The sequence below is a fragment of the Lactuca sativa genome, chromosome 1, assembly GCF_002870075.4.
Source record: "Lactuca sativa cultivar Salinas chromosome 1, Lsat_Salinas_v11, whole genome shotgun sequence".
Classification (NCBI taxonomy): Eukaryota; Viridiplantae; Streptophyta; class Magnoliopsida; order Asterales; family Asteraceae; genus Lactuca; species Lactuca sativa.
The window spans coordinates 37,348,668-37,492,846 of NC_056623.2; the positions used below are offsets into that span (position 1 = coordinate 37,348,668).

The window sequence follows — 144,179 nt, forward strand, 5'->3', positions numbered from 1 at the left end:
GGAATCAGTTCGGGTTGCTCAATGGGCATAGTAGGTTCGTCCCTATTCAACATCCGTCTCATTTCTTCCCTTTGTTCAGCCAACATAGCCCGAATCATGGCTTGAACTCCAGCCATGGTGACTGGCTCAGGCGCAACTTCTTCTACAATAGGTATTTGCTGAACCACTGGGGGTTGGTTCCTGTTCCCATTTGCATTTACGTTTCCGCTACGGGTTCTTACCATCTTGATCTATACACCTAATGAGGTGAATTCTAGACCTTTACTTAGGATTGACGTTTAAATCATCCTTATCACTCTGAAACGTTTACATGCTAGTTCTAATATCGTATTCGTTCGTTTAGAATCCTAAACACATAAGGTTTCCAGATCCGGTCGGCAACAGACCATAGATCCGAACAACTAACAGCATATCAGGCACAAGTATTTAGCACATAAAAGCATTTTAGGCATCATTCCTAAAATAAGCTAGTGCTCACACCTCACAATCATCGCTTAGCATTCTAAGTTTAAGTCTAGAAATAAATCCATATTCCTAGTTCGCTTAAACTAATGCTCTGATACCAACTGTGACATCCCCAAAATCACGGCCAGAAAAGACCGATTTTGTTTATGCTTTATAAAAATCAGAGTACTTCATTTTATAAAAAGGTTGCGGAATTTGTTCCCAGAAAAACATGGTAAATACGTTATTAAAACATTTTCGAAGAAACGTATTTATTTCATTTTAAAATGTTTGGGATGTCATCGTTAATACCGAAACATAAGCATAAACAGAACTTACAATGATTTACACTAGTGATCTATATCTCTTTAAATCTCTCAGTGTAATGTCACTTCACTTCGTCACCTGTGATATACATAAACTGAGTGGGTCAGGTTGGGAAACCTGGTGAGTACATAGGGTTTTCAACCCACAATAATATAATTGTTATGTTTAATCATCAAACAATTAACCCCATTACCCATCCCCGTTATCTTCTTTACTCTTAAGGATTTAACCTAAGAGTCATCTATCCTGCATTTGTTTATTCCAAAGTCCCTTACTTCCAGGGTTATAGGACTGGCACTAAATCCATAGCTGCCAATGTTCGTCCATAAAGCACTAATTCCATAGCTGCTATAGTCTATTCATCGGGTACTAAATCCATAGCTACCAGTCTTATCTAATAGGTACTAAGTCCATAGCTACCAATGTTCAACAGGTACTAAATCCTTAGCTACCAGCGTCTAACTAATAGGTACTAAGTCCATAGCTACCAATTCCCAACAGGTACTAAATCCATAGCTACCAACGTCTAAAAGGTACTAAGTCCATAGCTACCGGTGTTTGTCCCATAGGCACTAAGTCTATAGCTGCCAATGTATACTCACGTCATCTTCTATCTCTCATCATTCATCTACCATTTCATACCCAACATTTTCGTATATATAAGATACGTATACAGTTTAAGTCCTTTAAAACATGTATAAAACGTTCAACCAGCATAGACAGCAAGTATTCAGATAATATGCACACATAGCACGTAGTTTATATAAAATACTTCATATCTATGTGTAAGATGAAAGGGACCATGCACTCACCTGAGTAGGTGGTGACTCAGCACTGGGACCGCGCTTCGATACTCTCAAAACGATATTCCTTCGATAAAACCTAGTATCGATACCACTAGGGTTTAGTTTAACGATAACCACGACAAATTAATTAGTCCGAGTATTATTAAGCGTTAATAATACTCGATATAACTCATAATAATAGCCCAAATAATTATTTTAAGGACCTAATAACATTCCTATAATTATTTGAAAGCTATATTAAAAATTGCGTAAGCGTAGCACACTTACAGCGAATTTTATCGAAAACCGGAACTTAATTGGAGCAGCGTTTCGAAACCGAAAAACTCCTTTTTCTCGGGACTCCGGGAGCCTCGGGGCTTCCCTAGGGTGCTAGGGAGGTTCCCTAGGGTTTGGGGATGTTTACAACACTTAGAGAGAGAAAGAAGTTAGAGAGAGAGTGAAGAAAGGTGTGTAAAATGAAGGAAATTCGGCCCCCTTTTATAGCCCTGCGAGGCCTCGGTACGCTGGGCGTACCTCGGACCTACGCGGGGCGTAGTCATCGGATAAGAGCTCCAGCGAGGTTCCAGCTGTCTCTCACTCGGAATAGATCAGGGCGAGGGTACGCGGCGCGTACTGGCTTCGGACGCGGGGCGTAAGCGAGGGCGACGTGTTCTTCATCCGAGGCGAGATCTGATCAGCGATGGACGGCCCACAATGCGCCACGTCATCAGCTCCTTATCAGCCTTCGCAAATTGCATTCTCGACTTCTAAAAATCATAACTTTCGCATACGAGCTCCGTTTTCGACGTTCTTTATATCCACGCGAAGGTGGGAACGTACTCTAAAACTTTCGTTTAGACTTCGTCGGCTAATTTTGGCTCGATTTTAAATTTTATATTATTAACGGGCCGGGACACGATTTGGTCCGTTAAATCCTCATAACTTCTTTATCCGACATCCGTTTTCGCCCATCTTTTTCTCGTTACGCTACTCTCAACGAGATCTTCGATTCTCGTTTAGGTCGTGTCAGCTAAAAACCGCTCGATCAAATATTCGAATTTAGGGCTGTACACTGCTAGTCCGAAACAATCATAACTTCTTCGTTATAACTCGGATTTCGGCGTTCTTTATATGTACGGAAACCTCATGACATATACTACAACTTGGTTAAGATTATTTATTATAAATAATCTTTTGTCGAAAAGTCGTTTTCGACCCCTATTGCCGCTAAATTGACTAGCCCGGATTTGCGGGCGTTACACAACCTCCGACATGAACTCCACCACTGATCAATACCAAAAGACTGAACTCAATAAATACCAATAATTACCAAAATACCCCTGGAAGTCAACTGGTCAACTCTTGGTCAAAGTCAAAGTCCTTAATCAAAGTCGACCTTCCTGACTGAATCTACTCACCGAGTCAACCCGCTGACTCGTCGAGTCCCTAAACTCAGAAACTCCCAATCCATGACTCAACTCGCCGAGTCCAACAAACTCTGAGTCCTTTCTCGCTCAACTTACCGAGTCGTCCCTCGACTCACCGATTCACAACTCAACCAAAAAGGTTAGGACTTCACGACCAGACTCGTTGAGTCCAAGGCAACTTCAAGAGACTCACCGAGTTGTTCTTTCAACTCGTCGAGTTCCTGCCTATCTTCATCCAACTCGCCGAGTTCACCTATGGAACTCGTCGAGTCTCTTCAGTTCTCATTCCATACATAGGCTTTCCAAGCCATGCAGGGGCTCAAATCCCTAGATCTACCCTTCTACAAGCCATTCCTCACGTAAAGTGGCAAACTTTACGCGAACTCTAGGAGCTATGAGCCCAAAATGATTTAGGGTTAAGGCTAAGGACAAAAGAGCTTCACCAACAACTCTTATACAGGAACTTTATGACATATAGGACCATCAAAAGCTTAGATCTGAAGTAGCATCCTCAGATCCAAGCTTCTATCTCAAATTAGATCTCATAACAATCACCATACATCAATCCATGAAGAAATAACTTAAGGAAATGGTTCCTTACCCCTGAAATGAGCCCAACCAACGGTAGATTTCTGATCTCCCCAAGATTCTTGATACAAGCCTCCAAACCTTCAAGCTTCAAGCACCAAAGATCCTCCCCCAATCTCTAATTCACTCAACAATGTGGTCTCCTCACGAATTAGGGTTTTCTGGATATCAAATGGTCAGCAAAGAGGCTGAGGGGAAAATATAAGGTTCCTTATATAGGGTGCAAACCCTGTAAAATAGGGTTTCTCATTCCAGCACCGACTCGCCGAGTCCAGCCGCCGACTCGCCGAGTTGGCCACTAAACTCATGACCAAAATCGCAACTCGACTCACCGAGTCTATCCATGGACTCGCCGAGTCTATCCTCCTTAATTACACCAAGCACCCTGAACTTTGCACTTCTAAGCTCGGGGTGTTACAATCCAAATACATCAGAGTCAAACAAAATGTGGAACAGTCATGGTGTGTGTGATGCAATCACCATGAGCTCTTCCCTTTCGATATGGAAGTACCTGAAACATAAATTGAAAACCGAAGCATGAAGCTTAGTGAGCTCTGCAAAATACCAAATACCATACATATCAAACACATAATGGGCCCCGCTCGTCATCGGACACCCCCCTGACATCAAGCTCTGCTCGGTACAAATCTTTCAGTAAATAATAAGCCTCGCCTGGTGTTGGGACCCGCCCATTATACATACAAACATATAAACACATGCACGAATCAAAAAGATAAATAGCTTAGAAGATAGTCATCAAGCCCCGCCTGGCACCGGGCCCTGCCCGGTATACATATCAGCCCTCATACACGCAGAGTCATGCAACATCCTAATTATAATAAACGATGGGCCGATATTTGTGCCTTCGACCAACCAAACACAGTGACGAAACTCACCTAAAGCTGCTGAATATCTCAAATAAAAGCTCGGACTGCTGATCTGGAAAAGTCCACGTGCTAAACAATCAAATAAAACCCAATTAATAATTGGGTCTTAACCCGTAATCAAGAATCTAAATCACTTGTCTAACATCCAGGGTAAAAGACCATTTTACCCTTTTCCTACTTGGCTCAATCCAAGGCCTGACCCATTTGGTCGAAAAGTCGAAATTCCTAAATGACACCCAAAGCCCAATATGGTCCAATACAAGAAGTCCCAATGTCCAATAATAGCCCAAATTCCATAAATGCTCCATAAAAGTTAAGGATCCAAGCCTAATCGAAACATATCCCAAATAACCCAAGCCTACAACTCATTCGGCCCACAGACTAGCATACGCTCGGCGTACCACGCTCGTACGCCATGCACATTATGTTTGTCTAAACGATAGTTATGCCATACACCAAGTATGCATACTAAGTTCCTATGATCTTTACTTTGTAAAATAGGTCGATTGAACATAATTCAAATGATTCTCATTTCACAGTCCCAAATCCTTACCGCAAATGCAAGAATTCCAAATTCCTACCATTTACCTAAATCTGTTAGATTCTAAACTTATATGCATTGATCCTCTTGTAATGATTATGCACAAAGTCACAAACACTTGTCAACAGACATTACAGAGTATTCCAATGGAGATCATTCCATGGAACGAAGTCTCAAATTCAAAGTACATTCCTTTGAACATTCTTCTTGCATTAAGTTTCCTAATCTTACATAGATTTGAAGAACTTCCACCTATGGAAACATTTCCATATTCCCATTTTGACTATCACTTCTGAACAAGAGTTGCCTCTTTTCAGAATATGCCAATATGGTCCTTCCAAAATTAACACCATACTTCCAATTGTCCTTGAGCAACCAATCTTTGGTAAACCTTAGATTGTCCTCGATAATTGTTTAATCATTTTAGTCATATCTAATTCTAGACTTTTCCCCTCTTAATGCCTTGAGCATTAGGAAAAAATTCAGAAAGGATGAATATTATATCACATGCAATCGACCCTATATCCGAAGCGTATGGGACACAATTCATGATGTCTCACATAAAGACTAGACCAGTCTTTTGCTATAATATTTCTATTTCTATTCACCATGTACTCATAATTCAGATTACGAAAAGGGATGTCGTAATCATAATCGAATTTTAGAACGCAATTAATAGACCCATATATATAATTTCCTCATGTTGAGCCATTCCAACATAAAATTCATATATATATATATATATATATATATATATATATATATATATATATATATATATATATATATATATATATATATATATATATCCTTGACTGAAGATGATTAAAACCTCAATCTAAGCTTTTAGAATTGAAATGAAGTATAATTTCCTCTCCCTTAATTATAGCAAAACAACTTTTTCCCAATTGAAACTTTTGTTTTCTATAAGTAGCATTGCTGACTTGCAACACTTATCGTAATTATCATGCTCCCACTAACATGATGATTATTAGCATAACACTTATGCTCCCACTAGCTTTGACATGTACTCAGAAATCAGTTGCACTTCTATAAATCAATACTTTATTGACTTCCTTACCAAAGTTCAGACTTCTGATACGAGATGCTTTGATAAAACTTTATCAAAATCATACACCTTTCCTTAGATAGCACACATGTGTGTCTAAACAATTTCAGAACTATGAAAAGGGATGTCGTAATCATAGTCTCAATTGTTTACACCTTTGCCATTTCTCACAAGTCCATGTTAGTGTGTCGGTTAACCACATACGCTCCACTAACGAATTTGAGAATGCAAATATCACAACTGTTATCTACTTAACATCTACTTAGTGAAAGTGTTTCCTCACCATCATTTTCATGAATCGGAGAGAAACCTTATGACACTTAGATTTTATGGTGTATGTTTTATTATCCATGTGAATTTGTCAAAACCATAATCACAAGACAAGGATAATGACAAATCCAAACTCATATGGAGTGAACTCAATCTTAATTTCTTGCCACCTGGCAGCTCAAGGGCCTGCCATTGCTTCTAAGTTGTTATGCAACCAATTGAGAACTCTCAGAACTCATATGCAAAGCCAACTTTAACTGGAATGGGAACAAAAATAAACCTCACGTCGTGTGCTAGTGTCAAACTACAGGTTTTTATTCTTTATTAGATCTTGAAATTCTTTCAGGATCTTTAAGACTCCCACTGTCCTCTTGACATATAAGACTATATTTGCCAGATATTCAAGAGATAGTGTGGATTCTTTATCAAGACAAACACTTCACACAATTGGCCTTAGTTGGTCTTTGTTTTATCCAAAACATCACAACTTACCAATTTCAAATGTACAAGAGTAGAAAAAAATATTTTACTCTTATATTTGACAAGTGTTAATAAACCTTCTTTAAGATATGTCACTCAAGTTACAGTCTTGGAGTATGACCCTAAGACTTGTCATCTTTGGAACGAAGTGTGACTCATCTTCTTGATTTAACCATTTCAACAATTCATGACTCCTCTTGCTAGCCATAGGAATGCACTAAGATGTCCTTAAAGGACCAATTGTGATATGGTTTATTAATCATTAATATGATCACAAAACATGATACTAAAGTACTCTCCCATCTTTTCAGATTTGAGGAACTTTTATCTTTCTGCCTAATTTGTTTCTTCTCATTTGTTGTGCCATACATCGAAACTTTTCCAATGCTTCATAATTTTACTTAAGCCTATAAGTATAACCACATTTACTAAACTTTAGTAAATCATGATGAATAGTCTTATCGATTTTTTGTGGTGGACTTGACCAGTGCACAAGAATGTAAACAAAGAATTAGTCTTAATTTTCCAAAGATGAAAATTCTCACCCATCATACTATACAACTTGCATGATTCCAAGTTTCGGTCCAATTGAAACTTGGGTGATGAGAATCTTTGCTTACTTGGTTAATTTAGACACTACCACACATGAAAGAATCAAATTCATATTTTCAATATTGCTAGAAACATACAAACATCAAGTTTTCATAAATGCCATTGCAAGGAGATATAAAATAAAGTAAAACAAACTTTTATTTATTTATAAAATGTGCAAAAACTTTTCCTTACAATGTAACTTGAAATGAAAACTATGCTATTACATGTTTCCTAGCAATCTATCATAACTCCTAAGAGTAGCTCAAGAATCCGATCTTCAATCAAGCGATACAAATTCATCTTCGCGGTCAAATTCAACATACTCTTTCTTTAAGTTTGCTTCACTTTTTATTTGATTCTTAAAACATCAACATGTGACCCAGTCACATCATGTAATAAGAAACTCAAAATAGAAACTTAACAGAGTTAGATAGTGGACTTTACCTGAAGTAGAGTCAAACTTATTAACTTTACCAGCCTTATGATCTTTCAGGTAAATTTGGCAGCTTCGCAACCAGTGCCCTTTCCTTTTGGCAATAGAAACATATGGAGTCTTGGGTAGTGGTACATGGGACAATCTCAGACTTAGCCTTTCTCTTTACCATTTGGTAAACCGAGTTGACTATGGTCGATCTCTTTCCATTGGGAAAAGAAAGCTTTTACTGGGTATCCAATGTAACCATTGTCAATGTCCATTGAACGTTTGGGAAGTTGATCTTCTAATCAAATTTGCTTTACTAGTCCTCAAATCATTTCTAATTCAGCAGCAACAAGCAAATAGATAAGATCATTAAGGGTCATGTCATAGTCTGTTTCATAGCAGTCCCAAAAGAACTCACAATGTGACTTAAAAGTGATTGAACATCCAACTTTCTTAAGACTTTGACACCCAACTCTCCCGGCTTGTCAATATGTGATTTCATCTCCAAGATGCGATCATACATAGACCTTGCTTGCCAATAGGGCTTGAGTGACCCTGAACTTGTAGGTTAGGCAGAATAATTGGAGGAGGTGGAGGAAGTGAAGTTCCAATAGATTTGGGAAGATCATAGATGTTTGAACTAGACATCTATTGCGAGATATTCAAGATAGTTGATCTAAAGTCCTTAATATAACATCCAATATGAAATATTAAGGCAAGGACCCAACACAATACTTTTATAACTTGGAAGAGGGATGCCATAATCCAAGCTATAAAATATCTAAAGGTAAGCGAATAATGATTCACCAATTTCCACCATGAAAGCGAAATAATTTATTAGGTTTTAATTGGATTTGAAACTCCTAGATCTTTTGAGATTCATTGAACTTTTCAATGGCATGTTTCAATCTCGATTGTGCCCTCTCAAGTTTTGTGACTGGGATGCCGATGATCACAAAACAAGGTGTGAATAACCATGCAGATATACTTGGTACCCTTAATATTTACCCTTCAATCGATGTGCCGGTTAACCACACGCGCTCCACCAATACTATGGTAAGCATTAAGTTACCCTTTTCCTACCTTGTTAAATCAAGATAGTGTGTCGGCTAACCATACACACTCCACTATCCGACTTAAGCAAAGTGCAAAGTGTAATTTCATGGGTTAGCACCAAATTCACATTTTCCTAAGTAACTAAGATTGGGTATTAATAAGAGTTTAGTTACATAGTATTTATCATAAATACATTTAATGAACGGAGAATTATAGTCCTTGTCCTATCCGTTCAGCTAACGACCCTCCACCAGTCAAGGAAGCGGTGGGTGAGAGTGGACACCCATTAAACTGCCATTTTATAGGCAGTAACCTTATACCCCCCACCCCCCACCCTTATAGACCGGCTTCGTGAATGAGGCCTACTAATGGTAAGACGACTTGCACTTATATATATATATATATATATATATATATATATATATATATATATATATATATAAACTTATAATACTATAAAGTATAAGGGTTGAATTTTAACTTTTAAAATTCTAAGGGCTTAACTTGGAATTAAAGTATTCATAAGGGAAAATTTTACAAATTCCAAAAAGTTGAGGGCAAGTTTTGAAACTATTCAAAACTATTCAGTTCCATAACTTATGTGTTTAAAGTAGTTTTAATTTAAAAAACTCTTCAAGTTCCAAAACTTGAGGACAAGTTATGGAACACTTTAAACTATTAAAAAAATATGACTCTTCTTTATTCATAACCTATAGAAATATTTATGTGTTTTATGAATCTTAAATGTGACTTTTCATATAACTTGAGGACAAGTTACAAAAACACATTTTAGAGCCAACTCTTAGATTAATTTGGATTGAAAACTACAATTTCACATAACTTTTCTATTAATCTAAGCAACTCATAAGAACAAGATAATTCAATCAAACTTTTTCATGTAATTAGCCTAGCCATTAAACTAATACTAAACATGAATCTATTGACAATTATCTTTAAAATTGGATTAGCATGAACATTACCACATCAAAATAGGTTTATAAGTTGAAAAATAGCTTAGGGTATCCAAAACAGTCGAAGATATGTTGTCTGGGGGTCCAACTCGTCGATTGCATGAACCAACTCGGCGAGTTGGAAGAATTTATCCTTGGACTCGTCGATTCCCTTCATGGACTCGGCGAGTCTGCTGAGCAGACAGCAACTAACTTCGATTTTTCAGCCAATTTTGCAAGTATAACAAGAAAACAATCCTATGTTGTGATACCACTGTTGGGTTTTGAGCATTCTAATACTCCTATGGTGTACATGCAACCCGAAATACCTTGGATCTATATTTCCTCTATTATACATGAAAATATTGATATTCCAAGGTATTACCCTAACTAGCATACAATCTTTGATACTTGGGTGATAAAATAGATAAAATACATACCTTGTTGATGTAGATTGACTCCATGAAGCTCGAGATCCTAGTGCCCCAAGTGTGACACCTCAAATGGTTCACACAACATCATCAACACATGGAATAACCATGAGAAGAAGACACTCATGCTCAAATCGGCTAGCCCTCATATATGTATCACTAGTGCCCAATTTCTTGAGCAAAAGGGGTCCTTATATAGTGTGCACATTAGGGTTACACCATGTAACCCATGACTTTACCCATTCCTTACGCAACATGGGTTTTAACCTCCATGGAGTATCCATGGGTCACCACATGGGTTAAACCTAACATAAGGAATCATGGATCATAAGCCCACATATATAAGAATGAATGATTTACACAATCAATCCCCATATATTTAATTAGTCTCTTTTGATCACTAAATTAAGTCCAAATTAATTCTTGATCAATACTGTGACATCCCCAATTTCACGGCCAGAAAAGAACGATTTGTTTATGCTTCGTTTTATAAAATCAAAGTAATCCTTTGATTTAAAAGAGTTGCGGAATTTGTTCCTAAAATAAAATATGATAAAATAAAATTTATCAAAGCATTTCTTAAAGAAATGTATTTTCATTGAATAATAAAACCTCGGGATGTCATGTTCCGATACAGACCAAAAGCATAAATAGTATAAAATATACCTTACAACAGTTATTTATAACTACTGATCTATAATCCAAAATCTCTCGTCAAGTCCACCAACTTATACTCTTGTGCCATTACCTGTAATGCAAAGAAAACTGAGTGGGTCAGGCTTGGGAGCCTGGTGAGCATATAGGGTTTTCAACCCACAATAATATAATTATTATATTTAATCATCAAACAATCAACATAATTACCCATCCCCATTATCTCCATTTATCTTAAGGATCTACCCTAAGAATCATCTATCCTTCATTCCTAAGGATTGACCTGAGGTATAGGCACGAAGTCACATCGTCACTAGGGTTTACTCAATAGGCTCTAACTCCATAGTCACCAAGGTTTATACAATAGGCACTAACTCCATAGTCACCAAGGTTTATACAATAGGCGCTAACTCCATAGCCACCAAGGCTTATACAATAGGCGCTAACTCCATAGTCACCAAGGTTTATACAATAGGCGCTAACTCCATAGTCACCAAGGTTTATACAGTAGGCGCTAACTCCATAGTCACCAACTAACCCATCTACCCAAGTTCTACCCAACATTTTCATAGATATAAATACTTACACAGTTTAAATCATTTAACACCTGTATAAAACATCAATTCCACGCCCATCTCAATTATACAAACAATATATAACACATAGCACATATTTCATGGCAAACACTTCATATATATGTGTTAGAAGAAAGTAACTACACACTCACACAAAACATATACTTAATACATTCAAACAATACTTATATTAAAATCATGTTTATGAAAGGGACTATACACTCACTTGATCAGAAGATGATCGGACAGCACTACGACTTGCAGAAGCAGTATTCTTCGGTGAAACCGGGATCACTTCACACATCGGTTTTCTCGCGGACAGAGCTTCGGCTCGGAAACTCTTTTCTTCTCGGGATCTTCGGGCTTCGGTACTTGCTTCGGGTCTCGAGGTTGATACCGGTGATTCAGAGGTATTTCTTTGCATGTAAATCAATGCAATACAGGTGAGAGATGAGAAAATGAGCAACCAAACTCGGCTGGCCCTTCAAATCTATTTATAGGGCAAAATTTGCCCTTGCCACGTCGTGGGCTTGGTCGTCACTGCATGCGTCATCGCAAGTTGCATCTGGGGTCTCCCGGAGGTGTTAGAAGACTTGCCATGTCGTGGCACTGCTTGCCACGTCGTGGTATCTAACAGTTTTGGGGTTTCGCGCCCCGAACTTCAGAAATTCATAACTTTCGCATACGAACTCCATTTTCGACGTTCTTTATATCGATGCGAAGGTGAGATTATGCTCTACAACTCTTGTTTAGACTCCATTGGCTAATTTTGATATTATTTTTAATATATTATAATTATATTACTTTTATATTATTTTTAGTAGGCCAGGATAGGAAAACTCCGTTATAAACTCATAACTCCTTCGTCTGACGTCCGTTTTCGTCCGTCTTTCCGTCGTTGCACTACTATTGTTGAGATATTCATTTCTCATTTAGGTTTTTTCAGATAAACATCGCTCTAACGGAAATTCACTATTTACGTCGCGCTGCGTCGTGCCGGTTCTTTCGCGAAACTTCGACAGATCATAACTTCTTCGTTATAATTCGGATTTTGGCGTTCTTTATATGTACGAAATCCTTCTAACACATACTACAACTTAGTTAAGATTAATCATTCTAAATAATCTTCCATCAAAAAGTCATTTTTGATGCTTATCATCTCTAAATTGACTAGCCCTGATCTACGGGCGTTACAAATACTAATTAAATGTTCCGATGTCATGCAACCCAAATGGACAATGCCGAGTCGGGTCAAGTACATACCAATTATAGTTGTGGAATTAGACACTAATCCAACACCACTAGCATCAACACCAGCACCAATGCCAACACTTAGTCTTATCAGCGTCAGCGTAAACCAATGATCTTTGTGATCTTTTAGTTCAGTGATAGTATTCTTGCCACTTGTTTTCCTAGATTATTTCATCTTGATCTTGATAAATATTATACCATTTCAAGTTGCATAAGGTATGGTGTGTGATATTGGAATTGGTGTCGTCTAATTAGAGGTGGTATAGAAATGGCTCAATTTATGGGTTTACGCAAGTGCTTAAGGGAGGTTACTCTTAATGATCAAAGTGATAGATGGTTGTCGACGATCGAAGAGGATGGTATCTTTACAGTTCGTGCTACTTGAAAATGGACTAATGAAGTTATCCTTCCAAATTCAGTTATGGAAACTAGATGGAATGCTTATACTCTAAGGAAGTTTAACATTTTGATTTAGTGTGTTTTGAGAGATAGTCTCAATATCTTTTAATCTTTCGAAGTTAGGCTTAGATTTACCCTTAATTATGTGCCCTTTAAGTAATTTGGAGGTTGAAAAACTAGACCATTTGAACATAGGATGGAATTTCCAAATGGTTAGATATTTCTCACCCTTAAATCAGATCGACGTGTTCTTTTTTCCTTTTTTTTCTTGCTAATATATGGTTAGCTACATCAAAACAAATTTAGATATGGAAAAACGCTTGCATCAATGGACTTATTATGAATAATTAGTTTCAAGTAAATGTTAATCGATACTCCGTTTTGGCTTTGGACCTATCGGTTTGGTACGAACCTTAGATCAAAAATAAAAAATAATGTATTATGTTTTGATGCTTATCCCTAATTTTATATGTTTGATCAGTAAGTCCACACAATGTACTTGAGCCGCACACATTGGTTTGATGAGGTGGACACAAAACCCTTAGTGCAGTCTGTGTGTGGTGGTTTCCCGAAAGAGATAGCCTCCCCACATTCTCTCTCTTATTTTTCTTCGTTCTTTTTTTTTGTGTGTGTGCATATATATATATATATATATATATATATATATATATATATATATATATTAATAAAAGACTCAATTTTATGCCAAATGGCAACTCCTCAGCCCCTTATCAACCAAGTAATATTTCTAATATACTCTTCTGATCATTCGATATCCATTAATAATCAGGTTTGAAATCTATGCAATCCAACATAATTTTATCATCTTCTCTATATTTTACTTTAATTTTGGATTACCTTTTTAATCTCCAACAATCATCATTTAAATTGAATCCCTACAAATAAGCAACTAAAAATAAAGAAAAACCAGTTTACCATATCATCAAATGGGTTATTTGTTTAAACGGTTGCATATTTCCAAGGCCTGTTAGAGCTCTCTTCAACCTGCTCATGGCTAGATCGATCAGTTTCGGGTCAAATAGGAAGAACTAGAAGATTCCACCTCTGGAAAGCGCCTACACCTAATGTCTTAAGCCGTTGTCTTTCTAAGCCGCTCTCGCTAGCAGGGAATCTAGTTCAGCAAGGTCCATAGGGTGAGCTCGTTTGAAACTGGGGCGCGTCTGGTGGTATCGTATATAAGATCACACGGCTGCTTGCTTTTAGGAGCGATCTGTTCATCCAACTCGAAATATCGTAAGAAAGGTTCTAAAAGGCGTGAGGCGTGGCGTGGCAGCAAGGTTAAGCCTCAAGCTTAACGAGTTATGGCGAGCCATGGCGTTTTTCAAGGCGTGATGTAAGGCGGCGAATTTGTATTAATTTATAATTATATTACGGCATAAATATAAATTTATATCAAATATACCTAGTTTTTAGAAGCGTTATATCAACAACTAATAACAGAAAGTTAATAAAAAAACACAATACTTGTATGTCCGATTAGAAAATGTATAAAAAGAGCAAAAAACGTGTCTCAAACGAAAAAACACGTGCCATAACACGCCATATCACGCCTTGCCACGCGTCACGCCTAACAGCAACGTTATGAAGCTTTTCGTAACGATGACGCCGCGCCTCACGCCATGGCGCGCCTTTTAGAACACTGATCGTAAGTAAGAGAAGAAGAAGATTTTCAAATATTCAAATATTTCTAGAAAGTATTAATACCAGTACTTAATAAATGTAGATACTAATTTTATCCCATATCATACTTGAAATAATATCATACTTGAAATAATATTGATGATTATACTACTTTCTACTTTTAAATATTTCGAACATTTACGAATTCAACTAAATTGATGATACTAACTTCTAACCACTAACCAATCGTTCAAAAAAAAGACAATGTAATTTCCATGAACAATGTTTGTAAATCTATGATTAATAATTATTATTTTTATAGTCTATACGTTATTTTACTTTGTAAAACGTGATTTCATCACCTATATATATATATATATATATATATATATATATATATATATATATATACACACACACACACACAAACACAGACACACATTATTTTTAAATTATTTTTATCATTTTACAACTCTATAAATACTCACATATCTTTACCATCAAACTCACATCATCTTTCTTATTTTCCTTTTCATTTCATTCATTCTAACAATCAAAATGGATCGCAACAACCCTACACCAAAATATGATCGAAGAAAATCTTGTGTTTATAGTTCAACCACGCTATCAAGAAATATTTTCGCTTTCAATCTGTCGATTACGGTTTATTTTCCACAACTTGATGCCCCTATTCAATCCCCTTGAAATTTTTTAATACCAAAATGTTTAGTAATACTATTCCATGCGATTGTGTCACACCCCGGCCTAGCGGCGGAAACGCCGGACAGCGTGACGTTAGGATGTTGGCTCATAGATAAGGATTTCACCTTTCATTCATGACATAAATATCACCTCCATTCAACGATTGATAACCTACAAGAAAACTTAAATTTTATTACATTGAGTTTTGTCTTTGCAACCATACACTTCGGTACACTGTAATCCGTTTATAACCTTTTGTCAAATGGTTTTCTATCTCCATTGGTGACCTAGGAATACATATGAGTTTTGAAAGGTCAACGTAATATTGGTGAGTTCACAGGTTTTGCATATTTGAAAACACTTTGTCGTGTTTCGTTAGGTAACTCATTGTTGTGTTCTTAAGTTATGTTGCATATCAACTATTCCTTTGATGTTCTGGTAGTGGGTTTAGATGGTTTAGTAACTAGATCTGAACCCATATCAGGGTATTGTATTACTTCCATTAATTTTAATATCCATTGTTGGTACTAAGGTAATATCACTATGGTACTCTCTTATCGTGTCATATGTACTACTTTCTTATTCAAGGTGTTCCTTAAGTGTAGCAAATTTAAGTTAGATAAGGGTAATTCGAACTCGTTTCCTCGATTTTGAGTGTACTACCACTACTTGTTTAATTAGTAGTATTTTATAGATAGTTTTAGTTTACCAAAGTTATGATGATTTCCTATAATTGGGCTATATCTGTTGATTCCCGAAAACCACGACATATCATCGGAAGTCGTAAATTTGTTTAGAAAGTAATGACTGCTTCGACTTGTCGTCAGGTTGTAGCTAGAAACCACAAGTGGGAGTGTCAATCCCGAATAGGTCTATACATACCGCTCCCTCTTACTTAAGATTTAACGATTATAGGCCGCGAGCTAGCTGAAAATCATTTAGTGTGTTGATGAATCGTGTCTCATCTAACTCTTGTTGTGGGGGGCTCCCCTGGTCGGTCGTGTTGTTATTCTTGTTGTATTCATACGACTTTACTTTATATACATACATACATACATACATACATACATACATACATACGTACATGCATACATACATACATACATACATGCATACATACATACATACATACATACATACATACATACATACATACATACATACATATAGTGTGTTTTGCGTAGCCAAGTATTTGGGCACAGTAATCACTAGATACTAAGCTTATCCAAAGTGTGGCTATAATAATGACTAGAGAATTTATGTTTCCTGGCAACTGGGCAACGTAACAACTAGGTATGATCTTATCTATCACTGTGAATCAATATAACAATTAGGGATAATATTAACCTTAAAAGTTGGGCAGAGTATCTACCGGACATAATATCATCATGATGTTATGGGCATCATTATCTAACTACGATCAGCAATAACTATGTAATAGTTGCATTTTAACATGTATCCCCCCCCCCCAAAAAAAAGGTTTGGAAAATGGGGACGTGAACTCACTTGTAAATCATGAAACCATTGATGTACGGTAGAAGCAAAATTTCGGATAAAGAGATGCGCTTTGGGAGTCAGTGGCATGAAAATCGAAAGAGAGAGTGTGGTGTGTGTTGAGGTGTGAGAGAGGATCAGCCTAAGCTTGCGATTTATAGGGAATTTTTTAGATGCATTACGTGCAGTTGGGTGAACCACCCAGGTGATTACACGTGTCCTCTACTCATGGTGCCACGTCATTCGTATCTTGATGAATTCGGGTGTCAGAATGCACACCGTGCGCTGCGTACAGGTACACGCGAGGATATTTTATAAAATTTGAAAATCCGTAACTCTTGCGTATGAACTTTGTTTTCAACGACTCTTATATATTCGTGTAGGTCTCGATGCCCTCTACGAATTTCTTTTTGGTCATTTTTTTTCTAATTCCGACTTTCGTTATTAGCCCGTATTTTTGTAACACTTATTCTAGGTATCATTTATTTTTAAGTTTTTAGGGTTTGCATTGGGACTCGACGGGTTGGGGAGCCAAACTCGATGAGTAGAGATCGATATTGGACGTGGGACTCAGGGTCTACTCGACGAGTTGGAAGGCCTAAATCGACGAGTAAACACTGTAAAGGAAAACCCTAATTTTTCGGGTTTAGTACCCTATTTAAATAACTTAACCATTAGGGTTGGCCTCCTTACCAACCTCCTTACTCAAAGAAACCTTACAACCACCTCCCCTTTTTTTTATTGAAGTTTTGAGTGTTGTGGTGTGATTTTTGAAGGAAGTCTTGAAGAGAGAAGTAGCAATCTTGGAGGAGTGATCTTGGATCCAGAAACTCTACATCAAGGGTTGCATTTTGAACGTATAAAGCCATCACCTTGACATGTAGTGTTTTAGATCTCATCTTTTGGTAGTTTAGCGATTGTTTTGGAACTTTGGGTTGGATGTCCTAAGACAAGAGGTTTCCAGAGGTTAGGAGTGTAGATCTAGCCTCTATAAGACCTCTATAGGATTAAAGTTGCAAATTTTAATAGCTTCCATGTCCCATTCATGCATTATGTCCACAATGAAGGCTAAAATGGATCTTGGAGAGTATTTCACGCATGTATAGGCATAAAGTTAGTAACTTTACGTGATTTGTCCACCCTTGGACATCATATCTGTGTTTTGGGTCGATCGAATGAGAGTTTAAAGGCTTAATGAGTCAAGACCTTCCTCAAAGGAGCAAGGGTTTGAGTCTAAGGCATATTAGATGGTCTTTAGGGGTAAATTTGGAAACTTTACCCATCTAGACATCTCTATGGTTAAGGATCTGTTGTATGGAGCTTTAGATTCGACTGGAAAGGATTGAATGCATGAAGACAGGGGAAACTTGACGCGTTTCCCTGACGACTCGACGATTCGGGATGGGTTTCCCTGTTTCTAGATGCTAAGCAAGTCGGCGATTTGGCTAGGGTTTTCCCCGGTTTTCTGCAAACCAAAGGAACTCGACGAGTTGCTAGATGCACTCGACGAGTTGGGTCAGCATGGACTGTTGACCTTGACCGTTGAATTTGACGTTGATCATTGTTGACCAAGTTATCCTTTTAAGGGTCTGAAGGGTTGAGTTGTATACTAAGGAGTTGTTTCTGATTAGGAAGTTGGTAGAGTTGACTCTCGGAGCTTGGACCTATTCAGTTACAGTTTGCATTGAGTTGAGTCTCCTCACTAAACCAATTGGTCGAAGGCACGAAGGTCAGCCCATTTTATGTTATGCGGTACATTAGTTGATGTAGTGATATGTGGTATGCTAGTTGTTTATATGCTAGGTGGTATGCTAGTATTTATGTGATACTTGCAGGAAAGACCATGGGGGAGCCCATGGCGCTTGGATGTAAGACCATGTGGTAGAGCCCATGGCTTTTCAGGTAAAGACCATGGTGGAAGCCCGTGACACTTGGATGTTAGACCATGTGGGGGATCTCATGGCTTTCCAGCTAAAGACCATGGAGGGAGCCCATGACACTTAGGTAAAAGACCATGTGGGGGAGCCCATGGCATCCTGGAGTAAGACCCTAGGAGGAGCCCACGGTATCCTCATATGTTTGTATGCATGGCTTACGTGTTTTATGTAGCTTTTATAGCTAATATGGATTATGTGATTATGTGGATTGTGTGGGGTATGCTCTAGGGAACTCACTAAGCATTAGCTTACAGTTTGTTGATTCATTTCAGGTACATCAGAGCCTAAGGGCAAGGGCAAGGCTTGATGGTGCGGCATGCACTCTTCAATATTTGATTTGATGGGACACTCTGATATTTGAAATAAAATGTTGATGTTATGAATTTTGAAAACAATTGTCATTGTTATTTCATATTTTATGGGAATGTTTTGGTTAATTAAAAATGAAGTTACAAGTTGGTATCAGAGCCTTGGTTTGAGGTATCTGGGTACACTATCGGGTGTGTCAGGACTCAAACTAAGGAAATGTTAAAATTGTTTTAAAAATCAAAAGTTAAACACTTCTTAAAATGGAAAGGGGAGAAAGTGTAATGTGCGTGATCGGCTGAGCTCAAGTAAGTGGTTCCCCAATATGTTAGCCATGTGATAGTGATATTTGGATTATGATAGTCGGATGATTTTGCTATGTGTATGCTTTTTAAATTGTATAGGTTAGGAGCTTATAGCCTTAGAAGGATTGATTTAGCCTTATTTCATGTTCCTTGTCTGGTTGTGGTCCTAGATTAGAATCTATTATTCGAAAGTCTATTTGATCTTGTTCTGTGTATATTTTGCATTCATAAAGGTAACCTGTTATGATTGAGTTGAGATCTGATTTGATGGAATTGAGCAAATCTTAGGATAGCATAGGATTTGAGTTATGCAGTAACCCATGAGATATGTTTTGTTCTTGGACGAATTAGAGTTATCAGATAAAGCTTTGGGGAAGGTACAAGTAGGTGTAGAAGGTAGTATAGGGCCCATAGTACTGAAAGCACAGGACATGTACCCGAACTAATGTTTGACCTAGAAGCTCTAAGGAGAACCGGTGTGGGAAGATCCCCTTCTTTTGGACATTTTGATCATTATGTCTTTTGGTATTTCAGATCAGAATGGTGGTGGCATGGTTTGGAGCAGGTGGATTAGGATCAGGATCAGGGTCCATATCTAGGTCGGGCGATGGTACAACGCCCATTGACGAGAGGTTGCATGAGCTCGTTGCAGCCGAGGTTACGAGGGGCATCCTTGGTGCTACCCTGATTATTTTGGGACAGTCAAGGAAGGGATGATGGAGATAATAGAGGAGAGGCTCAGGTCATTCAGAGCCAAGATTGCTGCGGGCCAGGTCGAGGCCCGAACTCCCTCGTTCTGGGAGTTCAAGGTGTGTGGGGCGTCGGACTTCTTTCGGGTCAGGGATCCCATACTCAGCCGACACTTGGTGGCAGACATGGAGAATGCACAACGCACGAGTTCTTGCCCTAATACGGAAAAGGTAAGATTTGCTTCGTGTATGTTGAGGGATCGAGCCCGGGACTGGTGGGGAGAGGTGACTAGCCAGGTGAGAGCAGCCAGTGTGGCTGAGATGACATGGGAATAGTTTGTCAGACGCTTTGATCTGAATTTTGCACCATGTATTGAGGTGCAACAATTAGTGAGGGAGTTCTAAGAGCTCCAGCAGACCACTGAGACTGTGGTAGAGATCACCGCCAAGTTTCGAGAACAAGCATTATTGATCCCACAGTATGCTACAGATGAGGACATGAGGAGGACGAGGTATCATTCCATGCTAAGGGATTATATCCGAGAGTTTATGAGCTTTACATGGTGCAAAAACCTGAACGAGATGGTGGAGAAGGCCCGTGAGCAGGAGATGGAGTTGGAGTTCTACACCAAGCAGAAACCAGAGCAGGCATATACAGCAGTTGGCCAAGCTAAAAAGCCTAAGACCTTGGATTCTTCCAGTAGGGGCCAGCAGGGTCGTGGCTGGTGTGCCAAGTCTGGGAGATCTCATGGTGGAGCTTGTCGGGGGACGGGCCCGGTAAGTTATACGTGTGGTCGGCTAGGCCACGTGAGCAAGGATTGCCCCAAGAAGGGCCTGATTTGTTTCCACTGTAACCACACTAGCCACAAAAAGGCCAATTGTCTGAGGTTGCAGGGAGGAGGAGGAGCGGTGGCGATGCCTGCGCCCAACACGATGAAGATCACCAATGGCCGCCCTGCCAAGGCAGATGCTCGAGCGATGAAGAGTCGCGCATTTCAGTTGACTACCGAGGAGGCTCGGGCAACGCCATATCTTGTGGCTGGCACGTATTACCTTCTTACTCTATATTGATTTGTATTGCTTATGTGTTTACATTTTTGCTTATGTATAGGGACCTTCTTGGTCAATGGTATGTCGTCTCATGTTCTATTCGACTCGGGTGCTACCCGATCGTTTGTATCTCTTTTGCTTAGCAAGAAGTTCTGGGATGCGTCGAGGACTTTAGATTCCCCACTTGAGATTGAGATTGCGGATAACCTCACTGTGAGTGTTGCGAGGGTGTATCGGGACTGTGTCCTGAATGTGCTTAGGGAGAGGTTTCGTGTTCATCTAGTCCCGATACCGTTGCGAGGGCTGAAGGTGATTGTCGGGATGGACTGGTTGCGGGCCAATGGAGCCATGATAGATTGCGACCGCCAGCTAGTGAGGATTCGAACCCTAAGTGGGGGAGAACTGGTTATTCATGGAGAGAGGATCTCATAGGGGCCAACCCTCTGTTCAGCTATGAGGGCTGGGAGACTTCTTCAACAGGGTTATTTGGGATTTTTGGCATATATCTCGGATACCGGGGTTGAGACCTTGATGGATTTGGGCAGTGTACTGGTTGTACAGGATTTCCAGGATGTCTTTCCCGAGTAGTTACCCGGAGTGCCTCTCCGATAGCCAAGGCACCGTACCGGCTAGCTCCGCCCAAGATGCAGGAGTTGTCTACGCAACTTCAAGAGCTACTAGACCGAGGGTTTATCCATCCGAGCAGTTCCCCGTGGGAAGCACTAGTCATGTTCATGAAAAATAAGGATGGGTCACACAAGATGTGTATTGATTGTCGGGAGTAGAACAAGTTAACGATGAAAACCCATTATCCACTCCCGAGGATCAATGATTTGTTCAATCAGCTACAGGGTGCATCTTGGTTTTCCAAGATTGATCTTCGGTCGGGGTACCATCAGATGAGGATATACCGAAGACAGCTTTCAGGACTCGTTATGGGCACTATGAGTTTGTGGTGATGCTATTCAGGCTCACCAATGCTCCAACAACGTTCATGGACCTCATGAAGTGGGTATGTAGACCGATGCTGGATCGGTCGGTGATCATTTCCATTGATGATATCCTAGTCTATTCTTAGATCAAGGAACAGCAAGAGCGGCATATGAGGGAGGTATTGGAGACACTGAGAATGGAAAGGCTATATGCCAAGTTCTCAAAGTGTGATTTATGGTTGCGAGAGGTGCAGTTTTTAGGGCACATCATCAACCAGGAGGGTATTTCAGTTGATCCAGCCAAGGTTGAGGCAATGATGCGGTGGGAAGTACCGAAAAATGCATCTGAGATCCGTAGCTTCTTGGGTTTAGCGGGATATTATCATAGATTCATCTAGGATTTCTCCAAGATCGTTATGCCATTGACCCGTTTCACCAAGAAGAATGTGACTTTTCGGTAGGGCCCAGACCAACAGTTAGCTTTCGATACCTTGAGGCAGAGGTTATGTGAGGGGGCATGTGATCGCATACGCCTCGAGGCAATTGAAGCTTCATGAGGCGAATTACCCCACTCATGACCTGGAATTAGGGGTTGTGGTTTTTGCCCTCAAAATCTGAAGGCATTACTTGCATGGAGTGCGGTGCACCATTTATATTGATCAAAAAAGTTTGAAGTATTTGATGGATCAGCAGAACATCAACATGCGACAAAGGATGTGGTTGGATGTACTGAAAGAATATGACTGTGAGATCTTATACCATCCAGGGAAGGCCAACATGGTGGCTGATGCTTTGAGCCGCAAGTTGGTAGGTTCTCCGATCGGGAACGTTTGTTTGAGGATGACGGTGATCTCTCCATTGTTGGATATGATCAAGGAGGCTCAGGTGGAGGGTTTGAAGAGAGAAAATTGGAAACTAGAGCGGATTTGGGGTCAGATTCCCTTGTTTGTTCGGGATGGTCGGGGCCTTTTGACACAGTGTGGCCGAGTGTGGGTTCCGACATCTAGAGTAGTGAGACAGAAGATATTCGAAGAGGCCCACAAGTCTAAGTTCTCTATACATACGGGGGCTAAAAAAATGTAGAGAGAACTGAGACTGAGTTATTGGTGGCCCTGCATGAAGCGGGAGATCGTCTGGTTCGTGGAGCGGTGCTTGACCTACAGGAAGGTCAAGGTTGAACATCAGCGGCCTCATGGCAAGGTTCAACCGTTACCCATTCCCATGTGGAATTGGGAGGAGATCACCATGGACTTCATCACGAAGTTACAGATGACAGCGAGGGGTGTGGATGCCATACGGGTTATTGTGGATAGATTGACGAAGAGTGCCCATTTATTTCGATCTCCGACAGCATCTTCGTTGAGAAATTAGCGAATATTTACGTGCGAGAGGTGATGACTAATCAAGTCGGAGTGTTAATCCCGAATAGATCTATACATACCTCTCCCTCCCACTTAAGATTTAACGATTATAGGTCGGGAGCTAGCTGAAAATCTTTCAGTGTGTTGATGAATCGTGTCTCATCTAACTCTTGTTGTGGGGGCCTCCCCTATTCGGTCGTGTTGTTATTCTTGTTGTATTCATATGGTTTTATTATATATATATATATATATATATATATATATATATATATATATATATATATATATATATATATATATATATATATATATTGTGTGTTTTGCATAGCCAATTATTTAGGCAGAGTAATCACTAGATACTAAGCTTATCCAAAGTGTGGCTATAATAATGACAAGAGGGCAATGTAACAACTAGGTATGATCTTATCTGTCACTGTGAATCAACGTAACAACTAGGTAAGATCTTATTTATCACTATAAAGACCATGGGGGAAGCCCATGACACTTGGATGTCAGACCATGTAGGAGAGCCCATGGCTTTCCAGCTAAAGACCATGGGGGAGCCCATGACACTTAGTTGTAAGACCATATGGGGGAGCCAATGGCATCCTGGAGTAAGTCCCTGGGAGGAGGCCACAACATCCTTATATGTTTGTATGAATGGCTTATGTGGTTTATGTAGCTTTTATAGCTAATATGAATTATGTGATTATGTGGATTGTGTGGGGTATGCTCTGGGGAACTCACTAAACATTAGCTTATAGTTTGTTGATTTGTTTCTGGTACATATGAGCCTAAGGGCAAGGGCAAGGCTTGATGGAGCGACATGCACTCTTCAGCATTGGATTTGATTGGACACTATGATATTTGAAATAAAAAGTTGATGTTATGGATTTTGAAAAAAATTGTCATTATTATTTCATATTTTATGGGAATGTTTTGGTTAATTAAAAATGAAAAATTTTATTCGTAAATTTGGGTTGTTACAAGTTTATAATCTTTATGATTTTATAAAAAATCATGACACTCTCATACAGGTTCCGTTTTAGGTGTTCTTTGTCTCAAAATTCCTACTTTGAGTAGTACTACGACTGTCCTCTTGGTGACTTTTTCCAGAAGCCAATCATTCTCCTTGTAGTTTTTGTCATTGTAAATTTTTATGTACGGTGGATAATTATTTACTACAGAAGTCATATCACACAAGATATGGAAAAAATTGACACGACCTGCAAATCGACCCGAAATTGACACGAAATAAATGGGTTTGGGTTAGAGATTTCGGCACTTTTAATTAAATGGGTTGACACGACACAACACGGATATTAAATGGGTAAGTTTAGGTTTAAGATTTTCAACTCGAAAACGACACAAAAATAACCCGTTTATATATATATATATATATATATATATATATATATATATATATATATATATATATATATTCTATTGGGCTAAAGAAACATATTGGGTTGTAATTTTGTTCAAAGGGGATTGGGCTAATAAAAGATATTTGTTTGACCTAATTAGTTGATAACCTAATTTTTTTCCTTCAAGCCGCACACCAGTGACCACACTCCATACTCCACACTCCAGGAAACAACCAAAATGCTCTCAATTCTCGTCTTGCTTCGATCCTTACGTCGTTCGTTCAATCGTTCCTTGTTCACATCGTTCTTGGGTTTTATTCTTATGTATTCTGTTTTTTTTTTTTTGTTGCAGTTAAGTTAACCACGGATGAACCAATCAACTTGCTTGGTGATGATATTGATGTCTCTGATGACGAAACGAGAGATGAGATGGAAGAGGTGGTTAGTAGTGCAACACCAATTTCAAATCAGAATATGCATGAGTCGAATTTGTCTGGTAACCCTGTCAAACGAAAAGTAAGTGTACTTCTCGTGTTTGGAAAGCCTCTAAAATACTTAAAGAGTTAGATAGTAAGGGAAATATGTTGTGTAAATGCAAGAAATGTAGGACTACGTATATAGCTGAAAGTAGTCACGGGACAGGGAATCTACTTAGGCATAAAAGGGCTTGTAATTTGAAACACAAAAGTTTTAAAGATGTTGGACAACTTCTTATACAATCTAATTCAAAAGGGTATTTAGGTACTAGATCTCATACTTTTAAAGTTATGAATTTTTTTGATTTGGTTGTTGTTGCTATTGCTAGACATAATCTTCCCTTTCAATTTGTAGAATATGAAGGTATTAGGAAATGTTTTGCTTACTTATATCCATAAGTTAAAACATTTAGCAGAAATACCATAAAAAAATATATTCAACATATATTCAATTGAGAAATCAAAGCTTTGTGATTTATTGCAACTTGTTCCTGGTAGAATAGCATAAACATCAGATTGTTGGACTTTTGTGACAACTGATGGGTATATTTCATTGATTGCTCACTTTGTTGATCATAATTGGTGCTTGAAAAAATGAATTTTAGCTTTTACTTATATGCCTTTTCCCCATAATGGTGCTTCCTTAGCTGAAAGAGTTTGTGGCTTCTTAAAACAGTGGGGAATTGATAAGAAAATAGTTTCCATAACCTTATATAATGCCTCTTCAAATGATTATATGGATGATACACTGAAGTTTGATTTGAATTTGATGTCTTATGGTGATTATTATCATGTTCGTTGTTGTTCTCACATGCTTAATTTCATTGTACAAGATGACTTAAAAGAATTAGATGGAGCTATCATTAAGGTGAAAGATATTGTTAAGTATTGCAAAGGCTCTCAAGCTCGGAAAAAAACATTTTTGCGTTTTGTTCAATTTGTTGGCCTTAAGTCCACAAGAGGGCTAAGGCAAGATGTTCCAACTCGTTGGAATTCTATGTATCACATGTTAGATAGTGCATTATATCACAAAAAATAAATTCTTCATTTAGCAAAGACTGATGCAAACTATGTTCATTGCCCAAGCTTAGAAGAGTGGAGTAGGACTTTGTTGGGTTCTAAGTATCCAACATCCAATCTTTATTTTCCAAATGTTTTAAAGGTAAGATTGTTTTTTCAAGAAGAGAAGGGAAATGGTGATACTTTTATGAAGAACATGGCTAAAAAGATGCATTTGAAGTTTGACAAGTATTTGTGTGAATTTAGTACTAGTATGGGCATTGTCATTGCTTTTTATCCCCATTACAAGTTTCATTTTATTGATTGGGATTTTAAAAAGATATATTGTTCATCTTCTGATATTGATTTGGATTTGTGTAAGAAAAAGTTATTTTCCTTGTTTGATGAGTATGACAAATGAAAGCTTATCTCATTCTGGTGTTGCCAATGCTAATTCGGACACATATATGACGGTAATAAATTTCTCCTATCTTATTTTATGATTTTTTTGTATTTTCCAAACTTCTACATTTTTTTTTAGGATTTTGATGATTTCTTTAGTTGATAATTTACTACTGGTGGTAAATCTGAGCTGCAATCTTACCTAGAGGAGCCAAAATTACCTCGCACGGGTGATTTGAATGTGTTGGAGTATTGGAAACATCTTTAAGGACGGTATCCCATTGTTTCTCAAATGGATAGAGATGTTTTGTTCATCCCAATATCTACTGTTGCTTCCAAATATGTTTTCAGTATTGGAGGAAGCGTTCTTGATGCCTATCGTAGTTCATTGAAGGAAAACGTTGTTGAAGCTTTGATTTGTCTGAGAGATTGGGTTTTTAGTTAAGGTAAAATCTATGTTTATAAAATTCTGCATTTACAAAAACTGCATTTAAATAAAAACTTCACTTACAAAAAATTGCATGTTTTTTAATATGAAAGTAATGCTAATATCATTTTTTATATTTGTAGGTTCAATGCAACCAGATATTGAGGCATTATGCAAACAGACTTTAACAATGAACATTGACGATGTTGATGTTGATGTTTGGGGAAACAGACTTTAACCAAAACCAGATATTGAGGCATTATGCAAACGACACGACACGACCCGTTTGCCACCTCTATATCACACCCATAGCGAGTCAAATTTTTTTGCAAATTTTATATTTATAGGATCGCGGTAGCTCATATATTCTAAAAATGCTAACCTGCTCCCAAAGTGATGCAACTATTCGTGCACCTATTTTTGATCTTAAGGATTGATGAAATCAAGGACAAAAAGTTTTGAATGTATTGAAATATTTTGGGTGGTTACACGTCACACCCCCAGTTGATGTCGCAGAACATGCCAGTTTGTGAAACTAAGTTCATGGATCATAGGTAAACTGAATATATAGCACAAGTACAGTAATAAACAAAATAACATGTTTATTTCATCTTGATGTTTGAACACAAGGTTCTTACAGATAATAACAGTACATGAATTGCCTTAACAGATAGGAAGATAATACAACAGCTTGTAAATTAGGTCGTCTGTATACATTATGTATTGAGTGTCTGTTTAGTGATTTCCTAAGAATACATGTAGTTTTGAGGATCAACACAAGTTTGGTGAGAGTTGTAGGTTTTCTGCTAACAGCACTGATACTTTTAAAAAGTATAAAAAGTATTTTCTTTGTAAGTAAAACCATACTTAAAATTATGTTTGTAATGAGTCTTTGAATAACCATTGAGAACCAAAAGATGTCTTTGCATAAGTCAATCCTTACTTAAAATAGTTTTGAAGGAAAGTAAGCCCATACTTTGTAATAAGAGAGAGACCATAAGCAAATACATACTTAAAATAGTTTTGAAACAAACCAAGCCCATGGTTTGTAGTAAGAGAGAGACCATAAGTAAATCCATACTAAAAATAGTTTTGAAAGAAACCAAGCCCACAGTTTCTAGTAAGAGAGAGACCATAAGTAAATACATACTTACAAAAGTTTTGAAAGAAACCAATCCCATGGTTTGTAGTAAGAGAGAGAGAGAGAGAGAGAGAGAGACCATAAGTAAATCCATACTTAAAATAGTTTTGAAAGCAACCAAGCCCATGGTTTGTAGTGAGAGAGGGATTAGTTAATGCCTATAGTGAGTCCCATAACCGAGCTTTGTGACAGAATGTACCCCCTACAACGCTTCATTGTACATTGTAGTAACGATAGTAGATACTTATCACCCACTTCAATTGATTGGTCGAGGTTGTAGCTAGCAACTGCAGGTGGTGATGTTAAGCCCATATAGATCTATACTTATGTATCTCGCTCCGAAGATTAAAGATTATAGTAGTGTGGGTATGCTTAGTGTTTAGACTTGGCTAATGAATAAAGTCTCACTAAAAATCCGTTAACTAAGGTATGTGAATAACTCTCAGCCGTAACTTATTTGCAGACAAGTCACTAGGCATAATGAATCATTATATAAAGTTTATAAAATTCGAGTATACTTGATATGTATGTAAAAATGTAATGTACTCACTTTTATAAAGAGGTACGTTCCAAAGTAATGAACATAAGTGCATGTATAAACTCTAAGTTATAATAATTATAACTTGTATAAACTTATATATATATATATATATATATATATATATATATATATATATATATATATACATGCATGGTAATAGTTTGAATTTTGAAGTACTACAAAGGTGGCAATGTCACATATCATATATATATGTATTTGAAAGACACAATAGGGAAATTAATCTAAAATGTCGATTATGTCCCTATTTTAGAAATTTTCTATAAAAATCATTGCGATTTGGAATTATGATCTGTAAACTTCCAAGGTTTAGAAACTAAGTCTAGTTTGTCCCTAATGTTTGCTCAGACTTGTTATGAAGCCTAACTAAGGTGAAAATTACCATTTTTACTGATTGGTCTGAAAAAGGGCTGTAATAATATGTAGTTTTCCAAATACCATAGTAAGTTATATAAATATTGTATGAATATGTGTGAGTATTCCATAAAAAGTTATGGATCTGCACTACTTTCGTACAAAATAGTTTTTCAAACCATATGGTTTAAGATGGGCAAAACAGGTCTTGAATGGACAACAATATTTCACATAAAATCATAGCATTTTGTAGTATGTTTTTCAAGAGTGTTTTTGCATAAATGATATATGTGAGCACATGTATTCCCCCTACCACCCGAAATATATAAAAACTATAAAAAGGGGTCAAAAGCACTCACCTTTGATATGTGAACTTGGTTTAGAAACGAGAATGTGATCGTTTTTGGGAAGCACCTCGAGAAAACACGAACTAGTAACAACTTAAACACGGGTTATTTTGGACTCGAAATAACCCATGAAATAACAATAAAAACATTGAGACTTGGACTTGGAAACCATTAAAAAAATTCAAGAACAAGGTGGAAGGTGGTGGTGGTCAAAGGAGGGGCTGAAAGAGGTGGTTCTCAGTGGCTAAACAGCTGACAACTCAACACCACCCCTCGGTGGTGGGTTTTCCAGCCAAAAGAAGAGAGTAATGGAGAGGGAAGAAATGAGAGAGTTGGATTAAAATTTAGGTGTGGAATTGAGGAAGAATTGAGCTATATTTATAGACCATGGAAGTCTCATGAAACCATGCAAGACCATGCCTTCTTAGCTAGTCAAATACACCAACACCACCATGCTTGTTACTCTTGACCAAATGTGCACTCTAGCCTAAAGGACGAGGTAAGGTGGTGAGGGAGGGTGTCTTGGACGTGATTATGGCCAAGAGAATGGATTTGACTAATTTTTGGTCACTCGTGCAAGGATGGTAAGGCCTAGTGATGTCATCATTCTCAAAAATACCAAAAACCCATCCTAGTTTTGCATGCCAAGATCCTAGCGTCTAATATTTTTTTTTAAAAGTGGCGAATGATAGAGCCGAGTTCAAGGATTCTAAAAACCTAAACGGATTAATTTTCCAAGTTGTAGAACTCCAAGAAATCGCGTTTAAAGATTCGCCTCTAATTGACCTGAAACGCCCGATTTTTAGACTTTTGCAAATAGTTTTACCAAAAATATTTCGAGTGTGAAATTAAATATTAGACCATAGTTTGAGTCCCAAAATGCTCTCAAAATTTCCATCTAAGATGTGCAAGTGCCTCAATAGATCGATTCGATTTTAGCAGTTTAAAGAAAATCAATGTTTTATTGGTTTGTTTTTTTATAATTGCTGTGTCTTTTGCATACGAACTCCGTTTTGGACGTTCTTTATATTATCAGAAACAGGGAAACATGTACTATGAGACTAGAGTGTTTTCTTTTCTCACAAACATTTAATACACATCAATATTTGTTCTAGCCACATACACATCAATCTTTGTTCTAGCCCTTTTCAAAAACGGTCCTCCAAGCAAGATTAGAGCCGATTTTGAGTAAACTTGTTCCTCTAAATCAATCACATAGAAATCCGTCGGGAAGACCAATTGGTTCAATTGCAATAAAACATCTTCTAGGACACCTCTAGGAAAAATACTTGATTTATCCGCAGGTGAAATTATGAAACCGGTTTCATTTAAAGCGCTAAGATTTAACGATTTATATACCGAATAAGGCATGACATTCTTTGGAACTCCAGATTGTGCATCATTGTTGACGATAGGATCCTCAATTGGAGTGATATCTATTTCTTCCTTATCTTCCCTTGAATTTTTCTTTGAACTACACTCTCCGGTTTGTTTACCACTTCTCAAGGTCACTACATTGACATTAGGATTCTTTTCGGTTTGAGAATGTAGTTTGCCACGGGACTCCAACTTGCTTAAAGTTGTAACTATATCTCCCGCTTTTGGATCAAGGTTGGAAATACTAGTTCTTGTCTCCTTTTGGAATTATCGGGTACTAATGGCAAGAGATTTGACAATGTCTTCAAGAGACATTACAGAGCTACTTGGTTGGGATTGAGGAGGTTGTTGGTGATGATGTGGAGAGTGTGGTTTGGGTTGATAGTGAGGTTGCGGATGTTGGTAATGGGGTTGTTGTGGTGGGTAGGAAGGTCTAACCAATGCATTTTAAGGTAATGGTCTTGGGTTGTAGCTTATATTAGGATTTGGCTTCCAACTTGAATTGTAAGCATTTTGGTAACTGGATGGTTTGTTGTGGTAGTTTTGGAACTCTCCCGTGGCATTCCCATGTTCCACATCTTCTTGAAGGATGGGAAACATATCCTTATGATGTCCTATTGTTGCACATATTCCACAAACCGTCACTTGTGGAGTTTGTCCCATTGATAGATTTTGGACAACGGATGTCAAGTCTTTAAGTTGATATTCGAGGCTTGTAGTCACCACTTCATTGACTATTTGAGGTGTGTCAGCGTGGGCCAAAGTGCTGGGAGTTTGTGGCTATGGTGTTAAAGAGTTGTCTTGTTTGTTGTGGAGTATTGCTAAAGACATTTCCACCACTTGAGGCATCAACTAGTCTTCTCTCCATTGGTAATAATCCTTCACAAAATTGTTGAATGAGGAGTTGTTCTGGAATTTTGTGTTGTGGACAACAATAGCACAAGTTGTTAAACCTCTCCCAATAGTCATGGAAATTCTCATTTTGACGTTGGCGGATTCCACAAATCTCATTTCTAAGACTTGAGACTCTTGAAGCGGGATTGAAATTATCAAGAAAAGCTCTTTCCATGTCGTTCCATGAGTTGATTGACAACGGTGGAAGATAAAATAACCAATACTTTGCTCTATCGACCAATGAAAAGGGGAATGCCATTACTTTGATTTGGTCATCGGTTGACCCTTGTGGCTTCATGCTAGTGCAAATAATGTGGAACATCTTCAAGTGCTTATGTGGGTCTTCATTTTCCAATCCACGACAAGTTGGAAGGTGATGAACTAAACTTGACTTCTATTCCGAACCTCCTTCCAAAAGGGGTAATTAATACCGGTTGGAGTTTGTGTAACATCGGTTTCCATCATTTGTCTCAAGGTCCTTTCGGGTGCTCCTTCTCCATCCGCAATTGGAATTTGGTTTATAATGGGTGGATGTTGTTGTAAGGATGGTGTTTCGGGAATTTCTTGGCGACGGCCAGGGCTAGAATCAGGTTCGGTGTCACTAGAGGAAGCGGTTTCAACCTTCGGGTCCCTGTTAGGATTTGATGTTTGACCACGCTTTGTTCTATTTTCCTTCGCCAAACACCTTACTTATTTTTCAATTTTCGGATTATAAATCAAAGCACCTGTACGTTGATATCTGGGCATAGAGAAACAAGTTGATTGAAAATAAACCGATCCCCGACAATGTCGCCAAAATTTAGTGGTCGTTGAAGCCAACAAAATAAATAACCATAAATCGTGTACAGTAAAATTGTGTATAGTGGTAAAGGGGTCAAATCCACAGAGATTGGCTCAATTTGTTACTCAATGAAAGTCTCTTTGCAAAGATACTTGTAAAATGACAATAAAAGTAAAAATAGGGGTTTTGGTCTTTTAAAATGCTTGAAATAATACTAGAGTTTAACTAAGATTCAAATGGACAATTCAACAAAAAATAAGAGTTAATTAAAATCAATAAGAGAAAAATGACTGACTTAAGGTTTTCTCACTTGAACATTTGATAAGCATATCATTAGAATCCAATAGTGTAATACTTGTTTTAAATCTTTATTTTGGCTATAGTAATCCAAGAAGCTTGAGATTACCTAGACTTTTCTTAGTTGTTAAAATAGTTAGAAAAGCTCATAACAATTTCCTTAGTCAAATTCACAATTTCCATTATGCTTGTAATTAGCAAAAGTCAACTAGCATTAAGAACCAAAAAGTCACCAAATCCAAGAGGAGTTAAATGCTTTCACTTCCATGTCGGAGAATTTTTTATGACTGTGTGAAGTAAAACCAACACATTAACCACTTGTTGCTTGCTAATTTGAGGATCCTTTACTTAATCAAGAAATTAGCTAACTAATCACTACAAATATATTTAAACTCATGAATAAAAGCATACAAGTAGTAATAAGATGTTAAAACACAAAACATTCTCATAAAGATTCAAGAACAAGTTCATGGAGTCTTCGACATTCAAAAACATTCAAATGATTTCACCAAATTCAACCAAGATTAGTCTAGCCTAACATGGCTAAACTCAAGAAAACAAAGTAAGGGTAGATTGTACCAAACATTTAGCTAGAATCAACGAGCAAAAAGTGATGTTTCTTCAAGTGCTCAAGCTCTCAAAAACCTTCAAAATCTCCAGACAAAAGCCTCAAATTCGGATGTGTAGAAGTGTGCAAAAGATGCACACCAACCTTCCTCAAATAGCCTTCTAAATGAAATTCTGAAATTACCCCTGCAGTATCGTGTGCGGTCGGGCATCCCTGCACGGGTGGGTTGCGCGGGTGGTCCCTGAGTTCGATTCCAATCAGCTTCTAGCCCATTTTTCTTCAAGATCTCTTCATTTTAAGCCCAGTTTAGCTTCTCCAAATGACCCATAGCTTACATAATTGCCCGATCAATAATCTACGCACGCTTGAAAATTCTCCCGTATCTTGCAAATTTAAAGTTTATTTCCTCTAAGCCTTCAATTAATCAGCAAGTCCACTCCATGCATCAACTTCATTAGCTATCAAGCCAAAAATTCATTTCGTCCTCCAAGCCCAATCGCTTCCCAAAGATCCCGCTCCGCAATGTCTATTTAAAATCTGCAATTATGTTCACGAAACTAGAAAGTACCCGAAATGGTCATAAAATAACAAAAAGGAAAATATGTGTTAGGCGTGTCAAACCCAACAAATAATAGGGGTACGATATACTCCAAAAGAATCCCACTATATTGCACTAAAAGGTAGTACAAGGCAAGTAGGGTCGATCCACAGAGACACGGGATAATTAGTCTATACCTCTTTGCGCAAGGTACTATGGTCACCAACAGTAAAAAGGGGGGGTGGGGGGGGGGGGTTAGAGTGCAATGACTAAACAAACAAATTAAAAACACATGCAGTAAGCTAAATGAGTGAATTAAATTCAGATTTTGTAAGGACTCCAACTTCATGTATGACAACTTAGCAATGTGACTCAATGTTGACACAATATTCGTTTAGTTCTATCTAAGTTGGTACTTGAAAGTGTTAATAAGCTCTAACACTTCCCATTCACCACATTAATTAACTAAAACAAGCTCTTTGATTAACCCTAACCTTATTAACAAAATCTAAACAAGCTCTTAGAATTAGATTATAAGATTGCGTGAAGCTTTATATGAATGTTCCCAACAACACCCAATACTCCTCACAAGCTCGGGAGTGTAAAAGTGTATGAATAAAATTTACACTAAATTCATCAAACAGAGATCAATTTAATGCTTGTTACTTGTTCAATTTCACAAAACAATTACGGATTTTGTAAAAGAGATAACTTGAATGACCTAACCCTAATTCAAATGGCCAATAAGAATCACAATTAGAATCAAACATTCGATTGAAGCAAAATCAAACTCATTAGATAGAAATTAAGAACAAACATCATGTCATATGATTGAAGTCACTACCAAAAGGTCAAAACATGAAATTGGAGAAGTTAGGGTTCTAGCCACACATGGCTAGAACAAGATCACAAGTTTAAAAGATGGAAATGTATGCAATTACAACTTACAAATACTAGAAATAATGTTTCCAAATGATTGCTAATCAAACCCTTGAAAAAACTTTTGAAAATCCTTCTCAAAATATGCTCTGATATGTTGTGTGTATGTAAAAATGGCCTTCAACCCGTAATATGAAAGATAAGAAAAACTGTCAAAAGTTGGTTTTTGGATCGAACACGGCCCGTGTTAAAATAGGCTAAACTGACACGGGCCGTGTTCAGCAGCCAACACGGCCCGTGTTCAGCATGGTCAACAGCATCTTCTTGGTCAAACACGCCCCGTGCCTACTTTTCAGTGTAAATTCAACACGCCTCGTGTACCTCTCTGACTCCAATTCCAAACTTGATTTTTCCAACTTTTTTGTTCTTCACCCGATCATCCCGAAATCTTCATCAATGCTTCCCGGCACTTCCCAAAGCGCGTTCCAACCTCCGGTTTACCTGAAAAAGACATAAAAGTGTGCAAATAAGGTTGTCCTAGAAACTAACATGAATATGATGAAATGCAAGAAAAAAGAAGAACAATTATGCTAAATAGATGCATGAAATGAGACTAAAAGGTGTGCAAAAAGGTGCACAAATAGCACCTAACAATATGCATGGAAATTAACTAAATTGTGAATGAAATATATTAAAATAAACTATAAAAATAAGTAAATAAAATGAAACTATCAATTTTCAATCTACAATTTTAGACCTAAATTTCGGGATATCGCATTATAAGACTGTCATTCTCACATTTTCATGTTTTATTATAAAATAATAACGGAGGTCGATGACGTATTTTCTCGGTTGTCACAAATTGCCAAATATTACCCCTAACATGATCAACAACTTCGTGACTTTTCCCTATTAACTTTCACCAACCCAACCTATCTTGCACCCCAAATACAAACCCCATACTACAACCCTCAAACCCAAACCATTGACAAGTCAGATGACAAAGTCATAGAAAACACAACCTCTCACTCTGAAACATCTTGGAGGACCAACCCTTTTACGTCGCAAAGGAAAAGAACTGAAGGCAACTAAAATGAAGGCCAACCCTAAAGTGTGGACTCTGAGGGAAGAATTATTGTTAACACGCATGGGTCAACATATCCGAGGACGTAAAGCAAAGAAATGCACAATCGATTGAGTATTTCTGGCTACACATCACCAAACAATTTGTCACACAAATGGGGATTGGTGATGACTACCATACCGAACACCAACTGAATTCAAAATTTCGATAAATCGCAAAGAATGTTACAAAGATGAACGGCTTGTACAGCAACCTAAAACCCAAAAAGAAAAGCGTACAGAGAGATAAAGAAATTCTTCAAGAGACGTATCAATTGTTTTGTAATGACAACAACAGAAAGTCATTCAAATTTAATGATCATTGGAAAGATTTATCATGTAGTCTAAAATATCAAGAATTCAAAGCGAAACTAGTTGAAGAAGGAAGAACAAAAACAAAAACATAGTCAAACAGTGACACAACTTCTTCTGATGCTTGTGTCGGGTTAGATTTGAATGAAGATGACGAGTTCGAGTTAGAAGAAATTGTCCAAGTGATGGGTAGGGACAAAGCAAAAAGGGAGGGAAAATGGTCTTCTTCAAATGCTTCAGAGTTCAACGGCGAATCATCGGAAATGAGGAAAATATCAACAAGCGTTGAATAATATAAAAGGTTTGCGAGCATAAACAACGCACAAAAGATATGAAATTCTATATGCAAAATAACGACCACCTTTCGAGAGAAGACCTCCATATGGTTTTGAGGATAAGTGGGTAGATCGTGAAAAAATATTTCCAGTAGATTTGTTATCGTAGTTTTTTTTTTTTTTTTAATTTGATTTTTTTGTTTTAATTATGTACTTTTCTATTTTCAAGTATTAAATATTATGATTTTTATTATTTATCTTTACTAATTATTTTTTACTTGATTTATATTATTTATTAACATTTAGTTTTTTAAATTAGAATAATTTTATTGTGAAAAAAAATAACATGATTTGAAGTGAAGTGAAATGTAATTATTTTTTGAGTTTTAAAGAATGAAAATAAAATAAGAAAGGTATAGAAAAAGTGAAAGGTGAAAGATAAATTGGTTTTGTTTAAAACAAAGAGATGTGATATAATACCATTACAATTATTATGCAGATTACTAAAACATATATTTTATATGAGTGAATAAATTGGTTAAATGGAAATATATAAACAAGTGATAATTAGGTGGAAGTCGTGATACAGTACATATAAAAAGAATAGTCGAAATTCAAATACTCGAATAGTCCGCAGAAAAGATGAACAGTGTAGTCCTATTTTTGATTTATGTAGCCAGAAATTGGAGTGAAATGAACCATGACATGAGGACTCTAATCGATTGGTCCACGGCTATAATGGACCACTGGCTTGGAAATGGCGCACCTCAGGGCTTTGAAAATGGACCATGGCCAATTGGCCATCAAACACCAATCCTTTTCGTAAAGGTGCCTCTAGACTCTAGACTCTAGATGCTTCGGTTTAAAGGTATTAAAAAAAGATGTTAAATTTCACAATGTGTTTTAAATTCGCAATATTGATTAATTTGTAAGCAGGATTTTATTTTTTTTTTATTTAATTTTTTTATGTCAAACGAGTATAACTAAAGTCTTTAGTTACAATGAGAACAACGAAATAAGTTAAACACAACCCAAAATGTATTTCGAATTTCACAGTTTTAATCTTGAGATGGTCGTTCAAAATAAATTAACATATTTTATATATAAAATTACATATTTGGTCCTTGTATTTGGCAAAATAGATCATCGAAAATCCTTTTGAAGAATTTTGGACACGGGGTTCTTTCACGATTAAAATGAACACAAGTGGTCATTTTGACTAATAGTGTTAATTTTTTAATTTATCTCATGTGAAATGACAAATTTTTTCTTCCTACCGTAGGAACCATTTATGTAATTTCCTTCAACCATAATGATTACTCGTATAATTTTGACTATTATTTATTATTGTTTTAATTTTATTTATTTTTATTTTTTATGTTTTAGATTTTTTTTGAAATTTTGTTCAAATATATTGTTCATTGTTTTTTTATATTTTGTTCACTTATACTTGTGATGTTTTGTTCGAAAAAATTCTATATTTTTTTAATGTTTTGTTCGAATATATTTTTAATATTTTTTTATATTTTGTTTGATTATATTTTTAAAAGATTTCATGGTCAGTATAATCATAATTCATAACATAATTCATTTATAATCATATTTTTCTGTTTTTTTTAATATAGATAAGGTTATATAATTATTATTTTTCTTAATGCAAATATCTAACTATATATCACAAATAAGGTTATATGATTATTATTTTTGTAGAAAAAGCTTATAAACATTTTCTTGTAAAAAAACATATAAAAAAGTTTGTTAAACATGAATATCGAATATGATTAATAAAGATTAGGTATAAAATTATTTATTTTAATATAAATATATATGTTAACAGAATCTGAAACGGGTGTCAAGTTATATATAAGCTAATCGGAATCTATGTATCTCGAAAACGAACAAAATTTCTTAAAACAAAAAAAGAGTCGAAAACATTACAATTAAGTCCATCTCTTTATTTCTCCCCGTTCACTAACCACCTCTTTTCGAGTTCCTTTTTCAAGTTTTTATTTTTTGTTTTTAGAAATTTTGTTCGTTTTCAAGTTATACCCCATTTGGATTAGCCTATAGGCTACGAAAAATGCATGTATATGTGGAAAATCATTTAACATTTAAAGGGTACATGCAGCATATAAGGATCTATGTCATAACACTTTGAAGACAACATACCATAAACACAAAACCCTAATGAAACCCTAATATAATTGAAATCATGGGATTAGGGTACTATCCCATAGATTTGTTATAGTAAACAAATCACTTTAATCCCTTGTAGTTGTTAGTCTTGGAAAGCTTAGCACCAAAAGGATGATGTCTCCAATGGCTTGTACTCACACCTTAGACCTAGAAGGCTATTGAGGAGAGAGAAGGGAGAGGTAAATTTCTGGTTGTTCTCTTGGTAAAAGAGTGAACGAAAAATAGCTAACACAAAGGTCTTATTTATAGTTGTTTGGGAAACTCTGGAAACCCTAATTTGAATATATAATAATAATATTTCAAATTAAGCAATTACCCAGTTTCCTAATTATTAGGATGCTTCCAGAATACCCTATTAGGGCATCCTTAAATCGTCCCCTATATGGAAGGTTATGGATCCTCTGAGTTGTTCAACTTTTGAACGATTACAGCTCAGTACTTGCACCTTTAATTATTTCTAATTAATTTAAAAATTAATTCCAAATAATTTTTTATTAAGTATTAATTAATTATTACTATTTCTAATTAATATATTAATCATATAATATATTAAGAAATCTTTTATTATAATTTATTAATCATATAATAAACTAATAAATTATCCTCTTTCTACAAATGTCATTCTAACCACGTTCTAGTTATGAGGGTAATCCAAAAAAGACTTTACTTCTAATTATAAGTATATATCAATTTAGTTATGAGCTTAGATACTTTAATCCAACAGTCTCCCACTTGGGTAAGTCTATAACTACAATTGTAAGTACAACCTTGAACCAATAGTAATATGTTTTCCAAAGTCACTGTCGAACTCTGATTCAAATCAAACATTGGCCCTAAGGTAAGTGATCAACTATTCATTCATTCTTCATGATATTGTGTAACGCCCGGGTTTCAGGGCTAAGCATTTTTGACAATATAATAGTCTAGGTCAACTATTGTAACTCTTTTTGAAGTAATAACGATGAAATATTTGAGTATTATGTGAATTATGTGTATTTATGTACTTATTATTTAATTATAAATGTATAATTAATAAATAATAAAAATAAGCGTCAAAATTAAAGTGTGAGATAAGTCTGATATCTTTACATAAAGTTGTAGTGGTCGAAACAAGGATTCCGGGGATATAAGGAACGCCGAAATCCGAGTTATAACGAAGAAGTTATGACACGTCGAAGTTTCGCGACGGAACCGGCACGATGCCGGGAAACGTAAACAGTGAATTTACGATAGAGCGAGATTTAGCCTTAGCAATCTAAACGAAAGTCGTATAATATGTTAAACTAAGAACATTGATAAAAAGAACGCTCAAATCTGACTTCGTATGAAGAAGTTATGATTTATCGAAGTTTCGGATTAGCAGTGTACAGCCCGAAATTCGAATATTAGATCGAGCGATTTTTAGCCGACACGACCTAAACGAGAATCGAAGATCTCATTAAGAGTAGCGTAACGAGAAAAAGATGGGTGAAAACGGACGTCGGATGAAGAAGTTATGAGAATTTAACGGACCAATCCTGTCCCGGCCTGTTAATAATATAATTTTTAAAATAGAGTCAGAATTAGCCGATAGATTCTAAACTAAAGTTGTAGAGTATGTTCCTACCTTCACGTGGATATAAAGAACGTTGAAAACGGAGCTCGTATGCAAAAGTTATGATTTTTAGAAGTCGAGAATGCAATTTGCGAAATCTGTTGCTCGATTGATGACGTGGCTCAATCCTGACCGTCGCTTGCTGATCACGGCTCGCTTCGGATGAAGGACACGTCGCCTCACATTACGCCCAACGTCTGAAGTCTGTACACCCCGCGTACCCTCGCTCTGATCTGCTCCGAGTGTAAGACAGCTGGAGGCTCGCTGGTAACCTTATCTGATGACTACGCGCCGCGTAGGTCCGAGGTACGCCCAGCGTACCGAGGCCTCGCAGGCTATAAAAGGGGGGTCGAGGCAGCTTCATTTTTCACTCCGAAAATCATTCTCTCTCTAGCTTCTTTCTCTCTCTAAGTGCCCTAAACCCTAGGTAAACCCCCTAGCACCTGAGGGAAGCCCCTAGGCTCCCGAAGTCCCGAGAAAAAGAGTCTTTCAGTTTCGAAACGCTGCTCCAAATAAAGTTACAGTTTTCGTTAAAATCCGTTGTAAGTGAGCTACGCTTACGCAATTTTTAATATATCTTTCAAATAATTATAGGAATGTTATTAGGTCCTTGAAATAATTATTTGGGCTATTATTATGAGTTATATTGAGTGTTATTTAACACTTATATAATAATAATAATAGTCAGGCTATTAATTTTTCGTGGTTATCGTTAGACAAAACCCTAGTGGTATTGGTACTAGGTTTTATCGAAGGAAAATTGTTTTGAGAGTATCGAAGCGATGTCCGAGTGCTGAGTCACCACCTTTCAGGTGAGTGCATAGTTACTTTCAGCTTACACATATATATGAAGTATTTTATATAAATTACGTGCTATGTGTGCATATTATCTGAATACTTGCTATCTATGCTGGATGAACGTTTTTATACATGTTTTCAATGATTTAAACTGTATATGTATTTTATATCTACGAAAATGTTGGGGTAAAACATGGGTAGATGTAATAGGTGATGTGTGATAAAATGATGAGAGGCCTCGATGTTGATGTTGTTGATTCTGTCATCTAGCAGAGTATGGATGACGACCACGGACTCTTCTAGACAGTCCAGTGGAACGCTAGCAGGCTCGCAACCTGTAGGTGATTGTGAAAAATGTGTTCACCGATGTACTCCATCCCCCACATGGGTGCCTTTAGGACATTTATTGCTAAGGAATCCCCTTAGCAGTAGTGTCCATCCCGATGATGATCCTTAGGCTAGGTCCCTTATGATAGGTGTTTAGGGACTTAAAGTGAGGATAACAGGAATGGGTAATCAGGTTATTGTTAATTGATGAAATTAATAAACTTATTTATTGTGGGTTGAAAACCCTATGTGCTCACCAGGCTCCCCAGCATGACCCACTCAGTTTCTTGTATTACAGGTAGTGGCGCATGAGCATAGATGTGATGTTTTGGATGAGAGATTACGGATATAGGCCTGTAGATATGAAATAATGTAGTAAGGCTTATATTGTACTGTTTATGCTTTTGATCTGTATCAAACATGACATCCCAAGTCTTTTAATGAAATACATTTCCTTGGAAATGCTTTTGATAAATCTTTATCATATTTTGTTTTGGGACAAATTCCGCAATACTTTTATTTAAAATGTTACTCTGATTTTCAAACAAAACATAAACAAAATCGGTCTTTTCTGGCCGTGAAAATGGGGATGTCACATATTGTATGGACACGAGACATGGATAACAATCAATCTCATTGTCTAAGATTTCGTTTCCCGATTTCCTGATTTGTAATGACGTTATCAGACTACTAATTGAACACAACAATTTAGTCTTGGTTGGGCCCAACAATAAAATGTCAACATCAAATCACCGAGGGGACCAAAGATATCGCTTTTTCCTATTAAAGCAAAAGGAACGAATAAACTTTGACTACAGAATTGTAACCTTTACTTATTAAATCATACATGAAACTATGTTTAATAACATCATGTTACTGATGCGTTTACACAATGCCAATACACAACCCTTTCACAAATTACAACTTATGTATCTCCATTTGTAGAAAAGAAGATATTATCATCTTAGAAGTACTCGTGATTGAAACCATGAAGTAATCTCTAAGCATAGATTTATCCAATACTCAAAATCTATATTTTCTAAGTACTCATGAATATCGTAGTAATCCCTATGTAATGTCCAATTAGTATGGACAATCTACAATCAATTCATGACAGTCTTAATTCACTACTTACTTCCAAAAACATGAGCGACTGTGGAATTTTGAATAATTAAAATTACTTTAGAAGTAAACATACAAAATGAAACACAAGAATAAATAATTGAAGAAGGTAGTATACAAACTCATAAATAATTCTCTATTATTTAATCACCAAAATCAATTATATTTATTTTGTTACAAAGTTTCAACCTGTCAATTAACTATTAAAACTAATATCATCTCTCAAGCCAATGCTCCTTGCATGTTGGTTGTGCTTGACCCTTTCGTAAAAGTATATGCAAGATTATCTTCTTATGATACTTATTTCACCAGTAGATGTGCATCTTTAACCCTATGTCTAATGTAATGGTATTTCATGTTGATGTGCTAGGACCTCCCATGGTCTTTTAGTTCTTTGGTCAAATCAACCGCACATTCATTATCACATAATAGTTCCATTGGCTCTTGAATGGTTGGGACTACTACGAGAGACTCACAACCCCAGACCTTGATATGTGCGAGCCAGGGAGCTTTCCTTGTCCACATATCATGAGGTGTTTTGGCAACCTTCTTTGTGGGAATAAGATTCAAGATATGGGCGGCTGTCTCTAAGGCATACCCACTGAAAGATATAGGAAGAAAAGATCAACTCATCATGGAACGAACCATATCAAGTAAGATTCGATTACGCTTCTCAGCCACACCATTAAGTTGTGGTGTTCTGGGATGATTCATTTGTGAAACGATTCCACATTCCTTTAGATAGTCGTGGAACTCGATATTAATATATTCTCCACCTATATCAGATCGGAGCATCTTTACTCCTGTTCAACTAATTCTCTACTTCATGTTGAAATTCTTTGAACTATTCAAAGGTTTCAAATTTATGTTTGATTAAGTAGATATACTCATATCTGTTATAATCATCAGTAAATGTCACGTAGTAGCGATTAACATCCCTTGTGGCGGATCTGAAAGGACCACACACATCTATATGGATAAGGTCTAACAATCTTTCACCTCTTTCACATGTTCCAGTGAAAGGTGACTTTGTCATCTTTCCCAATAGACATGATTCATATTCATCATCCGAAAGGTGATTTTGTCATCTTTCCCAATAGACATAATTCATATTCATCATTCGACCTTAAGTCAAATGATTCCAGCACTCCATCCTTTTGGATTTGGGTGACACGTTTCATGTTTATGTACCCAAGACAACAATGCCACAAGCATGCATAATTATCGACCCCCTCAGAAAAATCTCGTGCAGCCGATCGCAAAAATATATCAAATTGAGGTGACATGGCTTCATGTTGCTCATACAAACCACCATCCTCCATGCCAAGTCAACCAGACTGCATTCCCGATATTGACCTCCAAGTCGGAATACTAGTGTACTGAGGATCCACTATATTTCCTTCAAAAGACACGCTAGCGAAGAATTCGACACATAGCTCCTTGTAAACCGGCTCCTTGATGGAAAATAAGTTCCTCCAACCATTTCAAGTAATGGAAACGCCATTTCCCACAAACAACTTTGTAAGATACGAGTTTAGTCTCTCCAAAATTACAACTTTATTCAACTTAGCCCAATCAATGGTTGGTGAAATAGCAAGATCTTTGTTGTGTAACCACCCTAATCGGTAGGTGTAGTTGTTCAAAATCTCACGTGAAAGGTCATTTGGAAATTTGTAAAATGGGTGAAGGTTGGATAAGTCTCCTCGTAGCTGTTGAGTAGCTTTCCTTGGACCCATGAATTCTACAAAACAATAAACAAACAAAACCAAAAACAACCACAAAATTTAAGTTGAACCGAAAACAATATAATTATGTTGCTCGGTATTCACGTTGTGAGGCTCAAAGCTCGCGTTGTGACTTCGATACAATGTCAGGGGTGGAAGAAATAAACACTTGCAGCAGAAATCGAAGTGATTATGAACGAAAAAATAATATCGGTGATATTGATTACGAACGAAAAGTGGAAGAAATAAACACTTGTAGTAGAAGTCGAAGTGGGGGGCCAAGAGAGAGTTTCTTCGCTTCTCACGTCGCAAGTGTTTGAGAAATTAATAGTCAAATGGGTTTTGTTTAAGGTAGAAAAGGTATTGGTCCCCTCGTTATTTACTTCGTGAGTTTGTAAGGCTCACGTCATGAGAAATTAAGTTGAAAATTGATGCGGTGCAGAAGTACCTACTAGTTTTAAATTTATAACCTTATTAAATTAATTAATTTATGCACCTATAGGTAGTGTACCTAGTTGGTTTATAGAATAGCTTAGGTAAGTCGGATGTCGAACACAAGGAACATAATTTAATTAATAAAATAACTACTTTTAATTAAACTAAGAAAACAAACTTAAAGTGGGGGTTTTACTGATTTTGCAAGATCAGAAGAACTTAATTCAAATTACTACCAAATTAACAACTAAGCAAGCAAATAAAATGAATTTACTTCAAGATTTAAAGAGTACTTCTGTTCATATCCGATTTCGCCTTTTCCTATGGTTTATTTCTAGTGGACGGATTCTGTTAATTACCAATTCATTAATTAGTTATTATGATCAAATACCTAAATATACCAATTTTTGAATTACCATGCAATGACCAAGCATAAATTAAACACAAAATTGATATAAGCACAAATTGGACTATGAATGATAAATCGAATAGTTATTTTACTATGAACAAGTTAAGCATCCAAAAACAAATTAAGATTAATTATGCTCTCTAACACAGTTAAAGTTACTAGCTTTTATTACCTAATCTAAGATGTGATTAATCTTAGATCTAATTATTTAATGAACATAAACAATTAGGTAACAAATTCATGCAACTAGAATGATCATCTATCACACAGAACTTGATTAATAAGCAATATAGAGTAGAACTTCAACATGCTAGGATTTTAATTATCAAACACAATTAAAATCAACATAAGTCATCCATAAGTCGAAATCAATACATAAGGATCAGGTTCATCTTCACCAAACAGAAGTATAAGGTTTTTAGACTCTCATCATAATAAGAAAACACACTAAATCAATGAAATTTAGACTAGACATGAATAATGCTTAGCAAACCAAATAGATCTATGTAGATTTCTTCTAAATCTTTTCAACTCTTGAGCTCCAATTGATTTCTAATCTTCCTTAGGTTTTCCAAAGGGTTTTAGTCCCAACCCCTCTTAGAAAATCGGCCTTCTGTCCTTTAATTTGACCTAATGTCTCAGTATATATAGTTTCCTTAAATCTGACCACCACGACATGGTGAATAGGTGTCACGTCATGGTCTTTTATTAAATCATGCATTCTCCAAGTTAGCTCATTAGTTGTGAATCTTCGAACCACCACGACATGGTAGAGAGTAGCCGCATCGTGGGCTTCAGGAATTTGGTCTTCTTTTGCCTTTAAACATCTTAGCCCACTCTTTCCTGCTTCTAGCTTCTCGTTTGCTTCGTTTACATCCCAAGCATGTCTTTGCTACTACAAAACATATTTCAAACATGATAAGTACCTTATGTCCCAAAATAATGATAATTGTAGCTAAAAGTATTAAAAATATGCATGAAATATATGAATAAATATGCACATATCAAAAATGTGATCAGGCCTTTTTTGTTCTCCATGTTGTGGCAATGAACGGTCACGTCGTGGGTACCAAAAAATGTCTAATATCCATTTGTTTTCTTTTCCAAAAATTTTACCACTTACTTTGTGATCCCACACTTCATTTTAATACAAGATAAAATAATGATTAATCCTAAAAAGTAACAACAAAAGAAAAACAAATAAAACTAAAATAAAAATGAAAAGAAAATACAAATCGAGCTCGGGTTGCCTCCCGAGAAGCGCTTCTTTTGATGGAGTCGTGAGCCAGACTCCTTTATGCTCTACGTTGTGCCGGTTAGGAGCAGAATCTTTATGTTCTCCTTCATCTCAAGGTTTTTCCTATTATAAGCCGCAACTCGTCTTTTATAAGCCTTCTTTGAATTCTCTTTCTTTATTGGTTTGTCACATGTATCATGTTTTTTCTTGACTCCTTGAGATTTTTTAGCTATGGTGCTCTTCTTTTTATCTTCATCAGGTTCCTTCTTGTCCACTTCCATTTTATCAAGCTTGGTATTCTTGCTATCTTGATCCTCTTCTTCGTCACTTGGACTAAGTTCTTCATTTTTATGTTCTTCCTTAACTTGAGCTTTTGGTGTGGTAAAGGCAAAGACTTCAAAAACCATTTGAGTTGAGGCCCTTGGCTTAGTAAGCTTGACTTCTTCCTTTGGTTTTGTCTTTTCTCTTGTTTGTACTTCTTCTGTCATTAATTTTTCCAATTCTTCAATCTCATTTTCTTCATTTACCCCATCTATAAGGAATACTTCATCTTGTGCCTTCGAGTTCTTGATTTTTTCATCAACCCTAAATGTAATCGCCTCCTTCCCCACTCGCAAGCTAAGCTTTGACTCTTAAATATTTGCCAAGGATTTTGCAGTGTTGAGTAGTGGGCATCCAAGAATAATTGGTACATCTTCATCCTCTTTCATATCTATGACCATAAAATCAATTGGAAAAACAAATTTTCCAATTTTAACCAAGAACTCTTCAACTATGCCTCGATGATAAGTAACCGAGTGACGAGCCATAAGGATTGTCATTCTTGTGGTCTTCGATTTCGAAAGGTCAAGCTTTTGATAAAAAGAATAAGTCATCAAATTTATGGTAGTTCCATATTCGGCTAAAGCAAATGTCTTCATGGCATTTCCAATTTCACACGAAACCGTTAGGCATCCAGGACCTCCCATCTTCGTTGGTGTAACGCTTGTAAATTTAGGATACACATAAGTAATAATTATTAGAACTAAAATCCTTTAATAGTACAATCTATAGTCGTGGACACACACACACACACACACACACACATATATATATATATATATATATATATATATATATATATTATTCTCATAACTTATTAATAATTCCATTTATTGCTATTTATTAATCATACAATAAATCAATAAATTTTTCTCTTTCTAAAAGTCGTCATATTTAATTACTAAGTTTGAGAGCAACCCAAAAGGACTTTGTTAATAATTCAAGTATATACCAATATAGGTATTGGCTTAGACATCTAATCTAACAGATCCTTAGCCTATCTTGTAGCATACACATCATATTATAACACATATACCAACTATACACATCGCATCTTCCCTTTTCTTCTCTTGAAATGAAAATTTTCCAAAAATGTTTAGAAAAATCATCAGCTCCATAGTTTGAGTATGGAATCTCACGACTGGTCATCCAAATCCCTCAAACCAGGGCTCTAATACCAACTTGAAACATTCCAAAAACCAGGGCTATATTTTCTATTTTTAATAATAATATAACATCCATTTTTAGTAAAGTTACAACCATTAATTCATAAACCATTATTCAGGAATCAGAGTTAATAAAAAGATGATGTGGAATCTCAAATCATAATTTGTTGATGTGTGTACAGTTTCGTCTTCGCAATTCAATAAGTACCTACAAAATATTTAATCCACAACTGTAAGCACAAAGCTTAGTGAGTTCCCCAAAAATACCACATACAACACAACACAAATAAATAATTATGGGTTATCAGCAACCTTGGAGACTACCTAAAGTCTCAATGAGCAAACAGCACGCCATGTGGGTTATCAACAACCCTGGAGACTACCCAAAGTCTTAATGGGCGAACAACACACCCTGTGGCTTATCAGCAACCCTGGAGTCTACCCAAAGTCTCAGTACAAATAGTAACACATATCATAGTAACTGAAAATAAGATCCAGTTGGTCAGCACGTATATACTACCAAACAGGCAAGTATAGTGAGAAAACACACCTGAACTACCCAACAGATGCATCAGCATCAGAACAGCCAATCCAAATTTCCTAAAACCAAATTGAGACCAATTCTTAGTCAAATACTCAATTCTACCTAAGTTTGACCAAAATTCAAATTGGTCAAAAGTCAACAGTCAAAGTCCACAAGGACAACAGTCAGCTTAGACAAACTCAGTGCCACGTCGTGACCATTCCTTGGTCACGTTGTGAGAATATGATGACAAACACAATCATGATTCTGGGCACTGTCACGTTGTGACACATCCTATGTCACATCGTGACTTTTAGGTTAAATTGCCAATATCTTCATTAAGTGCTTAATCTCTTCAGACCAAGGCCTATAACCTTAGATCTAGCTCCAAAATAACTTCATAATGGATCAATTTTCCAACTTTATCCATTAGGATGATCCAAACAACCAAGATCTAGTCTTTAAGGTCTCAAAGGAGCCAAGAATGCATATTTCTCAGCTAAATCCATTAAGTCCAAGTCTCCAACCTTTAGATTTGAATCAACATAATGTTTAGATGAATAAAGTTTCCAACTTTATCCATAATAATGTATCAATCTTTCAAGATCTAAACTTTGATACACCAAAATGGCCTAAATGACCAAAATAACTTACATTGCTGAAAGGGAAGGAAAAAGATCAAAACTTTCCTAGTCCATGTGGTCCAAGAAAACATTCTAAACTAATCAAAAGGATGTTGGAGTCCATATCTGAAAAATACAATGTTCTTGGGACCTTGGAGAGTAATAAAGTTACAAACTTTATTCCTGACTTTCACTCAAAACTCATTAAAATGGAACAAAACAACAAATACACTTAGATCCAAAGATGAAATTCAATAAAGCTTGCAACTTTATAACTTACAAATGTCTAGAAGGTAGATGAAAGTTGAGATCTTCAATTGTCAAGCTTCAAGGATCAATATTACATGAAAACATTGCTCCAAAACCACCAAAAACTCTAAAAATTGATGAGAGAAGAGAATGGAGGCTCAAATCTTGAAAATGGAGGCTAGGGTTTCTCCCAAGAGGTTTTAGATATGTTGGAGGCTAAGAAAATACCCTAAAACATGAATCCTTACCTTTAAATACCTTGAAAACCCAAAAAATCTGTGGGCTTTTGGGCTATGCAGTTCTCATATTGTGAGAATATATTCTCACCTCTTGAGAACTGGTTTTCACCCAATTCACTCCAACTTCAAACAGTCATAACTTCTTCATTTCAACTCCGTTTTCAGGGTTCTTTATATGAACGGAAAGGGATCAACGAGCCCCATAGCCTATCTAATTACTTTTGAATTAAAACACACCGAACAAAAATCCTTAATTCATGAAAGAAGTCTGAAACATCACTTTTCTCATTTTACCCTTTGACTCCAAGACACAAACCATGGCTTTAATCACTTATCCAACATTATCATCATCCAATAAGGTCTAAACCATATTCCATTGAAGCCCAAGGTCTTTACTTGATCCATTTATTGTCTATAATCATGAAATAAGAAACTTTCGAAACAGGATGTTACACATACGAATGTAAAGAAAGTGGGAAGAGATACCTCCGAAAACAGGTTAGTGGAGTAGTGACAACGTACTAATATCATCTAAATAGAGATGAAGAAATTCAATAAACTTCATGTTTCGAAAAGCAGGTTGGTCGAGTAGTGACAATGCAACATCATCTGAATCTAAATATTGGAGATGAAGAAAGCCGATAAATTCCATTCGCCCATACCATCTAAAAAACCCTCAAACCTCGATCATTGCCTCAGGGACAAATAATCGATGTGATTATTGTGAAGCAATACTTTCGTACAGAACCTTTTGGTAGTGGTACCAACCATTCCTTCAATCGATTTATGGGTTGAGATAAGAGAAAGGAGAATCGGTTGGTGGTGGTAATTGACGAAGATACTAGCGGAGGAGGACATTGAATTCGGTAAATCTTGGGGAAGAAGCATATTCACCTTTTAGAGAATGCAACGAAGATGGTGGAAGACATGTGGAAGACATTGGCAAGAGTTATGATTCATCCGGTCTATAGGAGGTAAAAGTATAAAAATAGGAGGTAAAAGTATAAAAATAGACTGCAGATCCAAAAGTGTGAAAGTGAGTAAAAAATTATGGCAAAAACCCAAAACTTTACTATTGCTAAACCTTTTGTGCATTAATATATATATATATATATATATATATATATATATATATATATATATATATATATATATATATATATATATATAACAGAAAAACCCTAAAAATCATAAAAATACATAAAAAAAAATACTTAGACATCACAAATCTTTTGTTTTTTGAATTTATATAACAAAAAATCACAGGTTTTTTTAGAAATTCGCTGAAAAAATCAATTTTTTTTTGTTTTTTATCAAAAAAATTTCAGCGAAAATACATAAAAAGCTACGAAAAATCATAATAGAAAATAAAAAATAAAATAAAATAAAAAAAGATTTGTGATGTCTAAATATTTTTTTATGCATTTTTATGATTTTTAGGGTTTCTTGTTTTCCATAGAATCTAAACATATATATATATATATATATATATATATATATATATATATATATATATATATAATAAAAATAAAAATAAAGAATTGCTTTTTTGACAAGCTATTTTATTTTAACTTGGTTATGATATGTGGAAACTAATTTACATATTTACCCATGTTTTAACCCTTAAAATTCATATGAATTGCAAACTCGTTTTTTATTTTCATCATGAACGATGTGCATATCAATTTACCATTTTATCTGTTTTTTTTTTTTTTTTTTATCATTTACATGTTTATACATTGTTTTTATTAACTTATTACGTTTTAATACAATATAAGCTAATCAAACATTTTTTAAAACCTCATTTTGATATCTCAGACTAATAAATATTTTTATGAAATAAAATATAAATTATTTTAAATAAGCAATTGCAAAGATACGATTTATAATATAACGATGGGCACGAATAACAATTTTGGGCGAACATTCAAGTTTTGTAACATTTAACCTTTACAAAGGAACAACTTTCTTGTATTAGCGAACCAAAAATTCTAATTTATCATTTATTATTATTATTATTATTATTATTATTATTATTATTATTTAAAAAAAAAAAAAAAAAAAGGCTAATGAAATGGTCCAGATCCCTCTGGTTTAGATATGGTTAAAGCTAAGTTATTTTTGTCGGCTTTCAAGTAATTTCTTAGTACCACTAAGAATAGACTTGACTGTTTCTGCTTCCTACCAATTTATTATGATAAATTCAAACAAAATTAGTGCAAGACTTGAGTTGGTTGACTTAAAGATTTAACCATTTCATTTTTGCTTATTGAAAAAAAAAACAACTCTAAATATGTATACCCATAGATTATAGAATATAGATACCTAATGATGAAAGTGAAACTGAAACCCCTGTATTGCCACCTCTAATCGTCAAGACTTAACAAATTATTATGTAATAACTTTTTTGGTTGTAATTACATTAAAAAATTAACAAGAAATTAAATAATGCGTGGATTAATACAAACCGACTCATTTCGAAGTCTGTCAAGTTTCAAACATGTCAAGTAAGCTAGGGATGGCAACGGGGCGGGTTCGGTCCGGTTTCTAGTATCCCCATCCCCAAAACCAATAAGCTTTTTACTCCCCAAAACTGTCCCGATCCCCGTCGGGGACCTTAACGGTGATCCCCATCGGGTATTTCGTTTTACCCAATCACCATTGGGGAACCCGATAAGGGTAGATAATTCTGTTAGGTTGTTAAATATTTTTCTTTGATTATATTCAACATATTAGACCCATAATAAACTAAAACTGAATTTTTTAAAATGATTGTTTAAGCCAAACTATAGCATAAAAATCTCAAACATTATAAAAAATAACAACAAACTGGATAAATATTATATGTTTCAAACACCATCAAAGCCAAAAAAAAAGGTACGATTACATGATTAAACCACAATACCAATGTCTCAAAAAGCATCACCCTTACATAATAAATACTAAATGACTCAAACAACAAGTTGAGGACACAAATTACCAACTCAATTTCTCAAATCAAAAGTTCCAAACTGGCCAATTCTAAATCTCACTTTCTTTGTTTTCCTGCAAAATATCAAAACGTCTATTAGTAGAGTAAACAATTTAGTAATAAGTAGAGACCTTAACCAAGAAAATCACAATAAGTCGGTAATGTTATTATTAAGTTTATTTACCTCTTCTACATCATAATCATACTCAACAGTGCGACAATAAGCTTCTGACTCACCCGAACAAGTTTCTATGAATAAAAAATACAAAAATATATCAATACAATTTAAATCCATAAGCTAACAAGGAATTTTTAATACCTAAAATTAAATATGGCGTACCTCGTATTTCATTCAAGAGCCAACTTTGAGCACACATCAATGCCTCCAACGTCATGAAGATATAATTTAGGATACATATGTTTAATAAATCTTACATAATGACCAGGTAAGCATAAAGGCTATATTTCTTTCCATATTTTCATAACACGTTTCAAATAAAAACCCCATAAAAATCTGTAACTACAAGGTATGATGTATAATTATTCCTAGTTTCCATTCTCAATCATAATAAGCTAAAAAAGGTCCCACATCGTTTCAAATTTATTAAAGATTTTTTATGATAAGCAAATAATATGTCAAGAGAATCGATAAGTGATTAGAAAGCAGGAAGAAATCGTGAAAATATTTACCTTGTAATTAGAATATCGGATAAAAGCAATCGAAACTGAGAACAGGGGGCGACCGGAATGGAGCAACACTGCAGTGGACTGTGGACGTCGGGCTTCAATACTCGATTATAGCTGAATGCTGATCGCTATTAACTCTAACGCCAAATCGCTAATGTCGATTGAAGCTTGGGAGAAAAAAGACAGGGAATAACTATTGAGAGAGGGATACCGATGGTCGTATAGAGTTTCACAAAGTATAAAATATTTTACAGAAGTCCTGTGTATTGGGAGGAATTCGGATAGACACATACGCTTCTATTATATCATTAATTTATTATATTAAAGTAAAATATTATATATATATATATATATATATATATATATATATATATATATATATATATATATATATATATCGGGCCGGGCCGGATCGGTTGTCCCTCCCCCATCCCCATCCCCGAACCCAATAAATTCCCCAATTTCAGCCCCTGAAACCGCCCCAAACCCGATAAGAAATCCCCAAAACCGACCCAAAGACTTCGGTTTTCGGTTTTCACCGTCGGTGTCGGGTTTTTTTGCCATCCCTAAAGTAAGCCCACTTCTTGCAAATATTCAATTATGCCTTGACAATTTTCGACGCGGCCTACGGCATGACACGAAATAAACAGGTTTGGGTTAAGTTTTTCAACCGTCAACATGTTTATTAAACAGATCATATATGAGTTTATCAAAAAATATATAGGTTGACCCGCCAACCCGTTTAAATTGTAATAAAAAATTATATATTTTTTTAAATGTATTAAATATTATACACTATATAATTTATACTTTATATTAGGAGAGGATACCCGATGGCCGATACCATTGACTATTTGACCATTTGACATTTAGCGTTTGCCCTAAATAATCTCAGTATCTCACAAATAGAATTGAATATGCCCTCTCTCGCTCTCCCCTCTGTGATGAACGACAAAAAGAACTCACGAATAACGGCGACATGAATGATTGAATCATTATCGAACGACGTCGACGTCTGAACGTGAACGACGAACGCACACTGCAATAAACAATCGATTTGTTGTGATCCAACCCACGGACATATGAACCCAAATCTGACACACGAACCCGCCAACCTGTGACCTGTATAGTTAAATGGGTCGTGTTTGGATTGGTATATTTTGACCCGTCAACCCACGACCTGCCAACCCAAACACAATACGATTTTCGTATTCAACAGGCTCTTCACTCTTGCATTTTGCAATGCTAAATCACATTTTAAAAATTAAAAATCCGTATAAGTCATCATTTTGTTACATAATTTATATACTAGTTATTATTACAAGAAGTTTAATTGAAGATCGTAGACAAAAAGTAAGAAAACGACTAAACATATTATACAAAAGCGATACTTTATTATTATCCTCCGAAGTCATTTTGCCAAAAAATCAAATCACAACCATTCATGCCCATATATCATTTAAAAACAAGGCTATTGAATTTCAACCATAACTTTTTACATTTTGCTAGCGGATTCGGGGGGTCAAACTAAACACACATTGTGACCAAAGTGGAAACGACATTATCATACATGTGACAAACATGGATTTAATTAATGACTACATTTATTGGATCCACCAAGTCCATTCATATCACAACGCCCTCAAAATATTAAAGAAAAAAAAAAAAGACGTGGAATGAAACTGTACAAAGACAGAAATGACAGAAAGCACTCATTAAGTTATGTACGTATCAAGGAAGAATATCACGGTTTCTCATGTAGGTTAAGAATTGTGAGGGTAATTCTGCTAAAAGGGATTGAGCAACAGACACTTCTCCACCTGCAAAATAACAAATAAATCACAACTATTTTTTACCATATTCAAATAAAAAAAATATATATATATATTTTCTTTAAGTGCATACAAAAGAGAAGGATTTAGGATTGAAGGAAGACTTATTATTACCTTGTATAACATCCCTGAAAGGAACAAATTGAACTATATCGCGTGATGCAAGCCGGCCTGTTGAGCTTTGGAGACTTTCACCTTTATCTGCATCTAAAATCTGCATGGAATGTGAGTAGAGTAAATGACAGTTTTACCCTTTGGTATGAGAAAAAAAAATAAAAAAATTGTACTACCTCCATCTCCGTAAAATCAGCTCCACCAACCCCAATGATTAGGATGGACAATGGAAGATCTGACGCCTTTACGAGGGCATCCTTCGTTTCTTGGAGATCTGATATGACTCCATCCTGTTTGTTAACAAATGAAAACGTATTTCATTTCATATTTATCATTGTGTTAAATTGTTAAATTGTTAAATTGTATGTGAATACCGTGATGATTAATAGAACAAAATACTTCTTCTCATTAGCTGCCAAAGCCTGCCCAGCTCTCAGTCCTGCAGCCTTTATCACAGGTCCAAATATGGTGGGGCCCGCTAGTGAAACATTAAAAAGAGCCTGTCTATATGCTGTCATGATACCTTCAATCCCTTCAACCTAAAATTTCCATAATAATAAAAAAAAAAAAAAAAACAGTTAAACCTTAGCAGCATCATCAACAAATTGGACAAGAGAATTGCTGTAAATCTTTCCTTAGTGAGAAAGAAAAAGACGTGAATGCCCTTATAAGAAAAATTAAAAGTTTCAGGTTCACCTCTGAGTTGACACTGCTTCCGTTTAGGTTGAAGCAATGAGAGACTGGGCCATCAGAAGGGCGAGCTCCAAAACCCCATAAAGGAAATTTCTTGTCATAATCATAAAAGTGAAGCACTTCACCAATTTCAAGTATTGCCTAAAACAAGTGGAACATCATTACTATTTGTATTTCTATTTGTTTAACAAGTGATTATATTTCCTATAAATAACAGAAATTGTAGCTTCTCACTTTTTGGTATGCATTTGGACGTCCAGAATGATCGATATAATGCAAAGAATCTGGCTGACGTGGATTTCCATTAGAATCTGAAGAAAAAAAAATATAGTATTATATAAAACATGAGGTAAGTAAGTAGGTTTGTTTGACAACAAAATCGTAGTTGTATGTGTAGAAAAAGAGCACAAATACTTGTAAAATCAACAGCCACCATGAAGTTCAATTCACAGCCACCAGCCAAGTAATCAAGGAAGGTATGTTGGACCCTTTCAGAAAACTTATCCACAAAGAGTTGACTTTTCAGTATCTGTGTATATATTATATTATAAATTATAAATAGGTAAGAGCAAAACATGATAATATCTATAGAGTCAGATGAATAATTAAAAACATATAAAATATAAATACATGGATTAGTGGTTAAAACCTTTTTCTGATTATCTTTCTCAAGTGATGGAAACATATGCACTCCCTGACCACTAGAAGATAATTTTTCTAACTCAGCAAGCGACTTCTGGACTTTGCTGAATGACCCAAAATATTAAAAAAAAAAAAAAAATTACGATTTTAATTAATAATAAAGAAATATAACGATTTCCTACCCAAGTGGATTGTGATTTCCGTTACTATTATAGTTGAAGCACTCAATACTCAGTGGAGTGTCCTGGATAGATTTAAATAAAAGAATTAAAAAGTAATAAAAAAAAAAGTGACTCCATATTGCATATATATGAGACTGAATGATAACATATTTTATTACCTTGCTACCCACTTGTGAAGTGTACAAAAGAAATGGTTTCCAAATTGGGTTTAAATTATTTTTCAGAACTTCTGTTTTGTAAACTGGAATAGTAGTCCCACCCTCCACACATTTTGAAATTACTAAAAAGGTATCCTGAAACAAACAATATGAAATAAGTAAATTGAAAGTCTACTCTATTATAATGATTAAAAAAGGAATGAAGTACATACACTTTTGGAGAAGAAATCCATATTCTTTAAATCTGAGCACCTAAATGTTAACTCAGTTGTAGTCTTGGACACAAAAACTTCTTCTGCATGAACATTGAGCTTCCCTTTGTTTTTTGGACGTGAGGTGTTGGTTGACTCTATTACATCCACAAGATCCATGGTCAACAACCAATTTGGTTTGGTGACTATCTACATAGAAATAACATCAATCTTTTATTAAAATCAAAACTTACAGATTTCAGTTTTAATTATATACAACATAGATGTTTCATCATATTTCCAAGAAACTAAAAAAGCAAAAAGATTGATTGTTCATAGTTCATAGTTCATACCTCGGATAATGTACAAGTAGCCTCTCCCAGGAATTGTTGTTCATCCAACTTAAGTGTCTGCAGAACAAACATAAAACTTTGAGTGTCAAATGTTTGAGAAAAGTTAATAGATAATAGAATTATATAATTTATTACACCTTTACTTGTGGGCCATGGAGTTTTCTATCAACATCATATACCCTGAACCTGTAATGTAAGATGACATTTTGTTTAGATATAATTTAAAATCAATGTACATGTATGAAATAGAAAATCTGACCTAGTAGAACTTACAACAGCATTTGAACCATTTCAAAATGATAGGTAACAGTGTGTTTTGTGATCCACTGTGGATTTAATGAATTTAGAACAATTTCTGTACGACCAATCTCTTGTAATGAGCCATCATTTCCTTTTGTATATATAACTGCCATGGGATCACTCTATAGATAAAATCATATATTTGTTAGAGAGCAAGAAAGTTTATCAGCTTCTAAAAAACAAGAAACAAATCAATATTTCACTCAAAATGCATAGATTTATAAGTACATGAAGTCATGTTTAAATCGGTGTTCATAAATAATGAGAACATACCTTGGAAAACATATCCATGTCACGCAAGTTTGAAGCAGACAAAGACAGCTGCAAGAATTTGATAATTAATTACATCAGTTTGACATATATGTAGGTTATCAGGTATAACAACAATACATTGATAATCATAATTAACCATATGTCTATCTTACTTACGAGTGAACATCAAAGAACACTTGTTTAGAAACGATGCTTACAATTTAAAATAGTAGTGCTGTTATAAATTCTACAATCAGGAGATACATCAAAATCAAAATTGAAAACCAGCCCATTGTCCCCTTTCTATAGGAAGCAACTACATGCTGCTACACACTATAATACCCAAAACAGACATAGCTTCATCTTTGGGCTGAAAATTACCTCCCTCGATCTAAACCTGCACATAGTCCGAACCTCTTTTTCAAAAACCAGCATGAAACATAACAAACTAGTCAACGGATTCATCGATCAAAAACCTCGAGTAATTAAGAACTAACACTTAACACTTAACACCTTCACTCTACATTTCTACAATGTATTACACTACGCGTGATAGGTCAAATATTACACACTCCACTGGACGTAAGCAAAACAAGTAATACAGGTAAGCAAACAGAAAAGTCATCCTAAAAATGATCGGAAATTAGAAAAATAAATATGAGAGAGAGAGAGAGAGAGAGAGAGAGAGAGAGTACCTCGATCTGAGAAAAGAGGCCATGGTAACCACGAGATTTGAGAAAAACATCTACGGCATCATTAGGACCAGGAGCATCGGGATTATATGGAGAGCCGCCGACGGCGGCCTTGCCATCGGTAACGTCGGAGCAACAATTGCCCATCGCTGCTGCTGCTGATGTTTAGAAAAAATGAAAATGGAAATTCAAGTGAGGTAAAAGGGGGTCGACTTTTTAATGTTGAATTGGAGTGGAAAATAGTACTACTAGTTTAAGACCTCGACCGGACCAAGAAGGTTTCCAGGAGATAACGGTGGAGTTAAACCAATGATGTTTTTTACTTTAAATAATATAAAGAGTAAATTACATAAATTGTCTCTAAGGTATTTCTCATTTTACAATTTTGGTTAATAAAACCATTCCTATGATTTGGAAAAGTTACAAACCTTGCTAAATATGTTTTCTTATATTTAACAAAAGACTAAGACCTGTCACCTGTATATATTTTTAATGTGTTTACTTCATGAGTTATAGAGATATAGAAATAGATTTAAATATAGAGAGTTTTAGGAGTAAAACACTTGATGTAAATTTATCCAAACCTTCACGAAAAAATCCAGACAGCATCAATCAGCCTGTATTTAACAATCTTAAGCCTATCATGTAACTGATAAATCAAATATACATTAGTATTATGTTAGAATTAGAACACAAGAACCAACCGCAAGCAGGCAGTTTTTTTAAGGAGGAAAACTACAATTAGAGAATGACCGACCACTATTGAAATAACTTATTTTAATAGTAATAAATGATATACATAAACATAAATATCTTAATAGTAATAAATGAACATATAGCGTAATTTAATTCATCAAATGACGGCAAAATATTTAGACCAACTCATGTTGTTACTTAAAATAGATTGTTTTCCAAAATTTGGTACGTTGAAAATGAAAGTGGATGGGTCTATTTATAAAAAAATATTATTTATGTTATGATTAAATAGCCTGAATTATGTATCAATATCGTTGAATTGTGTATCGAATAAGAAATGGTATTTGAATTGTAGATAAGAAATCTCATTGAATTATGTGTATCATTACATATATAGTCGTCTTATTTATTATTCATTTGGACTTTCATCTATTTTATTTTTAAAACATTATTTATATATTTTTATCTTTTTGTTTATCTTTATAACATTTTTGATTTCATCGTTCTACATTTAAAATTATAAAAAAGTGTCATGTGTAACAAAGTACTTAGAAAAGCCTAACAAAAAAGTCATAAATATTATTTTATAGTTACAATTACAATAACTAAAGAGAATAAATTATAAATATATAATACATTTAAAATGAATTTAAAAACAATATAAAATAGTCAAAAGAGTCATGTCAAATAGATTTAGGGTGGTGTTATGGACACTCCACTCTAGTCTAATAAACTCCCTATATACATCTTTATATATTAGCCTATTATATCCTAATCATTTCATTACTTTATTATTTAATTATTACATTATTATTATTATTATTATTATTATCTAATTTTTTTAAACTTTATTTACTATTTTATTATATACAAATAAAATTACTAACTCTATTATTATCTAAGTTTTTTTGAAACGTTTTTTATAAAATAAATAAGAATAATAGTATTAACTATTTTTTATAAAATAATACTTTAAATAGAAATAAAAAAATGTATTTGAAATAATTAAACAAGTTGATCAAACAATTTGTTTGGCGTTAAAAAAATTTTATTGTTAAAAAATCTGCCGCCCAATTCTTCAAAAAAATAAATAATAAAATAATAAAATAAATAAAAACGTAGCCCATTTGTTAGCCCAATTCTCCATTAAAAAACAAAAAAACGTTAACCGTAACATAACAACGTCAACGTATTTTTCTCAGATTGTATTACTTACTCGTTTGTTATTTGACACCCCCACCACAATGCGACGACCGTCGTCATCAGACCACCACAACCACAGAATCGTCGTTGCATCGGACCACGACATCACTACTGCATGTAAATGAGAGAAGGCAGAGAACAGAAGCCGACAACGACTGGCAGATAGCGGAAGCTAGAAGAGGCGGCGTACGGCTACCGGAACATAATTTTTAAATTTTCTATTTGATTTTTTAAACTCGAAACTTTAGTTGAGAATGATGAAGAACGTACGAACCCGACTACAACCGACGGCGGAAATAAGAATATGACGAGTCCATCAGCGACACAGTTTTCCGGTTAGCAATTTCGCCGGCAACAATATTTTTTATAGAGAGGTTTATATTTTCTAGGAAAAAAATATAATTAATCTCAATAGACATTGAGAAAATGTAATAATAATAATAATAATAATAATAATAATAATAATAATAATAATAAGTTCAGCATTTACAAAAAGGCCTTGTGTATTTGAGTTGTTCAATATTTTTTATTTTTCGGATTTTGTTTAAAATCTACAAAAATATAGAAAAAAAAAAACAAGTCTAGTTTCTAAAAATATTTGAAAAGTAACATCTTTTTTTCTTTAACTTAGTGCGTTTTACATATGTTATTATGTTAATACTAACTATTTAAAAAAATTGTTATGATTCCTAAAATCATATATATATATATATATATATATATATATATATATATATATATATATATATATATATATATATATATATATATATATAATATAAAAATGCATTTACTAAAAAAATAATTATAACTACCCCTTGTAAAGTTTTTTTTTTAATCTAATAAGGATTGGACCATTTATTGGTACGATTTATTTTGAAATATGCTTCAAAAAAATTAAGGATTCAAAAAAAAAAAAAAAAAAAAAAGCGTACATATTGATTATATTGCCAACATAGTAGACAGTATATTAGGGATAATGACTTAAAAGGGTAATATATTTTTCGATTTGTACACATTTAGTCACTGAGTTTTTTTTGTCCACATTTACCCCTTCAACTTATTTTTCGATTTGTACACATTTAGTCACTGAGTTTTTTTTGTCCACATTTACCCCTTCAACTTGTTAAACTGTACACATTTAGTCCTTATGATCGGCAACTCCAGGTTAGCCGGTAAAAATGACTTAATAGGGTAATATATTTCTCATTTTGTACACATTTAGTCCTTAATATTTTTGTATACATTTAGTCCTTAATATTTTTTTTTTGTCGCAAAATAAGTCACTTTTGTTTTTGTATTCATTCAGTACTTATTAATTATTTCTTTAATTTTTTTTCTCACGACATCTGATGTGAGATAGCCATATAGTGGTGGGATAGGTTGAGGTGGTCCTGCTATATGTTGTTGGTCAAGATACCTGGTGCGGGCCGACTATAAGTTGTAGGCATGGAGGGTCGAGAAGAGCGGTTGGGTTAAGACGACATGCCAACAAACCCTGGGTATTTCAGTCTGATAACTGATTGCACCTGTTGCATGTTGGCATTCCAGTCCGATTATTGATTGGGCCAAAGTATATCAATCTGATGAGTGTGGGCCCGTTATGCATGATAATACATTTGTTGTATCAAGTATTTTAGGGGAAACTCACTAAACTTTGTGCTTTCCCAGTTGTTTATGTTTTCAGGTTCTATCGTTGATTGTGGAAAGGCGATGCATGACTGTACACACTCATCAACAATATTGACAATTTCACGTTTCTTATATTACTCCGATTTTCGATAAATATATTTTGAAATAAACGTTTTTTTCTTAATAATGGATTTACAATTAGAGAGTTTTACCTAATTTAAAATTGAAAATTTTTGTTGTGAAAATGAGACATTACACATAAACATCAACAGCCTTATACACTTCATCAATGATTGTTCCACGTAAGATATCGTGAGAAAAACCTAAATAAAATATTCATAAGTATTGAATGTGTACAAAAACAAAAATGCTTTATTTTGAAATAAAAAAATATTAAGGACGAAATTTGTACAAAATGAGAAATATATTACCCTATTAAGTCATTTTTCCCGGCTAACCTGGAGTAACCGGTCATAAGGACTGAATGTGTACAATTTAACAAGTTGAAGGGGTAAATGTGGACGAAAAAAAACTCAATGACTAAATGTGTACAAATTAAAAAATATATTACCCTTTTAAATCATTATCCCCAGTATATTATTTGGAAATATATAAATACAAGTTAGAATAAAACAAATAAAAAAGAAAAAATAGGGGAGAGAAAAATATATATTAAATAACAAATGAGAGAGAAAATAGTTATAAAGGAGAGAAAAAAATATAAATCATATATATTTACGATAACAAGAAAGAGAAAATGGTTACAGAGGAGAGAAAAAAACATAAATCATTAAATAGTTTATTAAATAGTCTCGAAAATTTAAAAAAATTATGAATTTATAGTCCGGAGTGTAATAGCGTGGAGTGTATAAATAAAAAACCATAGATTTATTTGTTTTACCTCAAATTTTGAGCTAAACATGACATCATTTAAGCTACACCCTAACCCTATGCCAGCTAAATGCAAACTTTGTGTCGACTTTTCGTAGTCTTTATTGTTTTGAGTTTTAAAAAACTTTTTTTTTTCTATTCACGACCTTTTTTATTTTGGAATAACATCGGCCCCTACTAATGTCTAGAACTTTGTCAAAACACTTGTGAATTTTGAAAAAACAAAATCGTCTTCATTATCCTCTTATGGATAAATCAAACTATCAAAGCATCGAATGTTGGGGCTTCTTTGTTGTGGGGTTTTAGGATTGTGATGTTTGTTGGCATTTGAATACTCCTGGGTCATTTAATCTGTTTATTTTCAGCTATTTTTAGTTTAGCTATTTGATCCGTTAGAGATAACATATCTCGACTTGGCAAATATAGCTCTCTATTCTTCCATTTAGAAGGGAAGTATTCTCTATTAATAGAAAAGTTAACCTCATACATTTTTCAAGTTTCTGATGCAAAGTAAAGTCACAAAATATTCACAAAGATTCTAACTAGTAACTACCCCTCACCAGAAATTTACAACCAAATCCACATCATCACGTTCTTCTAAGTACCCAATCTTTCGCCACCTGTCAACTGTCAACGCAACCCCGCATGATTCAAGTAATAAGATGAAACTGGCACCTCATGCCCTTGCGATTGTGTATGAGATTGAGGAGGATGCGGTCCACCATAAGGAGTCATAGGCCGCAAATGCAGAGGAGAACCATAAGCAACTGGTGGGATAGGGTAAGAGTTGTGACCCAAATACCTATCTGCATCCAATCCAAATCTTTGATCACACGGATGCATTGTCATATACCTGTCAAAAAAACCAAATTTTAGATTACATTTTTCAAAATTACAATTTTATCCCATGTTACCTTGGATATGGTTGATGATACAGAGGTGGGGCCTGATGGGCGGGGGCAACAACTGGATGGCAATTATGTAAATTTGGGTTTAGGTTTAGCCCGTTTTGCTGACCCAATTGAGGAAGATTATGAATTGGTTGTCTATACGTATTTTGTAAAGGCGTTGTTAATGAGCTGTTGATCCATCCGTTAATATTATTTGTGGCAGGTATCCTCTGTGGTTCAGGTGCACCATTAGGTGCTGTAGGGTATTGAGCAGGGATGGGACGAAACAATGACAGAAGTGCCCCCACCTGCAATTTTACGAAAATACCCCAAATGGGTATTTATATAAGTTTTGGGAAAATTGGGGAAAATGACAGAAAGAAATTGTGTTTTACCTGTTGACTATTAAGTTCTGGTGCAAACTTTGATCCTTGATAATTTTCTTTAATGGCATGTCTGAATGTACCTAAAGGAAGTGGAAGAGATTCCTTGTAGATCTTGAATCTTACCTACAAAAAAGACAGAATTTTAGATTATGATTATTTTATATAAAATTATAAAGAAAAGATTTAACCTGTGCTGGAAACATTCCACCAAAAGCAGCAGATTCCAAGTTCATTCCTCCATTGGATGATGCCTCATAGACACCATAAAGAAGCTTCACATCAGTATCAAACAGAAAAAGCTTGGTGCCTGGTTTGATCTTTTCAACAACTTGTCTTCTACCAGAAGGAAGACCAAAAACTCGGTTTATATAACATTCTGGTTTTGTTTTTCCACTACACATGAATATGTAACCACAGAATTCCTCTTTTTTATCATTCACAGAAGCAAGAGCACTGTTTTCTGAAGAATGATGAACAGTGTCTTTAGATATGTTGTTTGTTAACTTCTTGAAATGTTTCTTGGCAGGAGGTCTGCTTGAATCTTGCCCTTGTTTTTTGGCCATGATGAAAACTGTTAATACTGCAGAATCAAGATAACACCTCAATGTCAGGAAGCAAGAACATTCAATATCTGTATGTATTAATAGAAACGCACATGATTCTAAAGATTCTAATAAACATGATCTTGTAAGCTATATATTGTTTTATCTCAATTTTATATATGTTTCAAACTTGGAATGAATTCTATAAAACAATAACCAGTCCAATTTGATGCATAACCAACTAATAAGAGATGACAAACAAATAATGAAGTAAATTATGTACAGGAATTCTGTGAGATCATCTTTCATTGTGCTTTTTCAAAAATTGCGCAATATTCAATTAGGTTCTGTAAGAAATCTCGATAAGACTAAATTTAAACACACACACAGTCAGGACTCAAAGTAACCCCAAGAAGGAAAAAAAATATAGGTGGTGTTAGGTCGCATGGAATTCGCGATTTGGAATTAAAATCGGATGCAGATTATGAACAAATTTCGTTTGGATTCCTTCAAGATACTCGGGTGAATAAATCTTACATTTAGACATCAACAACATATTGAAAACCGCAAGGAAGCAATGTGTCCAAGAATCGAAACAATACGGCCACATGTAGACACAAATATACAAAAACCCTAATTTGTAATCAAATAGAACGAAGAAGACGAAGATAAAAAAAAAATGGCGAAATAACCTGAAAGATGAAAGGTCCGAGGGTGCTTGCAGAGAGTAGAGAGTGGGGTGGGACAAATATGACTATGTAAAGGATTTCTGCTACCTGGCGTTTTTATAACGGTTAGGAGATGGAATATTTACGGTGTGCCGGCGAGGATTAAGAGTAATTAATCTCTTTGACGGTTTAAGGTAAAATCTTTTGAAAGTTATAAATATGTAAGTAGATCTTATGAGTTTTAAATAAGATTTAAATCATTTGTTTATGTAACGAAATTTTAACTTTTTTTTTATTGATTTATATGAAGGAGTAGAAGCTTTATGTATATTTATGACACTTCCAAAGGGGTATAGAAAATCTAGAAGAAGCGTCGATAATGAAACAATGATGTCGAAATCATTTACTCTTACTCGGGGAAAAGATAAGAGTAAGTACAAAACTATCGTTTCAAGTACGATACAATTATACTAGCTGTCAAAAATGTAATAGTTACAAGATATTTTTTTATGTCCGATATGTAATAGTAAACGTCAAATATATAATAATGTGTTTACTGTGCATTACATATGTAATAGCTAGTGGCAAATATTTAATAATGTGTGTAGTGTGCATAACATGTACTCAACGATGAATAGTAGCATCAGTTGTATGTCCTATATGTAATAATCTAAAATTACGTATATGTCTACTATAAGTATTTGACTAACAATAGTTAGTCCTTTCGTCGTTTGTAAATTATTGCCTACATAAGGATCATTGCTCCTATAAAACAAAACGAAAATTATGAAATAAGTTTACTCTCAAATCTATTTATTGAAGTTTTTAACTTTTGAATAACATATAATATGTTTTAAAAATACCTTCCAAGAATTCATCTCATATGATCAGATCATCTATCAATAATATCATACAAGTATTCAACTCATACGATCAGAGACTCTCTTGTCTATTATTATTGTTATTTGATATTTTATATTATGATTAATTTTAAAATACAATATGAAACCATACACAAATTATTTCTAGTTTTTATCTTATAAGCATGGATTCTTCTTCATTAAAGTGAGTGAAAATGGTAAAATTGTTCTTCATTGTGGAAAGATCGTGATTGCTAGGACATTTTACACCCATACCCATATAATTTTACACAAATGATATTCATTCAAGTAATTTATATGTAGATGCCATTGTAGCAAGTTGATCGGTTGATCCAGTGTTATTAAATGCTTCTAAAAAACAAATTGAGCAAGATGACAATAAATTGAAGCAAGATGATGATGCAAAATTTGAATTTATGGAAATTTGGTTAATTAAAAGCACGAAAATGTTCCAAATAGTATATAATAGTGTTTATTAGTGATGATAAAACAAATTTATTTGTTTTACCTTAAAGTTTATTGATGATATCATACATCAATGTTAATACAAAATTGTGGATAATCTAACAGTATATCTTGGTCAAATCAATCACTACATGGGTGTCATAACATAAATAGACAAAAGGTGTTTTATAAGAAAATATCTCAATATAATACTATCTTTATAAAAAGATATATTTAAGTAATAATTATAGAAACTGACATGAAAGTTAAATAAAATTGTGAGTTATAATTTTTGTGTTAAACTGTCAATGTATGTATAGGTCATTGGCATTATGGCTATAGCATATGAATCGAAATTGGAAGGTATATTGTTATATTTTGGGCCAAACTGAGCTGGGCTATGGAACTATCGAAGCACTAACTAGAAGCCCAAAAGTGTATTCCTAAACTGCTAAACAGTCGGCGTCCATGTCTCCTCCATCAATGGCGGGGGAATCTCTACTGTTGAACACTACACGGACAATCAAGCGGGGCTGCTGGTGTTGTTCTTACCAACAGTCATACTTAATTCATTGTAGGTGATGAGGATCGCGATTATTAAACGGATTTATTGGCAGGATAAGCGTACTTGCATCTGGCAATGGCGCTTAAACCACGCAGCATCCAGTATCGTGCTTCCTCCTAACGAACCTTCAGGTTACTTACATCTTCATCTCTCACAGACTCGCTGAACAAAACTTTAATCAATTTATTTTTAACTCCATCTATTTCCCTACTGGATTGCGAACACTTTTCGTGGAATTACTCTCAATACACATTATTTTGACGCACACAGCATTGACACAATTGACAGCATCCATCGGACTTTGCAAATCACTGGCATCATTGTTTCATCTGTTTATTGACACATTATAATCACTTCTCGTAAATCATTGCTCTCATACACGCACTAGTTTTCAGCACACATTATAATCGATATATTTGAAGCTTTGTGTAGAACAATATATGCGATTTCTAAACATAAATGTTAATGCTAGAAATATTGGTGCTTTATTTTTGAGGTCGCAAAAGAATAGGTTACACTTCAAAGAACTTCTGTTATGAACTTTTCACTTGGAAACTCTTGTGTATATTAAATCCATTCTCCTTTTATGGAACAACAGTTTCAAACCATCAATTGTTACTCCGTTCTCTGGAAGAATGCAAATTTTCAACTAATTCAACATCTGTTAGTGGAACACATGCAAGAATCATTAAACTCGGGTACCAGACATGCCCATCTCTCACATCACTTCTGGTTACTACATATCTATCTTTCAATCTTCTCTCTTTTGCTCGTCAATTACTTAATGAAGTTCCTTATCACAAGTTCAATGTAGTTTCATGCAATTTGATCATTGCAAGTTTCATGAAAATGGGAAACATTGATATTGCCAAGAAAATATTCCGTAAAATGCCCAAACGAGATTTAATATCCTGGAACTCAATGATAGGAGGTTTTGTTAAGAATGTACAATTTCAAGAGGCATTTGGGATCTTCAAAAAGATGTTAAGTTCAAACATAGAGCCAGACAAATTCACATTTTCATCCATAATCACTGCATGTGCTCGTGTTGGAGCTTTAGACCAAGCTAAATGGATACATGGTTTGCTAACCGAAAAAAGAATCGAACTCAATTTTATTCTGAGTTCTGCACTTATAGACATGTACTCAAAATGTGGTAGAATTGAAACATCAAAAGCAATTTTTGAAAGTGTAAGACATGATCATGTTTCTGTTTGGAATGCCATGATCAATGGTCTAGCAATGCATGGTCTTGCCATGGATGCAATTGAAACTTTCTCAAAGATGGAAGCTGACAATTTTTTACCTGATCAAATTACTTTCATTGGAATCTTGACTGCATGTAGCCATTGTGGGTTGACTCAACAGGGTCGCGAGTATTTTGACCTAATGAGAACAAAATACAAAATTACACCACAACTTGAACATTATGGATCAATGGTTGATCTGTTTGGGCGAGCTGGGCTTCTAGAAGAAGCTTATGAAGTGATTCAAGAGATGCCAATGGACCCTGATGTTGTTATATGGAGGGCATTTCTTAGTGCATGTAGAACACATAGAAATCTTGAGTTAGGTGAATTTGCAGTTGCAAAAATATCAAATCTTGATAGTGGAGATTACGTGTTACTCTCAAACACATATTGTTCAGTAAATAAATGGGATAAATCTGAAAAAGTGAGGAGTATGATGAAAAGGAATGGTGTTAATAAAAGTAAGGGAAAAAGTTGGATTGAAGTTAATGGAGTCATTCATCAATTTAAAGCAGGAGATAAATCACATTGTGAAACGGAATCACTCTACAAGGTTCTAGAAGCATTGATTGGGCGTATTAGACATGAAGGATATGTTCCTGTTACAGAATTGGTTTTAATGGATATATCTGAAGAGGAAAAGGAGGAGAATCTGAATTATCATAGTGAAAAGTTGGCATTGGCTTATGGGATACTAAAATCAACCCCTGGATCTGAAATTAGGGTTTCAAAGAATTTAAGGACATGTCTTGATTGTCACTCTTGGCTGAAATTGGTTTCTAAAGTATTGAAAAGGGTGATTATTGTAAGGGACAGGGCCCGCTTTCATCACATAGAAGATGGTGTTTGTACATGTGGTGATTATTGGTAACTGGTAAGTTATTATGAATATTTGTTACTTCCATTACAACAATTTTCATAGCATTTTACATAATAAATTAACTATCTTGAATGGGAACTAATTTCAGTTTGCCTCCATAAATTTCTGGAAGTTGACTCTCATCAATGTCTTTCAGAAGTGTTGACTTCAGCTCCTTATTTTCAACAAATATGATCTGCAATGTAAGGTAAACATAAATTCCATTATACTTTTGTACATGATCTTATTGTTTGCACCATGGATGACTTCCATATGAAGGTGTTTACTTTAGGATGTAGACAATCTTACCTTTTCCCTTGTTTTTTTATTGATAAAAGGATAAATCATCTTCCATGCTGCCATAAATATGTAAGGAACATGCACAAAAAACATTTTTCCAAGTCTTTCTGGATAATACTCCTGTCATAAACATCATTTTTTACATCAGAAAATAAACTTATACTAGGACTATATGCAAGAAATAGCAACATATTTTTTTATTTATCTGTGTATTATATCATCCTGCTTTCATTTCTTCCTACTAATACATTATACAGTTATTTTTTTCCTTATTAAGAGTTTAAGAAAAAAATTCTACCCAATTATAACAAGTGAAAGTAAGTTGCTATTTCTTGCATATGAATATAAAATATACACTACATAAATACCTGCAAAATAGAGATGGAGGCAAGATATGCACGTATATCACTGTTTGAATATCCCCATCCTTCAACATCTGCAATAGCAACAAACTTTTCCTGTCCAGCTGGCATCCTGATATATTCATTTAACAAAAATCGGTTATCCAGTATTTTTCTAGATAATATTAGTCAAAAATCGGTTATTGAGTATTTTTTTAGTTCCAATATAGTCATACCTTGAAGTTATTCTTTCAAAAGTGAAAGTCACGAAACCTGTGATTAATCACAAATTAATTAGAAAAAGTATTGAAAATATATATATATTGTTAAGTAATAAGTTAAAGAACATACGCTTGAATTCTTCTAGACCTCCTATTTTATTTTGGTAATGTTTGCCACCAAACACGAGTGTAATCAAGCGTCCACTTCTATCTGTTCCTTGCATGAACAATTTGTTTTGTGCTAATTCATTTGGGATTTCAGATACAGAAATTGAACCATTTGGAACAAATGTTTTTCTCCATTTAATAAACTTTAAAAACATAGCAGAAGCTTTGTCTACATCCAGATCTTGAGCACGAAGAAACCTTCTGATTGTCAAATCATCATACTCCTAATATACAATTTTAATTATTACTCTTACTTTCTTGATCTTAGCATTCAAAAAATCTAGAGATTTATTGAATTAGATGTTAAGAAGAACAGGATACAGTGACTTGTACATTATGCATTAAGACATATACCTTGGAGGTGGGATCTTGCTTTTCGACTATATCCCTGATTTGCTTAATCTTCTCGTGTTCTTCTTGGCTGATTTCATTATTCTGCACAATACCACTATTTCCCTCCATCTGTTTTTACTTCCTCTCTAAACTTGTTAATGTTAGATTTACATGCCCATATTTATAAAGATTTATATTTTCCGTGTGTCATGATTCTCTCTGTAATTATATATTACTTTTAGTCTTTTGACAGAGAACTTGAATTATGAAATCACTAAATAGGGCTTTGTAAGTTGTTTCTTTTTTACTTAATTTGGTCAGAATGAGTTAATGGGCATCATAAATTTTAACTTAGTACATGTAAATAAGCATGCTTATAAACTAATAATCATGCAACACATTTTTTATGTGGAACTCAATAATATTGACATCTCAATGCTACCATCCATATGCATATTGGAAATTGTTTGTGGACCCTAGTGGTAACTACCATAAGTGCCAACTGGCATGTGATAAATTTTCCATTAGCATACAATCTAAAAACGTTTACTTGATGATCATTGTGAATGAAATATGTAACACTGGTCATATAAACTAACAAACCACTTAAATTCTTGTGTATTCTTTATTTTCTTGGCATTTTGTACTTTCAACTAATTCAACATTTGTTATTGGAAAGCATCTCTCACATCAATGCTGGTTACTGCATATGTATTTTTTAATCTTTTCACTTTTGCTTGCCAATTACTTAATGAAGTTTCTTATCATAAGTTTAATGTAGTTTCTTCCAATTTGATCATTGCAAGTTTTATGAAAATGGGAGACTTTGATATTTTTATTGCCAAGAAGATGTTTGTTAAAATGTGCAAACGATATTGATGAAGCATTTGGGTTCTTCAAAAAGATAGCGAGTTTTTTTTATAACTAGTTTTACTTGTAACAAGTTCTAAAACCAACCATTATAAACAACACACTTTACTTAAGTGTTGTTTCATTTTGACTTAATGGGCTTAATAGGGACAACACTAAGAGGCTTTTTTTTTTTTCTATCGAATACTATATGGGTGAAGTAGTTGAATGGGTAATGATATGTGTTTTGATGAAGTGTTGTATGCAGAAGGTCTCTTTATTTTCTAGATTTAATAAACCATTTACTAAATGATCATTTTACCCTAGCATTCCAAAAAATCAAAATTCACAATATTCATCACTTTTAATGCAGGAATAGTTACTTGTAACGTAAGAAGAGTTGGGATAAAAAATGGACCAATAGGTATTCGTCATGGAGCTTTTGAAAGTTGTTGGAAGCTTTTAGCTTTAAGAAAAAACTTCGCTCGGTAGTATGAGTTTTTAGTATTTATTTTAAACAAAAGCTCCTAAATCAAAGACTACTTCAAGTAGCTTTTGGTTTTATCTAATTTTACTCCTTTAAAAACTAACAACTACTTTTGTTGAACACGTCTGCACAAATAAAAACTACAAGTTTTAGTTTCCAACTAGTTTTGTCAAACACATCCGTAGTCTCTTAACCCATGAAATCATTAGGTTCCATTAAATGTTTAACCCATCAAGCCCATTAAGTTAAAAAAATGAATAGCACCTTAATCTAAAGTCTAAAATCGTATATATAACGGTTATTTATTTTTAATTTAATACATGGAACATCTTAATGGGCTGGGTGAGGGTGTGTTTATCCATTGAGACGTTATTTTTAACCTTAAATTCATTCATTTCAATTTTTTTCCCAGCAGTACGTCTAGTATTCTTTGTGATTTCTTGGTCCTTCCTCATAATCAAATCTAATAATCCATGATTTCTTCGTGAATTGTTTGTTTTCTGATACCACATAAGCATGATTCATAAAAAAATTCTCCTTCTTCATCACAGTTCACGCCACAAAAAGGAAAAAAATCAAAAAAAAAAAAAATCAAAACTGAGAAAATATTTCTCTGTTTTTCATAACAAAATTATCAAGCTATGCATGCTAATTTGACAAAAATCAAAAATCATTTGTTTCTTTATAAATGTCTCTTTGTGATTCTCCATTTAAAATATAAAATGTGCTACATCTTTGTTATTCTCAATTAACTTTCACCAATGTTCACACTTTCAATTTATAACAGTCCTTAAATAACTATCAACTGTTGGTGGTGAAATGGTCAAATTTTCATATTCAGACTGTTTATACAGTCCAAAGTTGATACAAACATACTCCCTCCGGAATCCAGACATCATACATGATTTATCCATTCAGCACCTTACCCATACAATGCTTAATGAGTAAAACAGAAAAAAGAAACAGCCCCTTATGACTCTTTCTTTAATGAATGATCTCACTTCTTAGGAGAACATAAACCAAACTAGCTATCTTGGATGGGAACCAATTTCATTTTGCCTCCATAGATTTCTGGAAGTTGACTTTCGTCAATGTCTTTTAAAAGTGTTGACTTCAGCTGCTTACTATCAACAAATACGATCTGCAATGTAATGTAAACATAAATTCAATCATATTTTATTACTTTTACTTCGTGTGCTTGATCTTATTCGCCAATAATTCCACCTTACCTTTTTCTTTGTTTTTTCATCAATAAAAGGATAAATCATCTTCCATGCTGTCATAAATATGGAAGGAGCATGCACCACAAACATTTTCCCAAGCCTTTCTGGATAATAATCCTGTCATAAACATCAATCTTACTAATTTATACTTTCAATTCTATTTTTCTTGAAAGATCTACCCAGTTATATAATTGTACTTTCAGTTTTTTTTTTTTTTTCTTATTCGGACATTATAGTTAAAAAAAAATATGTACCCAATTATATCAGTGAAGAATGAATTAGATGGTTGTAAACCTGCAAAATAGACAGGGAGGCAAGATATCCACGTATATCACTGTTTGAATATCCCCATCCTTTTACATCTGCAATAGCAACAAACTTTTCTTGTCCAGCTGGCATCCTGATATATTCATATTTGAAATATTTGTTATAAAACAAATATTATTTAAACTTTTTTTTTTATATATATTTACAAATCAGATTCCAATATGGTCATACCTTGAAGTTATTCTTTCAAGTATGAAGGTCACAAAACCTGTGGTTAAATTCTAATCGCAATTAATTTGAGAAAAAAAAATGGAAAAGTAATAAGTGAGTGTAAGAAACATTAACATACGTTTGAACTCTTCGAGGCCTCCTGTTTTGTTTTGGTAATGTCTTCCACCAAACACGACTGTTATCAAGCGTCCACTTTTATCAGTTCCTTGCATGAACATCTTATTTTGCGCTAATTCATTTTGGATTTCCGATACAGAAATGGAACCATTTGGAACAAATGTTTTTCTCCATTTAACAAACTTTAAAAACATAGCAGAGGCTTTCTCAATGTCCATATCACGAGCACGAAGAAACCTTCTGATTTCCAAATCATCATATTCCTAATACACAAATTTGAATTATACTATATATTAAGATAAGATAATTACTAGATCGAGTTTGACTTGTACATTTAGCATTAAGTCATGTACCTTGGAGGTTGGATCTTGCTTTTCAACTAAAGTCCTCATTTGCATAATCTTCTTTTGTTCTTCTTGGCTGCTTTCATTATTCTGCATAATACTATTGTTCTCCTCCATCTGTTTTCTGTTTTAGTTTCTTTGTAAACATGGGAAATATAGAGATTTATAACTATATACAGAAACTTATTAATATTTGTATAATCTGTTGTCGGCTGGTGGCATCATTTAATTGGACGGTTAATGCTGGCGGTGACTTTTGCCAAATATAATATCTGTTGGGATGGGTAGTTGGACGCGGGCATCATCGTTAAATGCTAGGGGGATTTTTCATTTAGACCCCTTTAATATCTCTTTCTTTCATATTTTCTCAAACATCTTTCACATGTAAGGTGCAATAAAATGTAAACCAAAGAGTATATGTTTTTTGCCATTAAAATATGTACATCTTTTTTAAGAACAAATAAATTTTAGCTAATGTAATGGAACATGACTAAACGTCACAAATATTCAAAATAGTGGCTAATAACAAATTTGTAAAACCTAGGGGCCCTTTTTAGAATAATGACCAAAATACCAAATTTGGGCATTTCTGTAAATTATGAAAATTTAATTTAACTTTAATGTGCCAAAAAATGGTATTTATTAACCGTTTAATTTCCAGCATCATGGTCAATGATGTCGCATCGTAATCCTATTTTGCGTATTGACCGTCCAAACTTTTTTTAGCGTTCTTATTAATAAAAAATAGATAAATAAATAAAATAAAAAATAAAAAATAAAAACTTTGGTGATGTCGTATCATAATCCTATTTTGTATATTGAGTGTGTGATTAAATGATTATCGGTATGTAAGCAATAATTTTATAAAACTAACCATTTTTAAGGCATTCAGTATTGGAACATGCATTGGTAACTGACCATTTATAGTTTCAAAATGAAAAATCTTTCACATGGAAGGAAAGCTAGTGGTATGAGGTATGTGTGTTCTACAGCTTTGCCATGTTTATTGGTAAAGGAGGGCGACCGATTGGTTGGAAAACTTAAACAACCAAGAAAGAAAATTAAATAAATAATAAAATTGGAAGACCAATTGAGAGTATGTGGTCGGCTGGCAATCTCATAGTCACGACCATGATCTACACACATGGCAGTCTATGAATGGTCATTTCTTTTAATTTTAATAATTATTTATAGATCTGATTATATGTTTATTGAAAATTTATAAAACAATATATCTTATTGTTTTTAGTTTCCATATAATATAAAATTATGGTTGTGTTAAATAGTTAAATTTTGAATTTGCCTGGTTGGATACTTTAGATATAGACGAGAAAGAAATTTATTTTTTAATAAAAAATGGATCATGATGGGTTGCTAATAAATATAGTTTAAGTATATATGATAAATGTAGCTAGCTTTTAAATTAGAATAATAGGGATACTTTTGTCAATACTCTAAGGTTGTAACAGGCAACATTTTGCATCCATTATTACATCAGAAACTAACAACTATTGTTCCCTAACACATATGCTTATAATTTTCAACGTGTGTTTGAAAGTGTTGAGATGATATCACATGATTAGAGTCAAATAAACAGGATGCAGAAGATAATGTTTGGCTATGTTGGATGTTCTTTTGTTGTTCGAAAAGACTTTCAGTAATCAAACCAACCACATTATGGAACACATCATCGGCACGTCGCTTCCTCTTATTAGAGCGAACACTAGGTGAAGTTTCATCATTTTGCACTGATGTATTATGACTAATTTCCTCGGATTCAAGTATGTCATCATCCGACTCTTGCATTTCTTCTTCTAAGTTCACATCTTGCTCCATCTCAATGAAATCTCTAGCTCTATTTCCTTGAGGTCGGTCTTTTCCAAAAACAATGCAAAGATCTTCATAGTAAGGAAATGATTTGTGTTTTCATCTAGTCACTTCTTTATGAACCTATTTACCAACATGATAACTTATATAAAAAATAAAATATTTCTATATAGTCACTTCATTATAATCTATAAAAATAAAAATATTATAACATCATGTAACTGTAGGTACGCCTCCCAAACCGGATCCTCAGCAGTAACACAATGCTTTTCAGAATCATAACCAAACCTGCTTGTGTTTGAACCGTTTACCATATCGTAGACACATTGTCAATCTCTCTTCATGGTTTTTATCTTTGACTCAATATGTGGCTTACCTAAAATACCCGAGTCCGGAAGTGATTGTTTTAATGTTTGCTCAAGATGTTGCAAATAACCCGACTTAAAACCATTATCATCTTTAAATCCTCCAGCATTTGTCATATTCACTAATGCCTCAACTAGCTTTGCTTCTTCATTGTTTGTCCATGTCTTATAATTTCTAATTTGACTTGTCATACCTATATAAACACAACAAAAACCAATAGATAAGTATCACAACTAATTTTAGATACATTATAAATAGATAAGCAAAATGCCAATTGTCCAACATAACATTAAGAAAGCAACAATTTGTCCAACATAACATTAAAAAAGCAACAATTGTTCAACGTAACGATAAGCAAACAATACAACAATTTGTCCAACATAGAGATACATCATAAATAGATAAGCAAAATGCCAATTTAATTTGCCGCGCCCCTAGATGCAAACATGGACTCCGCTAAATTCTCTCTAAATATGGTCCATTCATTCGAAGTCCCTACAGAAGTAATATTATCAACATCTTCAGGTCCAACATCTCCGGTTCCCTCGTCCCGATGACATTCATTGTCAAAAGGATCTACTTCCATTTCTTGTCTTATGAAGTTATGTAGTAGACAACATGTCATTATGATCTTATTTTTCATTTCAATTGGAAACTTACGCGAAAAGTCTGAAAATTAATTGTGACTGCTACAACTTCTATTGAAGTGATATAGTTTGTACAGAATGGAAATTCCGGGTTGTCACATCATCCCCCCGTTAGAAGGAATTTCGTCCCGAAATTAGAATTTAAGCAAATAAGAAATTACAAATAACTAAGCAAAAAGGTGAGGGTATTTCAGTTTCATCTGATCCTCACGTTCCCAAGTGAATTCCGGTCCACGCTTTGCGTTCCAGCGCACCTTCACTATCGGGATACGACTCTGCTTTGTTTGCTTGACCTCTCGGTCCATGATCTCTATTGGTTCCTCCACGAAGTTGAGGCTCTCGTTGATCTCGATCTCGTCGAGTGGAATAACAAGAGTCTCGTCGGATAGACACTTTTTCAAGTTTGACACGTGGAAGGTAGAATGTACGTTACTGAGTTCTTGCGGTAGATTGAGCTTGTAAGCCACAGGGCCGATTCTTGCGAGAATCTCGAAAGGCCCTATGTATCTTGGATTGAGCTTCCCACGCTTTCCAAAGCGTATCAAGCCCTTCCAGGGTGAGACCTTCAGTAGGACTCGGTCGCCCACCTGGAACTCCAATGGTTTCCTACGCTTGTCAGCGTAGCTTTTTTGTCGGTCTCTAGAGGCTTTCAACCGTTCACGAATTTGAACGATCTTCTCTGTCGTTTCCCGAATGATCTCCGGACCCGTGAGAGTGCTTTCGGGGACTCATCCCTTAGCTAACTGGGTATCACCCACTTCAGCCCAGCATAGAGGGGATCTGCACTTTCGGCCATAGAGGGCCTCGAATGGAGCTGCCTTTATGCTCGTATGATAACTGTTGTTGTAGGAAAATTCAACAAGGGGTAAATGGATATCCCAAGCTTTTCCAAAGTCAATCACATAGGCAAGCAACATATCTTCTAAGGTTTGGATAGTTCTCTCACTTTGCCCGTCGGTCTGTGGATGGTAGGTTGTACTCATGTCCAGCCTAGTTCCTAGGGAACTTTGTAATGACTGCCAGAACCTCGAAGTGAATCTACTATCTCGGTCCGAGATGATAGATAAAGGAACACCGTGCAGCCTTACAATCTCCCTAATGTAAGTTCTGGTAAGTTTCTCCATCTTGTCTGTTTCTTTGATCGGTAGGAAGTGTGCAGACTTGGTCAGTCTATCGACGATGACCCATATGGAATCAAGTCCACCCGTCGTCTTGGGAAACTTGGTTATGAAGTCCATAGTGATCCGCTCCCACTTCCATTCTGGTATCTCCGGCTGTTGTAGAAGACCGGAGTGGACGGAATAACGAGTGTTGTGAGCTTCGGTCATGACCAAGTCTCTGAAGCCACTGTGTTTCGGTGTCCAGATCCGATCCATGAGGTATAAGGCTCCGCCACCCTTGACTTCCAAGTTCTTATCCGTCCCTCTAAGGGATTCACTAGCCACGTTTTCAGGTTTCAAAGCGTCGAGCTGAGCCTCCTTTATTTGCGTGGACAAGTGTGAATGGATAGTTAGAGTCAAAGATCTGACTCTACGACCAGTATATTCTTTCCGACTTAGGGCGTCGGCTACTACATTGGCTTTACCCGGATGATAACGAATTTCGCACTCGTAATCACTGAGTAACTCGACCCACCGTCGTTGTCTCATGTTGAGCTCTTTCTGGTCGAAAATGTGTTGTAGACTCTTATGGTCTGTAAAGATCGTGCTTTTTGTACCGTACAGGTAATGTCGCCAGATCTTCAGAGCAAACACAACTGCTCCTAGTTCAAGATCGTGGGTTGTGTAGTTAACCTCATGTGTCTTCAGCTGTCTCGAGGCATAGGCTATGACTTTACCTCGCTGCATCAGAACACATCCGAGTCCTTGATTTGATGCATCGCAATAGACAATGAAATTTCTATCCCTTCGGGAAGGGATAGTATCGGGGCGGTGCACAAGGCTCGTTTGAGCGTTTGGAACGCTCTTTCCTGTTTCTCTTCCCAGTCAAAGGCCACGCCTTTCTGGGTCAGGGTTGTAAGAGGTTTCGCTATGCTGGAGAAGTTCTGAATGAACCTGCGATAGTAGCCAGCTAGACCTAGAAATTGACGAATTTCAGTAGGTGTCTTTGGTGCTGACCAGTTCTCGATGGCCTTAATTTTGGAAGGGTCCACGTGTATTCCCTCTTCGCTAACAACATGGACCAAGAATTCGACTCGCCGAATCCAAAATTCGCACTTCGAGAACTTCGCGTAGAGCTTCTCCGATCGCAATGTTTCTAAGATTTTACGGAGATGTTGACTATGCTCCTCCTTACTTCGAGAGTAGATGAGTATGTCATCAATGAAGACGATGATGAACTGATCCAAGTAAGGACGACACACCCTATTCATCAGATCCATGAATATTGCGGGTGCGTTAGTTAATCCGAACGACATCACTACAAACTCGTAGTGTCCATAACGAGTTCGGAAGTCTGTCTTGGGAACATCCTCCTCTAACACTCGTAGTTGGTGATATCCGGATCGCAGATCTATCTTCGAGAAGTAGTTGGCTCCTTGAAGTTGATCAAATAAATCGTCGATGCGGGGCAAGGAATAACGATTTTTAATGGTAAGTTTGTTGAGTTCTCTATAGTCGATGCACATGCGAAACGATCCATCTTTCTTCTTGACGAACAAGACCGGTGCTCCCCATGGTGAGAAGCTTGGTCGAATGAATCCCTTCTTGAGGAGTTCGTTAAGTTGACTGGAAAGTTCCCGCATTTCAGCCGGTGCCAGACGATAAGGAGATTTGGCTACGGGGGTATCCCCTGGCACTAAGTCGATTCTGAACTCGACTTGGCGTTGTGGTGGTAAACCGGGAAGTTCTTCTGGGAATATGTCGGGAAAGTCGCGCACTTCTGGGATTTTCTGGATGTCTTTCAGTTCTTGAGTGGTATCGACGACGTGTGCGAGAAATGCATGGTACTCTTTCCGTAAGCACTTCTGGGCTTGAATGCACAAAATGATGCGAAGGCTCGTACTAGGTTTGTCGTCGTAGATAACTAAAGTTTCGTTGTTAGGAAGGTTAAGACGAACTGCTTTTTCGAAGCACATAATGTCGACGCGAAGAAGACTCAACCAATCCATACCGATGATAACGTCGAAACATTTAATTGGGACTGGCATGAGATCTATCTTGAAAGTATGGCCATCTAAAGTTAAGGTACAACCTACGTATATGCAGTTTGTACTCTCTGTTTTCCCGTTAGCCATTTCTACCGTGAATGAACTATCTAATGCACATGGTTTTTGTTTAAGAAGGTGTGCAAATTTGTGACTTACAAAGCTTTTCTCGGCTCCACTATCGAAAAGTATGCAAGCATATGAGTTATCGAAGAGGAACGTACCAGTAACTATCGTTGGATCAGCTACCACTTCCTCGTGGCCTAGGTCCATAACTCTTCCTACCCCTCCATCCATTCTTGCTTTAGGGCAGTTCCTCTTGTAGTGGCCCACTTCGCCACAACCGTAGCAAGTTTGACCCATACCAACATTAGGAACCTGGGCGGCTTGAGCTGTTGGAGCCTTGCAGAAACGGGCGGTGTGCCCCTTCCTGTTGCAGTTAGAGCAGAACATCTCCTTGCAAGGTCCGTGGTGGTGGAAGCTGCATTTGTTGCACTTCGGAAGAGTTCCAGCATAAGTTTTTGCCGGTAAGGGGTTCGCAGGGACAACAGGAGTCACTGTGGCAGCATTGATCGCCACACGTTGTTGTTTATTGGAGGATCCTTGCGAAGCCCCTCTTTTCCTGTTATTCCACCCCTTCTTGTTGTTGTCGGGGTTGGACTTTTGGGGTACAGGTGTAGGGATTGTTGGGTTCTGAGGTTTCCAGTGATCGATGAGGGATTGTGCCAGTTCCTTGGCGCTATCAAAGGTAATAGGCCTGGAAGCGATCACACTTGACCGGATCTGGGGCGACAGTCCCCAGATATATCTCTCGATCTTTTTGCTCTGGAGAGCAGCCATATCAGGGCATAAGTTTGCCAAATCACAGAACCTATTTGTGTAGGTAGTGATGTCGGATCCAACCATTTGTAGCCCCCAGAATTCTTGCTCGAGTTTTTGTATTTCACCTCGAGGACAGTATTCTTTCATCAGCATGTCTTTCAACTTTTCCCAGCCGATGGAATACGCCACCACCAAAGTTAGATAGTTAACATGGCTGTTCCACCATGTTAGTGCTCGGTCAGAGAAGGTACAAGCTGCAAACTTGACCTTGTTGCCTTCTTGGCATCCGCAGATCTCGAAGACAGATTCCATCTTCTCAATCCACTGTCTTAACACCATAACCCCACCAATACCATTGAAGCTGCGGGGTTTGGCATTTGTGAAGTCCTTGTAGGTGCATTCTCGAGGGTGTCCATGGCTCTTGCCGTGATTCGAGGGTGGTGCACCTGTTCCTGATCCACTAGGGGCAGGAGCGTTGATTGCTGACACAGCAGCTGCAACTGCTGCTGTGAAAGCTGCCTGGAACATGTTGGCATCGAAAGGATTTGGTGGTTGAAGAGGTTCAGGTGGTGGTGGAGGTGGTGGTATTGGTGCTTCGTTGTTTGGGTTTCACCTTGTACTTCTGCTTGGCGGCATCTTTAACTGTACGTTTAAAAGATGACGACATGGATAAGAATAAATGATTAATGAATGTGTCTCATGGACTAAATTCCCATAGCCCAACAACAGAAGGAATAGTATGACTAACTGAAGAAGATAGCATTTGGATAATAATTTCCATAAGATTAGATATCTGTCAATAATACTGGAATTACAGATGTAACAAGTTCGGGAAAAATGGCCTAGAAGTAGGCCTTACATCAACCAAGATGGAAAATTTTGACAGAATTAAGACTAGATCAAGACCTAACAGGTCTAAGATTTATACAGATAGGAAATTAGACCAAAGTTTTACATAAACTAGGTTATATCCAAAAGATGAGTTGACGATATTCTATCGGCGACGAGAACTGCTAGCATGAGTCCTTGATCCTGACAGTAGACGTTCAATGTCCCTTATACGCCTGTCCGACCTTGCTTGCTGAGCTCGAAGTTCTCTAACTTCAGCTCGGGTTTCAGCAAGTTCCCTCTGCAGATTTGCTTTGCGGACCAGAGTCCTTTCATGAGCAGACTCTAGTTGGCGAATGTGGACAGTGTTAACACCAGAGTTGGCGTCAACTTCCAAGACTTGATTTATAGTCGCCTGAGCCATTATCGTGTTCCGAGAAATCCTACGCACCATGATCGGTAGGACTCTATCAGCAGAACCCCTTTCAGTGAGGTTGTAGAAACTTCAGTCTCCATTGTAGGGAATGGGCTGACCCTGTTCAGATGGAGATGCCCCATCTGCGAAATCAGCATCTCATCTGCGAATGTACAAGCACCTAAAGCACAGCTGTGCTTTAGGTGCTTGTACATTCGCAGATGAGATGTGCCATCTGCGAAATCGTTGTCCATCTGCGAAATCCCCTTCTCTTTCACTATATAAACGTTTTTTTCTCCATTTTTCACCCTTCTCTACACAAAAACTCTCTCTATCTTTAGGCTTCTCTCGGAATTTTGGCTAGTTTTTGAAGAAAATGAAGGATTATGTCAACAATCCCGCAAATATGGTTAGATTTTAACTCTTTTAATGTTTAAACTTTTTTATTTTATCATTTATTGTATTATTTAGTGTTAAAAAAGGGTAATTTTGTTGTGTTTGATAGTTTTAATATTTCTTTAGTATACTTGAAGTTTAAATGCTATTTTGTTAGTGTTTGTTTGAATGTACAAGTAGAGACTGCGTAGATAATGTTTACAATTTGTTATTTTTGTTGTTTGTTTAGTTGTTGTATAACCTGAAAACTTGTATATTCTTATCGTATAATTGTTTATATAAAGTGAAAAATAGTTAAATTATAGTATGTGCAAAATAGTCGTTTGTATATATATATTTGTCGTATAAGTATAACATTTGTATAAGTTGAAAATTTGTCGTATATATATTGTTAGAAATTGTTTGTGTTTGTCGTATAAGTTGAAAATTTGTATAAAGTTGTCGTATAACTTGCAAAATTGTTAATTTGGTTATCGTTTTATTTGAAAAATTGTTTGTTTATATGGTTATAAAATGTTAGTTTTAATTAGAAAGATAAAAATTGTTTATATATTTGTCGTTTAAGTTGAAAATTTGTTTAAGTTGAAAATTTGTCATTTAAGTTGAAAATTTGTTTAATAAAATGTTTATATAATTATGTATGATATTGTTTTTTATCGTAAATATATTTGTTGTATAACTTGGAAAATTGTTTATATATGTGTATGTTATTGTTTTTTCTCGGAAATATATAAATTATTAATTAAGAAATTGTATTTGCATTACTAATTGTTTATGTACTTATTGCAGTTCGTAATCATATATTTTAAAAACAAAATATTTTTTAGTTCTCTAATTTGTTTTTGTGTTTTTTTGCAGCATGATTTTAGTTTTATCAAAATGAAAGCCTTTGTGAACTTAAAAGGCTTGGGCGGTAACATATGGGAAGTATTTGAAGTTTTAGATGATGCCAGACGTGCCATTTTCAGAGATACCGTATTTGGTTATTTTATTGATGTCTCTCGTTTACAAGGGGACGCATTGTTGTTTCATAAAATGTTCCTTCATCAGATCCGGCCGGACCCTGTTTTAGCTCCAGATGGAATAAAACGATTATATTTTCGAGTAGGCAATATGAAAATGGTTTGTGGGCCGGAAGAGTTTTGTTTGATAACCGCCTTCAATTTTGGGGAGTATCCAAAAAACATTGGGAGAAAAGGGTCGGAAAAATTATTAAGCAGTAAAAAAAGATGTTTATTACGTGAACGGCTATTTCCGGACCATACTAATAGTTCGGTGAAAATCGGCGACCTGAAACGTTTAATTTTAAATCGAACATTCCTAGCACTTGACGACGTTGATGCAGTTAGAGTATGTTTGATATACATTTTGTGTGAAGGTTTTTTGGGAAAAGAAGTTAATGATCGGGTGCCACAAGATTGGTTTTTTTGGCTGAGAATTTGGATCTCTGGAACAGGTATATTTTGTTTACGTTAAAAGTTTTATTTTATTAAAGTTATAATTTATATAAAAACCAATTTTGTTTTTTTGTTTTGTTAGTTTCGCTTAGGTAGCTATTTTTGGGATTTTAATTATGTTGACATTGAGGATATATGGAACAAAATACATAATTATTTATCACTTTCTGAGCATCGTCAAACTTTAAAGTACTCCATCTCAGGATTTACGGCTCCAATAAGGGTATAAAAATTTTTTTATATTTAAATTGTTTTATTGTTATGTTTTTTATTTTAATTTTAACTTTTATTACTGTAATTGTAAAAAAATTGTAGATATGGATATATGAGATGATTCTGGCTGTTCGTGCATGTGGATTTGTATTGAGAAAAAATAAAGACTTGCCTCGGATGAAACGATGGAGTGGAACAAAAAAATTGAAATGGGTTGACGTGAACAAGATTTGGTCAAAGATACAAGTTTATAAATTTTTCGTTTATTATTAATAAACTTGATTATTATACTTTTATATGCATTTTTAATATGTTGAATTTTTTAGGAGGGGCAACCACCAAGACAAAACATGTTACCGGGTGATGGTGAGATGACATCTTGTTATTATATGTCATTTCAAGAGTATGTATATGGTGAAGGGAAAGCAGTTCCATCCCCAGTACGGGACCATTTTAGGAGACAAGACGAATCTTCGTCTAGTATGTCGTCCAGTGGTCGCTCTCATGGTAGAGATAGGGGCCGTGGGAAACACAACCTAGACGAGGTGTTGAAACGGCTACATGCACTGAAGCAGCATGTGTTTATGAACCGACAACCTACAGAGGTTTTTGTTGAAGAAGTGAATACTGAACAATTTTGGAACGACATTACTTTTGATGATCCGATAGTGTCACAAAGAAAATATGATGAACAGGTTAGTTACACGCTACATTAGTTTTAAATTTTATTAACATATATGAATACCTGTGTTCATATTTTATATTTGAAAATATAGGTTGTGCAAGATGAAGTGATGAATAAAAACAATAAAACTGAAAATGTTTTTGGTGATATTCAAGACGACAAGGTTGTTATAGATATTACCTTTACGATTTTAATAATTACTTTTTAATAATGTGTCTTTCGTTATTAAGTAAAAAGTTATATTTTTAATGTAGGTGTTGGAGGAGAGGAATGACTATGCGGGGAACAAATTTGATGAAGATGTGTTTGATGTAAATGATTATAGTGAAGTTAAAGAGGTTCTTATAGTTACATTAATTTATATTTTGTTTTTAGTAGATTAAATCATTTATTTAATTAGATATTATTGCTTATTAAATTATGTGTATTTCGTTATTAAGTATAAAGTTTTATTTTTAATGTAGGAGTCGGAGGAGAGGAATGACAATGCGGGGAACAAATTAGATGATGATGTGCCGGACGAAGACGAAATAATAATAACGGGAATTGTAGATTATTTTGATGAGTATAATGGCAAAGAAGTTACACCCGATAAACCGAGGACTCAAAAACCATCACAATATTTGTGCCCTCCTTACACCGAGGTATTCGTTTTATTTATAAACTCATGATTTTATGTTTATGTGAATTATCTGAAAGATATAGATTTAAACATTTGAATATTGTTTTTAGTTGCACACGACATCGAAGCAAAAAAGAAGAACAAAAAAGAAGGTTGATATCAAATCAACAAGCCCCGTTCCTCCTCCAGTTTTTGGTGTTGCTCATGACTTCTCCATGTTGCGCCTGCAACCTTATGTAGCAGGTGGTGAGGTTGTCATCCAAAATTATTTATTTCATTCATATGATGTTCAGCATCGTTTGTTTAATTTCGTGTTAGATAGAGATTTTTGGAGCTCATTGTTTGGGCATACACACGACGGATGGTTGGAATCAGCGGTAAATTAATTGTTAATTTATTATTTTAAAAGTTAATTGTTTTTTAGTCAATAACAAAAGTATCATGTGTGCAGCATATAACCATTTGGTACCGACTATTGATGGAGAGACGGTTTGAGAGCGACCGACATACAATAATGCCTCCAATTTTTTTTGTTTCTCATGTTTTGGAAGAAGGTCAGGACTGGAGGGCGTTTATGGCTGGTATTGCTACGTACCCCAACTTCATGGTTGCTTGGTGGGATGTTGATACGGTAAACTTAATTGTTTATATTGAAAATAATATCGTTATTTTTGTTATGTTTTGTATTGTGATGTAAAAAAACATAATTTTATTTTCTGATCCTTATACAAGTCTTATTGCCGATTCATTCATCCCCTAATCATTGGCTATTTGGGGAACTACGATTAGCGTCAATGGAAGTGCATATTTATGACAGTCTTTGTAGAGGGGCTTATGAAAACTTCAAATCTGAAGGAATCTTTTCCAAATTTGAACGTCGGGTGGCAAATTATTTGGACAAGATTAAGTATTGGGCCCGGAGGAACATCCCAAGGATTCCATTGAATATGCAATTCATTTATGAAGAAAATGTTCCCCAACAAAGTAGTCATTTGGGAGATTGCGGTGTTTTTGTTTGTATGTTTATGGAGCAATTCGTTTCAGGTCAACTAATACATGTTCTTATTGACCCAAAGAACGCAGCTTTAGAGTTCCGTCAACGGATGGCAAAAAATTTTTGGGGGTCTAGTCTTGGTCCTATGTAATTGGATTATATAATTGTATATCTAAATTAATTTTGGATTTGATTATTAGTTTATTTTTACAGTTTACTCAACGGATGACAAAAAATTTAGCGTTACGACAATTACAACAAATTAATGACCTACTAATAACTTATCAATACATACAACATAAGAACGAGTACAACATTTGTTTTAACGTTACAAATACAACAATTTATTGACCTAACAACTTCAAAACCATAAAAACAATATTGAAAAGCTTACAACTTGTAAACAAGAACTGCCAAGAACAACACCCAACTACAAACTAACACTATCTTTAACTTCTTATTTTCTGATTGAAAGAGCTTATTAGAGTTAGCTACTTTAGCTATTACCATAGATGATTGGTCCTTCTCTTCATCAACCCAACTGATAAACCCGCATTTTGGTCCCTGTTTAATTTAACATTGACAGTAAGAAAATAAATTTTTGTCATGTAAACACGAGGGTTTAAATTTGAATGACGTTAACAACATGATACCAAATATGGGCAAGCGTAAAACAATCTTCCTGGGTTTTTAGTTGTACCTGAAATCCTAACGATACGTTCTCCTCCGCAATTGCAGTATGCCATTAGCCTTCTTTTTCTTTTAAATCGGAGTTACTTTCTCAGTTAAATTTTTCATACTGAGTGACACCCATTTATAGAAGAAATCATATTACAGACAATTCTTTTTGACTATGAAATGAACTTGTTTGACTATGAATTCAAAAAGTTGAACTACGAAATGCAGACAAGTACATTCTATAGTATTGTCATGTCGGTCAGTGAAATTTGACTATGAAATGAACTGGTTTTACTATGAATTCAAAAAGTTGAACTACGAAATGCAGACAAGTACATTCTGTAGTATTGTCATGTCGGTCAGTGAAATTTGACTATGAAATGAACTGGTTTGACTATGAATTCAAAAAGTTGAACTACGAAATGCAGACAAGTACATTCTGTAGTATTGTCATGTCGGTCAGTGAAATTTGACTATGAAATGAACTGGTTTGACTATGAATTCAAAAAGTTGAACTACGAAATGCAAACAAGTACATTCTGTAGTATTGTCATGTCGGACAGTGAAATTTGACTATGAAATGAACTGGTTTGACTATAAAATGTGGGTTATTTACCCCTTCTTGGGAGCTATCTGACAACAATGTACTTCGCAATGGCTTTAGATGGAAATCATGAACCACTACTCTTAACAATTGGTTTGGGAACCTTAGAGTGTGAAGAATCATGGAGATGGTTCATGCTGAGGTTAAAAGATTGTTTAGGTGAGGACATAGAGGTTGGTTTCATAAGCAACCTGTGTGATAAAATAGACTTTGGTGTTCAGAGTGCCTACCCGGATTCCTATCATGGATATTGTCCTAAAGATATAGCTCGAAAGATACGTGAGTCTGTCGGACATAACAATATGGAAGTCGAATTGTTGTTTTGGAAGTCATGCAATGCATATAGCGTTGATGATTTTTACTTGTGTTTGGAAAGGTTGCAAAGTACATGTAGGAAACCACCTTTCTGCACCTTGCTTATGAGTCCAATTTACTGGCTTGACGATATACCGATTTCAAAATGGACACGAGCATTTTTCCCAAAAATACGTTACAATGTTAAATCGATTGACGTCCCTGAAATTTTGCAAATTATATCCACACGTGAGTTTCCTATAACAACGATAATTGAGTTAATCACCAAGTCGATACAATCAAAGTATGCTGAACGGGCCGAAGTGGCGGGTAAGGGAGATTGTTATATTTAGTTTTTTTTATTGTGCTACTATTTTTATTAAAATATCAAATTTTACAGGGAGGTTGTCTGGTGGGTTGACCCCTTACGTTGAGAGTAAGGTTCAAAAATGTTGCAACAAGTCTTATAATTGTAATGCAAGGCGTTTGTATGGGGATACATTTGAAGTCGATGACAATTTTGCCACCAGCAACGTACAACTTGAACGAAGGGTATGTAGTTGTGGTAAATGGCAAAAAAGCGGTATACCATGTGGCCACGCTATAGCATGTATAAGAACCCGTACATCTGAATCCATTCACATAATGGTTGATTACAAGTTCACTAATTATGTGTATCGACTTGCATATGGATCTGAGTTGGTGAATACTATACCATCACATGTGCATTGGGAAATACCAAATGAAACGGTGGTCCTGTTACCTCCCTCAATGCAGTAGTTATTCATGTAGCACCTTTATGTTTTATGTAGTATTATGTATTAGTTTTTTATGTACCCCGTTTTTATTTTAGTGTCGTGTTACGTATTAGTTATCCATGTACCCTGTTTATATTTTATGTCGTATTATGTATTAGTTATTTATGTACCCCGTTTATATTTTATGGCGTTCTATGTATTGGATATTGAGGAAACAACATACATTAAAAGAAATGGACGTTTATTAAATAGTAACGACTACACACATACAACAACAAGCAACTTAAATAACGAAAAACAATTAACTTAACCAACATGCATATTAAAAATAAGTGACATTCTTTAAAAGATTCCATGCATCTAAGTGGGTAAACTCGCTACCATCATATTCAAAACGGTATAGTTCCAAAGCCACTTGTCGTAGAATGTCTTCATCCGTATTTGCATGTTCGTTATCCAACTCGTTATAAATACGTTGAAATTGTTTCACCTTTATTTTCAAATCCAGAAACTTCGCTTTGACATCTCTTCTTCTTCGATATTGAGTACGCCTCATTAAATGGTGAAACAAATGACAGACACGAGACCAAAATGATCCAACACGAACTTGTGGGGGACCCGGTGGAAAATCCTCCTCTACAGTTATAATCCAAGCTTGAACCAAAGCGACCTCCTCTGCGTTCCTCCATATATGTGGTGAGTCCATAATTGCAAGGAGGGAAGTAATACGATACAATTGCAACGGATATTAAAATCTATTTATAACGACTCCTTACTTTCCTGGTGCAATGTCTTGTCAATTCAAGCAGCAATGTATTGTGTTGTCATTCAACCGGGGATGACTTGTCAACTCGAACAGTGATCTGTTGTGTTATAAGTATAGTACACTGCATTCGTCAGTTAATTTTGACTATGAATTGCAGACATATTAGAAGATTGGACTGCAATTTTGTGTAGAAACTACTATAAATTGACCTTAAGTTACATAAATACTTTATTAAATAAACCAATACAGCTGTTCAAATATTGTTTTTTAGATTCTACTCTCTTTGTTTCAATCAAAATGAGTTCTATATCATGGAGCAATGAAGAGTTCTTGGTTCTTACACATGCTTATATTCATGTGTACGAGACAAGCAAGTTGAACGATCCAATATTTTGGAGCCGTTTAACCAATATTTTGGTATAAAGATCGTTGAATAATAGAACTTCGGTTTTCATTTCATACCATCTTGCTAAGATGTCTAGTTCGTCACGATCGTTTCTTGTAGCCATTCGGTTTTCAGCATTGAAAATATTGGTTAAACGGCTCCAAAATATTGGATCGTTCAACTTGCTTGTCTCGTACACATGAATATAAGCATGTGTAAGAACCAAGAACTCTTCATTGCTCCATGATATAGAACTCATTTTGATTGAAAGAAAGAGAGTAGAATCTAAAAAACATTATTTGAACAGCTGTATTGGTTTATTTAATAAAGTATTTATGTAACTTAAGGTCAATTTATAGTAGTTTCTACACAAAATCGCAGTCCAATCTTCTAATATGTCTGCAATTCATAGTCAAAATTAACTGACGAATGCAGTGTACTATACTTATAACACAACAGATCACTGTTCGAGTTGACATAGTAAAAAAAAACCAATCTTGTGGCACCCGATCATTAACTTCTTTTCCCAAAAAACCTTCACACAAAATGTATATCAAACATACTCTAACTGCATCAACGTCGTCAAGTGCTAGGAATGTTCGATTTAAAATTAAACGTTTCAGGTCGCCGATTTTCACCGAACTATTAGTATGGTCCGGAAATAGCCGTTCACGTAATAAACATCTTTTTTTACTGCTTAATCATTTTTCCGACCCTTTTCTCCCAATGTTTTTTGGATACTCCCCAAAATTGAAGCCGGTTATCAAACAAAACTCTTCCGGCCCATAAACCATTTTCGTATTGCCTACTCGAAAATATAATCGTTTTATTCCATCTGGAGCTAAAACAGGGTCCGGCCGGATCTGATGAAGGAACATTTTATGAAACAACAATGCGTCCCCTTGTAAACGAGGGACATCAATAAAATAACCAAATACGGTATCTCTGAAAATAGCACGTCTGGCATCATCTAAAACTTCAAATACTTCCCATATGTTACCGCCCAAGCCTTTTAAGTTCACAAAGGCTTTCATATTGATAAAACTAAAATAATGCTGCAAAAAAACACAAAAACAAATTAGAGAACTAAAAAATATTTTGTTTTTAAAATATATGATTACGAACTGCAATAAGTACATAAACAATTAGTAATGCAAATACAATTTCTTAATAAATAATTTATATATTTCCGAGAAAAAACAGTAACATACACATATATAAACAATTTTCCAAGTTATACAACAAATATATTTACGATAAAAAACAATATCATACATAATTATATAAACATTTTATTAAACAAATTTTCAACTTAAACGACAAATTTTCAACTTAAACAAATTTTCAACTTAAACGACAAATATATAAACAATTTTTATCTTTCTAATTAAAACTAACATTTTATAACCATATAAACAAACAATTTTTCAAATAAAACGATAACCAAATTAACAATTTTGCAAGTTATACGACAACTTTATACAAATTTTCAACTTATACGACAAACACAAACAATTTCTAACAATATATATACGACAAATTTTCAACTTATACAAATGTTATACTTATACGACAAATATATATATACAAACGACTATTTTGCACATACTATAATTTAACTATTTTTCACTTTATATAAACAATTATACGATAAGAATATACAAGTTTTCAGGTTATACAACAACTAAACAAACAACAAAAATAACAAATTGTAAACATTATCTACGCAGTCTCTACTTGTACATTCAAACAAACACTAACAAAATAGCATTTAAACTTCAAGTAAAGAAATATTAAAACTATCAAACACAACAAAATTACCCTTTTTTAACACTAAATAATACAATAAATGATAAAATAAAAAAAGTTTAAACATTAAAAGAGTTAAAATCTAACCATATTTGCGGTATTGTTGACATAATCCTCCATTTTCTTCAAAAACTAGCCAAAATTCCGAGAGAAGCCCAAAGATAGAGAGAGTTTTTTGTGTAGAGAAGGGTGAAAAATGGAGAAAAAAACGTTTATATAGTGAAAGAGAAGGGGATTTCGCAGATGGCACATCTCATCTGCGAATGTACAAGCACCTAAAGCACAGCTGTACAAGCACCTAAAGCACAGTTGTGCTTTAGGTGCTTGTACATTCGCAGATGAGATGCTGATTTCGCAGATGGGGCATCTCCATCTGCGAAATTTTGGGCTAATTTTGTAATTTCGATTTTTTTGGCTATTTTTGTAATTCCATTAGTGTAAATGGCTATTTTTGTCATTTTCTCGCTTTTAAATTAGAATAATAGGGATACTTTTGTCAATACTCTAAGGTTGTAACAGGCAACATTTTGCATCCATTATTACATCAGAAACTAACAACTATTGTTCCTTAACACACATGCTTATAATTTTCAACGTGTGTTTGAAAGTGTTGAGATGATATCACATGATTAGAGTCAAATAAACAGGATGCAGAAGATAATGTTTGGCTATGTTGGATGTTCTTTTGTTGTTCGAAAAGACTTTCAGTAATCAAACCAACCGCATTATGGAACACATCATCGGCACGTCGCTTCCTCTTATTAGAGCGAACACTAGGTGAAGTTTCATCATTTTGCACTGATGTATTATGACTAATTTCCTCGGATTCAAGTATGTCATCATCCGACTCTTGCATTTCTTCTTCTAAGTTCACATCTTGCTCCATCTCAATGAAATCTCTAGCTCTATTTCCTTGAGCTCGATCTTTTCCAAAAACAATGCAAAGATCTTCATAGTAAGGAAATGATTTGTGTTTCCATCTAGTCGCTTCTTTATGAACCTATTTACCAACATGATAACTTATATAAAAAAATAAAATATTTCTATATAGTCACTTCATTATAATCTATAAAAATAAAAATATTATAACATCATGTACCTGTAAGTACGCCTCCCAAACCGGATCCTCAGCAGTAACACAATGCTTTTCAGAATCATAACCAAACCCGCTTGTGTTTGAACCGTTTACCATATCGTAGACACATTGTCAATCTCTCTTCATGGTTTTTATCTTTGACTCAATATGTGGCTTACCTAAAATACCCGAGTCCGGAAGTGATTGTTTTAATGCTTGCTCAAGATGTTGCAAATAACCCGACTTAAAACCATTATCGGCTTTAAATCCTCCAGCATTTGTCATATTCACTAATGCCTCAACTAGCTTTGCTTCTTCATTGTTTGTCCATGTCTTATAATTTCTAATTTGACTTGTCATACCTATATAAACACAACAAAAACCAATAGATAAGTATCACAATTAATTTTAGATACATGATAAATAGATAAACAAAATGCCAATTGTCCAACATAACATTAAGCAAGCAACAATTTGTCCAACATAACATTAAAAAAGCAACAATTGTTCAACGTAACGATAAGCAAACAATACAACAATTTGTCCAACATAGAGATACATCATAAATAGATAAGCAAAATGCCAATTTAATTTGCCGCGCCCCTAGATGCAAACATGGACTCCGCTAAATTATCTCTAAATATGGTCCATTCATTCGAAGTCCCTACAGAAGTAATATTATCAACATCTTCAGGTCCAACATCTCCGGTTCCCTCGTCCCGATGACATTCATTGTCAAAAGGATCTACTTCCATTTCTTGTCTTATGAAGTTATGTAGTAGACAACATGTCATTATGATCTTATTTTTCATTTCAATTGGATAATATGAATTGTCCTTTAATATTCCCCATCTTCCCTTCAAAATGCCATAACATCGTTCAATGACATTTCTTGCTGATGAATGCTTCATGTTAAAGAATTCATTTGCTGTAGTTGGTTGGTGCCCATGACGCCATTCATTTAAGTGATACCTTTGCCCTCTATACGGGGCTAGAAAACCCTCTCCATTTGTATATCCAGCATCAACTAAATAATAACCTGCAAATAATATTTATAGTTAATAACATTTTATAAATAAGATTTATAGTTACAAATATATATAAAAAATATTTACATACCCGGTCTTGGAACTTTCAATCCATGTGGTCTAAGAAGAGCATCTTGAAGAACTCTAACATCCGCAGCCGACCCTTCCCATCCCGGTAACACGTAGATAAACTGCATATCTTGGGAACAAACCCCTAGAACGTTTGTTGCAATGTCATTCTTTCTTGTTCTATATCTAGGCTTTTCTTCGGCTGGAACTAGGCACTTTATATATGTTCCATCTAAAGCTCCTAAACAATTCTTAAACCATTTCCATCTTTGATCGGTGGAGTTATTGGGAACAGGTTCGGGTCTCTTAAGCAAACGAGTATGCAATCGTATGACAGCATTACAAACTCGACTAAAGTGCCTACTAATCGTTTCTCCCGAACGATGAAAGCGACTTATGATGACCCGATTCTTAACATTATGAGCAAGAATATGTAGAAACATGGCAACTTGTTCATCAATATCCATATTCCTACTTCATTTTAGTCCTCCGAATGTTTCAAGCATATGACATAACTTTTTAAAGAACATTTGAGACATCCTAATTTGTGATATAGACACGGTATCACTCTCATAAACTATTTCATGTAGTATTGGGTATCGATCTATATTTGAAAAAATCCGCTTAACACGTCGTTTATCTATATGGTTTTTGAACATCATTAACAAGAGGAGTACAACAATGTGCAAAACCACGTTCCACCATTTCAAAATCAATGAATTTTGTCTTTGTCTACGATTATATGTTGTTAAACTAGGGCGGGACATTTTCCTGTTCATACAAATTCAGATCATATTCAGAGTGTACACAACACCATTTAATTTTAATGGTTGCTGAAGTTAAAAGAAAAAAAGATGAACAATTTGATTCTCACATTTAATTTGATTTTCACATTTGTTTTTCACGTTTGAATCAATAGAAAGCATTTGGATCAACAAAAAAAACAGATCATATTCTGTTGTCTATGATATTAGTGATAAAACTAAAAAGGAACAAACTTTATATTCACTGAAATCGATTTTCTGGAAATCGAAAAGAGAAGTTCAATGTTAATCAACAAAAAACAAGAAACAACTGGATACATGTTTCAAAAAATCGTTCATTACTGAATAAAAACAGATAATCGATTTTCCTATAATCGACTTTTCAATACAATAAATAGTGGGTAGAATTAAGATTACGAGGGAGAGACAGAGTGCGCCAGAGAGTGACAGCAAGAGAAATCACGATTGGGAGTTGTATCGATACACATACCCGATGAAGAGATGGAGAACGAGTTGCGTTTGATGAAGCCTGCAATTCGATTTTGATGAAAAAATGGAGAAGACGAGCACACTGTGATGTCGGCTGTGAGGGAAGTCAGATTTTAAGGAAGACGTTGTGATAGGGTTTTTGTTTTTAGAAGGGTTTTGTTAAAATAAAAGGGGTATAATGGTAAAATTTCACTTTCCTAGATGGTATGGATTTATTTCCATCAGTTTGTTAAAGGAATGTAGTTTCCAATGTATGAAGGAATGTTTTCCTCATTTAGGATTCTCTTTCCTTCCTTAAGTTGAACCAAACACAGGAATTCGAGGGAATTGGAATCCTTTTCCCTAGAATTCCAATCATTTCCTGTCAACCAAACGCACTCTTAAAGAAATATCAAAGGATTTGAGTCAAGGTATTAAATTTGACATGAAGATTAACGAATTGAGTGAGAAGATCCCTCCGGAGATTTTAAAGATGAGTAGTATTATTAATTAGGATGTTAATTCGTATTTTGGATTTTTAAGCTCTTTTGGGATGTTTATTAGGATGTTGCTTGGTATTTTGGATTTGTAAGTTTTTGGTATCTTCGATAGGGATGTATCGAAATATTGATATGCTTTTTGGTAACGTTATTATGATGCGATGTGGAATGACTTTAACTTATGATGTTTATTAACATGATTTTCATAATATGTTTGCATGAATGTTCAATCAATAAATTAAAATTTTACTATTTCAATAATTTATATCATATATGTTTACATATAACTTAGAAAACAAAGTAAAATTTAAACAAAACAGAAAAAATATGAACAATTTGATCCTCACATTTAATTTGATTTTCACATTTGTTTTTCACGTTTGAATCAATAGAAAGCATTTGGATCAACAGAAAAACAGATCATATTCTGTTGTCTATGATATTAGTGATAAAACTAAAAAGGAACAAACTTTATATTCACTGAAATCGATTTTCTGGAAATCGAAAAGAGAAGTTCAGTGTTAATCAACAGAAAACAAGAAACAACTGGATACATGTTTCAAAAAATCGTTCATTACTGAATAAAAACAGATAATCGATTTTCCTATAATCGACTTTTCAATACAATAAATAGTGGGTAGAATTAAGATTACGAGGGAGAGACAGAGTGCGCCAGAGAGTGACAGCAAGAGAAATCACGATTGGGAGTTGTATCGATACACATACCCGATGAAGAAATGGAGAACGAGTTCCGTTTGATGAAGCCTGCAATTCGATTTTGATGAAAAAATGGAGAAGTGTGCTAAAATGGAGAAGACGAGCACACTGTGATGTCGGCTGTGAGGTGAGTCCGATTTTGAGGAAGACGTTGTGATAGGGTTTTTGTTTTTATAAGGGTTTTGTTAAAATAAAAGGGGTATAATGGTAAAATTTCACTTTCCTAGATGGTATGGATTTATTTCCATCAGTTTGTTAAAGGAATGTAGTTTCCAATGTATGAAGGAATGTTTTCCTCATTTAGGATTCTCTTTCCTTCCTTAAGTTGAACCAAACACAGGAATTCGAGGGAATTGGAATCCTTTTCCCTCGAATTCCAATCATTTCTTGTCAACCAAACACACTCTTAAAGAAATATCAAAGGATTTGAGTCAAGGTATTAAATTTGACATGAAGATTAACGAATTGAGTGAGAAGATCCCTCCGGAGATTTTAAAGATGAGTAGTATTATTAATTAGGATGTTAATTCGTATTTTGGATTTTTAAGCTCTTTTGGGATGTTTATTAGGATGTTGCTTGGTATTTTGGATTTGTAAGTTTTTGGTATCTTCAATAGGGATGTATCGAAATATTGATATGCTTTTTGGTAACGTTATTATGATGCGAAGTGGAATGACTTTAACTTATGATGTTTATTAACATGATTTTCATAATATGTTTGCATGAATGTTCAATCAATAAATTAAAATTTTACTATTTCAATAATTTATATAATATATGTTATATATAACTTAAAAAACAAAGTAAAATTTAAACAAAACAGAAAAAAAGGCAATTCTGTCATTTTACATGAATTCCAATTTCATTTATTGCGAACCAAACAGAATCTGGAATTAATTCCAATTTCATTTCCTGTCAACCAAACAGCATATGAAATTGGATTCAAATTCCTGACAGATTCCTATTCCAATTCCAATTCCAATTCAAATTCCTTCAGCAACATTCTGCGAACCAAACAGCAATACTCATGAAATCAATTGTGCTCAGTTTGACCATTTGGTGGATTATGATTTATTTAGGGAATTCATACTTCATAGACAAAGGGATATTCTTATGTATTGTTCATTTTTTAAAAAGATGTAATAACAAGGTTCAACACCCTCGTTGATATTAGTAGATACCTTGCAAGATGGTGGTTGTGAGGGTTGTGATAGCATCAGTGGGGTGTTAGTGGTGACAGCAACAAAAGGTACCAAAACGAAAGAGGTTCAACACAACCGATGATACATCTTTTGTAGTTTGGTTTTGTCAATTTTGTAACGAGTACAAAAGTTCTACTATTACAATAACAGTGTTTTTTTAATAAAAAAAAAAATTAGAAGTTTGTATATATTCAATTTTATAACAACATTATATAACAGAACAATCTCATCTTTGCCAAACACGCAACTTATTCAGACCTGAAAACATCATACTCTAAGGTTTACAACATCAGCCACTACAGATCAGAAGATCATCATCATCATTATGTCATAACACCTTTATTCTTCATAATTTTTTGAACATAAGTAAACTTACTAAGCAGCAGCAATTGAGTTATAGAAGAAGAAGAACTACTGATTCCCAACATCAGGGCTATCACGACCTTTCTTGAAATCATCCCATCCTCTCACCCATGGTTGCCCAGGTGTAGCCCTTGTTTGTTTTGATGCATAGCTCTCCAGGTTGTTCATTACCTTGCTACGCACCTCATTGAATACCTATACAATAAATACATAGGTAAGAAACAAATTAGTACATGAATTAGGTTTTGTTTTTCAGTAAAGTTTAACTCACAGGATTCGTCTCGATTGCTTCAGGAGGTTGCTCCTGTCCAGTGAGCCATTTCCACAAATCTGGATTTTCCTGCAATTCAAAAGTAAGTAAGATTGATGTTAACCCTAGGCGTAATCTGTTACTGGTAATTATTAGCAATAATATTTGTGGAATTTACCAGGTCGAGGACAGTAATAAGCGATTTGATCCCCTTTTCATCTAAAGATCCAATGTGATTCTCCACCCAACTTCCTAGAACTAAATCCAGCTCCAGAAAACCCCTTTGTTTGCTTCTATACAACAATCTACTCCAATTTACAACAAAAATCAGAAATCGTAATCATCATCAATCACGCTTCTGGAATTCAAATAGGGATATGAAAAAGCAAACCTGTTAGTTAATATTCGCCTGCTTTCTTCGTTAGACAAATCGAAATCTAGGGATTCGACACCGCCATTAGAAGAATAGAAACGAGAGAATGAATTAACATAAGGCCTGAAACTTACAGAAAACCATCAATAGAAGAACAAAATTAGGCAACACACACACACACACAACCACAAGACTGTGAACCTGTAGAGAGTTTGATACGGAATGGTGGCGTTGGACGATGCGCCGCCGAGTACACGAGCCGGGGCGGCTGTTGAATTAAGGAAGCGTGATATGCCAAACAACACACTTCTTCTGATATTCGCCATGATTTGCTCTGATTGTCGCTGTAAATTAGGGATAGGCGTTATTTTATGTGTTTGATTTCAGGGATACGCGAACGCGAGGTGACGTGGCGGAGGAGGGGAAGGCGGTTCTTTGTGAACAACCGTAAAGCACCGTGGCAATTTTGGAGCCACTTGGAACCACAGCAACGTACAAGTGATCACTGCATTGGAAAGTCAAGGATCGAATGTTTAATTGCAAAGCACGTCTATATATTCAACAAAAAATAGTAGAATCTATTGCGGATTCGACAGTAAATCCCAGAACAGAAATTAAATATCCTATTTTGTTATTACAAATACTCTTAATCAATTAAATGATAACATGCACCATTCTACTATATTAAAATATCATTAAATAAATATTAAATATGACATATGTCATCGGTAGAAAGATTTGTAGGAACAAAAGGTAGGAAAATATTTAATTTCTCATCCCCAAAATAGAAGGAGGTGATTTTAAAAAGAGAAAATTAAATATCCTCCTACATTTTCTTCCTACCAATCCTCCTATCCATTTACATAATGACATGTGTCATATTAATATCTAAAATATCATTAAATATTATACATGTCGTCATTTAATTGAGTAGGATGATATGTATGAAGAAAAGGTAGGAAGATATTTAATTTCTCTTTTAAAAAACCTAATCACTTTTTTTGTACGCATTTAGTCTTTCATATTTTTGTACGCATTTAGTCCTTAATATTTTTTTGTTTCAAAATAAATCATTTTTGTTTTTGTACACATTCATTACTTATAAATGTTTTCTTTAGGTTTTTCTCACGACATCTTATGTGGGGCAATCATTGACGAAGTTTGTAAGGCTGTGGATTTTTATGTGTAATGTCTCGTTTTCACAACAAAAAATTTTGATTTTTAAATAAGGCAAAACTCCATAATTATAAATTCATTATTAAGAAAAAAACATTTATTCCAAAATACATTTATCGAAAATCAGAGCGATATAAGAAATGTGGAATCCTCAATATTGTTGATGAGTATGTACAGTCATGCATTCTCATTCTCACGACCAACAATAGAACTTGAAAACATAAACAACTGGGTAAACACAAAGTTTAGTAAGTTTCCCCCAAAATACCCGATACAACAAACGTATTATCATGCATAACGGACCCATACTTATCAGATTTGAATACCTTGGCCCAATCATCATCGGACTAGAACACCAACATGCAACAGGTCCAATCAGTCATCGGACTAGAATACCTAGGGTTTGTTGGCATGCCGTCTTAACCAAACCGCTCTTCTCGAGTCTCCGTGCCTATAGCTTATAGCCGACCCGCACCAGGTATCTTGGTCTACAACATATAGCAGGACCACCTCAACCTATCCCATCACCATATGGCTATCCCACATAAGATGTCGTGAGAAAACCTAAAGAAATCATTTATAAATACCGAATTAATACAAAAACAAAAATGAATTATTTTGCAACAAAAAAATATTAAGGACTAAATGTGTACAAAAATATTAAGGACTAAATATGTACAAAGTGAGAAATATATTACCCTATTAAGTCATTTTTACCGGCTAACCTGGAGTAGCCGGTCATAAGGACTAAATGTGTACAATTTAACAAGTTGAAGGGGTAAATATGGACGAAAAAAAACTCAGTGACTAAATGTGTACAAATCAAAAAATATATTACCCTTGTAAGTCATTATCCATTTTTTTTATTCTGATAAATCGATTCCTTTTAAAAATTTAAATTCCTCCTCATTAAACATTTTTGAAAAATAGCTTTTTACGCATTAGGCTAAAAGGTATGATTTTATGATTCTTGCGTGTTTAGGGCTGTCACATTACATAAAATCCTTCTACCTCCACAAGATATATTAATGGAAAATGGTGTTTTAGCATGGAAAGAAAGAGATAAAGAGAAGGCAGAGATAGAGATTGTAGACTCGCGAAGCCTCACACTCACGATACATATGGGGTGGTGTAGCTGCTTGGCTCACGCATAGGTGGCCTTGTCACATCAACTTACCGAGGCACTTCGTATGGCCTTGAAAACAGTTTAGTTATACTTTTAATTTTAGGGTTTTGGTCGTGAACTAAAAACTCTATTTTTTTCGGTTTCTAGTTGGACATTTGTCTATGTTTGAAGTTTGGATTTATTTTTAAGCTAATGTTTTATTCGATTTAAAGTACTTGAATTTACAATTTGTTCATGAATACCCATTTTAATTGGATTGATTCTAGTAAAATTATTTAATTTATAGAAACCGAAATTATTCTATTGGTCAAAACAAATAACAAACAATAATTTGGTTCTTCATTTGGATTTAAAGGATGTTTGGGATTGCTTATTTAAAACAACTTATGTTTTTTTGTAAAAATGTTTATTAGCTTATCCCATTACAAAACAAAGGTTTATAAAAACATTTGGACAAGCTTATCCAATATCAAAATGAAGCAAGGCAATAAGTTATTTTTAATGTTTGACAAACTTATTAAAAACTTTTTAAATAAGTTAAGTACGAAATGACTTATCAAAAACTCCGTATTTAAGTAAATAAGTATTTATAAAAATATTTTTATCCAAACACTAAAAACTCCATATTACCAATGCAAACAAAAATAAGTCAATAAACACTTCAAATAAACAATCCCAAACACCCCTTAATTTCATTGTTACATTAAAACTAACATTAGGGTGCTGCTTTTAAAAGTCAATTGCTATATCCAATCACAAATGGTTCTAGTGTTACTCCTTTGTAGTCCTTTTTTTCCTATCTTGTACTCAATCAACTTATTCCTCCCCATTAAGCTAAACATAAACACACACACACACATTAGGCTAAACGGAATGGTGACTAAAACTCACACGAATGCTGACATGGAAGCCCAACTCACGAGTGACTTCAAGGTGGAATTATTTTGACACCTTCACGCATAAATGCATTGTGATGCATTCATTAGCCTTATAACTTAGCAGATCAAATCATATCTCATTCAGTCCATCAAGTCAAAAAAATACAGACAAACTCTAGCTTTTAGAAATTAATCTCACGTCTCTCTGCAAAGAATTTGCCATTAACAGACTGGTCCCTAATCAAAGCAAGCCATACAGCAGTATCAGCTCCTTCCTCAGGTGAAGTCTGACCTGCCCATCCAGTCATGGCAGTTTTCACCCACCCCGGGCAGCAGCAGCTGATATATATCTTCTCACTATCATCTCTTTCAGACAATATCCTACCCATAACCCTCGTGTAACCATTCACTGCAAGCTTCGACAATGAATAATCAGTATTGTTTTGAGGCCATCCTCCCGAGATCCAACTCCCATCTTTCACTTCTTCCAAGAACTTGTTCATCGTCCCATCAATCAGATCTTCGGATAACAACTCCACATCTTCTAATTTCTCTCTCAATCCAAGATCCCCTATCCTCTGAAAACACAATTTTGAAAAAATTTCAGGTAATGTAGAACAGTAGAAGGTTGAATTTATAGATGAAAGAAGATCGTACATACATTTCTTCTGCCATTAAGTCTTCCCAATCGCGAGCTCACATTAACAATCCGAGCACCTTCAGCAGAAGGTTTCATCAATGGAAGCGAAGCTTTAATCATGTTTTTGGTTCCGACATAGTTTGTGTTGATTACCTTTTCAGCAAACTCAACGGAATTATCAGATCCGGTATTATGACTTATTCCTGCATTGTTTACCAGAATGTCTATACCACCATACTTTTCATTTACCCAAGCACAAAAGGAATCGATGGATTCATGGTTTAAAATATCGAGTTGATGGAAGACGACTTTCAATCCTTCTTCCTGTAGGGTTTTGGTTGTTTCTTCCCCAGCAGTAGTGTCTCTTGAAGTAAGAACGACTGTCAATCCATGGAATGCGAGCTGGCGTGCGATCTCGAATCCAATTCCCCGATTGGCTCCGGTCACCACCGCTATTGTGTCTGCAGACCACCACCTAAATTAATGATACTGTAATGATTAATTTTTTGTTCGAGAATTGAGAGCTCTTAAAGTTGAAATTCAGCCATGATGATGATTGTTTATCAACATTTCTATAACTTCAGTCCACGATTGGGGATTAGGGTTCGCTGTAGAACAAAAGTAAGCAATTAAAAAGCGGGTATTGAATATACCTGTCGTGGTCTGAATAAGGAACTGTACGGAGGCGAGAGATCTCTTGGTGACGTTTCTCTCTACGCTCCTTGGCTCTCTCCTTTTTATTCGTACGTTTCTCTGTAGTGTCCATTATTACATAATCGAATCGAATAAAGATACTATTTTGCCTGCAACTCGATTCGTTCGCACCACCGACCGGGGGAGGCAGGCTGAGAGAGTGAACGGCGGCGTTATTTTCCCGGTGAAGTCGAGGGTTTTTCTGTTGTCACTATGAACCTATGAGTCTTACGAGGGTTTTGCTGCAACTCTCTCCTTTTTACTTTAAAAGTCGTTTCAACAAAACTTTTTGATTAGCTTTTTTTATTTATTTAAAAATATGTTTGGATTAATTTTAGGGAAGAAAAGACCAAAAAACCAAAAATCATTAAAAGTTATAAATTTCTAACTTTTAAAACTTTTTTTTTTCTTGTCAAAAAGTCATTTTAAAAGAACTTTTACATCATGTTTTCGAGTTCAACTTAACGAAAAAAAAGGAAAAGAAATGAGTGAAAATGAAAAGAAAAAATAGAAAAAATTGGTGTTCCTGAGTTTTATTAAATGAGGGAAGGGGAGGAAAATAAGATGATTATTTTCCCTCCTAACTTTCCTTCCGATTTGGAAAGATTTCGAAAGAAATAACAAAATGATTCATTTTCCTTCTATTTATCTCTAACTCGGAAACACAAAAGAAAATTTTGTTTTTTCATTTCTTTTCTCTCATGACTTTCTTTTCTCTTCTCTTATATTCTTTCGTTAAACTCGGGAACGAGACGTTAGATTTGTCAAACACCTTTTTAAAATTTTAGCTTTTTGAAAAAGCCAAAAATCCAAAAAGTTATTTTGAGAAAGAATCTCAAACACCTTCTACGACTACATAAGTACATATGGACGCTTGGGCCATCTTTTCCTTAATATCAAGGAGTGGCAACACTTTTTGTCTATCAAAATTAAATAATTATATTTTCTAATACATAAACATTTAATATTAAATAAATTATATTTTATAAAACACAAAAAGTTAATATTAAACTAAGGAAGATGCCCATGCTCTACATGGATCATAAAGGGTTTTGTTTTCCGTTTCATTGTATAAACGGGATGCAATTATTGCAACCAAACATGCAATAGAATGGAATCTCATATTACAATTCTGCTATAATTCATGAACCAAACAAACCCTAAAAGCATAAAAGGACAGATGAATATAAATGAAACATTACTTTCTTATAACATGTTCCAGTTAGTTGATGGAGAGTGAATCCAACAACAAAATCCATGGATTTATGAATTTTGATCCTAAGCCTTCACCACATTAACAATATATCAAGCTAAGATTGATGAATTTAAAGAATGACTTGCCACTGAACAACGGGGAAAACCACATATTTGCAAGAAAATTTGTCCTTTTTCTTCATCTAGTTCAACATCTTTTCTTTGTTGGAGTTAATGTTGTCCTACTTGCTTTATCATCATCAGTTTGACTTATCAGCCCATGTTGGACAATCTGCAAGATAGATAATATACATTAGAGAAACTTCATCTATAGTTAATAGGAGCAACATAATCTGCAGCCTTAGTAGTTGGTGTGATCATTCATTTTTAATTTGTGTTTATTAATCAAACTTATGGTAAAACTTAAAAGACTCAAAGTAACTCATCATTTTCCTTTTAACCTCTTCAATCTCCTTTAGATGTGATAAATTTACTTTATCCTTGTAATATCTTTCCTTGTACCCAGGTTCACCTAATTTTATTTGTGGAAAAAAAACAAGGAAAAGTTAAAATGGTTTAATATGTAACAGCTGAATCAAGAGGAATGTCAATAGGGGTAGTCCTGTCATAAAAGTCTGCATCTTCATGAGAAAGTTGTGATAATCTAGAGTTTGCAGCAGAAGGAACACTCCTCTCTGCAAAATCAAGTTAAATTCACATAAATATTTAAAGTAAAAGAGTTTCACATACGCATATAATAAAAAAAACAAAATGAAAATGGATTGTATAATGATTATGAAAAACATGAAAAAACAAAAAAGGATTAGACTCATTGAAAATTTGGTATAGTGATGAAAATTAAAGCAATTGTATAGTTAAGTGGTTTTGCCCTTTTGACTTTATTAAGGGTCGCTTCACTGTATTGAATTTAATGAACAAAAGAAGATCAAAAACCTTTACAATCACCATAGAACCTAATATTATAAGCAGACACATCATGTCCATGAAGTAAACAATTTGGTTTACCAAAAAATAAACTAAAACAAAAGTGGTAAGCAACTACACATCCAAACAAAGGGTAAATTGGTATTTTGACCATTACTGATGCACAACATGCAATCAAACAATCAAACAAGACTTACTGTTAGAGCCCTAGAGTTACCAAATCCTAATGGATGCATAACTAAATGAAAGCAAAATTATAATTAGATGCACCCTGCAAGCCACTCATAAACCAACACATGCATATACATATATGGAAAGACAAAATGATAGCTTATATCCTCATTTTTATGAAAAAAAAATAGCTAATAAGAGCATCAATCCAACATTTGAAAGCAAACAAGTCAAGCAAGAATTCACACAAAATAATAAGAAAAAACAATGACATCTCTACTGTTGTAGTCAAGTTATTTGAAGTAAATCCATACATGTAGGTTGTACTTTCTAATCTGATAGAGACAAAACTGACCTTGAAATATGAGACAATACTAACCATTAAATATGAGACGTAACTTGTACTTTATATATGTATTTTGTCATCTGAGATCAGGAACACCTGATCGGAGAAGAAACATCAAGAAGATGGATGTGAATTACACAAAATCGGTAAAACCTAGCTTTAAAATAAATGCAATAAACAAATTATAAACAAAAGTTGAAGAAGCATAGGGGCAAACGAAACTCATCTGAAACAGATTTGGTGTTTATAACAAAACATACTAAAACACATGAAAATATAAAACACCAAGTGGATTGTACCTGAGTCAATCGTTCATCTCCTTTTGCTTATATAAACCTTTAAGTATATTCTTAATTAGGTCAACCCGCTATTAACAAAAAGTGAAAGACTAAACCTCCTGATGGGTCGTCGTCTTCGAAACACCCCCAAATCAGAAACAATAGATGCTTTGGATTCCTTCAACCGACCTACCAATTGCACTATCGGATTTCCACTTCTCTCCAACAACTTTCACAACCTATAAATCGCATAAAATCAAGATTAAAAGAATGTCAGAATCCAAAAATGGAACATGCAGGAATGAAAGCATACAATTGACAAAAGCCTTATACCCATCGTCTTCAAACCGGTGGCGACTTCACCAGAAGAGCACGTTCAATTAGAGGTGGTCTCCTAGAAGAGAAGATAACAGGAAAGGAATCGATCGACATCCGTATATGTCTAAGGAAGACCGGAGAAGATATTTATGGCGTCGTTTAGAGTTCGACGCAGGTGGTAGTAAAAGGAACCTAAAAGGGAGGAGTCTATTGAAAAATCTATGGCGTCGTTTGATGGGGGAACATCTGATGGAGGAGCTACAGATAACATGAAGCGGTGGGAAAAAAAGGTTCGAAAAGTGGTGAAGAAGTAGAAAAGAAGCAGTGGAAACATATATTGGGTGAGAGGGTCGGTAGGGAAGTTTGAAGATGAGACGGTGGAAGGGGGCGAGGTTGGGGCGCATAAGGTGTTTAAATACGGTGCAAACTCTAGGAATTTAGGGTTTCATCAGACAGTGGGGACTCGCTGAGTCCAGAATGTGGACTCGCCAAGTCGCCAACTTAAACGTGCCCCCAAACTCGTCTCTACTCAGCGAGTCGGGCCTACAACTCACCGAGTCCAAGGCTAAAATGTAAAATACTTAGATAAATTTTACGTACCAGGTGCTACACGTCATTTTCATATTCATTCGATGAACACTCTGGTCTGTGACTCACCGAGTTGTATGAACAACTCGTCGAGTCTGTTCTTGAGGCAAGAAGGTTGCCTTGGACTCGCCGAGTCCCTCCATTACTGAGTCTGGCTTCCGATTCACGGAGTCCACTTATAGCTCACTGATCCCACTCAGCATAACTCAAAAGGGGAAAATCGGGGACTCGCGACTCGACTCGCCGAGTCGCATGCATGCAATTACTATATACTCGATTCTGCTTGAATCCAGTGCATTCCATTCATAGATCTGGGTTATTAGGGCTTGATTAACACGTAAATTTTCCAACTTTACGTGTAAATAAACACCAATGAAGGTTTTAGGGCTGAAAATGCACTAAAATAGTAGATCTAGGGCTTTCATGCAATATGGATCCATAAAGGCAGTAGATCCGAGCTCTTAGAGCTCAATCATGCCTAGATCTGAAGTCCCTTAACACTATAATCTCATTACTCAAAGGTCAAGACTAGAAGAGACCTTAAAATGACTATCATAAGCTCTTAATGAGATAATAATGAAGGAACATAGGGGGTTTCGAGTCTAATACCTCTAGAAGCTTTGAAATGGCACAAAGATTCTGGATCTTCTTCCTCTCCTCTTGATCTACCTTCTTCTTCTCTCCAAAACTTCAAGGAATTACACCAAAAGCACTCAAATTACTAAAAGAAGGGTTAGGGCTTCGAGAGGGGGTGTTCTGGACGCAATGGGGGCTGATGTGAGGCACAAAACGACATTTAAATAGGGTGCAACCCTTTGAATTTAGGGTTTCTTCCAGACTGGCGGACTCGCCGAGTCCAGGATATGGACTCGTCGAGTCGCCAACTTAAACGTGCACGATATCCCGACCCTACTCGGCGAGTCGGGCCTATAACTCACCGAGTTCCAGCTAAAAATGCAAAAATACTTAGTTTAAATTACATACCAGGAACTAGGTGCTACAAATCTCCCCCACTTATTTTAGACTTCGTCCTCGAAGTCTGTCGCTCGCTCCTGGAAAAGCTCGGGATAGTGCTCCCTCATCTCTTCTACCAGTTCCCAAGTCCACTCCCAACCCTTTCGGTGCTGCCATTGCACCTTTACTAGCTCCACCCTCTTGTTCCTCAAATCCTTCGACTTCCGGTCGAGGATCGCTACTGGCCGCTCAAGGTAATTCAGGCTATCATCAACCTGAATATCCTCTAAAGGCACCATTGCTGAGTCGTCCACTAGGCATTTCTGCAGCTGCGAGACGTGGAAGGTGTTGTGGATCTGACTGAGTTCAGCTGGCAGATCCAGTCGGTACGCCACCTTGCCCACCCGGGCTAGAACCCTGAAGGGTCCAATGTAACTGGGGCCCAACTTGCCCCGCTTCCTGAATCGGATGATGCCTTTCCATGGCGACACCTTCAGGAGAACCATATCCCCATCCCGGAACTCCAGGTCTGATCGGCGCTTGTCGGCATAGCTTTTCTGTCGACTTTGAGCAGTCTGAAGCCTACTACGCACCTGCTGAATCCTCTCGATCGTCTTGAGCACCACTTCGGTGCTCCACATGACCCTCTGGCCAACTTCGCCCTAACATATAGGGGTCCTGCACCTTCTCCCGTACAACATCCCGAAGGGAGGACGGTCAATACTCGTGTGATAGTTGTTGTTGTATGAGAACTCAGCTAGAGGAAGATAGGTATCCCAACTACCACCGAAGTCTAGCACGCATGCCCGCAACATATCCTCAAGAGTCTGGATGATCCACTCACTCTGACCATCTGTCTGCGGGTGAAAGGCGGTGCTAAAATGCAGACGAGTGCCCAACTCGTCATGAAACTTCTTCCAAAACCTGGAAGTGAAACGCACATCCCTATCTGAAATCACTGATACTGGCACCCTGTGCCGCGCCACTATCTCCCTGATATAGATGTCGGCCAACTTTTCGACCGAGATGCTTTCCTGAATCGGAAAAAAATGGGCGCTCTTGGTCAATCGATCCACGATGACCCATATCGAATCCACTCCTCGCGCGGTCCTGGGAAGCTTCGTGATAAAATCCATCGTAATATCTTCACATTTCCACAACGGGATATTCAACAGCTGCATCTTGCCGTGCGGTCTCTGATGCTTGGCCTTGACCTTCCTGCAGGTCAAACACCGCTCCACATACCAAGACACATCCCGCTTCATGCAGGGCCACCAATAGTCTAAACGAAGATCCCTATACATCTTCGTTGCCCCGGGATGAATGGAGAATCGTGATTTGTGCGCCTCCTCCATCAAAACCTGACACACACCTCCGTGATACGGCACCCACACCCTACGGTGTAGTGTCAATAATCATCGGCTGTCATAATCGAAGGAGGAAACCTAACCCACTATGCGCTCACTCTTCCGGTGTTCCTCCTTCATGGCCTCCTGTTGGGCTTCCCGAATCCGCTCCAATAGCGGAGTCACCGCTGTCATCCGCATGCAAATATCCCTGATCGGCGCCGCCTTGCGGCTAAGCGCATCGGCCACCACACAGGCCTTCCCCGGGTGGTAAAGGATCTCACAATCATAATCCTTTACCACGTCAAGCCACCGACGTTGCCTCATGTTCAGATTCGGCTGGTCCATGAGATACCTCAGGCTCTTGTGGTCCGTGTAAATGGTACACTGAACCCCATAGAGGTAATGCCGCCAGATCTTGAGGGTGAAGATCACCGCCCCCAACTCTAAATCGTGCGTCAGGTAGTTCGCCTCGTGAGGCTTCAGCTGCCTCGAGGCATAAGCAATGACATGCCCTCTCTGCATTAATACCATACCCAAACCTGAAATAGACGCGTCACAGTATACCACAAAATCCTCTACGCCCTCTGGCAGGGCTAAGATTGGCGCCTCGCACAATCTCTGTCTCAGAACCTCAAACGTTGCCTGCTGCTCAGGCCCCCATCGAAAGACCACAACTTTCTTGGTCAACCGTGTCAGGGGTACGGCTAGCTTGGAGAAGTCCTGAATGAATCTCCGATAGTAGCCCGCTAATCCCAGGAAACTCCGAATCTCAGATGCCGACATACCCGTGCGGCCATTCTGGGGTGCCGTCCTACCCGTGTCAAGCCATTATGGGGTGCTGACTTACCCATGTCAAGCCATTCTGGGGTGCTGACCTACCCATCGGTCCTAACAACCGAACTTGGGGACTATTCCCCTCCTGCTACCACTATCTCATATATCACATCAAGCCAGCATATAATCACGTACTGTCAGACAAATCTGGGGTGCCTGACCTACCCTTCGGTCCTAACAACCGACCCCTACTACTATCGTATATCATGCCAGCATACAACATATCAGGTAGTAGCAAACCTAGATGATATCACGAAGACAATCATCTAACATACAACTCCTACTGGTGGGCCGACATTGTGGACGTAGACCCACTCACCCACCGCTACTAGAAGGTAACTCACCTCGAAGTAGCTGCTGATCTGCACGGGAACTCTCTGTCTGCTGCTGCTGCTTGGGAAATCCTCCGACTGCAATTCCCACGAAACACTCAATCAAACACTGCTAACTGCCCTTAGGGTAAAATGACCATTTTACCCCTAACCAAGTCAAAAGTCAAAGTCAAAGTCAACTTCCAGTTGACTCGACTCGCCGAGTTGGCTCGCTAACTCGTCGAGTCCCTATCCAGTCGATTGTCCTCACTCCCGTCCCTACTCGTCGAGTTAGGCATGACTCGACGGGTTTCTTCCTTCCATACAGATATCCAATAGTCCTTCATTTGACTCGGCGAGTTGTATGAACAACTCGTCGAGTTCATCTTCATCCGATGAACACTCTGGTCTATGACTCGTCGAGTTGTATGAACAACTCGTCGAGTCTGTTCTTGAGGCAAGAAGGTTGCATTGGACTCGCCGAGTCAGGGCATTAACTCACCGAGTCCCTCCATTACTGAGTATGGCTTCCGATTCACCGAGTCCACTTATAGCTCACTGATCCCACTAGGCATAACTAAAAAGGGGAAAATCAGGGACTCGCAACTCGACTTGTCGAGTCTGAAGAACGACTTGCCGAGTCGCATGCATGTCGTTACTATATACTCGATTTTGCTTGAATCCAGTTCATTCCATTCATAGGTCTGGTTTCTTAGGGCTTGATTAACACGTAAAGTTTTCAACTTTACGTGTAAATAAACACCAATGAAGGTTTTAAGGCTGAAAATACACTAAAAGAGTAGATCTAGGGCTTTCATGCAATATGGCTCCATAAAGGCAGTAGATCCGAGCTCCTAGAGCTCAATCATGCCTAGATCTGAAGTCCCTTAACACTATAAACTCATTACTCAAAGGTCAAGACTAGAAGAGGCCTTAAAATGACTATCATAAGCTCTTAATGAGATAATAATGAAGGAATAGAGGGGGTTTCGAGTCTAATACCTCTAGAAGCTCTGAAATGTCACAAAGATTCTGGATCTTCTTCCTCTCCTCTTGATCTACCTTCTTTTTCTCTCCAAAACTTCAAGGAATTGCACCAAAAGCACTCAAATTACTAATAGAAGGGTTAGGGCTTCGAGAGGGGGTGTTCTGGACGCAATGGGGGCTGATGTGAGGCACAAAACGATGTAAAAAAGCTCAACCACCAACCACAACCTTTTTTTTTTCTTTCTCTCTCTCTCTCTTTCTCTCTCTCTCATCTCGCTAAGGGTGTAACGACCCATCTTTGGCGACTCATCTAGCGAAAGTGAGGTGGTGTTGTAGCGAGTCCATGGCGAGCCACTCCCATCAGTCTAAGGTGTTGTAACAAGTTTACCAATGCTTATGTGGCAACCATTATCGACGACCCTCAATAAAACTTTTGACAGCTGTAATTTTCAACGGCACACTCTACCGATGTCTTTCTATTCATTTGTCGTTCAAATATCACTCTCTCTTTTTTATTCAGATCCACAACACCTTTTATGTCTCCCAGCTGCAGAAGTGTTTGGTAGATGACTTCGCAGTGGTGCCTCTAGAGGATATTCAGGTGGACGACAGTCTGAACTACATCGGACGAACGATAACCATTCTCGATAGGAAGGCGAAGGCGTTGAGAAACAAGGAAGTAAAGTTGGTGAAGGTTTAGTGGCAACACTGTAAAGGCTCCAAATGGACGTGGAGTCAGAGGACGAAATGAGGGAGCATTACCCCGAGTTATTCCCGACAGCAGCAACAGACTTCGAGGACGAAGTCTAATTCAAGTGGGGGAGATTTGTAACATCCGGGATTAACAAGGTACTAATTATATTATTATTAGCTTAATGAATGGAATTGGTTTGGGCTTGGACCATTGAATCCTTATGATTGGGCCGAGAAGTGTCGTACGCGGGGGGTACTATGCCAAGTACTCTCAGCGTACTCAAGAGATTGGAACGCGTAAGCCATGTATGTACGCCCAACGTACCAAAGGGTACGCGCAGCGTACGCATACAAGTTCTAAAACCCTAAATTTTAGGGTTTGGTCCCTATATAAAGAACCTTATTCCCTTAGTCCAACCTCCCTCTCACCCTTAGATAGCCACCACGAAAACCCTAACCTATATTTGTGTGTTCTTGTGATTTGGTAGCCATTTGAGAGCATTTTAGTGTTGTTTTGGTGTTTTGGAAGAGAAATAAGTTTGAAGAAGGAGCAAGGATTCAAAGTGAGCTAGTAGATCCAGAAGATTAGCACCATTTCTAACTCATTTGAGGTATCAAGCTTCAAACTTGATCATTGCATGCTTATATTTGATTTTGGGATGTTTTATGTCACTTTTGGGCTCCATTGTTGAGGTTTCTTGTATATTAATAGTTTCAAACCATAAGAGCTATCCTTTTGACCTCTTAGAAGCACTTAAAGCCATAAAAATCAAACCTTGATGGTTAAGCCACAACCATGCAAGTGTTTGATGGTCACAAAGTTTGTTTAAGGACCAAAATCATGTTTTGACCCCCAACCATGCATGCAAACACATAAAGTTTGTGAATTTATGGACTAGGATGTCCTAAAGGACCTGGATCTACATTCTGCACGTGAGGACTTAATGGATTAAGTCACAAATGGAGCCCCAAGGAAGTTAGCTGGTACGTTGGGCGTACACCCTGGTATGCTGCGTGTACTAGGTCAACTTCCCGCTTTTGGTTAAGGCCAACGTACGTTGGGCGTATGTGCCAGGTACGCCGCGCGTACGCATGCAAAGTGGCGAACTTGGGCTTTTGCGCCTTAAAAGTTTGGTTCTGGATACTTGGTCCCCATGACCCACTGTGGAGTAGAGTTTCTGGGCCTAAAACTAAGATTTAAAGTATTGGGCCACTCGAAATTATTTATTTTGGGCTAAGGATTTATTGGGCTTATGATAAGGCCCGTTTGAGGAGTTGGGAACAATTTAGAAAATTGGGCCATTAGTGGGCCTTTGGTGGGCCATTAGTGGGTTGGGAAATATAAGATGGAATTGGGCCTTGGGTATGGTCCAAATTAGACCAAGGGATAAAATGGTCATTTTACCCTAAGAAGTATTATGGATTTTGACGAAGTGTTGTTATGATAATGATAGCAGGGGAGTCATTGGAGCAGCTGTTAGAGATTCCTTTCTGTGATATTCGACATTCAACTTTACGAGGTGAGTGACCTTCCAGTAGAAGTAGGTCGAAGGCACCAATGCCGACCCACTAGTAAGTGTTATTGTAGAGATGATTGTCTTTGTGATAATTATCTGGTATGCCACTATCTGTGATGCTTTATATGCTAGTATGTTATGATATTATGTGAAAGTAGTAGGAGGTGTAGGATAGGCCCAGTACCAGTCGAAAGGACTGAAGGGGTAGGGCGACACCATAATATGCTAGGTATTATGTGACTTATGTGTTTATGTACCATGAGATTACATGGTAGAAGTAGGGGTGAAATAGTCACCGGTACTGGTCGAAAGGACCAAAGGGGTAGGTCAGCATCCTGATATGCTAGGCAAGGCATCGGTTGAAAAGGGTCGAAGGGGTAGGCCAACACCCTGATATGCTAGGCAAGTTATCATTTGAAAGAGACCAAAGGGGTAGGCCGGCACCTTGATATGCCAGACAAGTTACCGGTTGAAGGAGACCGAAAGGGTAGGCCAATACCCGGACATGTTATACAATATGTTTATTGTATGGTATGTGGTATGATGAGGGAACTCACTAAGTTTTGTGCTTACGGTTTTCAGTTTTTGTTTTAGGTCCTTTTTCGAAGGGAAAAGAGTTGGCACGATAGCAATGCATCACACCATGATTTTCTGCACTATGATGTTCTTGGGATTTTGTAATTTGACATTATTATATTATGAAATGTTTTGAGACATATGACTTATGGGTTTTTATGATATGAGTTAACTTTATGATGTTTTCAATAATCTGTTTTATGAATTATTAAATTAAAAATGAAATTTTTGGTCTTGATTTTTAGGATGTTACAAAAATTCATACCTCAGGATTTGGATGTTACATGGGCTTCGTGAATCGGACCACTACTACTTATGTTTGAGTCATCTAATCGGCTGCTGGATAGGGTGAGTCGGAGGACCACTGCTAGATAAGTCTAATCGAGCTAACGAGTGTCGATGAATCATGTTATCCGGGGTGTTTGCATACAAACAAGGCTCTCGGCTTAGGTGCCGATCCACCACACAAACAAGGACTCACGATTCGTGTCGTTCCATCATCAATAGGGACTCGTGACTCTCGTGTCGTTTTGTCATTAACAATGAGTATTCTAGGCTCACAAGTCTCGTGTTGTTCCACCATCAACCCTTCGACAATGAGTATTCTATGTTTACAACTCTCGTGTTGTTTCGCCATCAACCTCTCAACAAATTATTTTTGGTTATTATGAAATCAAGTTATAAAATTATATTGTAATTAATGTCATTTTATCTTATAAATTACTCTCATCATATTGCAATACGGGTACGAATGTTGAAAAGTTGTGCGACATGTACATGTGAAGGATCATGTCGCCTGTTTTTTATTTTTTATTTTGAATTCTCTTCGATTAGTGATTAAATTGTTACACGTCTATTGGCCAAACTGAAATTACAAACCATGGTGGGACATTGATAGAGTACTAAGTTTACTTATTTCATAATTATACATTATTTATAATTATATTTTTTTTGTAGATTTATTTTCTTATAAATATCTGTCAACGTCATTAGGTACTACGTGAGCTATGTTTGTAAACCATCGTTTTAAACATATACGCCAACATTGTTTCGGGAGACAATTTTTCATGACTTCAACGTGAAGGGGAAATTTAGAAATTTCAAGATGAATTCGTCAAAACTCTAGATTACATCAACTACCGGACGAATGCATATGCTTAATGCGAAGACTCATCATTATAAAATTTGGTTTGGTTGAGGGGTTGCTACAACAAGAATGAAAATATTGTGGTATCTTTCTTTGTTAGTTGGACAATAATATTGTCAATTTGATGATAAATGGAAAATCAATATGCTTACTTAATTGTAATTATACCGAAATAAAAAGATAATTTTTTAACCCTTTCACAGATGACATATCACTTTTGCAAATCGAAATGGTCATATAAAATAACCATCATTACTTTTGCAGAAGACGTCATCGTGCATAGATGCTATCTGTAAAAATAATGAATATTACTAACTTTTGCCTATTATCTTAAAACATTTGATAGGATTAGAAATATTGTTGTTTTTTTTTTCTCAAAAATAAATTACACATATATAACACGATAAGAAGATATTTTAGTGAGTAGTCGACATACAAATATATAGAAAGTTGTTGTTGGAATTAATCCTCGACGGAAAACCGTTTGTTTAAAGATTTCGGCCTTTGGAGTACATGGTCAAACCATAGGGGCGCACGCTGAACCCCATTTAATTTTCTATACTTCACCATATTTCTGCTAATCTCAAAATCTATCTCCTTCCTTTTTACCATCACCATAAAAGCTTTACAAATTCGAACCACAAAATATCCAAACCCTTTAATCAAACGGGTCAAATTAAAGGATCTCTTTCCAAAAGTTCCTTCAATCATTACAATATGCGTTTCAGAAATATCTTTACACATTACACAAAAAACTCGTGTCTATACGCCCAGATCTGTTCACTTCTAGGAGGATCCGTTATGTATTTCGCCAATTAACAATCTGTGTACGTATGACATCGCCAGGAGACGAGCATTCGGAGAACCACCACCGGCCCGCTGAGCGTTCTAATCCGGTCAAGAAACCGGCATCGGTGTCCATGGACCACGTTTTGTCAGCATTGGGGGAGACTAAAGAAGAAAGAGAAACGCGAATTCGGAGTTTGTATAATTTCTTTGATACATCAAATGCAGGGTACTTGGATTCCGCTCAGATCGCGGTAGGGTTATCCGCGTTGCAAATTCCGGCGGATTACAAATATGCGAAGGATTTGCTTAGGGTTTGCGATGCTAATAAAGACGGGAGGGTTGATTATCAGGAATTTAAGAGGTATATGGATGATAAGGAGCTTGAACTTTATCGTATTTTTCAAGCTATTGATGTCGAACATAGTGGCAGCATTTTACCCGAGGAGCTCTACGATGCTCTTGTTAAGGCTGGTATATTCCATACGTTCCCTTTTATGTTCGTAATTCGTTGCATTTTGCTTTTAAGTATTCGAATTATTGGCAAGAAATTTAAGTGCTAGCGAGACAAATCAGATTCCTAGTTCAGAATCATGTTGATTAGATTTGTGCTTCAACATGCTCGATGAAATTTCCTATATGTGACTTTTTTAAATAGCTCACTTTATAATATTCTTAGTGCTATAGCTTTACACAGTGACTCATAAAGAGAGGAATATCTGCAAAGTTTCTTCTGGACCATTGAACCATTGCCTGTGCCTTGCTTATCAGATAGGTTCAAATTCTGTCTACAAGGATGTCACATAATCAATGGTGCTTTTGATGTTGACCTTCATTAGTCATTTTCATGGCTTTGCGAAGTTCATTATCAGGATTTGAGTTTGACTTCTTTTTAAGAAAAGGGAAATTCCGGACGCATTTGAACTAATTAACCAAATTGTACATCAATCTTATGTATCGATTTTGATTGTTAAACAACTTTTTGATTTCCATTGAATTAATTGTCTACATCTTATTAGCCATGGCAGCTTTCCATTTTCAGGTATAGAACTCGATGATGATGAACTTGCTAGTTTTGTTGAACGTGTGGACAAAGACAACAATGGAATCATAACCTTTGAAGAATGGCGTGACTTTTTACTACTTTACCCTCACGAAGCAACCATAGAAAACATCTACCAATATTGGGAACGCGTTTCCCTTGTAGACATCGGAGAACAAGCGGTGATTCCAACCGGAATCAGCAAACACGTCCACGCCAGCAAATACCTGATCGCCGGAGGAGTCGCCGGAGCCGCCTCCCGCACCGCCACCGCCCCGCTCGACCGCCTGAAAGTTGTCCTCCAAGTCCAAACCACCAAGGCTTCAATTGGGCCCGCAGTCAGAAACATATGGAAGGAAGGTGGGGTGGTATCTTTTTTCAGGGGTAATGGTTTGAATGTTGTGAAGGTGGCTCCTGAGAGTGCTATAAAGTTTTATACTTATGAAATGTTGAAGAATTGGATTGGAGGTGGTGATAAGGATGATATCGGGACTTCTGGGCGGCTTCTTGCTGGCGGCATGGCGGGTGCGGTGGCTCAAACCGCTATTTACCCGATGGATCTTGTGAAGACCCGTTTACAGACCCATGTTTGTGAAGGTGGAAAGGCTCCGAGTTTAGTCAAACTTTCTAAAGATATTTGGGTTCACGAAGGGCCTCGGGCTTTTTATAAAGGGATTATTCCTTCACTTCTTGGAATTATTCCTTATGCTGGAATTGACTTAGCAGTTTATGAAAACTTGAAAGAAATGTCAAAAACATACATTTTCCTTGATAAAGGTTTGATGCTATTTTTATGTATCTCCCCTCTCCTCTTCTAAATCTTGTATATCTTTGAAAGGCGAATGGTATTTTATGTTGCAAATGCAGATCCTGGGCCTTTAGCACAATTGGGTTGTGGGACTGTTTCTGGTGCCCTTGGAGCCACTTGCGTGTATCCATTGCAAGTTGTAAGGACAAGGTAAATGTTTGATCTTGAAAAAAGTAGTTAATTATAGGTATATGAAAATTGTTATAGAATGTTGTAGTGTAAAGTGAAATGGAAGTATGTGTGGTATAATTATATTATATATTGTTAGGATGCAAGCTAATAGGCCAGGTGGAGCGGATGCATACAGGGGAATGAGTGATGTGTTCTTGAAGACTTATCAGAATGAAGGGGCACGTGGTTTTTATAAAGGACTTTTCCCAAATCTTCTGAAAGTCGTGCCAGCAGCCAGTATTACTTATATGGTTTATGAAGCAATGAAAAAGACACTTGATCTTGAATGATGATGATGATGAGAAGTTAGAATAAAGAGATTTTAGTTGATTATTAGGTGATACATACCCATTGTTGGATTTACATGGTGATATTGATAGGTGTTGTGTTACTGTTAACTTACCACTTGGGAAAACGCGCTGTTTTTGTAGCGAACAAGTTTTTCTTCAGCTTCATTCTGATTCCATGTATATGTTATGTTAGGTGGTCATGTGGAAATTGAGTACAATAGACTTGCCGATTTTTTGTTACATCAATTATCAGTACATGTTGAATTGTGGGATGCAATTGAATATAATTATTCAAAACCTCGTTCTTCAAGACTGTATTTGTTACACAAGACTGGGATTGGATAGACTTTCTAGGGTTATTCTAGTCTTTTGCACATAAGTCAAGAGCGAATTGTTGTCCCATTTTGTCTTACTTTTTTGGAGGGGACAAAGAAATGTATTGCTGTAGTATCAGTCCCAATACAATACATGTGCAGCAGACAAAACACTACATATCTTGTGTTTGTGGATGTTAGGAGTGAATGCGAACATGAACACGAACATAGGCGGGAAACCGGAAATTGAGAAACCATGGAGTGGAAAACCAAATCAGTGTAAACTGATTCCATTATATTTTTGGGACACCAGAATTGGAATTGTATACATTCTTGGGTTTGTTTCAATATGAAAAAACAAAGTCATTTCAAGTTTATTAAAAAAAAAATAAAAAAATAATCCAGTTCTGTTTTGGCGTGAAATGTATTGAAGGCTTGAAGCTAATCGATAACAATGGAAAGTCGTCAACCCAATAACTATGCACATAACCATGAAAAAATTGTCAATGGAATGATTAAGATATATGAATAGATATATAAGGTGTGCGAAGAATATCACAACAAGGTGGACGTGCCGGAGTGGTTATCGGGCATGACTAGAAATCATGTGGGCTTTGCCCGCGCAGGTTCGAATCCTGCCGTCCACGTATTTTTTATTCCGTGTCTTTTCTTATCTTCTCAAACCTTTTTAAACCCTCAAATTTATCAGTCTCCCAACCCGCTAACTGGTTGTAGTTGTAGTGTTGTACTAGACATTTTTAACATGTTTTTATTTATATTTAGTATGCAGTTTGGTTTACAATCCAAAAAAATATATATATTTTTTAATTTTTTGGTTGAGTTCGTTTTGTCTTCTCCGATCTAGTTCGATTCAAACCCACTGAAGAACGCATACTAGATCCTGCAAAAGATTTCAGGTCACTTCAATATATTTGTTTTATTATGATATAAAGGATGAATGCATCCCTTTTTATTTGATTTTTTGTCATTTTATTGTTTTCCAATTATTATTATTATTATTAAAATATATTTAATTTTACTTATAACTTTTTTGATTTTCTCTCTTATTTTTGCGGGTTTTTTAATCAAATAATGGGTTTTTTATGTTTATACTCAAAATTAGTCAAAAAATTTCAAATGTGGTTATTTCAAATATAAAAAGTAAAAAATAAAAATAAAAAAAATAAAATTGAAAATAAGCTTTAAGTACAAGGGTTACATATATAATATTTAATTATTTTAGTGAATAAGTTTGATTAGTGTCACTTCTTCACGATATGACCTTCAAACCATTCACGACATAATTTACGGATCACGTGAAAAGGAATCATTTATTTGAGTGAATGAGTCACAAATGTCTTAGTTGTTTGATTATAAAACGAATGTAATACATTTAATTTTTTTTTTCAAACAAAAAGTTTTCCATCACCATAAGAGGAAGAGAACAAACTCATATTATGCGCACCTCGAAAAATTGTGTCGTAGTTGCGGTTACCTTGTGTGACGAAATTGCAATTTCTAAAAAGTTGGCCAATCGATTCCGCTAGAGTCTATTGAGAAATTTTGGAGCATGCTTGATATAAACATAGTTTTGCTGATAACGAACTCGATTATGAAGATGATGTGGAAATGTTTAAACAAAGCTTTGCTAACCAGTCGAATGAATGCAAATCCAGTTATTTGAAGCTATTTAGGAGCATTTTTGTGCCATCAACAACTATGGTTGTTGATAAGCTGTTCGCAAAAGTACATGTGGACGTCCACAGAGCACAAAACATGCAAAAGTAATAGGTTCAACCAAATAATAATCTATCAGCACAAGATCCTTGTAGACATAGTATTTTTATGTAAACGTTAGATTTTGTGGGGTCTAGATTGTTTGAGTTAAACTAGGAATCAACATGTTCGTTTCAAGAATGTTTTAATGTTCAATTCATTCTTCAACCAGGACCAAGCTACTCATAGCTCCTATGTAACAGAAATGAATCGATGCATAGCTTACTTCCACCAAGAACAACCAATGCATTATTCAAACCCACTTATGAATGAAATTTCATATGAATTTCATCCCTACGTCACAAACATAGAAAATGTGCTTAGAGATGGAAATTGTGATTCTAGGAAGTAGTCATTTCTCTCGTCTATGGGGAAGATTATTGGCATACAATTCGGTCTGATTTATACGAGGAGTTATTAGCGTACCATGACAAATACACCTTGATATATGGAGTCTATTTCAACAACATAAACCATTCGTTGATTTACTTTGAATCGACTTTTGAAAGAACGGAACATTGGCTTATTATGTTGGACACCGGTTTTCTCATTGCAAACAAGTTTGGTGTAATTGTTAATTTTCTAAGCAAACAAGGTTCGTTGACATGCTTTCGACTAAGGCTTGCTTTACAAGACATCCCAACTCATGTAGTTATTGTTTTTGTCTTTGTTTATGGTAGTCATTATGTGAATGTTGATTTATAAGCAACGTATCAATATCTACTATTTTTCCGTTATGGTGAAACCACATATCACGATATTCTGCTAGATGGAAAACCATGGATAATGCTCAAGGCCAGATTTGAAGGGGGGGTAAGATAGACAGTTGCACATGACCCATTTTTTTTTAATATTATATACAACCATAAAGGCCCAACCGAAGTCATATTCCAAATCTGCTAATTGACTGACGGTCTAAGGCGAACAAGAAATCATCGAACTTCTAGTTACACCTTCTGAAGACAGAAATCAACGAATCAATGATATTTGAGTATATTGTTCTACTTTTCTTTTTGTTCCAATTTAGCAACCTTGAATTAGAAATTGGGTTTTTGTTCCAGTTTAGCAGCCTCAGATCACTATGGAAATCATCTTCTTTTGGAACAACTATTCGAGTATATATTTTATTAAAATATTATCATTTCTTGATGTTTTTCGGGGAGTATATGCGGTGATTATAATGGCTAAATACAAGAGTTTCTTCTTGCAATCATGTCAACTACATTATTTATTTTTGATATTTATCGACTTTTTGTTAACATAAATGGTCAAATTGGGACTAGGGAAGGAAGTTAAGTGCAATGTGAAATATATTTTGTAATTTTTCTTGCTCATGTTGAGTGTTTATATCAATCAATTTCAAGATTAAATCATAAATATATTTTGTTGAGGCATGCAAATGAAAACCCATGAAAGGTCTATGAACAATTATCTCTTGTTGTTTTAGTTTTTTGAGTTTCACAAGTATGTTTTATTTTTATGACAAAAGTGATAAGTTAATTGTTTTTCACTATTGATACATCCTATTCGAATTGGAAATAGAAAACCATAAAAAAAGTTTGTTTTTACAACAATATTGAAACTTTATTGCTATTTTAAATTTGATGTTAAGACGGCTGTACATGTTAGTGATTTTATATCACTAATATTATTTAAGTGTAATGAGGTTAATTTGTTGATCAATGTCATTTTGACAATTATCAAACAAATTAGTATGGTGCGGAGTGCATATTTGTTTAATTTTGTCATTGTTGAAAGTATATTGCTATTTAAGGGCGAAGCCCCTGAACTGACGAGGGTCCGGGGGCAGCGCCCTTGGGAGCAGGGTCCAAAAGGCGGCAACCCCTGGCGGGGTCCATTTATAGACTCTGTTTTATGTTAGTTTATGACAAGTAATATGACAGTTTTTGGACAGGAAGTTGTTTTCCTATAACTACCATATGACCCTTTTAAGACATGAAGTTAGTTTTTGTTATATGATCAATTTCGGATTCATTTTCTAGGTACATATTTCATAACATCTTCTTCATTCTCTATTCTAGAAAAAAAACAATGATTTCATCCGATTAGAGATTTTGAGTGTACCCTCGAAATCCTTCAATCTGAAAGTGTTTCACAACTTTCACTGATCCAAGTATCTCTATACCCCGATTTTCTAACAGTAGACCTGTAATTTAGTACTTTGCTCCATTGTTGTGGTTGAAAAAGATTTATAGATTTACATACAACAAAATTTGATAATGATTTTGATGGGAAATTTGAACTTAACATTATTGTATTATAATATTTGTTATGATCTTGTAGTTATCACACGTGCGATGAACCTAATGCTTTTGCCTATTAAATATTGCAGTTACATAAGACTACCAAATTTAGTGATTCAATAAAGTCACCGCTTCATAGACGGTGGTGATTAGTGTCATTTATCAAATGAAGTCGTGTCGAAAAAGACTTTGCAGATTTATAATTCAATGCTACACGTCACAAGCCACAAAACCGCATTGAAAATGGTTGAACTTGTTGACGTTGTACATTTAAGTTTACACGGAAGAAACTACTAAGTGTAAGGATTGAATGCATCATCATGTTGTAACTCGTAGTTTTAAAAAACTTTAGTTTATATAATTTAGTAATTATATATACTATTAATTGTTAAAAAGTTGGGGAACAGTAACTTTTTTTCTCTTTCATGTTTGGCCACGGAAGTTTGAGTTTTCGCTATTTTAACACTGATTTAATTTGTTACATATTAGGGCCTAAGAACATTTTTTTTCCCGGCTCATCCTGAGCATTTGAATCTGCAGGACCAGCCCTGATAATTCTTGACTAAATGCCTATATTTGACCAAATACCCAAACAATGATTGTAATATTTCAAGAGTTATTGAATGTGATAGTTATTAATAGAAATAAATTTACATTTTAGTAAATTATTTATTTTATATTTTGTATTAATGTAGTTCAAATAATAAAAGCAACAACAATAATAATAGTAAGTTAATAGTAGCAACAAAAACAACAACAATACTCTAAATCTAAATAATAGTAAAAGACAAGAAAAAGAAAAAAAATACAAAAGACAGAAGACAAAATAATAATAATATTAGACATAAGAATGTGCATCTAGCAATATTTGGTACTAAATATAAAATCACCTTAAAAATGAGTCGTATTGGTTTGCAAAAAGAAATAATGATTTGATATGCAAGATGTAAAACCAAAGTAAAAGAAATAGACTTTTGATAAACCTAATTCACACTTCACTAGTGAACAGTAGAAAGACAGCGAGATAATTTTGTCATAACATGCTCGATACTATTTTTCCTCTTTTGTTTCTAATCATCGATTTAAAAACTAACATAGGTCCAAATGATGCACTATGTTATAACATGTTTAGTACTATTTGTCCTCTTTGTTATGCTTTATGTTTAACTACTGAAATAGGTAAAATAAAAAAAATATCACCTAAAAAAATTGTTGAAATGGGGAAAGGTAAAAAATTTAGTCAAATACACATCTCATCAAACGACTATGATAAATAGATATTTCAATATTTCATTAAGCATGATACAAGAAGCTTGTGGCATGTTTGGTTCATGGATTTCAAGAAAGGGGAAGGGAGAAATCAATCTCAACCGTTCATTGAACTAAATACAACCACATTTGCAGTAATAGGATTAATTTTATACCGCATTTGCATCACCCCATACTTTCCTACATACCAAATTTACTATTCAAACCACGTCACAATTCACAAATGAGAATATTTAAGAAAAATCTCTAAAAATGAGATTAAATATGTCTCTCAATGTAATCAAACCCAACACACATCGATTGCTAGCTTCAACAACCACCACACGACGCATCCCTATCATAATCACACAAAATTTATATTAAAATTTTGCAACAAAAAAGTACCAGTTGAATACATGTCAAATACAGGACAATCTGTTATGTCATGTGATACGTACCTGGATCTGAAAGAAGATTCATGACCTTAAATAAGGAATCTGAGCGTGTGCATATGCCATACCTAGCACGGGCGTTCTTGTCTACAAGTTGTAGTGCCTAAATCACATAATTCATGAAAAAAATGCATTTAAATTTTGGACAATTGTTGACTTTCTTAATATTGGAAAATGGTCAAATACGTGAGGATCAACAATATCATTTTTGCATCATGTGAAAATATTGTCCTTACCATTTTGTTTATTATTAAGGCATTGCACTTCGAAAAATCTAACCAATTATAACAATGGTTAACGAATAATCCTTTTTTTTTTTTTTTTTTTTTTTTTTTTTTTAACTTTTTGCTAACGTGGATGCTAAATCACGATTAACCCGATTATAATCTCGAAAAAAAATTATTATTCAATTTTTTTTATGGAAAAGAAAAACAAAGGCTTACTTGAGATATTGTTGTCTGATCAAGTTGAACATGAACATATGCATTACCCTTTGCTAACGAAATAACATCACTAATGAAACAGAAAAAAATTCTAATCAGTACCCTTTTTGGTAATAAAAAAAATTTAAATAATAAACCATTAAAAATTCTAAGAGAACAAGAAAACTACCTCCTGGAAAAAATATCAATAAGAGCCCCCTTATCATCAACAATAGGCACTGAACTTATACGTTCTGGAAAAAATCACAATTCACAAGTAAGATTTTCAAACATAGATACAGGGGCATAGTTGGTATAAAAAAAAAAAAAAAAAAAGATAATATAGTTGATACTCACCATCTATTAACAGTCTATAAGCATCACTAAGAAGATAATTAGGAGGAAATGTTCTTAATTCCCTGACACCCCCAATTTCTCTAATCCAAGTGCCAAGTGGAAGACCACCAATAGAATGTTGTAGAAGAGGTAAATAATTTATACGACGTTCAAAATGTCTGCATATATCTACATTTTCAAAAATTAAAATACCTTTAGAACATAATCAACAAATCTTGCAAGAAATAGCAATGTACTTTCATTATTATAGCATCCTGCTTTTATCTATTATTTACAAATATATGAAAGTATGTTGCTATTTCTTGCATCAACATTTTTGTAGAAACTTGAAGAAAGAAACATACGTTCTAAGAGTCCACTAAGACATGCAACATGAAGCAATTGTGGACAAGTTGAACCTTGTTGCACATATACAACAGGAATTGCAGATATGTGATTTTGCAAGATTCTAATTGCAACATCACTCAGTGAATCATCAGGATCAACCTGTTTGTGTTCATATAAATATATTTGTCAATAAATTTATGAAAAGAAGTAAAATATCAAAAATTATATGAATAGGTTATGGTTATGAATTATGATTACTTTGATCAATGGTCTTCTTTGAAGTTGAAGCTTCCCTTCTTTCCATGCAGATATTGTAGAAAACTGATGGACACTATTTGTCCCCATTGCACGATTTCTCTGAAGCTGCAAGATTATTAATAAAATTTTAACACTTCATTTAATTCCTAGATGTTCTTTTTTCTTCTTAAAGTATAATTAGTAAGTTGTTTTATACCTCAATTAGGACCATAATGAAATCGGATGGGGTTAGCATCCCTGAAATCTGTAAATTGGTTGCATCCCAAAGTGGGGCAATAACAAATCCCTGAAATGTAAGAAAGGATTTAGAATTATACACAAACAATCCAAGAAATTAGAATCATATAAATCAAGAAACTATAATGATTTTTAGAGAATTTCTACCTCTTCATGCATAACAAGAAATGCTTCTTCCACAGTCATATTATCATCCAATGCGAAAACCTAATATCCAAAAGAATAACAATGATAACACATAATTACTTATCAAAAATGAGTTTGTTATGAGAAAAAACTTATATTTAAAAAAGGGAATCCATTCAAACCTTTCCTGAATCCGGAATTAACTCGTATGCTTTGTAAGATGAAAAATGTTTAAATAATCGACGACATGTAGTCTCAATATCATCATTCGTTAATTCAACTTCCACTTCTTTAGGAACACTTCCTGATGTTGAAGCCTAAAAAAGTGCAATTTTTTTTAAAAAAAAAATGTTAAAGAAAAATGACTGCAGATTTGTAGAAAGTTAGGTCCTGACTTTCTTTATTAAGTTAAACTGTTAAACTGTTAAAGAACATCTAGAACTCGTTATAAAAACTATAAGAAAATATTTTTATATTTTTATAAATACTTACAACATCGGCATGATTTCTATCATCATAACTATCAATATCCATGACTGGTAGACCATCATCAAAAAGTAATGTTTGAGGCATTAGCTGCGGTTGTTCCACAAGAACGACATTGTTAACACCATACTCATCTTCAGAAATTGGTTGTCGCTCATCGATCCTCCACACACCATCAACCAAGAATTTGAACTTCATTCGATATTTGGCGCCCAGAAAAACACAAAAAACGCAATAAAAATCAAAATCTTTTACCAAATTAACTTGTGGTAGTACATTAGTACTTGAATCATCCATCACAATCACATTAAATATCATCATTGAAACATCAAACCTTGATTTGATTGACAAATACGATGGAGGAAAGAAATTAATTACCTTGTGTAAACCAGGTGGTAGATCGCAAATCGTCATAAAAGTCGTGGATGAACCCTCGACAGTGACCATCTGTTGATACTTGATCCACCTTCACATATAACCACCAGTTGCATTATAAGTTTAGTGTGTGAACTGTGTGTTCCACAAAATTAAAGTCAAAATCAAAACGAAAATCAATCAAATTACGAAAAACCCAATCGCAAGAAGTGAAATTGATAACATACGCAGTGAAATCACCACATAGGAACACTTGATTGCCTCCGTGAGACCACACGAAGTGTGTATGAACCATCTTTGTTGAAAAATCAGTTCGCCCTAAAACAGTGTGCAATAATAGGAAATCGAAAAGTGGAAAAGGATCAAAAAATTAGGGAAAAGGATAGAATTCAAACAAAAATCAAATCTTTATGTGGATCCTGCCGGCGTAACTTATGCATATACAGTATACACATATCAAATGAAATCTGTGCATAATTAGGAAACAGAATTTTGAGGAGCTTAGCCCAATTAGGAAACAGAATCTCCTCGATTTCTCAGAGCTGTAAAACAGCGGAGAGACAAAATATATATATTTATATTTGTGTCATGTTCCTTCTTCCTTTGTTTTTCTCCAATCAATCGTGAAAAATAATAGTAAAAGAAAAAGAAACTGTATCTTTTAACATTTTATTTTATTTTTTTAAATAAATGTTAAATTTTTTTATTACACAAATCTAATTAAATGAGAATAACGATAACATGTAATAATTGATATACGGGTAGCTAGTGATTTATTTGGTAAGTGGTTTATGTAAGATAATTAGTTCCGAAACTCATATCCAAACACTCCAAAAGGGCAGGGTATCGTTTATATATATTTTTGCAGGGTTAATAATTTATTAATATCAAGTGAGAACAATTATATAATTGAGAACGCAAGAATAAAATCTAGGTTATATATATATATATATATATATATATATATATATATATATATATATATATATATATATATATATATATATATATATGCAGCAAAACTCTTCTGCGTATCAACACGACATAATTCATGTGTGAATAGTAACCGCGACCACTGGGTCACATATTTCTTTTTGTTGCAAAACCCTTCAACATACCGGCGCGACGAACGAATGTAATATTCATATGTGAATAAATATATGCATATTCTCAAGTGATTATACATATATGAATATTATATGTTTCGTCGTCCCGGTACGTTCCTCTGTCGCGCCGGTGCGTTGGAGGGATTTACGACAAAAAGAAATATGTGATCCAGTGGTGGTTGTGTTAGTTGCGGTGGTGGTTATATATATATATATATATATATATATATATATATATATATATATATATATATATATATATATATATATATATATATATATATAATTGTTTTGTTATATTTTGTATATGTAACACTAAAATCACATGAGTTGTCCAAAACTTACTATTTTGAACAAGTATTGCAGGTTAATATTTTTATTTGTATACGAGTTAGGTTAAGTTTTTTTATACATAATTATCATTAAGTCATGTCCTAATAATCTTTTCCGATGATCACCATCCATAGTTCCACACCCAACATCATCACCATCTTCCACCTCCCACCAACACCATCCATCTCTAACAACAAACATTACCTTCTATCACCACCATTTACCACCACAATCACCCATCTTCATCATTCATCACCACTAAAAAAACTAAACTGAAATCATTGAATGAATGTGGTTATAGGTGCTGCACAATTCAAGATAAAATGAGAGAGAGAGAGAGATGAGTTTTGGAGCAACAATAGGAGTAAGGGGAGGGTGGGGGTGTTTTCAATGAATGAGGAGATTGTGTTGAATATCATATCAATAGACACATAAGGAAACTAACAAATAATATTGATAATTATATGTAGTTGCAAATAATAAGTACAGTTATTATCATAGTTACAAAGTTTCGTCTAGAAACCATATCGATCTTTCACGATCAGATCTGATAATAAGAAAGGAAGAATGAAAATGTCATGTTATCAGACAAATTAAAATAACAAAATAGTAAATTGAAACCAACTTGGACCTACTAATCTTCGATAAGCAAAAAAATGTATGGAAGAAGCTTTTGTCCTTAAAGGTTTTTACACCGCTTAAAAGTTGTAAGCTTCAACGTAAACACCCGGTATTTTATGCAAAATATTATTCGTTCCAACTGTTGAAAATAGTGTCTAGCCATTAACTATTTGTATTATTTTCAAACGATAACATCGTCCTTTTAGGTTGGCCTCACGACACAATTAGCAATAAAGAAATGGAGAAAAAATCAGTTGTTAATTTATTATAAATTAATAAATTAATTAGAAATTATTTTGGTAATTAATTAAATAGTTTTAATTAATTAAAAGACTTTAATATTAATTAATTGCTAAAAATTAATTGGAATATTCTAGAAGCCTCTTGAAGAAGATGGAACGAAAATAAAGATATATATCCTTATATATGACAGGTTTTGATAAGGATGTGGATTATCCTTAGGAATCTGACTAACTTAAGGATTTTAGCTGGAGCATATAAATAGGAGGCTTGGGATCAAACCCAAGGGCTTCCTAACTCTAGATTTCGTTCACCTTTCCTCCTATATCTTCATAGGGCCGAAAATTATAACCCCTCTCTAGGGTTATGGAATTTTTGACTTATCTATTTTTTAGGGTTTCCTTGTTTTGCTTCTTGGAGTCTTGGGTCTGACTACATAGAGGGATTCTACTTTGGGTCCTTCATCCATTGAAAGAGTTGCTAATCACAAGGTCTCAATCAAACGCTAAATAGGTAAGTGTTTTATCCTTCTCTTTAGTTCATTTCAAAAGTAGGTTGCTATAACTAGTAAAACTTAGATTTTGTTTCAAGATTATAAGTATTACTCTAAGTAATACAACAAAATTCCCGTTTTATATTTAATAAACATGAGTCATGTGTTACCAGTGAAAACACACATATTATTTATATTTTGATGATGGAACGTGTGTGGTTAATCGACACGTCATTGCAAAAATATAAATGAATATGATGTGGCACTCCTATATTATGTTAATGGAGCGTATGTGGTTAACTGACACATCAATGAAAATATAATTTAAGTTGAGGGTCACACGGTTTTGCATGGTTGATTCATCATTTATTCAATGGTCTGCAACATCTCCTTCATTGAATCGAGATGAGCACAATCCAAGATTAACATGCCATTAAATGTCAACGAATCTCAAATGATCTAGGGGTTTCAAAAGATTGAAACTGGCAAAGTCAATTGCCTACCTAAATAACTTTGTTGCGTGTTTACGCCATCCCTTTACACACCGTAAAGCCAAATATGGGTCCTAGCCTTAGTTAATAAATTATTAAGGATTAAAACTTATTTTAAGGATTAATAAAACAAACAAGAATGAAATTAATATTGAATGATGTCTATAAGATAATCTATTAAAATCTACTGATATGAAACATCAAAAGGGATTGGCTGGTGCGAATCATTCTAGTCCAAATTCATAGTTTGGGAATAGTTCTCATCGATGAATAGATTGATCATGCCTTTGATAAAGCTCTTCCTACGGTTCCTCCAACCATTGCATTCTAAAATTGTAAGAACAACTATCAAATAAGCATATAAAAGTGAGACACAACTTCGTATTAATTAGGAGTTGACTGTGGTTCTGATTATCAATTGGCTAATATGACCATGTGCTAAAATCCTTTTTCATGACACTTTAGATGATAAACCATTAATCTTTATTTGAGCTGGCACCACCTCTAGATCATATAGGCAACATTTTACAACATCTTTGTTGCTTAAATGTTTCCAAAACTTTGTTAAGAGTGTTAACTCAACCTTGTTTTTGGCAATGACATATTACCCTATCTCACATGAATATATAATTAATGGCAATACCTTTTATCGTTAGTGGCTCCATTGTTACCCTTCAAACTTTGAAACTAGGAGCACTAATGTTAGGTTGGGTTTCCATCACTAACCGATTCTTTTATGGTTTTAGACCAATGACTCTCGTGGTAGATGTAACTAAATCTCTTGTCAGAGGTTTGGTAAGTGGATCTGCCGTGTTCCTACTTGATGGTACCACTCTCAATTAGTTGTCTCACAAAATTGTGTGACAGACCTACATGTCTTGACTTCTCAATATATACCACATTATATATTTTAGACTGTAACATCGTGATTTTTCACCCATTTTTTTTGTTTTAAACATTTTTAGCCATAATATTTTAGCAAAATTTTTATTTTAATTATTATGAAAACATCACCAATGTTACTTTATTACGAAAAACAACCTTCATCAAAATTAAATTCATAAAACCAGTTCTCAAAACTGAATGTAAATGAAAACTCAATACATCTCTTCACTAAAGAAATACTAAATGTAACTAACCAAAAGTCTCCATCCTCACCAAGCCATCAAATCATGCTACATGTACCAATGCAAGGCAAGAGCAACAAACAAAGAAACAAGTGTTAGCATACGCTAAGTAAGTCAATCATAAGTACAATGTTATGGAATGTACAGATCCCAAAAGGGTCAAACAAAACATCATATAAACAAGCATTCAAACACTCACATAGTATGACATCAGATACATCATATAAACATGCATTTAAAGATACACATAACATGTTGTCATATAAGCAACACAATAATGCTCAAATAATATTCTTCTTTAGAGCCTTTACATTTAGTTACACTTTATTATTCATCTTTGTAACTAGTTATTAATTCATTCATTACAATAATATTATTCTTCATTTTCATCATTAATAATTAATATCCTTTAATCGCCATTGTAATTATTAATCATTTTACTCCCTTATTATGGGACTATGTTTTCACCTCTAACCCCAAGGTAAGTATCTCATTCACTACTGACATGACTTTCACGGCCCGATATACCAAGTGAGGCGTGACTCACACTCATAACATTGCCCCCAATTCGTTGCGTTCGCTACTCAAATGGTGCATATAGTAGTATTGTAACACCCTGTTTTCACCCTTAAGTAGGATTTAATACAAACCGTTTGTTTATAAATTTTGAAGTGGATGTATATTAATTTTTAGCCAAAAATATGTAGAAAACGCCAATACGAATTTCATAGATATAAAAAACGCTTAAATCTGACTTCCTATGAAGAATTTATTATTCTCTAAAGTTTTGCATTCAGCCCTATACGACAAAGTGTGTTGTAAAAAGTGAATCAGAGATAGGTTGCTTATTAGCTTACGTAATCCAAAAAAAAAGTTGTAATGGTCGTAAAAGCAAGAGCGTGCATATAAAGAACGCCTAAATCTAACTTCGTATGAGGAAGTTATGATTTTTCGAAGTTTCGGTACGGCAATGCACGACACTGAAATCGAAATTAAGATTGGTTGAGTATTAGCCAAAACAATGCAAAAAGATTTGAAGATCTTGTAAATACCGATCTATAGATATAAAGATAGTCGAGAATGAAGCTTCTATGAAGAAGATATGAATTTTACATGGTCCTTTATAGTGTAATCTTCATAGAATGTTAAATTTAAAGTAGAACGAGAATTAGCCGACGGAGTCTAAATGAAAGTTGTAGTACTCGTCGATAGTGAAAGATATGAATTTGTGAAGATTCTTGAATTTACTTGGCGTGAGCAGCCCAGGAGCAGCCACATGTCACACCCGAGAGCCAACCCTCCCACTTACCAAAAGGCGTGACACGCCCCCCTTAGAATCTGCCTATAAATAACATTCAACCTCCTTTGATTCCTCACACTAAATCCTTATCTCTCTCTCTGTAATTCCAAATTTTCGAAGGTTTTTCAGGAGTCTTAAAAGCTTCACTTTAGTGAAGCTCTAGAGTATCAGAGAGCCCAGAGAAATAGAAGCTTTCGATTCAAATCCCTGCTTACGATTTTCACAGTTTTCGTTAGAAATCGTTGTAAGTTAAGCCACGCTTACTAGGATTTTAAGGTAACTTATAATTATGTTTATAGTTGTTATTTGGAACCTATAAGTACCATATTAATCATTAAGTCCAATTAAATATTCTGATTGGTTTACTTACAGGAGATGTATCTCGAATGGGCACGTTGGCTTGGTTGTTGTATTTCAGAAAAAACTATATGTCAAAATGGTCCTGCCTCCCAACTGGCGTGCCAAGATGATCCTTAGTTGATAGCCATGGAAGTAAATTTGGAATTAGTGAAGGATCTAACTTCTACCAAATTTCCATAGATATTAATAAGTTATAATATTATTGGATAAATATCTAGTAGACATGATACTCGCCAGTTGGATTATCAGAATGATAGTTATTAATCATTTGAGTAATTTTCTAGGTGAGTTATCTTACTATACTATATATTATAATATATATATCCATGTATAATTAGGATATAAGAGCTAGTAGAGTAGAGTCGGTATTATAGTCTTTATTGTTGGATAAAGTGTCTAAGTCAATAACTATATTTAGTATGTACTTGACCCAGTTTGGCATGGTCCATTTGGGTTGCATGACATCATAACAATTGGATAGAAAAAAAATGAGAAAATGACACTTACGGTTTGTTAATATATTCTAATTTATTAATATGAAATCATATTATTTAATTAGTATTGATCAAGAATTAATTTGGAATTAATTTTGTGATCAAAAGGAGACTAATTAAATATATGGGGATTGATTTGTAAATCATTCATTCTTGTATAGTGGGCTTATGGTTCATGATTCACTAGATTGGGCTAAGACCCATTGGGTGCTCCATGGAGGTTAACACCCATGGATTATGGGGGAAATGAAAAGCCATGCACATTAGGGTTTACATGGTGTAACCCTACATGTGACACACTATATAAGGAACCTTATATGGAGCAAAATCGACCACTAAGACAAGAACAAAGAGGGCTAGCCGATTTTGAGTGAAAGTTTTCTTCTCTCAAGTTATTCCAAGAGTTGTGGTGTTGTGTGAAACATTTGAGGCATCACATTTATGGTGTTAGGCTCACAAGGTCTTAAGGAATCCAAGCTACAGGAAAGGTATGCCATTCTACTAGTTTTTATATTACAAGTACCCCCATGCCATGCTAGTTAGGATGAGAACCTTGGAAAAATTAAATTTGCATGAATATTAGAGAAAACATAGATCCAAGGTTTCTAGGGTTGCATGTACACCATAGGAGTGTTAGAATGCTCAAATCCCATCAGTGGTATCAAAGCCTAGGATTGTTTTCTTTGTATTTGATGCAATCTGCTTGAAAAAGTCAAAAATTTTGTTCACTGTTCAGTGGACTCGTCGAGTCCAAGAGGAAATTCATCCTACTCGTCGAGTAGGTTCTTGCACTCAACGAGTAGGAGGCCCTGTGTGCAGATTTTCGAGTTTTGATGCTGGAAATGGACTAGAATCATTACCCTAAACCGTTTTGGACTTATAAAACCTGTTTTGATGGTGTAATGATTATGCTAATCCATTTTCAATGGTTATTATCAAAATTTTCAAGTTTTATATGTGTTTATATGATTCTTGAAATTGTTGATATGAATGTTCATGCTTATGAGTTTTGGTAGATCATAGGAATTATTTGCAAATTGTTTGATGATGTAATTCTTCATCTAAATGTTATTGATGGAATCCATAATTTTTCCTCAAGTTATGGATTACCAAAAGTCATTTATTTAAAGAGTCATTAAAGAACCATAGGTTACATAAAGTGAAGAGTCTTCATATTAATAGAGCATTAAACTCATAAGTTATGAAGTTGAAAGGTTTTGAATAGTTTCAAATTTTGCCCTCAAGTTTTGGAATTTGTAATGTCATTTTAGAAAACTTTAATTCCAAACCCTAGAGTTTTATAAGTTAGAATTCAACCCTTATACTTTATAGTATTATAAGTTAATAATATATATATATATATATATATATATATATATATATATATATATATATATATGTGTGTGTGTGTGTATGTATGTATGTATGTATGTATAAGAACAAAGTCAGTTTTACCGTTAGTATGCCTCATTCACGAAGTCGATCTATAAGGGGGGGGGGGGGGGTATAAGGTTATTTCCTATAAAATGGCAGCTTAATGGGTGTCCACTGTCACCTACCGCTTCCTTGACTGGTGGAGGTTTGTTAGCCGAACGGGTAGGACAAGGACTATAATTCTCAATAAAGTATAATGATAAATATAAACTAACTATTTTTTTTTAATTCCCAATCTTAGTTACTTTAGGAAATGTGAATTTGTTGATATCCCATGAAATTACACTTTGTACCTTACCAAGTCGTTGGTGGAGCATGTGTGGGTAACAGACACACTAACATGGACTAGTAAGAGTGGCAAAGGGTGACTTAATGTTTATTATAGATCGGTGGAGCAGGTGTGGGTAACCGACACAATGATTAGGTGATAAAGATTAAGGGTACCAAGTAAATTTGCATGGTTATTCACACTTTCTTTGTGATCCTCGGCATCCCAATCACAAACTTGAGAGGGCACAATTGAGATTTAAACATGCCATTGAAAAGTTCAATGAATCTCAAAAGAATCTAGGAGTTTCAATCCAATTAAAACCTAATAATTTATTTCCTTTTTCATGGTGGAAATTGGTGAATCGTCATTCGCCTACCTTCAAATATTTTATAGCTTGGATTACGACATCCCTCTTCCAAGTTATAAAGTATTATGTTGGGTCCTAACCTTAATATTACATTTGGGTGTCTTATTAAGGATTTCATATCTAATCTAAACTTGTCTTTCTTCTTTTCAGATGTCTTCCAACAATGCTGCTTCTGGCTCAAACCCTACCAACTCCTTCTCTCTCATGAACCTTCATGGGAGAGTCATCTTTGATGGTTCAAACTTTAATGATTGGATCAGGAACATCAGGATGGTCACGCGGTACGAGGACAAGGAATATGTCCTCGACAAGGAGCTGAAAGAAATTGATGAGTCTACTGCTACTCCAGAGGAGATCACTGACTTTAGGGCACATGAAAGAGATGCTACCAAAGTGGCATGTATCTTGTTGGCCACAATGACAACTGAACTCCAGAAGTCCTATGAGGACTTTTACCCCTTTAAGATGCACATGGACCTGATGGACCGCTACCGTCAGAGTGCTCGTCAAGAGAGGTATGAAATCATATATTCCATGATAACAACTCGAATGAAGGATGGTGAATCCATCAGGGCCACATGCAGAAAATGCAAAGGTTTGTGGACCGTTTGCTGAAGTTGAATGTGAACTTCCCCGAGGACTTGGCTATTTATATCATACAACACTCCTTACCTACTTGTTATGATCAGTTCCGAATTACCTATCATATGAACAAGGAGGAGGTCACACTCAGCAAGCTATAAGGACTTTTGAAGACCGTCGAAACTGGTCTCAAAGGTAAGTCGGTTGTTACTGTTCCTGCTCCCAACACCTCCCCTATTCTGGCAATCGGTCAAAGTAAAGGGAAAAAGAGGAAGACCCCTTCGAAGGGTACCAAAGGAAACTCAATGCTTCTATTGTCAGGAAAAGGGGAACTGGAAACGAAACTGCCCCAAGTACCTGAAAGATGTTAAGGATGGGAAGATCAAACCTACCCATGCAGATATTTACACTATATTGTCTAATAACTCGCCGCATACTACTTCTCCGGTTCTTGATACAGGTTGTGGTATTCATATATGTGTTGGATTAGTGCCAAAGTCCATAACTATAATTGGTATGTACTTGACCCAATTTGGCATGGTTCATTTTGGTTGCATGGCATCAGAACAATTTGGATAGACTTTTGTGAGAAAAGGATATTTATGATTTGTTAATATATTATAAGTTCTAATATATTGATATGAAATCATATTACTTAATTAGTATTGATCAAGAATTAATTTGGAATTAATTTTGTTATCAAAATGAGACTAATTAAATATATGGGTATTGATTGTGTAAATCATTCATTCTTATATATGTGGGCTTATGATCCATAGTTATTCATGTTGGGCTAAACCCATGGATACTCCATGGAGGTTTTAACCCATGGATCATGAAGAATATGGAAAGAAATGAGTTACATGGTGTAACCCTAATAGCCACAATATATAAGGACCCCATGGCTTAAGAAATCGGACTAAGGGCTTCACATATGAGGGCTAGCCGATTTGAGCATAAGAACTTCTCTCTCAAGTTATTCCAAGTTGTTGGTGGTGTTATGTGAACCATTTGAGGTGTCACACTTGAGGCACTAGGCTCTGAAGCTCCATGGAATCAAGCTACAACATCAAAATGTATGTCATTCTACTAGATTCTTGTAGTATAGTTGCTTCATATTATGCTAGATAGGATGTAACCTTGGAATATCAAATATTTGCATGTATAATAGAGAAAACATAGATCCAAGGTTTATAGGGTTGCATGTACACCATAGGAGTGTTAGAATGCACAAAACCCTTCAATATATTTTGATTTGCAGGGCCTAAGAAGAAGTGAGGATGTGGAGCATGGAAAGATAAACTTGATCATAGGGTGTCACACCCCAAAACCGGAACGGCAGAAATGTTCTGGGGTGGATGACGTCATGTCAAGTATCACAAAATATGAAGTATAGTAATCAAAGTACAACAACCATTGCATTAATAGTAATAGTTTTACATGGTTTACATTACATAGAACGTCAAAGTAACACAAGTAATAATAAAGGTGCAGCTTGGTACTAAACGGTCTTCACCAAAAGCGCCTGGGATGTACATGTCTATTGTTGACATGAGAATACAAGTTATTTGAAAGCGAGTATCAACATTTTTACAAATGCTGGTGAGTTCATAAGTATTTAGTGTCATTTTATCCAAATAACTTTATATAAGTAGTAGTTTTTAGAGTATACAGTGAATTAGAGTCCTTTCCAGAAAATCCTATATTTTCTAATTAAAAGCAGTCTTCTACCAAGACGGGACATAGTTATGTTGTAAAAAGTACTTTTTTTCCTTAACACTATCATTATCAAAATATGGCATTGATTTTAAAGAAAGTAGGAGAATATTAGGGAAAATAACATATTCCTCAGCAGTGAAGACTGCTGACTAAGGCAAAGAGATCATAGACTCCAGGAGAGTATCGAATGAACGACATGCCTGACTCAGTCTAACAAAAGAGAGACACAGACCCCAGACGGTATCAAATGAAAGATACAGCTAGCAAGGTCCAAAACAGTGGATACAGACCCCAGAAAGTATCAAATGAAAGATACAGCTGGCAAGGTCTAAAACAGTGTAATTCTAGGTGTGTATTTCCAGCATACAGTGTTAAACGTCGTTACCTTAAGGCCATGAATTATAAGGTAACATGGAATACTCGTAACCATACTAATCGACACTAGAGTACTTGACGCCCTGCAAGCGTCGGTGTAAGTATGACATTTGTCACCCCTTCGCTTGGCAGGCCGTGGACTGTAGCTAGCAGTCAGGGTGCGGGGGTGTCAATCTTGTATAGATCTATACACACAATGTCCGCTCTCCCTACAAGAGACTCTGGTTACCAACTAGACAACGGAGAAGGCCGTGTCCTGAAGATGTATCCCAAATAGTGAATTCTGATGAAAATGTTGGATTAGTAGTAGAGACTCATAACTGAACCGATCGATGTAAAACCCATGTGTCTATACATGTATACATGATATATAACTAATGATCAAACGACCTTCGGATGGATATCCGATCCAACCAGAACACATCTCCACGAAGAAAAGGAAATAGGGCAAACTAGCCTTCCTATGTCCTTTAATCATTAATTATATAGCTATACAAGTACAGGCATACATTTAACGATGTGGAAACATTTAACTAAGTAGAAGCGTTAACAAAGTAGGAGTGTTTCACGAAGTAGAAGCGTTTCTCGAAGTAAAAGTGTATATGGAGTATAAGCGTTTACGAAGTAGTAGCATTAATAAAGTAGGAGTGGTTCGTGAAGTAGTAGCATAAATAAAGTAAGAGTGGTTCGTGAAGTAGTAGCATAAATAAAGTAAGAGTGGTTCGTGAAGTAGTAGCATAAATAAGGTAAGAGTGGTTCGTGAAGTAGTAGCATAAATAAAGTAAGAGTGGTTCGTGAAGTAGTAGCATAAATAAGGTAGGAGCGTTAATAAGTGGAAGCGTTAATAAGTAGGAGCGTTTACAAAGTAGGAGTGTATCACTAAGTAAGAGTGTATCACGAAGTAAAAGCGTAAACAAGTATAAGCGTATCTCGAAGTAGAAGCGTTAATAAAGTAATAGCGTTTAACTAAGTAGGAGTATTAACTAGGTAAAAGCATAATGAAGCAGTAGTATCTAACCAAGTAGGAGTATAAAAACATGGAAGAAAACTTTGGAAAAACCTTTATGCGTAAGAAAATCATGACTTGGTATTCTTTTGTAAAATCAGTTTGAAAACCTTTAGAATTCCTTTGGAAACCTTTCATAAACAAGTTTTAAGTGAAACTTTGATAAAAACATTCAGTGCAAGAGTCAATTTGAGGAAAGCTTTGTACAAGTAAAAACATTTTAGAAAAACCATTTACTGTATCATACTTGGTAAAACAGTTGACAGTGTAAGAAATCCTTGTGCATGCGGGTTATCAATCACATGTGATTGATATGATAACTGACATGTTTAACTTGTATTCCCCCCCCCCCCCCATAAAAACATGTAAAAACATTTAAAAGGTTCATTCAAGGGTATGAACTCACCTGTTGTAAGTGGATCCGACGGAGGTGCCGGTTGGGTTCTCGGTGTCAAGTAAAGACTTGAACACACTTAGTGACTTATTAACATATGATGACATATGTTTACATACAATTAGTACATATAATACTAATTAAACAAGTATACTGTCACACCCCCAAACCAAGGATGGCGGAAATGTCCGGGGGTGGAGGACTTCATGTAGAGTATCACAACAACGAGTATAATAGTGCTCAAAGTAAATACAGCCATCATAAATATAATTGAAAAAGTTACACCAAAGTATATGTTTACATGATTCGAATCAATTACATTATGATACAAAATGAACTGTTTGACGATTTATCGTCCCATCCTCAAAACATGGTTGGTTTCTTGATTCACTGAATTCCTGAGAATACAAGTGGTTTTGAAAAGTGTCAACACACAGGTTGGTGAGTTCATAAGCTTTTGATAGTAAGAGTTGAAAATCGATCTTTGTAAAGAGATGTATGTTACCAAGAAAAATCCTATATTTTCCTTATAAAAGTTATGTGGTCCTGAATCCCAGAACCAAGAATGAACAAGTATTTTCCATACTTAATGATATAAAAGTGGTTTTAAATTGGCATAAAACCCTTTTTAATTTGAGAAGAATCCCATAATGAATGATATGTAGTCTTAAATACCAAGACTGAAAATATACAATAATATTTGTAATTATTGATATAAAAAGTGATTTTAAATCGACATAAAACCCTTTTTGATATGAAGGCGCACATGTATTTTTCTATATAAAGAAATTTCAGTGAGCTAAATCAACATAACTCGCTAATTTAAAGTTAGAACCCGTAAATCTTATGATTTGTTAATACCACATGTGAGCTGTCATAACCATACTTGACTTAGACGGCCTCGTAATACGACGTTCTTCAGGCGTCGGAACTGTTATGACACTTGTCACCTCAGACCTGCCGGTCTAGCTGTTGCAAGCAGCTCTGGTGTGGGTTTGTCAAGCCCAATATAGATCTATACACAACTATCACGTTCTCCCTACAAGAGATTTTGGTTACAATTTACAGGACTTTTTGAATTTGTTACTTTGGAAGTAACCCGAAGCGAATGACTCACAAATTTATTCATTAACAGATTTACGTGAACTAAACTGAAAACCTTTGGTAAATAAGTTTGAGAATTAAATGATACATAAAATATACCTATTATAGTTTATCCAAAACGTTTGTAATGTATAAGAACTCTTTTATGAAAATGCATTAGTGTTATGAATCCATAAACTATGCTCATTATAGTTTAATATACGTGTTCTAAATGAATGAATAATCTTATCATGAATGACTAAGTTTCAGTTTATGATGATAAACTAACAAGGAAACACATTCAATATTTAGTACTTATTGTTATACACTTTGCTCAACATAATACAAAGTGTTATGAAGGTTATATACTGTTAACTAAATTTAACCTTTCTGCATTGTTTTAGAAAAGTCATAGAAAAATCATACGAAGTCGAAAACTAAATCCGTAAATTCTAAGAGTTCCCAAAATGTGTCTAGTTTACTCATAATTTTTATCATTATTTTTAATGACCTCCAACTTGGGTGTAAAAGTCCATAATCACAGATTGGTCCGGATTGGTGTTTGAAATGACAGGCAGTTTTGTAAAAATCACCATAAATTGTAGAAAAATCGTATGGAGATGTGCAAGTAGTCATTTTAAAGCTAAGAACTGGAACTACATACAACTAAAACAGTTTTGAAAAAAAAAAGTTTAAGTTGTCCAAAACAGTCCATGAATGGAGTTGAACTTTTCTGATGAAGGCTGTTGGAAAAGTTTAGTTATGTTCTTGGTGTTTTAACTTGTATTCCCCCCTAAAAACTTGAGAAAACATGAAAATGTAGGGGTATGAACTCACCTTGAGTGATTTCAGTAGAGGATTGTTGAAGGAGAGAAGTGTTCAACTCAAGAACACTTGAAGAATCACTTGAAGATTCGAAGATCTAACAAGAATGTGATGATGTTTGTGTAAGGAATCATTGTTTTGAGAAAGAGGGAAGTGTAATAATCATAGAGAGATGAATTATACTTACAAAGAGTGTGAGAAAGCTTGATAATCAGCCTTGAATCTCGAATTTGAGGGAGGAAGTTTGAGAGGAAAAGAGTTTGGTCTTCTTGGTGAAAGAATGAGAAAATGAGAGAAGTGTGAGGAGAGAGGAGGGTTTTCTTACCATTGACCAAGTGTGTGGCTGAAAATGGTGGGAAAAGTACCATGAAATGACTAGGTATGGGCTGATGGTGAATAGTGACATGGAGTGGGTATGGGAGTGGTTGCTTGTGTCATAGAATAAAGGGAAGTCAACACTCCACCTCTTGTACTTCACCCACTCTTCTTGGATAAGGTTTTATTGTTAAAAACGTGATTAATTATTAATTAAGGGGTCTTATATGTTAAAATAAAGTTTTGGGTGAAAATCCCGCGTTAAAATAATTAAAAACGGGCCTAAAACGCAAAAGTAGTTGAAAACCGGAAAGAAATGGACTTCCAGCGAGGCCTCTCGGTCCTAGGCCGAGGTTCGGTCCTCCTGATGCTAGGCGCGAAGCGAAGGAAGCGAAAGCAGCAAGAAGCGAAGGCATGCTCGGTCCGAAGGCGTCAGAAGCGAAATAGATCGAAGTGAACAGTAACTTCGGGTTCGGGTGTGGGCGAGGTTCGGTCGTGAGAGGACCCTTCGGGTTCGGTTCTTTGAGCGAGGTTCGGGCCCGAGAGCACCCCTTCGGGTTCGGTCCTCTTGGTTTCGGTCCCTAAGAGGACTTTCGGGTCCTAAGAGACTTCGGCCCTATTAAGAGGGTTTTGGGTCCTTAAGCCCTTTTTGTCTGTTCTTGCCCCGTTTTAAGCCGTTTTTGACCCGGTAAAGGGTCGGAATGACCCGAATGACTTCAGAAAGTTGCGGGAACTTTTGAGAGAGATTTCACATTCTTGGAGAGATTTCTCATACAAAGAGAGTTTTGGGAGAGATTTCACATTCTTGGAGAGATTTGTCATACAAAGAGAGTTTTAGGAGAGATTTCATATACTTGGTGAGATTTCTCATACAAAGAGAGTTTTGGGAGAGATTTCACATTCTTGGAGAGATTTCTCATACAAAGAGAGTTTTAGGAGAGATTTCACATTCTTGGAGAGATTTCTCATACAAAGAGAGTTTTGGGAGAGATTTCACATTCTTGGAGAGATTTCTCATACAAAGAGAGTTTTGGGAGAGATTTCACATTCTTGGAGAGATTTCTCATACAAAGAGCGTTTTAGGAGAGATTTCACATTCTTGGAGAGATTTCTCATACAAAGAGAGTTTTGGGAGAGATTTCACATTCTTGGAGAGATTTCTCATACAAAGAGAGTTTTGGGAGAGATTTCACATTCTTGGAGAGATTTGGGAGAGATTTCCCAATAAAGAGAGTTAGAGTGAAAACGATTGAGAGAGGTTTTGTGTGGGACAAACGTGAGTGTCTGGCTTCGCAATGCAAGGTTTGTAAACCCTGTTAAGCCTTGTTTAAGGATCTTACACACTCCCGATGAGTATGCAACATTGTTTTATCGGTTTGGCTCGTCACTTACCACAGTTTTAGGTTAAGGAGATCTAGACGTACGTACTTTTCGATTTATGATCTCTCATTAGAATAACGAGTTGTTTAGTAATTACATAGCGTAAGCCCTAGTACACAAGGGTTAGTTGAGTTGACCGGTTTGACTTGTTGACTTTAGGTTACTTTGACTTGACCAGAAATTGACGGTTGTCACATACATGCATCCTAATGTGCGGAAAACACTTTGATTAAGTTCTTGGAGTGTCCCAGGTAACATTTAAGGGTGTGTATGGATTAGATAGGGAGTTTAATCTTCAAGAGTAAACTCTTTATAGAGTTCACGGCTCTAGGACTAACTCCCCATGAGTTTACGGCCGTAAATTCATGGTGAGGGTGTTCTAG

General features: G+C 35.4%; 10 protein-coding genes and 1 non-coding gene across 16 annotated transcripts; 4 read left to right on the forward strand and 7 right to left on the reverse strand.

The window, feature by feature from the left end:
* Positions 1-54,760: 54,760 nt before the first annotated feature.
* On the reverse strand, positions 54,761-58,976 carry LOC111896704 (protein BONZAI 1). 4 transcript variants are annotated; one of them, XM_042900094.2, is made up of 17 exons: positions 58,715-58,836; positions 58,401-58,416; positions 58,041-58,088; positions 57,741-57,889; positions 57,605-57,653; positions 57,468-57,524; positions 57,136-57,324; positions 56,924-57,058; positions 56,766-56,827; positions 56,591-56,687; positions 56,356-56,470; positions 56,176-56,252; positions 55,945-56,082; positions 55,623-55,787; positions 55,425-55,538; positions 55,249-55,348; positions 54,761-55,122 (listed from the first exon to the last, which is right to left on the reverse strand). In XM_042900094.2, the coding sequence occupies exons 1-17, from the start codon at positions 58,762-58,764 to the stop codon at positions 55,034-55,036; spliced, it is 1,650 nt and encodes a 549-aa protein (XP_042756028.1). In that variant the 5' UTR covers positions 58,765-58,836; the 3' UTR covers positions 54,761-55,033. The 4 variants fall into 4 exon arrangements, with proteins under 4 accessions (XP_042756028.1, XP_023748449.1, XP_042756029.1 ...); XM_023892681.2 differs by lacking the exon at positions 58,401-58,416 and having other exon boundaries at positions 58,715-58,976; XM_042900095.2 differs by lacking the exons at positions 58,401-58,416; positions 58,715-58,836 and adding an exon at positions 58,238-58,389.
* A 4,598-nt stretch (positions 58,977-63,574) lies between these two features.
* Positions 63,575-65,796, reverse strand: LOC111896705 (B2 protein). Its single transcript, XM_023892685.3, has 5 exons — positions 65,644-65,796; positions 64,598-64,989; positions 64,419-64,532; positions 64,048-64,331; positions 63,575-63,986 (listed from the first exon to the last, which is right to left on the reverse strand). Exons 2-5 carry the CDS (start codon positions 64,970-64,972, stop codon positions 63,764-63,766), a joined length of 996 nt encoding a protein of 331 aa, XP_023748453.1. The 5' UTR covers positions 64,973-64,989; positions 65,644-65,796; the 3' UTR covers positions 63,575-63,763.
* Positions 65,797-67,384: 1,588 nt separating this feature from the next.
* Positions 67,385-71,031, forward strand: LOC111896701 (pentatricopeptide repeat-containing protein At5g50990). Its single transcript, XM_023892675.3, has 3 exons — positions 67,385-67,640; positions 68,108-69,633; positions 69,728-71,031. Exons 1-2 carry the CDS (start codon positions 67,526-67,528, stop codon positions 69,628-69,630), a joined length of 1,638 nt encoding a protein of 545 aa, XP_023748443.1. The 5' UTR covers positions 67,385-67,525; the 3' UTR covers positions 69,631-69,633; positions 69,728-71,031.
* Positions 69,621-71,135, reverse strand: LOC111896703 (uncharacterized). The gene is made up of 6 exons (XM_023892680.3): positions 71,003-71,135; positions 70,611-70,872; positions 70,496-70,532; positions 70,287-70,392; positions 69,928-70,038; positions 69,621-69,814 (listed from the first exon to the last, which is right to left on the reverse strand). The coding sequence occupies exons 1-6, from the start codon at positions 71,108-71,110 to the stop codon at positions 69,698-69,700; spliced, it is 741 nt and encodes a 246-aa protein (XP_023748448.1). The 5' UTR covers positions 71,111-71,135; the 3' UTR covers positions 69,621-69,697.
* LOC111883778 (uncharacterized) lies at positions 69,727-87,121 on the forward strand. Its single transcript, XM_052769643.1, has 11 exons — positions 69,727-69,826; positions 83,804-84,401; positions 84,485-84,625; positions 84,718-84,861; positions 84,942-85,310; positions 85,392-85,463; positions 85,555-85,638; positions 85,765-85,944; positions 86,033-86,299; positions 86,374-86,553; positions 86,655-87,121. Exons 4-11 carry the CDS (start codon positions 84,733-84,735, stop codon positions 86,709-86,711), a joined length of 1,338 nt encoding a protein of 445 aa, XP_052625603.1. The 5' UTR covers positions 69,727-69,826; positions 83,804-84,401; positions 84,485-84,625; positions 84,718-84,732; the 3' UTR covers positions 86,712-87,121.
* LOC111896702 (CRAL-TRIO domain-containing protein YKL091C) lies at positions 72,977-75,392 on the reverse strand. 2 transcript variants are annotated; one of them, XM_023892679.3, is made up of 7 exons: positions 75,374-75,392; positions 74,509-74,623; positions 74,157-74,418; positions 74,039-74,075; positions 73,835-73,940; positions 73,547-73,657; positions 72,977-73,458 (listed from the first exon to the last, which is right to left on the reverse strand). In XM_023892679.3, exons 2-7 carry the CDS (start codon positions 74,614-74,616, stop codon positions 73,342-73,344), a joined length of 741 nt encoding a protein of 246 aa, XP_023748447.1. In that variant the 5' UTR covers positions 74,617-74,623; positions 75,374-75,392; the 3' UTR covers positions 72,977-73,341. The 2 variants fall into 2 exon arrangements, with proteins under 2 accessions (XP_023748447.1, XP_023748445.1); XM_023892677.3 differs by lacking the exon at positions 75,374-75,392 and having other exon boundaries at positions 74,509-74,715.
* Positions 87,122-98,205: 11,084 nt separating the features above from the next.
* LOC111896712 (succinate dehydrogenase assembly factor 2, mitochondrial) lies at positions 98,206-99,548 on the reverse strand. Its single transcript, XM_023892692.3, has 5 exons — positions 99,222-99,548; positions 99,039-99,143; positions 98,826-98,952; positions 98,669-98,737; positions 98,206-98,592 (listed from the first exon to the last, which is right to left on the reverse strand). The coding sequence occupies exons 1-5, from the start codon at positions 99,344-99,346 to the stop codon at positions 98,446-98,448; spliced, it is 573 nt and encodes a 190-aa protein (XP_023748460.1). The 5' UTR covers positions 99,347-99,548; the 3' UTR covers positions 98,206-98,445.
* Positions 99,549-102,317: 2,769 nt separating this feature from the next.
* On the reverse strand, positions 102,318-103,795 carry LOC111896716 (uncharacterized). The gene is made up of 3 exons (XM_023892698.3): positions 103,494-103,795; positions 102,862-103,315; positions 102,318-102,778 (listed from the first exon to the last, which is right to left on the reverse strand). Exons 1-3 carry the CDS (start codon positions 103,604-103,606, stop codon positions 102,383-102,385), a joined length of 963 nt encoding a protein of 320 aa, XP_023748466.1. The 5' UTR covers positions 103,607-103,795; the 3' UTR covers positions 102,318-102,382.
* Positions 103,796-116,254: 12,459 nt separating this feature from the next.
* LOC111896711 (calcium-dependent mitochondrial ATP-magnesium/phosphate carrier protein 3) lies at positions 116,255-119,078 on the forward strand. Its single transcript, XM_023892691.3, has 4 exons — positions 116,255-117,001; positions 117,570-118,346; positions 118,437-118,527; positions 118,646-119,078. The coding sequence occupies exons 1-4, from the start codon at positions 116,575-116,577 to the stop codon at positions 118,836-118,838; spliced, it is 1,488 nt and encodes a 495-aa protein (XP_023748459.1). The 5' UTR covers positions 116,255-116,574; the 3' UTR covers positions 118,839-119,078.
* A 639-nt stretch (positions 119,079-119,717) lies between these two features.
* On the forward strand, positions 119,718-119,799 carry TRNAS-AGA (transfer RNA serine (anticodon AGA)). Its single transcript has one exon. It is a non-coding gene; the product is annotated as a tRNA-Ser (tRNA).
* A 4,658-nt stretch (positions 119,800-124,457) lies between these two features.
* LOC111896713 (sucrose nonfermenting 4-like protein) lies at positions 124,458-128,079 on the reverse strand. 2 transcript variants are annotated; one of them, XM_023892693.2, is made up of 13 exons: positions 127,708-128,079; positions 127,484-127,571; positions 127,112-127,297; positions 126,802-126,936; positions 126,641-126,700; positions 126,453-126,542; positions 126,257-126,361; positions 126,016-126,157; positions 125,672-125,839; positions 125,505-125,568; positions 125,336-125,405; positions 124,899-124,995; positions 124,458-124,795 (listed from the first exon to the last, which is right to left on the reverse strand). In XM_023892693.2, exons 1-13 carry the CDS (start codon positions 127,773-127,775, stop codon positions 124,695-124,697), a joined length of 1,374 nt encoding a protein of 457 aa, XP_023748461.1. In that variant the 5' UTR covers positions 127,776-128,079; the 3' UTR covers positions 124,458-124,694. The 2 variants fall into 2 exon arrangements, with proteins under 2 accessions (XP_023748461.1, XP_023748462.1); XM_023892694.3 differs by having other exon boundaries at positions 127,484-127,615; positions 127,708-128,073.
* Positions 128,080-144,179: the final 16,100 nt, after the last annotated feature.

What these genes read in the sequence shown, in the direction of transcription:
- LOC111896705 (XM_023892685.3), bottom strand. Translation starts at nt 64,972, where the DNA reads ATGGCCAAAAAACAAGGGCAAGATTCAAGCAGACCTCCTGCCAAGAAA. An exon ending in GTGGAATGTTTCCAGCACAG is followed by an intron (nt 64,533 to 64,597) that starts GTTAAATCTTTT and finishes TCTTTTTTGTAG; the next exon opens with GTAAGATTCAAGATCTACAA. An exon ending in CAGAACTTAATAGTCAACAG is followed by an intron (nt 64,332 to 64,418) that starts GTAAAACACAAT and finishes GTAAAATTGCAG; the next exon opens with GTGGGGGCACTTCTGTCATT.
- LOC111896703 (XM_023892680.3), bottom strand. Translation starts at nt 71,110, where the DNA reads ATGGAGGGAAATAGTGGTATTGTGCAGAATAATGAAATCAGCCAAGAA. An exon ending in TTTGAAAGAATAACTTCAAG is followed by an intron (nt 70,393 to 70,495) that starts GTATGACTATAT and finishes TGAATATATCAG; the next exon opens with GATGCCAGCTGGACAGGAAA. An exon ending in CCTCCATCTCTATTTTGCAG is followed by an intron (nt 70,039 to 70,286) that starts GTATTTATGTAG and finishes TGTTTATGACAG; the next exon opens with GAGTATTATCCAGAAAGACT.
- LOC111896702 (XM_023892679.3), bottom strand. Translation starts at nt 74,616, where the DNA reads ATGGAGGAGAACAATAGTATTATGCAGAATAATGAAAGCAGCCAAGAA. An exon ending in AGCAAGATCCAACCTCCAAG is followed by an intron (nt 74,419 to 74,508) that starts GTACATGACTTA and finishes TTTGTGTATTAG; the next exon opens with GAATATGATGATTTGGAAAT. An exon ending in AGGCCTCGAAGAGTTCAAAC is followed by an intron (nt 74,076 to 74,156) that starts GTATGTTAATGT and finishes ATTTAACCACAG; the next exon opens with GTTTTGTGACCTTCATACTT.
- LOC111896704 (XM_023892681.2), bottom strand. Translation starts at nt 58,858, where the DNA reads ATGGGCAATTGTTGCTCCGACGTTACCGATGGCAAGGCCGCCGTCGGC. An exon ending in CTACTTGTACATTATCCGAG is followed by an intron (nt 57,325 to 57,467) that starts GTATGAACTATG and finishes ATTTCTATGTAG; the next exon opens with ATAGTCACCAAACCAAATTG. An exon ending in GGTGGCTGTTGATTTTACAA is followed by an intron (nt 56,253 to 56,355) that starts GTATTTGTGCTC and finishes TTTTTTCTTCAG; the next exon opens with ATTCTAATGGAAATCCACGT.
- LOC111883778 (XM_052769643.1), top strand. Translation starts at nt 84,733, where the DNA reads ATGATTCTGGCTGTTCGTGCATGTGGATTTGTATTGAGAAAAAATAAA. An exon ending in AGATTTGGTCAAAGATACAA is followed by an intron (nt 84,862 to 84,941) that starts GTTTATAAATTT and finishes TGAATTTTTTAG; the next exon opens with GAGGGGCAACCACCAAGACA. An exon ending in GTGATATTCAAGACGACAAG is followed by an intron (nt 85,464 to 85,554) that starts GTTGTTATAGAT and finishes TTTTTAATGTAG; the next exon opens with GTGTTGGAGGAGAGGAATGA.
- LOC111896713 (XM_023892693.2), bottom strand. Translation starts at nt 127,775, where the DNA reads ATGGTTCATACACACTTCGTGTGGTCTCACGGAGGCAATCAAGTGTTC. An exon ending in CTATGTGGTGATTTCACTGC is followed by an intron (nt 127,572 to 127,707) that starts GTATGTTATCAA and finishes TTATATGTGAAG; the next exon opens with GTGGATCAAGTATCAACAGA. An exon ending in TAATTCCGGATTCAGGAAAG is followed by an intron (nt 126,701 to 126,801) that starts GTTTGAATGGAT and finishes TTTGGATATTAG; the next exon opens with GTTTTCGCATTGGATGATAA.
- LOC111896716 (XM_023892698.3), bottom strand. Translation starts at nt 103,606, where the DNA reads ATGGACACTACAGAGAAACGTACGAATAAAAAGGAGAGAGCCAAGGAG. An exon ending in CCTTATTCAGACCACGACAG is followed by an intron (nt 103,316 to 103,493) that starts GTATATTCAATA and finishes TCATTAATTTAG; the next exon opens with GTGGTGGTCTGCAGACACAA. An exon ending in GACTTAATGGCAGAAGAAAT is followed by an intron (nt 102,779 to 102,861) that starts GTATGTACGATC and finishes TTGTGTTTTCAG; the next exon opens with AGGATAGGGGATCTTGGATT.
- LOC111896711 (XM_023892691.3), top strand. Translation starts at nt 116,575, where the DNA reads ATGACATCGCCAGGAGACGAGCATTCGGAGAACCACCACCGGCCCGCT. An exon ending in CGATGCTCTTGTTAAGGCTG is followed by an intron (nt 117,002 to 117,569) that starts GTATATTCCATA and finishes TTCCATTTTCAG; the next exon opens with GTATAGAACTCGATGATGAT. An exon ending in ATACATTTTCCTTGATAAAG is followed by an intron (nt 118,347 to 118,436) that starts GTTTGATGCTAT and finishes TTGCAAATGCAG; the next exon opens with ATCCTGGGCCTTTAGCACAA.
- LOC111896701 (XM_023892675.3), top strand. Translation starts at nt 67,526, where the DNA reads ATGAGGATCGCGATTATTAAACGGATTTATTGGCAGGATAAGCGTACT. An exon ending in TCCTCCTAACGAACCTTCAG is followed by an intron (nt 67,641 to 68,107) that starts GTTACTTACATC and finishes ATGGAACAACAG; the next exon opens with TTTCAAACCATCAATTGTTA.
- LOC111896712 (XM_023892692.3), bottom strand. Translation starts at nt 99,346, where the DNA reads ATGGCGAATATCAGAAGAAGTGTGTTGTTTGGCATATCACGCTTCCTT. An exon ending in TTATTACTGTCCTCGACCTG is followed by an intron (nt 98,738 to 98,825) that starts GTAAATTCCACA and finishes TTTGAATTGCAG; the next exon opens with GAAAATCCAGATTTGTGGAA. An exon ending in AAGCAATCGAGACGAATCCT is followed by an intron (nt 98,593 to 98,668) that starts GTGAGTTAAACT and finishes TTTATTGTATAG; the next exon opens with GTATTCAATGAGGTGCGTAG.